Genomic DNA, 144,179 nt, shown 5'->3' on the forward strand with positions numbered 1-144,179 from the left:
CTACACGCTGGAGTGCAGTGCAAACCCACCTCTCTGCTTCTGTTGGCTTAAACCAGACCCTTGTTATTTTAAACAGGAGTTTATTGTATTTAATACATTATAAAATTTGAAAAAATTGTAGGAAAGCAGCAGATTCAAACCAGAGCATCTCTACCAAATATTAATTATTCTGGCCCCCTTTGAAAAACACAAAACAAAACAACGAAAAAACTCATTCAAAAGAAAAGTTAACCTTTCACATCTGTGAGGGCAGACAAAAAGTGTGCGACTTCTGTACAAACTACGTTTAAAATTTCAGCTTTCCAATGCAATGGATGGTCATCTCCTGAACACCTGCCCATCCACCTCTAAAAAAGACAGACATAAACCTCCATATGCAAATAAAGTTGAGTCAAGGTGTGTACACATTAAAAAGTGGATGGCTGTTTGGCAATGAAAATGGGTGAAGAGTAGTCTATGAATCCCCCCCTGGCAATGGCTTGTACACCGTTAAGTGGGCCCAGGAAGGGCCTAGGACACTTAATGGCCATCACAGCACCAACCTCATCTACCACATTTTGTAATTGCATTTCCTACCCTTTGACATATACATACATATATATATGTACAGACATACATATACATACATATTTTTATGTGTGTGTGTGTGTGTTTTCTTTTATACCTTGGGGTGATTATTATTATCACTACTATTCCAAGTGTTCCCATATGAATTCAGGTGTGGTCTCTATATTTGATATAAATGTGTCTTTTATTCAATTTTATTTCCAGGACTTGTTTGGAGTCCAAACTGCACATGAAATGTCCCCATTTATTTTTTTTTCTCTTTGTTTTACTTCTTTTTTTTTTTTTTTTTTTTTTTTTTTTCTTTTGCATAAAGAAACATGTCCATTTTAGTCCAGAGGCTCTTGCTTTATTCGAATGACAGAGGGTGCACGAGATGTCCTTCTGAGTTCTCGTCTCAGTACGTATTCACTGAATTGGGAAGAGTCCACCCCACCTCCACATGAGCCAACAATCTCAAACCCTCTTTGCTGTAACCTCTCAAGTACCTGCAAAAAAGAGGAAACAAACACCAATATATAAGTAAATAAATAGACTGTTTGCCATCTAGAGATAGTAACTGCTGTTTTCAAATGGATTCAGCTAGGGAAAAAAAAGTGGTTACACAGCTTAATTGTACTTGATTGATTTCTGCTGACTATGGCCACTGAGCAGTAAAAAAGAAAAAATGAAGAAAAATTTATTTTATTGTTTTAGTGCTGCCAACAAATCCAGTCTTCTGGCCACAGAAACATTCTCTGCTTCACGGAATTTACAACACAAAAGGGCAAATACCTGATTGCACAGCATATATGCAAACACCTCAATGAAATGGTGACAGTGTAGATAACATAGTCATAATTTCAGAAAAGCTACCATGGTATTTACTAGAGACATAAAAACCAACTCTTTGATACTTTTATCATCATCTTCACCTCTTCTGTGCTTCCTTTGAAGGAGACTTCCTGGCGTTTACCAGGGTCAGCCTGACAGCCACCAGGCCCAAGGAAGAGCCTGATGCTCGTGGACCCCAGAAGATGTGGCACCCTCTATTCAGCATGACCAGATCTCACAAGGGTTGTGCTGGAATCAGGTGCCTGCCATGGCTTTCCCAGCTGTTTCACCAGTTGTCAGACTGGCTTGCATGCATGCTGGGAAAACACTGGCAAACAGAACAGCAGAAGGCTGCAAACGACTAGGGCAGGGGAAGAAGCAAGCTGAGGTTTAAAAATGCTTCAAAGAAGCCACGTTTTTACATAAAATGCTTCAGGTTGGCAAATGTCTTTCCAAAGTATTTGATCATGGCTAAATGCACAGCAGTCATATCTAAAAGGAAGGTGTAGGAAAAGAGACTTGGAAACAGTGATTGAAACACACATGATCTTTGGCTTTTAACAACATATGTCAAAATCCCCTGCCCAAATGTGTCAGTGCAAGCCACTGAAAAACAGAACAGGAGAACTGGGGTCCTGAGAAAAAATGTGGTGGAAGCAACTCTGGAAACTAGCTCAGCCCTGGACCATCCATTTGGTCTGTACATCACTCTTCAGGTCTATTGGTAGTCCTTGTCCTGTCTCCCATTTTTATTAGTACTGGGAGATGCTTACATCCTCCTGTTATCAATGTGGGATCATTACCTCTCTTGAAGCCTGTACATATTTTGCCACTCTGACTCAGGTTTTTCACATCAGTAAATATGCTTTGTAATTCTAATTTTTCCAACAGAAATGTAAGCATCAGAGTAAGTGGCAAAGTGCTGAAGGATACAACTGCCTTGATAACTATCATATGATGTAGCTAAGCAGCCAGCCTTGAAACTCCCTTTTCAGTTGTAATCTGACATCTAAGGCTGTCCTAAATTTGCATTAATCTCTGTGACAGAACAATTTTGATGTTTCAGCATGAAAATCAAGGCCAGTAAGAGACAACTGTCCAAGCATAACATGGGTTGATAGGTCTAGATAGGTCTATTTAGAACCCTATGTTAAGTGCTGGTGCAGTGCTTGGCCAGCATTCACAGTGTGCCCCACTGCTCAGTTTCCTTCATCTGGAGAAAAAGAGGCTCAGGAGTGACCTTCTACAACTACCTGAAAGAAGGCTGTAGCAAGGTGGGTGTCAGGCTCTTCCAACAAGAAACCAGCAACAGGTCAAGAGGAAATGGCCTCAAGATGCACCAGGGGACATTCAGGTTGGGTTGGACATCAGAAAGAATTTCTTCACTATGAGGGTGATTAAGCATTGCAATGGAGTACCCAGGGCAGTGGTGGAGTCACTGTCCCTGGAAATATTCAAGAAATGACTGGATGTGGCACTTAGTGCTGTGGTTTAGTTGATGTGGTGGTGTTTGATCAAAGGCTGAACTTGTTGATCTTGGAGATCTTTTCCAACCTTAATGATTATGTGATTCTCTACCTGGACAGTGGGACCAGGCAGATGAAAGGATGCCAAGCTCAGCTTGCAAGCCTGTTCTGTACAAGAATTCACTCATGAGCCTGCAGGATTTAGGAGGTGTGTTTAAACCGAACAGCATTGATTGTGCTATTGATGATTCCCAATGGGAAGTGCTGGCTACACAGGATATGCTAACTAGGTGCAGGCACGTGTCTGAGGTTGGTTACTTTTAACCAACAAAGGATAACACTAACACCAAAATTGATTATAATTATTCCAGGAATTACCTGCATTTGTCTCCCAGATATTTTGTTATCCATTTCATAACATCTACTGATTTTAGACATTGCTACATTGCACCATAGAATACTTTGGGTTGAAAGGGACCTTTAAAGATCACCTAGTTCGACCCTTCTGCAAAGAACAGGGACATCTTTAACTAAATCAGGCTGCTCAGAGCCCTGTCCAGCCTGACCCTTGAATATTTCCATGGATGGGGCGTCCACCAGCTCTCTGGGCAACCTGTTCCAGTGTTTCACCATCCTCACTGAAAAAAATTTCCTCCTCTTATCTAGTAAAAATCTACCCTATTTTAGTTTACATCATTATCCCTTGTCCTATCAATGGCAACAGGCATCTACTGTGCTATAAAAAATCAGGAAAAAACACTGAAAGTGAAAGTGAAGGGTATTCCCTATGACCACAGAAAACTCTAACACTATTGTGATTTGTTTGCAAAGAGATTTGGTGATACATGAATTAAATGGAGAAAGAGAACTCAACACACAGAAGTAAATAATTTGCTTAAAGCCTCCAGTTGATTCTGCTCCCCAAAACACTCCAGTGACATGGAGCAGGGTCAGCCCACTGGTACCTGGCCAGCAGCTCCCTTTCTAAACACATGCATGTGACTTCCTACCTGAACTGAGTTGAGGTGACAGTATCCGTTCAGCGGAAATCGGATGACGTGTGTGGAGTCGTGGTTCCAGCCGGCATTGACAGAGTTACACATCACATCCCCGATCTCTGGGAACACCTCCTCTATCAATGACTTGTCTCCACTCAGTGTGATCCTCTCGCCAAGATCTGGGGCAACTCGCACCACCAGGCACTCGCAAGACTTGGAGAAGCGGCCACTCTCCCGGTCCTGTTTCCACCGTTCCATTTCTCCCAGCATGGGCTGAAGCTGGAAGTATTTTGCTTCTTCATATAACAAGCTGTAGTCCTGAAAGACACATACATTACTGTGCACAGTTAGGAGAGGCATTGCTAACGTGGTGCTTAAGGTATATGGTTATTGAGGCCGATGCTGCTCTAGGTCTGGAGCCCTTCAGAAAGAGCTCCTAATGACTGTGTAAGAAGGTGTAATAAAGTAACAGCACAAGCAAAAAATAACCATCAGCCACTTGAAACACAATGAGTACAGCAGCACTTTCAAGAGTAGGGAAAGGCTGTGCCTGGTCGACTCCCTTCTGCAAAAAAAAAAAATCTCACTTTTTCCCATATTTCATCCCCACAGTGATGTCATATAATAATGATCTCATTGAACAGATGGAACAGAATTCAATCAGGATTCAGAAAATTCATCACTAGGATCCACTGTGTCTTACAGCAATACTAGCAGGCATTGTAATAGGTATAAGAATGTAAATGAGGGAGCCTGCAATGGTTGTTAGTGTAAAATGATTCAGATATTTGCATAATGTTTGCACATATTAGTGCATTTTAAAAATTAAGTATTTTTTAATACTTCCCTATTTTGCCACTAGTATTGTTTACTACATCATCTCAAATGCCAGAGCAGAGGGAACGCATTTCCAGGCATAGCCACTGCAGAAGTAATTTAGAACTGATGATGTGGAGTCTGCCTACTGCCATTTTTTAAACTTAAAAAACATTTAGAAAAAATCTTGTTTTTCTAGGTGTAAGAGCATAAAACCATTTGGAAAATATTTATACAGTGAAAAGAGATACATGAGAATTAGGGAAGAGAATGAAACAGAATGACAAGAGAAGCCTGCTAACAGTCAGTATGGTCCTGAATTTGAACTAGAAACCAAATACTTGATGAGGACACCTAAACCATGGCAAAAATACTGCTTACATTTATTGTGTAACAAAAAAGTAATGTTATCTATGTATTTGTAAGAAACGAGGAACACTGTTTATTTTAATCACTATTTTTTTGTACACCTTAAAGCATAACTGGGGAGGACAGCCCTTTGAACATCACAGTTGGGTGAACTTGCCAGGAGTTACATTTTTAATTTCAGCACAGCTACAGTATATTTATGTGTTTAAAAGGCTCTACATATGTAATTGCTTAATATTGCATGAAAGGTGCCTTTTCCTTTTTCTATATTTCTGATTACCTGCAGGAGAAGTGCCGAGAGCAGCACAAAGCCATGCTAGGGCTTCAAAAGAAGGAAATGATGCTTATCTGCTAGCTCCAAACTCCCACATTATTCAGGGAGACCTACCCTCGTCACATATAGGAGCAGCAAGGATGTGTCTACAGCAGATGATTCAAAGGTTGCTGAAATACATACTCATACCTACTAGCAGATAAACATCACATGGATCCTGAAGCTCTGCCTCTGTAGGCTTTGTCTGACAGTGAACTACCACTAAGTCATTTTTTTACTAAAAACTAAAAAAAAAAAAGCAGGTTCTTTATTAAAGGTTAAATAATAAACATAGAACTATTCATTCCTGACTTCTCTAAAACTCCAAAATTAAACTTGCAGTATGCATTCAAGAGTCTGAGAGAGAAAAGATTCTATGACTTAATGCCCAAATATTACCATGTGTGCAGTTTATTTTGTCAATATTGTGATTCACACACCACTTTCTGAATATCAGTGTGGGAGTGGAAACCGGAGTTGCTGCAATCACTGGGGAAGCATAAAAATGGATGAGAGGACAAGTAATCAGCAAAGCTCATGAGCAGTCAGCTGCAGATTGTAACATCACTTCTGTTTCCATGAGTATGGTACAATATTTAATTTCCCTAGGTCAAATCTGGCAACGTTGCTGTATTACCACTATAGCCAGGAGGGGAAAGGTTAATATTGATGCCACTCTAGGAAAGGAAGATATCACTTTGGCAACCCCACTCTTACTTTTGCCATGTACCTAAAATCAAACATTGTACCCTGCAAATTCTGTTCCGTATCCAGGGCTCTGTTTTGACTACACACCAGATATTTGCTTTACCAAGGTACATGTAAAACACCCAAGTCCCTTGAAATCTCACCTTGAAATCATCAGGAATGAGGAGTTTTGATGTCCTTAAGAAATTCAAGATATATCTGAACATCTGCCCATCTCTGTCGATGAAATAATGCTGCTTGAGACTGTCGAGGACAATGGGCTCCGTGCCATCGAAAAGCCGGCCAATTCTGGAGAGGAAACAGGAGACAAGGAGCAGAGTAAGACCAAGCTCAGCTCAAGAGCTGTTCAAATGGCCCAGTGCTACAAAATCCTCTCATGCAAACTTCACTGAAGCAGCTCTGTGGCTTTGTTTCATTAGAAAAGGGCTGGTTTCTAACCACTGTATAAGCCACATGTTTTCCAGCATGGCCTCATTAAGCTCCAAGCAGCACAGCTGGGGAGGTGGAAGGGAAGAAACCAGGCCAGCAGCTTCTCCCACCCACCTCACTGTATCTGTATCTCATAAGATGACAACCCCTCAATTATTTTGGACTTTTGATAGTCCCCTTCAGCACAGCCCATCCCCTCTGGATGCTCCAGTGCCCTGGACTGACTCTGCTTTCCAGAGCATTCCATAGGGAAGTTGATTTAGTTTGGAAACTACCTGGGGAGTAGTTTGGTTTGGTTCTTTGCTTGGTTTTCACTTGTTTTTTAAACCCAGGTCACTTTCTGGATACCATTTACTGCAACCAACACTAGGGCAGGCACAGCTGAGGAGAGGGGCAGAACATTGTGGTAATATAAAGATGGGATACAGAGTTGATAACATTTCAATGTGAGGTAATGCTTTAATGTAAAAGTTAAGTGCATGTGGCAGGTGTCAATCAGAACACTCTAATGATACAGAAAAATGTCTCAGCTTTTAGACACCACCCACTGACCACCAGAACCATGCAGACACCCAGAGAACCTCTGCCAGGCAACAGGTCTTGCAACATTTCTGGATGTAGGTCTCCCAAACCAGCTTGAGTTAGAGCAATATGAAGGGCTGAAAATGCCAAACAAAACCCTCAGAGTAACACCAAATAAATGTTTTGTTTCTGCACTGGGGATTTGCAAAACACTCCTGAGTCACTGGTGGTTTCCCAACGAAATGAGCAGGAGTGACTGGCAGGTCTGATTTTATGAGCCTGTTCATATATCTGTATGTGCAATGTGGAAGTACTTTTGGACAACAAACAGTCACGGCACATTATTTTTATTTTGTTTTAAAAGCAGTGATAACCAATGAACCCTCACCACCAGCAATTAAAAAAAAAAAAAAAAAAAAAAAAAAAAAGCCACCATATTCAGAGGTGATCAGCCCTCCTGGCTGCACAAAGCACCGCAGGCTGAGAGATGCCCCAGCTGGCCAGCAGAAGGGGATGTCAAGAAAGTGTTCAAGAGGTGAAAGACAGAAGTGGCTCCCAAAGAGAGGGAAGCAGCAGGGTTTGCAGCAGGGTCTCAGGAAACTGCAGAAGGGCAGGGCTCCAGGTGACCATACATTGTGTTGCATCAACAGCCAAATATCCTCCCTTTGAAAATGGCACAGGCAACCAAAATTGAGTTTGGAATGATGTCTGTGCCTGGAGCAGGTATATATATAAGTTGTGAACAGAATACAAATCTCATCTATAGTTCCTCACCGGCTGGGAGGAGACCAGGAAAGAAATAAAACTCCATAACCCCAGCTGGCCATTTACAAGTCTGTAATAAATGCCTGAATCAATTCAAGTTGCATGAAATCTGTAAAATATAAGGAATTAAATATATTTTGCATCATGAGCAGGTACAGAACACTTTTTTTTCAAAGCCATCCCTTGAACTATTCAAGCTTTCTTCCTCAAAGACTTGTTACTGCCTGCCCTGCTGCTCAAAATTTAAGCTGCGACAGCCCACAGAACACAGGCTCCTGTTCACTGGGTGTATGAGCCACATTTTATGTCTAATATGGAAGTACTCAGCATTTAGAATTAATTTTCCCTTATACTCAAGCATGTCATCTTCAAATTTATCACGGAATTCACACACAAAACATGTATTTGGCCAAGTCAGTCATTACTGAAATGTATAATTGTAATTGGTTTCTGCAGCATTTTCCTAGTTCTAAATTACTTATATAATTACATATTTTAAACCTCTAGGCTTTTTGTCTGCATTTTATTAATTGTTTAGAGAAGAGCAAGATAATATCAGAGGATGAAGCCTTCTGACAAAACCATAATGCTGAGGAGGAGAGTGCTCAGCCACTGGGAGTGCTACCTGAGACCTGAATGGCTTTGGGAATGGGCTGGAAGCGTTAACAGAAAGATTTTGCTGCTGCTTTAGTGCTCGGCTGCTCTGAAGCAGCAACAGCAGCAGCAGCAGCAAAATCCCAGCAACTGCAAAGTCCCAATTCCCTCCTGACTCCCCTCCCAGGATCACTCTGCAATACACAACTGTACTTTCACATATTAAAACAGCACTGACATTGGGTAGACCCCCAGCAGAGACACTTAAAGAAAATTAAAACTTTTTTCCTTTTCAGATGGAAAAATGTAGATGCCAGCTTCCTTCATATGGCCTTTAGGGAAAAACTCGAGATACTATGGGATCCAAATCTGGTGACGTGGTCCTGCCCCTAATCTGCATTTGCTGCACCCATCAGGAGAGGAGACTGGGCTATGCCAGGATCTGGAGAACAACCAGCATCCTCACCTTCCAGCCTCACCAGGAACTCTTGGGTTCCCAGGGGGGCAGTGGGAAGCACTCTCTCATGCTTCACTTGTCACCTCCTGTGTACAATAGAATTTGATATCCCTCCTCCCTGCCACCCATAGCTTTGGTGGCACCCCTGCTTGGTCTCACACTGGGATTATACATGCTTAAGAGACACCAGTTTGCTGGCACAAGAAGGGACTCGTATGTCATTATAATTTCACTTCTCAAGAAAACCTGAAAGATGGTTTTCCCCATCTCCTTCTTGATGATGTTGGCTGATGATTGGCAAAGACACCTTTCTTTTTTAAATGACAAATATGTAACAGCTGAATGGAGGTTCAAGACAGGAAAGCACTTTGAAGAAGGCTTGCAAAATGAGATGATAATTATATGCAGAATTAGCCAACTATCAAGGGTAAAGGATAAGAAACTGTAGTCCATTTACAAGAAAATGTGCTTCTGAAATATTTAATTAAAACTAACAGGCTGGAATTTTCCATATATCATGAAAATTAATGTCCCATGGGTTGAAAGTGTGACCTCCAATGGGTAATAATTAATGTCTGTGGCTTTAAGTATCATATTCCACTGTCAGAAATCAAATGCTTCACGGGTTGAAAATATAACCAGCGGAAAACCCTATTTCCATCAGAGAATTTTAAAGGACACAAACTAGGTATAGCTACAAGCCCTTGTATACTGGAGAAAAAACAACAGGGGAATGGAAAAGATCATTATTTTAATTCCGTAAAATACTACAGGGATGGATCTTTCTTCCCACAGATCAGCACACCCATAACAGCATTTCAATACCAAAAAGCTAGCACAGGAAGATGACATTACTTGCAGGATTTCTCAAATTCTTCAGAAAAAAGTCCTGCTTGTCAAGTATAAAAACATACTGTCTCCAGCAAAACTGTATATATAGTGTGTCTATAGGCTTGCTGTATCGTTGTATAAATATTTAAATATATTATTATAATACACATAAAGAGAAAAGACTTCACTTTAGTATATTCTGCCTCAGCTGGAAATGTGGGAAAGCAGCAATAATTAGGAACAAGATGGCCAGTACTAATTAAACAAGTCAGCTATTGCAAAACCCTCTTAATGCCAAGAAAAATGACAGAGTTCTGCAGATTGTTTTAGTGGCTTCACTAGACAGAGCTAGAATTCTTCCCTTCTGTAATCAGAAGGCTACAGGGAACATGGAAAAGCTGCAAGCCTTGGTGTTTGCAAACATGCAGAATATTACATCACTTTCAAACTAAGGTGGAAATAAACCTTTTTCTTCTCTGAGAAAATACAGATTTCCTATAATTGAATATATTCAGTATATAATTTCTCTTATTAACGTCTTTATCAAAGAACACTACAAAACTCCAAACTGAAAATCTTTTGCAATAAACTACTTTCAGCAGTTCCAAGCTGTCAGAGTTCCCTGCTCCCCATGTCTTTCATAGAACAAAAAAAAGGGAGTAAAACTGGTGAGAAGTCCTTTCCTTAACCCATCGTAGGGGGCTGTGAAGCAGGAGGAGCATCAGTGCCCTGGAATCCCACAGTAATGGCAAGGCAAGGAACTGCCTGGATTTCACTGAGGGCAGATATTCACCAGCTAGCAAAGAGCAAAATACTCATGAAAACACACATCTCTCCCTCCAATAATGAATCACACGACAAAGTAATTTTTTTAATTTGAAATAAAGTATTTTATTTGAAATCTTACTTGTTCAGTTGGAGCCACTGCAAAGTGATTAGGAGTTTGGTCCTTAAAAGTTAAGTGTAAGTTTTATTATCACATCATATATTTATGTGGCTAATGGGAATGCTTATTTAACACTCTGGAGTGTGTGGAGAGTGAGCTGGAACAGGCTTTTACTATTTTTTTTTCTCTGCAACTTTTTAGTCTGAGCTGTCCTTATTAATTTCCTTTCATTTTCTTTTACTGAGTGCTCAAAGGCAATTTGCATAAGAGTCCATTATAAATTAGATCTGTGTAATGGTATGCTCATCTCATGGCTATTTAATTTTACTTCCTCGTATGTCTAAATTATATAATTTTGCACCATTCCCTAGCAGCTAGTACAGTTGAAGAGGTGTCTATGCCAGTGAGAAATGTTATCCTACCCAAGTGGAGAACGATGAGGTTTCTTTTTTTTCTTTTGTTTCAGAGAAGCACTTTGACAGTATCAACCTGCTTTTCTTTCTTGAGTAACTCACATCATTTGGATCCATAGAGACTGAATACCTTAATAACTCTGCATAACAAAAGTTGGCTCATAAACATAACAGAATACATTTGCAATTTTCAGGAACATAAATTATGAAAACCGCATTTTAACCAAATACCCTGTTGTAATCTCTTGCTCTCAGTGCTATTATAATTTGTTCTTATCTTTTTCTTCTTACATTTAATTTAAGGTTACGTGTCCATGAGTCTCAGGAATTCCTTGGCACATACAGTTCCTACATTATGAGAAGATGCATGAATACAAATAATTATAAAGCAAAGGTAACAGGGGAAAAATGTATTAAAACCTAAAAGTTCATGAAACCTTCTATAAGAAAAGCATTTTTATAGGAGCCAAAATGACAGAGAAGAAGAATGTACAGGAAGAAGTATTAAAATACCAGTTCTTATGAGATTAAAAAAAAAAAAAAGTTACATGGCATTTTAAAGAATAGATAAATGCCAAATACTGAGTAAAAGGATGTCAAACCTTTGTGGAAATATTTGCTAAAGATTAAGGAACTGAATCATTTACATGGAGAAGATTTCAAATATCGTAAGATTGTTACTTCAGCATGACAGTAAAAGAAAAGGTAGGGGCAAGCTCAGAGGGCTCATAAAGCATTTAGAAGGAAGTGAGATAGACAAAAAGTGGTGGATAATCTTAAAGGCAGAGCAAAGCATGTAAGGAGCAGATGGGAAGGATCTGAAATGATGAGTGACATGGTATCATCAGGGAACACACCAGAGACAAAATAACCAAAAAAACAAAAAAAAAAACCCAACCAAAAAACACCTAAGAAAAAAAGAGAGAAACATGGGATTTGCTACAACCTGCCTGATCAGAGGCAGCATCAGGAGTAGAGATGAAAGCAAATGAGACATATTACAAAATGAACTAATAGCTGTTGGATCTAATCCAGACGGACAAACTGACACATTAACTGGAAAAGTATAAATTGCACAACACGGTGTAGTCATGTTGCAGGAATGCTGCTGACACGAGAGCAAACTACGTCTTTCTACGCCACAGATGAGCGTGGAGAATGAGAGACATGTATGGAAATGACAGTGGAACAAACGTGGATACATGGGTCACAGGGAACACAGAGGTGGATTCAAACATGGATGGCCAAGACTCCACAAGTCAGTAGAAGCACCCTAACCTCTGTTTGCCCAAAAAGGAAGTTTTCCCAAAATAAAACCTGTATTTTCCCTGCTAAGGAGGTGACCCAGCTGCCTAGGAGTTTCACACCAGAACTAATGATTACACCATGAAACAGATCTAACACAGCAACTCCCCTGGTGTACAGAACATACTGGTTGACAGTCAGTCACTCTGGTGGGTGTAGAGTGCCTGAATGTTCAACAGAAGCCAGTCCCAAAATGTAGTCTCTGTCACAGCCTTCTCTTGGGATGTTCAAACCCCCGCTCCCAAACTCAGGACCATCATCTAGCCAGACAAAACTAGCACTTGCATAAATGCTGACATTTTAGAATAGAAAGGAATAAATAGTTGGGATGGGATGTTGAGAGCTGTTGACTCATGATCAGAGAACAGTATACACAGGTAGATGGAAACCATCTCCCACATTGCAAGACGGCAACAAGGGTGAGGCCAGGAGAACACTACCCCAGACCGTGGATGGGCCAGGGAGTTTCTGTTTACCATATTTCTTCTCTCTCTGCTCTGGTGTACCAGGGAGATGCAGACTGATAAGAGGAACAGGCTGAAACCGTAATCTGCATTTTTTCACAGAAGGCTGGGCAGGTAAGTGTTTTAAAAGCAATTTCAATACCGTGTCAGCCAAACCTCCTGAATCTTCAGGTTGCATTACAGGCTTCAGATGTGGCTGAGAGGGGTCTATCCTCAGCTCACCAGCTGTTGTCCCAACCCAAACCAGGATCTTTACCCCACAAACCCCATCGCTTTGCAGAAAGTGAGGTTCCTCCATCTGACAGACACTGAAGTCAGTGACACTTCCCAAAACATGTATGGGTCATTCATGTAACAGCTGAACTCGATGATCCTTGTGGATTCCTTCCAACTCAGAATATTCTGTGACTGAATACATCCTTGATCCTCATGGTTTTTGCCTGTCTTCAGATACCAAACACACCTTCACGCTCTTTTGCTACTATACAGACATGTCTCCAGAAAACCTAAGCCTTGCAATCCCCAAACAGGTGTTTCTTCAGCCAAACCACTGTCTACAGACCTGTGCCACAGCCCTCTGTGACACCCAGGGACACCTCTGGGACCAGCCAGCACCCTGAGTGACCCACTTGCCAACTCATGGAGATTCAGAGCAGGGCAGGAGGCTGCAGATACCTGCCATCATCCCCCTCATCACAGGGCGCAATTCACTGTAGGTATTTGTGAGGACATCAGGCAATAAGGAACTACACACATGGCCTTCCCTGCACAGCCATGGATCCATAGCCACAGCTGGACCACCAGGATTTTAGTCTTTTAAAATGCCATGTCTACTCTTCTTTCTTTTCAGGCTTGTGAACATACTGGATATATTGAAGAACAGTCTGCAAGCCTTTAAGTCCCACATCTCCTATAGTGTTTGGTATCTTGCAAATAAGTCCTTAAAAACTTTCTAGTTTTCCAGAGCATATCAAAACCACTTTTCCTAAAATCACTTAAACCAATGAAATGTTAAATCAATTATTCATGCAAATACTTTTGCCATCTCTGTTTTTTGTAACCAAGTTTTCTTGGCAATGATAACATTTCACAGAAAAATTAACAAATACTCTCTTTGCTTGCCAAGATGATTTTACTAAGCTTGAATCCGATTTCATTGAGGTATGTTATTTGTTTTATCTTGAGGGAAGCTGCCTATTAAGTTAGTAGCAACCGTGTCCTTTTGCTTATGATATGGTTATTACTGAGCTATCAGGAGTACCTTTAAGTTATTAGGGTGCAATGGCAAATTAAGTACTTTGCGTCATAATTAGCTAATAACTTTTGAATTCTATTTTAATCATGTTTAAGATGGTCAGGTTGGCTGTGAGTACAGATAATGGAGGACAGGAGCAGAACAGGAGTGTTTATCATTCAATACCAAAAGCCAGAAAGTAGGTAAACTGGTGGATGCAACAACATCCCAAAGGCCATGATAATCTATATATTCAGAACGCTGAACTCCTTCACAGGCAGCAACGTAAAAAAGTGGAATTTGTGTCTTAGGATCACATTTAAGTAAAAGCAAAAAATATATCAGTTTCAGCTCAGCCCCCCTTCAGCCTGTCAACTTTTTTTTTTTTTTTTTTTTAAACAAAAATATTGTTAACAATACCCATCTTCAAATACCTGTTGATAAATCTGTTCATGGAGATTCCACAATGGGAGGACCGTTAAAGCAGCCTGGAAAAAACTACCAGAGCTGCTTCCCTTTCAAAACTCATGATGTTAAAGAAAAACCAAACAACCAACAAAAAAACCTTCTCAGAATGGGGGAAATCCTTTGATGTACTCCTTTGTACATCAAGTTTGCCCCTCAGCTTTCATGAATTTCATTCACACCACTATTAGCTCTCAGTATTTCCTCTGTATCCTTGAGAAGACTCAGCATCAAAATTTCACATACAAATCACTGAAAATCAGGAAACACTCTGAGATTCTCCATGAAATGCCTTAGAAAAGTAGCAGCAAAACAAGTTCTGCATCCAAACCCAATAGAGACCCCACTACAGCATGTTAGAAGGTCTAAGGTGTTGCTAATTCTGTCCCTTTCTAGGATGTTACTTTCAGAATCTGGCATCACTCTCACATGCCTGGAACCTCTTTCCCTATAAATGACAATCATGGGAATGAAACCATAATGAATTAAGCTTTCCAAGATCTTCACTACTTTGACTACTTAGCCAGAATCACATCTATGTTGTTTTCTTAACTGCTGCCTTCTTTAAGAGAAAGGACAACACGTTTCCATAGACAGGACAAGAACACACTTGCCCTTCCCTTTGCAAGGGTTGCACAAGTTCCTCCTGCATTGCAGCCCATAAAGGCAGGAGACTGCACAATTAACTTCTATGTGCTCTGTGAAGGATTCTAGAGGAACTGCTTCCTGAGAGAGAGAAAGAGGCCACTACTGCAGTAAAACCTAAGTAAAAACTTCCTATTAATGAATAAAATTCAGAGAGACAAAGTGCTTCTAAAACTTTTAGATGTTAACTATGTCTGCGCCCGTGCTTCCAGAAAACACAACCCTCCAGAGCCCAGAATGAAGTATTCCCAAACATCCTCAGTCTCCCACTTTCAATAAATACCCATGAAAGTCACACACAAACTTTGTAACATCATTCTTAAGTGCAGTTCATACAGAGGACAACAATTTGCTGCTGTTAGCTCGTGCAGCAGAAGCCTGTAAAACATTACCAGGTCTCAGCCCTGCCACTGAACTTAGGCTTGGACTGTCAGAAGACAAATTTGCCAGGGGAGGTGGAAAAGATGCTCAGTCTGCTTTTTAAAATCCCTACACAAATAAACAAAAGAGAAAAAAATACAGGTACAAAGAACACTATTGAGGTCGTCAAAACAAGCTTCACAAGTTAAGATATGTCAGATATTAGAGATGCTCCTGCAAGTCACATTTGCAAAACCTGCCTCTGTGTGTAAGATTTTAGACTACGTCTTTAATGATCCACTCCTTTCTCACAGCACCCTGAACTTGGCAACTAAAGCAGGGATAAGCCAGGTTTGTACAGCAGGCTGGGACCCCTGTGTAATCTGCTGGAGCTCTAATGGACAAGGGAGGGACTACAGGAAGGGAAAATGGGTAAGGTAGATGGGGGCTGACCTTGAAAAACGAACTCTGTCCAAGTGTGTTCTAGATTTCCTCTGTGACGCTACCACTAAGCATACCTGCCTTAACATTTTTAGCTCCTTTGACTGAAGGAAGAGGGTAGCAGACTAAGGAATGTTGTAAAGAAAACATGCAAGGATGACTCTTCAGAACAGGACTCAAATAAAGTGCAAAAAATACAGCCCAAGGGACACATGCTGAACTGAGGAGGAACAGGAGATGCTGATGACATGATTAGTAAATAAGCCACACATCTCTCTGCACAGAGGCAGACAAATGTATTGGAGATAGTAATATTACACATACACTGTGAGAACTACAAAGGTCACCCTGGCTGCCCAAATAATGTTCTTTTCCTATAAAGCTCACTTTAACTGCAATGAGAGAAGCTGCAAGGCCAGGCCCCCAGTAGCACATTTATTATACTTCAAATATTAGTGTTTTCCCTTACTTACTTAGCCCATCTGCCCATAGATTCCTCTACCTCGACTGAAAGCAGTACTTTCAGACTAACACCCTAGATTACTAATTCTTCCAGAAGGGCAATCTATATAGCATAAAAGCATACACAACAGAGGCAAGGAAGAGGTGGGTGTTATGAGCACAGAATTTAGTATGAGAAAACACAGGCGTGTACAATGCTCTTTTTTTATTAACTCACATACAGTACAGTTACATTGCTGTGATTCCTAGTGTGGACACACACACAAGTGTCTACACAGAGAAACGTGTTTGTACCTGTATAACTCATTCCCATACATTTACATGTTTAATCGCTTCCATGCTAGAGGTTGAAATAATTTATGCACTTCTAACTAGAAAAATCACACCATTAACCAAATCAGTTCACACAAAACCTGTGTGCTAAGTTAAGAGGACAGGAAAGTCCACCTAAAACATCTTAGACAGTGGCTCTGAGCAATAAATAATGCTTATGGCACAGGTGAGAAATGCCAAAGCCACACCTGAACATTTTGCTGGTAGTGGAGTGATAAAAAAACACACAGATAACATTATTTCCATTGACAAACTTTACATATACAACAGAGTGTCTTTATTGTTTATTAAATTGGATGCTGCCATGGTGCAATCATCCCTGCAGCCATACCAAACCCAACAGCAGGTCAGATGCAATCCTGTGGAGGAGGTAGAGAGAGGAGAAAGGAAGAGAACTGAGACACAGAACAGAAGCAATACAGCCCCATAAACAAGTGGTGCAAGGAATAATTAACCCATGGATGTGAAAACAGATGCCTGTAACAGATAACTGTAGAAAGCAAAATCTGCAAAAATACCACATGACAAAAGTAAATGTTACAACAAGGCTCCTTTAATAAACAACATTCAGGATGTGATTCAGCTGCCTGTTGCTACTCGAGATACTCCGGGACATCCCAAAGTGCTGGGTGATGGCACAGGGACACTACTGCAGGCCTCTGCCTGGCTGGAGCAGCCACAGAGTCTGAGCAGGAACTGTGCACAGGCATCAGCTTCCCACTTCAAGATGAATGTATCCCACACACAAAAATTACCAGAAACAAACTGTACCAAATTCATATATTAAACAAAATCTAACATTCTTCCTGGATACTCGCTTCCATTTTTAAAAAGTCAGGTTCTATTAAATAAAAAGTGTACAAATTTATGTGATATTTAATTCAGAGCAAAAGTTTGTAGTGCTCTGGAATTGTATAGGAATTCATAACATTTTTAATTTAAGAGTTCTTTTACTCGACAGCTCAGGTTACTCTCACACAGGGGAACTGACTGGTCCTAGCTTCTTCCTGAGCTACAGCTTCACTCCAGGAAATAGAGAAGAGTGCTATCCACCGTCATATTACACTGAAAAGTGTATTAGGAGCCTTGCTACCTAAATGCAGGCAGTCAGCCTCAAGTATTTTAGCAGGGTGTTGAAGTGAGCTGACTCTAGAGTCAGGCTACAGCCCATGGACAGACACAGAACCCCCTGGAGGGCAGCCCACCCATGCGGGGCTGGATCTCATTCCATGCACACCTTGTGCACACCTTGTGCAGCAGCGATTGTGCACCCCCAAGATTGCAGCAGCTCTGTCACGTAGCAACTAATAAATGCTGAATGCAGGCAGACAGGTGGGAAATGATCTGTTGAGAAACACTCAAACAAGCATAACTCCATCAGTCTGGAGGATTACAACAGTGAGGATATCTGTCTTACACCCAATGATCTTCCTGGTGGAAACCAGCACAACCCAACAGTGAAAATCTTCCTGGGGTGGTTCCAGGCTGCTAATAAACAAGAAGATGCCTATTAAACTGAGCACTGCTTTTAAACTACTAGAAATACGCTGCTGATGAAGCAGACTACTGCTTGAGTTTGTAGGTTTCCATTATTTCATTCACTTAACTGTGAAGCTTTTCTCTAAAAAGAGCTAAATATAACTATACTTGGAACAATAGAAGGGAAAAAAGCACCATTTCCTAAGGGTCTCTCCATACTCCATCTGCCCAGATGCTGGTAATGCCACACAACCCTTACACTAATAAATTAAGTCACAGTTTGTACTCATATTGAAAAAAAAACCCAATCAAGAACCAACACAGGTACATATGCCAAAAAACAAGGATTCCCTTAACAACAAGAAGAAAAAAAAAAAGCTAAGAATTTACTGAGAAAAATATTGAATTTCAAACCTACAGTGTTTTAGAACAATGTAAGTTCTAAAATACAGGCATTTTTGGAGACAGAAAACTTTCAAAAAAGTTCTCCTTCTCTCTGTTGAAAATAAAACACATTACAACAATCTTGTGATTATTCTTGCATTATTCCCTCCACTCCTATACTTAGCTAATACCAATGCTTTTTTCTCTATATGTGAATGTAATAAAATTTTAATTCAGCAGAAATCCAGGTGTCTTGGTAGATTTCTGATCTTTTTTTCTTTCATCACCCCAAGGCACAGATATAAATTGTTTTCTGCTATCTTTACAGGAGATCTACTGAACCATGTTATCGAAAGGTGCAGAAGACTGAAAATAGTTTAGGGTAATCAAGAGCTGCACTGCTTCATCAAAGCCCCATCTCACCAGAAGCCACTGGTGTTACAACAAACAGTTTGGGGGTACAGTTTGATTTTGATTATTTTCCATTACCTTCCTAAAAACCTCCTCTTTTCGTGGCAGGCAGAAGTCAATTAGCACCATGAAAGGAAGAAATCTGGAGAAAGATATTGTGTTAAAACAACCAACTGTAACTAGAAGTCAAATCACCAAATTACATATTGCTAAACACCCTATGCACAAGAACCTGTATTTATTTGTTTTAACCTCACAGTCCTGTGATGGAAACTGATAGTGCAGTTCTTGGACCCTCACTTTTGCACAGCTTTTCTTCCCTCAGTGCATACCACAAGACAACTACCCTCAAATAATGACAGGGGGCAAAATGGACCTGGGCTGCCCAGTTGTCCAGCAGAAGGCAGAACCTGCTGCTGACCACCATGATGGGTTTTAACAGGAGGGAGAAGGCACCTGAGGTCAGACTGGGCTCTGCTAAATCACCACGGATACTGCAGCAGGGCAGTCAACAAGAGCAGCAAGACCACAGGTCTCATTTGCTTGCAGCTGCCCCTCAGATCAGATGCTTTCCCCGAGCCCTACTGCTCAGCAGCTGTGCCCACTCCATCCCTGAATCCTGCAGCCCACCCAGAGCTCCAGCCACAGTGGGTGCAGGCACATAGGCCATCTTTGCTGCCTCTAATTGCCACCAACCACCAGCTCTGTGCTTTGATGTTAGAAGACCTCTGGCAGAGATCTGCCCGAGGGATTCACACTGCAGTAAAGAACAAGTCTGCCATACTCACACTGGTAACACAAACGCAGCAACAGCTTTGTGGGGATTCCTGAGAAGCGTTTGCCAAGAACTGAGCCTCACAACAGATGACAAAAGGAAGGGGTATTTCTCCACTGTGCTTCAAGGGTTGGTTGGTCTTTGAGGAAAATCCTCTGCTAAACAAATGCTGAAGAGCACAGAAACAGCCAGCATATGACTTTGGACAGTAGCTCAGGCTACTTTGCTGGATCAAAATCAGACAAAGCAAGTTTGCTTCTCAGAGTCTGTGAACACAGGCAAAATTAAATTCCACATCTAATTCTTGGAGCACATCACTGGCTTATTATTTATTATAAATAGACACTCAGACAAGACAAAGAAGGAACTTCACCTCAGCTCTGAAGCAGGGAAAGATGACAGGAACACATTCTTGCTGGCTGCAGCATGTGGAGTCACTTCTGAGCAGGGGCATCAGCCCCCTCCCTCCACACTACCTGACCTATCATGGCCAATATTTTGTTACTACGTTAGAATAATATTAGGACAGCAGTGAGGAAAATAAACTCTCTGTTATGATGGATGTGCATTTAGTCAGAAATGTGCTACAACAAACTTGAACTTTATCAGGACTAGATTTCACCGACTGTTTTTTTGTGGTTTTTTGTTTTTTGTTTTTTTTTTTTTTTTTTTGGGACATCCCCCCATTTTTTTTTTGTTCTGTCTACAGCCTCTGCAATTTCCAACTGATAAAGCTTTCATCACCTCTCTCAGTGGAAGCACACTGCAAAGAAAAATATTCTGGCATGCAAGGTCAAAGGACAGAGCCCTTTCTGTGGTCCTTCACAGCAACAGAAAGGGCTCTTGGAAGAAATACTCCCAGAAGAATCGCAGATGAGTTGTCCCAGTGTGAAACAGCTTGGCACAGCCCAGCAGAGTTTCTGCAGGCTCAGGTTCAGGTCTGCAGAACAACATGACTCATTTTTCTTCTTTGAATAAGAACTGCACTGCCAGCTTTACATTTTTTACATGATACCAAACCTGTTATATGTTCTTCATCACTCCCAGGGCCATTCATGTTTATCACGTTTCCAGGATTTTATTAATAAACAAAAGGAAGAAGGGCTTATGCCTCTGATTGAACTACTTTGCATTTTAATAGGAAATAATAAACTGACCCAGGTGGAAGCTAAACACAACTGAAAGTTGCACCCATACCAGCTGTTTCTATTTTCAAACCAGTGCTTTATGCCTTGTAACAATAGCACACCGCAACAACTTCCAATAGCATCTTTTTCATCCTTCATTTTGTTGAGCCTACCCAAGAGAGAAGCATGAAACATACCTGATTAGGGCTTTTATTTCTACTTCCCATGAGGGGAATTAAATGCTCACCTAGAATCAGACCTCTGTGGTCTGGAGAGCAGCATCCATTCAGTTTCGGAGAGCTACACCATTAATCCAGAGTGGGAGTGGGAAAGTGCAATTGTAGCTCTGCTGATGAGTTTATCGAGGTTAGCTACTAAGCAAGGGAAGGCCAGTATGAGAGGCATGGCCCAAGGCCCAGCTTTATGAGACAGCAATATTAGAAACTGGGAAAATGAGAATGCCTGATGAAAAGTGGAGCCTCCAAATACGCTTTAGCTACAGAAAAGCAGCAGTTTTTCTCCCTTCCCTTTCCCATAAGGTCATTCTAAAGGGGAAATAAGCAGGCAGGTATCCTACCTGCCACTGTTGCCAGCTTGTACCTCCCTAGAATAACATTTGCCACCTACTTCCCTACTCTCCTTTGCACCACAACGATGGACACTGGGCTTTTCTCTGTGGCAGCACGATGCAGCCAGTGTGGCTCCCTAAGGCATTACTGCAGCAAAGCTGGAAGCTGTCTTGAACAGGGGTATCAAACACCACCCTCATCAGGTTTTGGAAGCCCAGAGGGAAGATTATCACTCAGGGGAGCTTATACACAGGAGAAGCTAGTAAACCAAAAATAAACCCTAATATTCTGCAAAGGATAAGGACATTGTTTTTGAAAATGTTAGCAGGGCATGAGAAAAACATATTTAAAAGCCAACCACTGGCACATCAGGAGTCAATCGTGCTGGGCAGCAAAATATTCAGAAAAAATATAAGATGAATATAAGTATAGCCTACATGTTCGAAAAGTACACATTAGCTGCTTTTCAAATACTTTATGGCAACTTCAGTCCTGTGCAGCTGTAGCCACAGCACTTGCAGAAAAAGCAAAACATCTCATTGTTTCAAACAAACATGAGCAGTTTCATGTGACAAGCTCCAGGTATAAAATGAAAAAAAAATATTCCTAAAACTCCCACATTATACCGCTAGTACATAGAATTTCACAGCAAAAGTGAATAAACAATAGCTTTTGAAGCTGGAGAAATTACCATCATGGTGTTATCTAATCTCTCCCCAGAAGTCAAGAATTATGACTAAACCCTTCCAACATAGATATAGCCTGAAATTCTATGTCAGAAGTATGTCCAATTGCATTTGGCAATCCTTAGCCAAGAGAGAGGCTGACTATAATTGGATGAATATTTGAAGTGCTTCATTATTCATGTAGGAAGGCTAGGTAAAAAGTGTTTTGTAGTCCCAAGACACTGGAGGGTGTGTGTTATTGGGTAATAACCAATTAGGAATGTTGACAGCACTCTGCCTTTGGGATCACCGTGGCCAACAAAGCATGGGTTTGGTGTGTACTGTTGTGCAAAGGCACACACCCACTCTCTACTGCTCAGTTTACTTAAGCTAGGCTTTCACCAAAGGAAATGGAAGACACCCCAAAGGATGTGCGTTTGACAGCTCAGTTACATTCAGAAATAGTGCTTCTTCCTTGTTCTGTCTTCCAAAAATACACCCTTTTAAAATAGTATTTCTGAATTACTGATGCTACTGGTTATTGAAAATAAATTCCAGTTCTTCTGTTTTACTGCTTATAATCTACCAGAAGAGCAACATTCTTACTACTTCCAGTAAGGAAACACTGAGGGCAAAAAATCAGCTCCTACCCCTGTAATCTGGTAAAAAACTCCACTGTGACATTGTAAATACTTCAAACTTAGAACAACAGAAATCAATTATTTTCCTTTCATGCTAGTCTACGAAAAACATATGAACTATTAATACAGGCATGCAAAAGATTTTTAAAACTTCAGCATTTAAAAACTAACAATCCTAACACTTGCTCACAGGAAGCAGAAATTCAACACCAATTCAGGTAATGAGAGAGCAGTTCAACCCCTATCACTACCTCTCACAGCAAGGGTATAATCTATTGATGGTACAAACACTTTTTTATTTGCTTCATTATTTTCTTTATCATTGTAATATATACATAAAAAAAAACAACCCCTGCAAATTTACAAGCTCATTGAAAGCAAAGGAATTACTGTACAAGCTGCCCAACAGGACTTTCATACCACAAAAGAAACATTCAAAAGTTTTCCTGAAAGATTTCCTTGTTTCAAACATGCAAAATTCAATATGCTATAAGGAGGAACATATCAGTTTTTCTGCAGCTCTCATTTTCTGGCTTGTATCATATTTAGCCTGTCCTGTGGCACTGATAGTTCTGCAGCATTTTCTCTGAAATCTCTTGAATATCCCCTCACCCTCTCTCCTTTGTATCACCAAGACGATGATGTTTTGATGGAGCATCAAGCACGGGCCCTCGAGATAATGGATTCAATGGGATACACTTAAAAGATCATTTTTCTCTTTTGTATTGACTGCTTGCACTGCTCTAAGACAGGAAGGGCTTTCATTTTTTATGTAAGCTGCAAGACCCCGAGGGTCCTCTAAACTGTTTAAGAGGGATCAATTTTCAGATGGGTAGAAGGGGCCCAGCAGACAGTCATGGTTTGGAGCGTCTTCTTCCCCTCACATCACCGACAAGTTCGGGCGGACGTAAAACGAACGTGGCAGCGCTTCCCACTGTTTGGGATTTGTGGTTAGCACTTGAACAGAACTATAATTTATAGTGTGCATGGAACAAAATAGGAAAAAAAAAAGTTTCACAGAAGCAAAATAATCACAGGGACTGACAGAGATAAACAGCAATAGAGCTGCTAAGCAAAGCAGTGCTTGGCACTGGTACAGTGCCAGGAAACCAGTACCCCATGACATGGGTTTAATGCAGTGACATTGCTGCAATTACACCCAGGCAACCTAACAAAACAAATTCATTGTATGGCACAAAATATTTCCAATTCAACGTTGCAACATTTATTTTTTAATTATAGAACAAAGAACAACTTTTGGGGTGTGGAAGGACATAATCCATCATTTGCTCTGAAGTGACACACTTATGGCAAATGCTGTATATTTTAACTTTCTATGCCACAATAAGCAACTACAAGCAATTTCTTAGGCAAGGAATGCAAAGGGTTTGGGTGTGGTTCTGGGAGATGCTGCTTATCCCTCCATCTCCCTCTGTGTCAGCAGGGAGCCAAAGGCAAGCCACATGTTGCTGCACTGGGACTTCAATCATTCTTGTTTTACGTGTGTCACACAGCTTATGACAGTCTTTCAGCTGCAACATGCCTCTTACAGAAAGAGTTTTTACTGTTCAAATATGGCCTGAACAAGAATGCAAATACAATCTTTAATTAAAAGGAATGGGATATTAATAGGTCACTTAAAGAACAATTATGTCTACCATTTGATTGACAGGCTTCTCACATTTTATCATGAAAACCCCATTGCTGTCTAGGAGGTAGAATTTATCCTTATAAATTGCTGAACAGCTGAAGCATACTCATTGCCTTTAACACTGCTCTGTGCAACGATCTCACCTCTGAACAAAACCCTTGCACCTTTCTATTATTACTCTCCCCCTTTACCTCTTTTAATCCTCTGCAAACAGAAAGGTTTTGATTCATGGAAACTGAATGGCCAGTGTTGCTCTCCTTCGCTGAATGCCTGTTCTGCAAAATGCAGCAGTGTGAAGAAATAGGAAAGATAGGTCTTCAGTAATTAGCTTGGGTACCAGACGTGGCACAGCTGAGTTTGCTGGAAGCAGGAAAAACGAGTCCAGGTGGAGCGTTGTGCTATATTGCTTTGAGCACCTGAGCTACCCAAGTGTCAACACACACGGTGCTGCACAGTGGAAGGACTGGATAGGAAAGTGACTGTGAGCCCACTGCTCTCCTAAAGGCATGTCTCTACAAAGCAATTCACAAGTAGCAGCTACAAGCTCAGTTTAAATGCTTTCAAACGGTTGCAGAAGCCCGTTGGTTCCCTGAAGCAGGCAGAAAGTGCCTTGAAAGTGCCTAGAAAATGCCCACATGAGCTGCAGAGACAACTGGAAGAGTCCTACAGAGCCAAGCTAATGTACACATCAGGGCTAGAAACAATTTATTTAATTACTGATTTAAAGACTCACTGAAAGAGATCAATATGAATGAGTCCCAGAGCATCCCTGAACTGATGTCACTAAGAGCAAAAGCATCATCAGAGATATCTATAATATATGCTTGCTGCTTACCTACTCTAAGACAGCTCACTATTAACAAAAGCCAGAAAACCACGTATGTGTGGGGGGAAAAGGACAAGCAAGCAAGCAATGTGCTTTGATCTGGTCAAGTAAAGATCACTTGTGACCTCTGCGAGCTCTGACTCCTTCCAACAGAGATAGAAAAGTCTGTATGAAAAAGAAATGAAGACAAAGCAATGAGGGACTTTAGTTGACAGAAGTAGGGCCAATGCCCAGAGCAGAACAGGGACAGAAAAAAAGATACTGAAAGGCAAGAGTCAAAGAGACATCAACATCTTGCACGGTGTAGACCAAGGCAAAAAAAAAGGTTGAGAACAAAAGGAGAATAAAGCTTGCCAGATGATACTTGTCTGGTTATGACATTTGAATAAACTGCAGACTGGTTAAGTTCGAGGAAAAGTTCACATAACAGGATCTGGTGACATTCCCTTGGCCAGCACAGCATTTGTGCCTTATTTGCATTAAAATGACTGCAGATAACCTTTGAGTCCTGAGTAGTTTTTACCATTTCCTGTGCAACCTCAGCAAATACATCCCCAAATGGGAAGTATACTTATATACATGAAACCCAGCCAGAAGGCTGATCATCACCAGAAAGAAGCAAGCCAGAAGTTGGAATCTATATCCTAAAGCTTCAAACACACCCAAGAGGTGGCCGGGTGGGGCAAAACTGAAAGCTAAATGTTTGCTTCTGCAATTATGTATATACTAGTTGCCAATTTGTTTAGCAACTACATTGCAATTTATGAAAGTCCAATGAAATACTAACAGTTTATGTGGGAGCAGAATGAGAACCTTGTGCTAACATACTCCTGGCCATCAGGAACTTCTGTAAGTACAATAAAAGGCAAAACAAACCACTGAATCTCATGACTATGGTTCAAACCTGGGCCAAATCAGAAGTGACCAATAAGCAGAGTACTTCAGTGCCACCTCAGTTTCTAATGGAATTTTTCTTATTAGGTCAGTGAGACCCAGAGAGTCAAAATATTATTTTATCTTCCCAGGTGTTGGTCATGCAGAGTGAGAAATATGCTTGGGTGCCTTCAGTCTAGCTTATGAAACCATGCTATTGGGCAGAAAAATACAAAAATTGTAAGGTTCCCATCCACAGATTTCCATCCACCAAGGATTCCAAGCAGCCTTTGCAATCAAATGATTTCTCAAAGCACAGACCCTTAAACTAGTTATTGACTAGTTTACAACCTCCTCTCTGCTGGACTTATAGGTTGATCCAACCCCTACAAACCCACATGAGCCAACTGGCAAAAGAAGGCACTGATGATATGGCTATGGATTTTCTTCTTTCCCTCAAGAAAAAAGACTGCTCCTTCTGAGGATTACTAGCCTCAGAAATAAGGAACTGAAGCCTTAAGCTTTCTAACACTCCTCAACTTAAACACTTCTTCCTCTGAACATATTTCCTTATACACTGTCATAGCCAGGCAGCCAGAGACAACCATGGCATGAACCTCTGCAGCATCAAGTCTGCACATCTACTTTCTCTGGCTCCGCATACGTGCAAAGAGCTCTCCAACAATTTGATTTTACTGTCATTTCACACATTTGAGTGCAAAAACATTGAATGAGTACAGGACACTACTTTTTACTCTCCAAGTAAGTACACATAAGCTCACTTTTACTGACATTTAGAAAAGGAAGACAGACATCAATTTTGTGGCCCCTTTCAGGAATGACTCACCACCAGTTACTGACCACATAATGTGAGAGCCTGCTAATCTGATGGTGCTATTTCTTTCACCAGTCACCAGCCACAAGCAACAGCAGCAACTTGCTGACCTTGCAAGTTAAACATATTACAGGACTACAATTTGAAAAATATTTACTTCTACTGAGGCAACAGTGATGACTGACCTGTGGTGCTCATTAATTGAGGCAAAATGACGTCAATATATACCCTAAGTTCAATATACATACCTAGAGCTACAATTAATCTTGGTTCAGCTAGGACCAGAAAACACCCCTTCGAGCTCTTTATTGACAGATGTGTGTTGCAAGAGAGTTCTCTTTAAAATATCAGTTGTGTAAATTCTCTGAATTTCTTTAAATAGGCATAAAGTATAGTATCATTCACAGTTCTGTTTCTATTTTCTTTCCAAGTCTGTATATGTGGTTATACTAAGCAACACAACTGTGTTGTCTGACTGTGTTGAGTCTGGTTCTCATGAATCAACAGTTAATTTTTTATTAATACATGTTACTGATGATACCAACATCATCAACCTCAATCTCTGCTACTGGATCCATAAATATTTATGCTTAGAGATAGTAATCTTTTACACTTTCAATCATCATCCCAAAGCACTCTACAAATTGCTTTTTTGTTAACCTTGGTAAGAAGCAAGTGAAGCTCAAAGTTAAATGAGTTATCTTGGGTCACAGAACAGGTCAGTGAGAGTCAATGTATTTCCCTATCCCAAGCCCTCACTTTTCCTTGCCACAGGACCATGCACCAATCAAATGATGAAATATAAAAGGTGAATAATGAGATGAGGAAGACAGGATAGACAACAAAGATTTAACTGACCCTCTGCCAACTTCTTCAGCCTATTTCCCTCCTGCCAGGAATGTTACAAAATATTAAAAAGCTGTGACCTAGACCATTCATGCTAATACGGCAGACAAAGCTGGTTACAGCAATACTGAAAACATTCACACAAGCCTGCTCTTTCACAGAAGCTTGCTCCTGATGTTGCTACTCTAGAAAGATTCAGATAGAGATGTACCTCTCAGGAAGATAAGCCAAATAAGGAGAGTGGAAATAAAGATGCAGTAACATCCACTCTCTAAATATTTCCTTAAAAAACCCAAATCACTAATTGCTCATTAGTTAGAAAATTTTGTATTTCTTCAAGTTTAGCATAACTTAGAGCAGTTCGAGAAGTACTTTCCAAGGCGAGTAGGAAAGTTGTGACAGGGCTGCTTTCATGGAGGTGTTACAGAGGGAGCTCTATGCAAAGTGCAGACCACCCTCACCTCAGCAGGTCTCCTAGCAAGACAGAAGTCTCCAGCATGGTGCTCAATTTGTAGGAGTTTGAGCTAAGGGCCGTATCAGTTTGTTTTGGACCCAGGGACTGATAACAGAAACTGCCAGAGCTCTGTATCAGGCAAGCAGTGCTGCCTGATGCACAGCATGTCCTTGGAAGTCTACCTACACAACTTGTGAAGGATAAGTCTTTCTTGCAAACTTTCAAAAAAGGCCAAGGACAATCTGGGCATTCTCCTAAGTAATTCTGTGCTCTCAATGCAAAAGAAACCCTTACAAAAAAAAAAAAAAAAAAAAAAAAAAAAAAAAAAAAAAAAAAAAAAAAAAAGAGCCAGTGTCCTAACTGGATCTAAGTGTGTGAAATTTAATTTCCCTGAGGGCTGAGAGTGAAGATTGGGTAAGAAAACTGGGACACGAATGGATTGGTTCATATGAAAACCTGAAATTGCCCTGGGCAGAAATTTGGAAGGATTGTGAAATACTGTATAAGAAGAATCCATCTTCATATGCAGGGAGTAACTCAAGATGGGAGATGTAGCAACAAAAACAGATACTCCAAAACATTCTACAAAGTTATATACAAGGCTTTAAGTGAATTTTTCCCATTCTGTGGTAGGAATATAGGATGTGGCAATCCAATGCCATGATGTTATGCAAATATTTGCACCAGATGACTTGGACTGAACTAATTAAAAGTTCAGATGCTTTGAACATACAAGATAGACAACACTGCTGATATTGCTGATATCAGAGATATCAGACAGCTGATGCTTGTATGATCAAAGTTAAGCATCTTCCCATTTAGCTCCGATAGTCAGTTGAGGTTGTCTTAGCCTGGTACACAATAACCTTTGGTAGATGCTGTGCAGACAGCATTAAGGCTGAGAGATGTAGGAATGCCGACTCCAAGCAAAGGGTTCCATCGTAGCACAAGAAGACAATGCAGTGTAAGGAAAGTAGGCTGCTTGGGTTAAACAATCTGAGCTAACCAGCCAGTGCTTCCTCTACTCACAATAATAAATTCTAATACCTCAACCTGTTCTCCTCAGGCTTTCTGGTGACCACAAGGAATAATGGCACTGCATGTATGTGCCTGAGCTCTCAGGCGACAAAGTCTCCTTTAGCATATCCTTATCTTGACTCTACCTTTCCTGGAATAAGTTTGGTGTTTTTGTTTTTTTTTTTTTCCTGGGCAATGGAAAGACAACAATTAAATAAAAAACCCTTTATTTGCAAAAACCAAGCAATTAAAAAAAAAATAATTGTACACCCAAGGCTTTAACAGATAGCTCTTTGTTGCCAGATAACTTAACTGGTAATTTAAGTAAACCAAAAGTTGTATAGTCTGTGCAGGGGTGATTGCAACAAGGTCCACATTCTTGGTGGAGAGAGCTACATAGAAGGACACCTGCTCCCTCCTCAAATTTTAAAAGAAAATTGCTTTTTATTTCAGCAGAGAGACCTTACATCAGGTTTTCTTGGTAGACAGGCTGATTCACACTGCCTTTTCCTGAAGCCTGAGTCTGGCAAATTGTATTATTTAGCTTCATGAGATCATGTTTGAGGCATGGTCTCACCAGTTCCTTGGGAGAACCTGAAGCCTGTTCATGAGCTAAAGTATTCATAAGGGGTTTTCCTTGTGAAAACAATAGGTTCTCCCTAGTCTGGATTATAACTGGGCTCTTTGAAATTATATGCTACTAGATTTTAAGATTAATTTTGAGGGCTTTTTAAAGTATTATTTTAGCTTCAGAATTTGTAATTCTAGGATTACTCAATGCAAACTATCTATTAGATAAGCTGCTTGTCTGTCAGATTGCTTCACTGAGTCAGCTTTTGCCCAAAACACAGATCAGTTCTGATTCTTTGGCTTCTTCACAAAAAGAAAAAAAGCACAAGAGCATTTAAGAGAAACCTACAATGGTCCTTCCAAAGCAAAGGGCAGGGATCCAGCAACAGCAGCAAGACACTTTTACAGTCACATCAAGGTTTCTTTGGAGGAATGAATAAAGATCTGTCAGTAGGCATTTTACATGTCAAGGCACAAACCAGGTTGGGGAACCTAACAGAAGAATTATGGAAAATGATCCCTTCAAGCTACAAGTCTTTACCTGATATCATTTAAGGAACTCTTTTTTAAATTACTCTTTCCAATTCGTACTCTACTGCCCAGGAAGAAGAAAATAGCGAGGTACAAGATGAGATGCTATTGACCCCAAAAGAGGAGTACCCTTGCTCCAAAGCAGAGACTGCTCTATCAGAATAGTTCTCCCTCACACCAGCAAGTCAGAGTGACTCCAAAGCTGCTGGTTTGAATATCACCCTTTCAATCTCACAAAGAAAGATGACTCTGGTACCTGGCCCACAGATGAAAGGTTCATTTTAGGCTTCTGGCCCTTAGACTACATGTAATACGAGTCAGAAACCTAATGACTTTCGTGTCTCAACCTGTTACATGCTGGAGCCTGCAACCTATGCCTTGACTCATCCCTGGAGCAGTGCTCTTTCAGGCAAGATAATCAAGACCTTATTTTTCATAGACAATGCTTCATATAACAGTAAATCTCAGGAAGTTTCAACTGGCCCAAAAATATCTATGAGACCTTCCTTAGTTTTGATATCATTCACACATGTGATATTGGCAGAAAAAGAAATATGTAAGCAATGTTGACAAAAACCGTGAGCTGAAGTTGAGTAACAAAGTTAGAGTCCAGCTAGATATAAACTGACCAGGTCAGGCTCCAAGAAACAATTTGTATTAATGTCCAAATATTACTGGATAATTTTTACCTAGCACTCACTCTACACAAATATGTATATGTATATACATATATGCATCCCAACTCTCCACTGGAAAAAAAACCTGATGGCAAAATCTCAGACAAAACCCAAACAACTATATCATGATTACTGGCATATTGCTTCATGCCATTGTCTTGACATTCAAACGAGTTTAATAATTGTTCTTTTGAAGCTGCTGATGTTAAAAAAAAAATCTCTCAAGCTCTGGAAGTGGCTGGGAATTCCAGGTTCTAACAACTATGCTGGAAATATTCACTCATCAAGAGGTTCAAAAGACACTGTCAGAACTGAAACACAAACACATGTCAGAACGACTTGAAACAGAATGACTATAACTCAGGGTTTGGGTTTTCTTTAAATTATGTTTGAAGAGCTTTTAAAATGTTTAATTTATTAAACTGGCTTTGATACTACAGGCATAGCTTTCACTTTCAAGTGCTACAATGGCTCAATTGAGCACAGAATACACTAAGCTTAAATTCCACTGCCACAATACACATTTTTGAATGACATTTTACTGTTTCTTCACTTGAAGTAATATGCTCTCTCTATGAAAACAGAAGCAGCAGCCTCTCGTTCTGCATACACAACAGTGTCAGATGCCATCATTGCTCCAACTACCAAAAAACCCACTAAGTAATCACAACTACTAGGAGCTGAACACAAGCAGCTTCTAAGAAAACCCCCAAAAGAACAGATTTGGTTTTCAAAGAACAGTTCAAGTTTTCCCAGACATTACTTCAATCTCTCCTGGCAGACCCAGGCTTTGGCATGACTTCTTTTGTTCCCCTCTGCCAAGGCTTCCTTGAGGAGGCTGTCATAAGAAAGGCCATGTGCCTTGCTGTATGCACAGTTCTCTTCCTCCAGCCCTGTCAGGAGCACTATCTCAGTCCACCTAACACTGGAAAATGCTGATGAAAAAGCTGATGATGCAGAGGCAGTAGTATCAAGTGAAACCCAGGCTTTGAATGAAGTCACATCCAATGAAGCACACTTTGCGTCCTTTGAAGAGGCACGTCAGAGCTGTGGGATCAAGAAACTGAAAATCTCCCCCCTCAGACTGGAGAGAACACAATGGGAACACTGCCTTCCCTCTAGAGCTGGATTGGGTGGTGAAGGGCAAGGTATAGATTTATACAGTGGACACGATGGGTTCCTGCTGTCTCATAACCAATCCTTAGAGTTACAGCACCACTACACTGCTTGTCTGCCAGCACCACCAGCTTATGCCCACACACACTATTAAATGCACTCTTGATTTCTTAGAGATGCACTCTTGTTTTATCTACTCTACAGGCACCATTTGTTCACACATGCAGCAGTTTTCTGACTGCTGAATACCAGTGAGCTACCAGAGTCACAAATACTTCATTCAAAAGGTACGTGAGAGCTAAGAGCCTAATTATTTGAGAAGTCCCAAGATTCTACAAAAAGTATTCAGTTAATACTGTCTTACAGTTTATTTCATTCAACCTTGCCTTTGCCTCGAGTGACACATCCGACATGGCATGTTGACAGTACAGGAGAGTGGTTACTGTTCCAAAAGAAACAAAACAAACCCCCCAACACCCCCACCTTTGGGCTTAAATGCAGTATCACTACCGTTTTGAATGTAACAAACCACAGCATGGGTGCCCTGGCACAAACCCAGAATCCTCGGTAGTAGAAGTGCTCTTTACTATCAGCTTTGTTTTAGTACACACACATCAGGATTTGCAGAAGTGCCATTTGTCAGAAACACAGTGGAGCAGGGAAAGAAAAGTAAGTCTCCAACTACCCACTAACAAAGAAAGCTAATTTAATTTTGAAACAGAAGGACCTAAATTCATCATTCTGAGACAGCCCCAGGACATCCAAGCACAAAAAGGAAGAAAAGGAGTTTGCCAAAGACATGCAGAAGAAGCTTTTTAAAGTTACCTGGAATCGGGATATTTTGTAAGCGTGGCCAAGCTGCTGGTGTACATGTGCCCACCCACATCAATGTGAACTGGTGCGTTGGATTTTGTGAGCTGTGCTGGAGTGGGGATGCCTTGATTGTTCAATGGAGATGCAGGGGATCTAGTGATCAGAGGTCTTGACATATTGGGCCGACTGTCCTGTGAAAAGATAGACCTGGGTTAATGATCTCCTTAAAAACCTTACAGAAACCCCCAGTCTTGAATCAATAGGACTGTCTCATAGTCTCAGATTATGACTTTTATCTTAGTAAAGCACAGACAAATATTTGGCAGTTTTTAAAATGAATCCAGCTCCAAGAGTTTGAAATGGCTACATTTTAAATAAGTGGGGGAAAAGGCACTGATAAAATCCACAAAAAAGAAATCACGTTCAATAAAACAAGTTTTTCCTGACTACTACCTGCGACAGTCAATCCGTACCAACAAAAAGGGTCATTCTCATTTTTAAGAGTTGATGAAAGAGATACAGACAAAAAGACTGAGAACAATATTTTCCTTAATTAAGACGACCCCAGGTAGACTTTCTGTTCCTTCCCAAGCCCTCCATCACTGCCGTACCACCAGAAGAGAAATACAAACCCTCAATTCCTCCATCCTGCACACTCTTCTCTCGGATCCCCAATTCACATAGCACAGGAACAGAAGCAGAAACACCTGGACTAGTCAACTGCTCATGGACTGCAGACCACTGGACATCGGCAGCCTTTGAGAAAGACATTTTCCATTTAAAAGTTTATACGTATGGCGACAGCTGGCCCCGCGTGGCGGGCATAGGCTGCAGTCGGAGCGGGATCCCGGGGCTGGGAGCGGCGGGCGCGGAGCGGGAGGCGATGCGGGACCAGCGCTGGGTCGGGGAGGCAGCGCCGCACCCGCACGGAGGGACCGCGGCCGCCTGCGCGCTGCGGGCGGGGCACGGCACGGCGGGGCAGGGCAGGGCAGGGCAGGGCTGAGCCGCAGCCAGCAAGGCAGGCGGCAGGCAAAGTTGGGGATTAAAATAGAAATGCGTCCGAGAGCGGTTTGGAGACGGCCCCGCTTTCGACTGGAGGACAGCTCCGCGCGGGGCGGAATCTTATAGGGATGCCCTGAGAACTAAAAGCCTTTGCAAATGACTGAGTTTTACATTTAAAAGGTACGCAAAGCAGCGAGAAGTCAGATACACTTCATCACAAAACTCCCTTTGTTCTTTCGACACTGTCTTTCAGCTGCACAAAGCAATGGATTCCCTGTAAACATCTCCTGGGAGCCAGGCAGCAAACCTCAGCAAAGCCGGGAGAGAGCGACGGGAGGGGCACTCGGACCAGCAAAGTCCGCCGCCGCCAGAAAACACCATTTCTCCAGTTTCCACGGCTGCTAAAAGGCTCAAACCATAAAGGCAACGTGAGCCAGGTAATCGTCTGGCTGAAATGATTTACAGGCCAACGTTGCACAATAAATCCGAGTAATATGTAACAAAAGGCATCTATAAACCACAAGGTACTTAACTAATTTTCTTTCATACACAAAAGCAAGCTTAGGTCTAATACTGAATAAAAACTAAGGGAATGAAGAAAAACATCTAGTTTAGATGTTGGGGGGGGCGGGGGGGGGGGAGAAGGGTTGGGTTTCTTCTCTTTCTTTATAAGCAGAAGTTAATATAAATCTGCAGAAATACCAGGCTTAATCACTACAATTGCTGGAGGAGGCGCCTGCAGCGCAAAGAAGACAAGTCCAGACAAAATAAGGTACACACGCTATGCAAAACTAATGTCTGCTACAAATGCTATGTGGTACAACCACCACCCAAGATGCTACTGATCTGCAGAACGGTATTTAGTAAAATAACGAAGAAAAAATTAAAAACAACAATTACAAAGATGAAAGTAAGAAGTCAAGGACTGATACAAACTGGGGGTGGGGGGAGCATGTATTGGACGATTAGCAGGAGGAAAGCACCAGGTCTGAGGAACACGTTTCAGTGCTTAAAAGCAGACAGTTAGGCAAAAAGAAAGATAAAATTATCAATGAAAGTTGAGACTAAAACGAAAAATAAATTCTGTAACTTGTATGAGGTGGACACCAGCATGTCCCTCCACAGGATCCTCCCTGGCAGAAAAACCAGAGCTCTCTTGCAATTTAACACAGTGCAGCACCACTGAGTCTGTCATAGTATTTCAATTGGACACATTCTCCTGTATACCCTGCCTGGGGCTGCTCAAGAGAAAATGAACAGATTTGCAGGGTTAATATTGTAGTTAGGCTGGAACCTCATTCAGCATAGCTGTGATAGCACTGGCTGCACAAAACAGTAGAAGAATGTGTAGTATAAACATCACTGCCAGGACTGGAGATGGGTTGGAGGACTGTGGGAATTTTAAAAGGCAAAAGAACCCACAAAACATAAGAAAAGGGAACCAGTTTCAAACCCAAGTCATAACCAAGCTGCCGTTTACACAGCTTACCTACTAAAACTCCCAAGAAATAAAAATGCTTTTTAGTAAAACCTTTTGCTCCTTTATTTTCACCCTCCTCCTTTTCAACATTTCCTCTTCAAGTTACCTGTGTTAATTGTGTCTCATGAAACAAAGTCCCTCTTCTCAATGGCTGATATTAAGGACAATAATGCTAACCTTGCTCCACTCTTAGCCACAAACTACATCTCCCTGCATAAAAACAGTTCAGTACCATTATGGAGACACTTTTAAATTGGGCGATTGTATTTCTACTGCAGCGGCCCCAGAGAAACTAAAGCAGAAATGGGATTCAGAGAAGCAGGTACTTTAAAAAATCCCTTATTTTTTTAATGTGGCACAACTCAATAGCACCGTCAGAGCACCGAAGATCACCATCCAGTGGGTACAGCATTTAACAGATCAGAGTTATAAAATTGCATTAGTTAAATCACTGTATTGTTCGGCTATGGGAAGGATAACACAGGGGAAAAGTTGCTGAAGAAATACATGGCTTGCATTGGATTACTGCAAACGTGGAACTGAACAAGCTTTGGTAAAAAGTAGTTAAAACAAGGCACTGCTGGTAAGCTAAACTTCTACCACCTAATGTGATTACAAACACAAGAATTACAGGTGGAGAGAAGGGAGTCAGAGAAACTAAACTCGACAGGCTCCAGCAAGCTATCTGTAACAGCTGATAGAACAAAAAGAATCAAAAAGCTCTTCAGAAGCCTTCCTGGGTGTCAGGCATGTGAGACATGAGCCCAAGAAGGGGTTCAGAGCTCAGCCAGGGCTGTTCCCACACAGGAGATCACAGAGGTTATCATCTGCCTTGGGAACTGCATCAGTTTTGTTCATGAATGTGGCATGGCCATCCCCTGCACTGGCTGGATGGGCAGTGACCCTCCTAATCTGTCAAGAGTCTGACCCTTCACTGCTTTCCTTCTCAAACACTTTATTATTTATCAAAAAAAAAAAAAAAAAAAAAAAAAAAAAAAAAAAAAAAGAGGAACAGAAAATAGTTTTATAACAATTCCATGAACCAAAATACTTTGAATACCCTGTAAAGCATTTATCATTACTAATACCCAGATGATTCCCCCACCACCAACAACTCTTCATAAAAATTAGTTCCTGCTTTCACTCAGAATGAGTGTATAACTGAAACTATGTAATCAAAAGTGCCAACATCTGTGTGCTAGGCAGGCTAAAGGCATTTAGGTTGTGTAAACTTTTCAGTTTTGGTTCACCACACAAAAGCATTGCTCTTAGAGCAGTTTGGGGCTCCTCCACTTCCTTGCTGATATTTGAAGGAGTCTTTCCACAACAAGCAGCTCATAGGCACAGGTCTTTAGAGTATATCTGAACCTGCTTCACATTTTCTGCTCTAGGCAAGCCCTCCTCAACAAAAAGCAAAAGCAGCCCTGGCTTAACTACTCCTGGGATTTACAAAAATCTGTATAATTTAGAAGTCTTCCTTCCAAAAGGGGCCAAGAATCATGGAGAAGAGCTTACAAATCCCTTCTCCTCTCCCTGCCTTTTCTTCTCTACTATCTTCTCCCCAACTCCACTCAAAAAGATTGTTAAAGAATAAGCCTTTACACCTGAGCTGACAAAAAGCACAGTAGCTGCAGGGCTGAGATGTGCATTCATACAACTAGTCTACCAAACGACAATAACATAGGAACCATGTCAATGTTCTGGTAGCAAGTGGAAGGAATAGGAGATATCTGAAGAACATGAGTCATTACAATGTGCAAAGTGTACAAAAATCAAAGAGACGGGAGAGTTACTCCTCTCCTCAAAACATTGGCACTGGTGTCCTAAGTGTTATTTACACTCTGTGGTCTTGAGTAAAGTCATCCTGGTTCCCTTCTTAAGACAGAAACCTTGACAAAAACCATGTCACTACAAGACAACCCAAGTTCAGGCACAAAAGGACCGGCATTCAAGTACAAACTGTCTGCTTGACTCACTGGACTGTGAGGATCACTTTAGTTTGCAGGTCAAGACACTGCTGGCTGGAATTATTTTAGCCAATGTCTTCCCTGTAAGCCAGCCCAGCTCAAGCAGAAGTGTATATGCTACTCAGTAGCATATATATTCCCTGTCAAAGCCCCAGCAATTATTACTGCTGAGAAACTTGAATTTACACATTTATAACTCTCTTGGATTTTTTGGGGGGAGGTGAGGGCAAGCCTGTCTTATCTGTTATAGACATTAGAATGAATAATCATGCAGTAATTTATTCTAAAGTATCAAATCAGTCTGTGTTCATTATCCTTTTTTCACAACAGAGAGAGAGACATGAGACAGATGCTTCTCCTCACAAAAGCTTGGTGCCCAGGAACAACTGGAAACAGCACTTAACACATCCATATCAGCCACCTTCAGCAGAAGAGTCTGAACAGATATATCCCACTGTATGGGGAAGGAATCCAAACAGCAAACTTCAGAAGCTGGCGTCAAATCCCTTTTCCTTCAGTACAGAGCAGAAATCACTCTAGTGTCAGGGACATCTGTGTGCCTGCCTAAAATAAACAGCAGGCTGATGCTCTGCAGTGCTTGTAGGATGGGGGAAAGTGCAGCTCAGGAACCTCATCCAAACCAGGAACACTAGGACTGCTCTTGGATTTGGCTCCTGCACAAGTGTCACCATTTCGAAGATGCACTTTTTCAAAACAAACATTTCATTAAAGATTAAAAAAATAATCACGATCATGTCTCACCACAATGCTTAAACAAGTACCCCCCCACTTTTTTTAATTCAGCAAAAAGAGTTGCCACAACAAAGAGGCTGGAGAAAGCATTTATTCAACATAAACAATATCAGTATAGTACAAACAGCACTTCTGGAAGGTGTAGCAAGCAGGCAGAGATACAAAGCTACGTGTCCAAGAAACTCAGGAGCTTATCCTGCTGGAAGGGGAAAATCCCACCCTGGGTACCTCTATGGGCTGGTGATGTCCTCACACCAAATTCTCTGCTGTGGCTCTGGTACTCAGTATCCACAGATGGCACCAAACTGTGCTGGCCCCTTGGACGGAGCCCTGCAAGGTGGTCAAAGATGACCATGTGCACCACACGGAGCATGCAAACTTCATTTTGATCTCAAGGTGTGCATGCCATCATGGTGCTTTCTCTTCACCTTCATTCTGAAGAGCCCAGAAGAACAAAGAAATTGCTCAGATCTTTGTCAAAAAGTCTTTACATGCAAGCACATCCATCCTTCTCTTCTGCTTCTTCACCCTGACACCAATGGTCGGTAGCTCCCTGAGGACATGGCTGGGCTTTACTGCTGCCACTGGGTCTGCAAAACAAAGAAACAGCCCATTGTTTTCCCCAGCAAAAACATGCTGATTGCACTGTCATGTTTTGCCTTTCATCAATATAATCCAACTGCCCTTTCTCTCACAGCTGCAAGGTTTAGGATTGCTGACTCTGAACATCAGGAATTATGTTTATAAGGCAAAACTCCAGAACAATTGTGTTTGAGCGTCACACGAGAAATGGGCCCAAAACACAACCAGCTGCAATTCAATGCCACAGTAAGCTAAGACACCAGGTCCACTGAGACTCAATAGCAGTACTAGATTTATTATTCTAAATCTCTAAAGCTTCATTTTAAATCCTGACTGTCAACATTCGACAGAAGGTCAAATTATCCTATGCAAGACTGTCAAATACAATGGAGAGCTTGAGAAGCAGGAAAGTTTTCTGGATATGCTGAGCCACCAAACTGCAGATGATCTACTATGCCAAGCAGCTGCTCACTCCTCACACCACAAGTGCCATGCTTGGGGCACTCATTATTTGCAGAAATACATGCAGCAATGCATTTTAGAAAGGTGGGTGTTACAAGGCCACCTGAGAGAGGGGACAGAGATATCCAGAAGGTCTCTCACATCCAGGGTGTAGGGTATAGTCCATCGTGAAACAAAAACCTTGGCCGAAACTCTTTCCTGAAGGTGTCAGGAACATTATTAGGCTGTCCCCTCCGTATCCTGAATCAGTCCAAATGCAGATCAAGCCTACAAGGGTAATAAATGCACCTCTGGTCACACCAGAGTGGCTACAACAGTAGTGATGGGATCACTTACCTGATGGGACAATTTTAACTGGTACATTCTCCTTGTCCCAAAGTCACTGGCCCCGGAGTAAAACGCTGATCTGGACCCTCAGGACAGGGGTCCCTTGCAGCACATCCCAAATGCTGGCTGCTTACAGCCTTATCCTTCTTGAGATGCTGGCACTGCTGAGCATGCTAAGTGCTGCAAGCGCTGGAGAGATGTGGTGGCATTTTCTTGGTAAAATGAGCCTTGCTGGGATTTCAGAGCTGACCACGACCTGGAATAAATGATACAGGTGCAGAGAACCAAATGCAAGGCAAGGGGCTGAAGGAAGTGAGGTACTTCTTTGTGCTGGGGGGAGAAAGCTGCCTACCTGGAGATGCAGGACAGCTAAAAACCACCCTTGCACTAGAGCTTGGAGGCACCTTGATAATTCCAGAGCCCAGGAGCCAAGTCTACAGCACACGACTAGCTTGAGTGGAACGGCTCTAACCACACTTTCATCAGAAACTTGTCACTGAGCTCTTAAGAAAAATCTTTAAGTGAAGAAAAAGCATTCATGGATAATGGCAAAAGTCAAATGAGGGCCTATGCTTACACCAGTAGAGCAGTAAAGGCGAGTCCAAAAACCTGGCAAAGTTTACAGAACAGGATGTATCTTTTCAAGTGCTTATAAAATTCTCTGAAAACCTCCCTAAGTTTCAAAACTGCAGACAAAAGTTTAATATCTCCCTCAAAATATTGTATGAATTTGCACTCTTTATGGAAGATTAACTCAGTCCCTTGCTTGTTTGGGTGAGTAGTGCTGAGGTCAGCCCAAATGTTGTCATTTATTATATCCCTGTTCTTCTGCACTGCTTCCCATTTCTTCCTTGGGTTAAGCACAGCCCTTCTGCTGGAGGTGGCTGAAGCAAGTGGCAAACATGGACAGCACACAATCTGAGTGAAGCCCCTAACACAAGCAGGATCTTTGAAATACATCCAACCCACTGTATTGTAAAAAAATCCAAGTGAAATTTGGGTGTCCAGCCCAGATTCACTACCCTCAAACACAACACTTTGGCTTCCATGATGGAAGGAGAACTTCTACAGCCTTTAGAGGTGCTGATTTGATTCTCACTCAGCAAAATATCCATTTAATTTACAAGCAAAACTGGATTTGAAAGCTGCTCCCAATTAGTGCACAGCACACCACTGCCCATCTGACACTGTAATCACAGGGTGTTCACCCCAGGATGCAGCAGGCAAAAACACCCCCTAACCATGCTGGAGGACACAGTGTTTAGAGGCAGGAGAACATTGGACCAAAGGTAACAGACTTGCCATGTCACTGCTAAGGGTGTCCTATGATGGGGCAGACTGGACAGCCAGCATTTCAGGCCACTTGCTCCACCAAGGGGTTGTCTGTTCTGCACCAGCATCTACTCAAATTAGCAACAAAACCGAGTAAGGAGTGACCAAACGAAAGTGTAACTCCTCAGCCTGAGGTGGACATGACCAGTTCAACATACTTCATGAGGTCCACAATGCTGTGCTTCACTCAAACTTCTTTATTCTCACTTGCAAAAGGGGACAAGTATCTCATCAGATACTGCAGAAACAAGCCAGTAAGTATGAAGTGATCCCTTGGTGTGAGCAGAGAATGGAACGACTGCAGTCATTGTGGACATGTTAAAAAAAAAAAAAAAAAAAAAAAAAGAGGAGGAAACGCTATTAAAAGATGAGCAGTCCCTGGGAAAAGCTTCCAGGTCTGAAGAGCCTTTAGCAGCCTGGCAGCCCTGCCCACAACACTACAGCTTGATACAAAAGTCTTTGCTTCTGCTGCCCTGAGGACAGTTTCATTTACCTTCCTTTAAACCTAGAAAATAGGTAGCTTTTCTTCTCGTACCTCTATCAAACCTCAGGTAGCAGAGACAATGTGAATTTACTTGTACTTCATAAGAAAGCAAGCACACACAAAGGGAGTTTCACCTTTTGCAAAGGGCAGAGATGACAGATTACTTCCCCACCATACAAGGCTTCACTCATTCCAGTGAGAAGTATCGATCCAAATATCTTGGATCACTCCATCCCTGCTGCAAGAGGTTTGGCATGCCAGCTACTTTGCAGATAGCATACCTAAATACTCTGGGGCTCCATCCAGTCTGCATGTCCTCCCTTGAAAGAGGCAGCCACTCAGTCAGCTCTCCCCAGTCCCAGGGAATAGCCCAGCACAGAGCAGTCAACAGCTCCCACTGCCTCTGTGAGGGATGCAGCAACTGCCAGCTCATCTCCTGCACCAGTGAAGGCAGGAATGTGACAGCCACCTTCACTGCAAGCACATGGGGTTTGGGCCAGGAACAGCTGTGGGAAGGAACAGGGGAACTCTGAACACTGGAATCCATCTTTCAACTGTTCCCAAGTAGGCTACTTTTAGGTTGAGATTTATTAATAACATAATTTTAGTCAGATTTTTCACTCAAGTGCTGTTGCCTTTTATCCACTTCTAGCAGGGACTCTACACATATTTTGCAAGAGTCTTCACATAAGGATAAGGGAAAAACAACAACATACACTCCCTCCTGGGTTTAGAAGGAAAGGACTTCTCTTTGCCAGAACCATGCTGGTATATTTGAATGTAAAGTCAAACAAATCCTTACAAATGGGGTCAAGATTTGAGTGGGAAAGAAACTAACTGGTTACATTCTTCTTGGATCAAATTTGCAATCTGTCCAATAATATTCTGGTGAGAAGTAACACTAAAAAACAAGCATTGCTAAAATCTGTTTTGTTTGCAAGGTAAGATCCTATCAGCAGTACATGAATAAAGATTAATGTCTTGAATTGCAGTTGTATCCAAAGATTTTAAACACCCATAAAAAATGTAGACTTCAGTGGGATAACTGGAAGATTGTCATGAATTGTCAGAATTTGAGAACTAGGGTTTTCTTCTTTAGATTTGACTCGCAAACTGAACAAAAATAAGCCTGTACTGCCTTATTTGAAGTCAGTTTACACTCCAGTTTGAATAGCACCTGCCCTTGGGTATGTTCCAGAAGAACATCTACCTTTCCACAAAGGGAGGCTAACACCCATTGTAAAACTTCCAGAGGCACATTAGATGTCTGTTCTCCCCCCAGCAATTTCACCCTTAGAAGTAGAAGGAACGCTGCCAGTTACAGCCTGTGCTGAGGAAACATGAGTTATAATTTTACCCTGGGAAAATTGCTGAACTGGGAGCTTCTGGTGTGGCATAGGTCTTGCCTTCGCAATCCAATGGTTCTTTTGATTCAGAGAGGCTTTGAAAGGGTGGTGATGAAAAACATAGCCTCTCCCTTTGAATCAGCCAGCTGCCTGCTTTCCTTTGCACTTTTAAATTTGGTTTATTAATTTGCCAAGGAGCAGAAAGAAATAACACTGACCCATCTAGAGAAGATATCTACTTCAGACCAAACATGAAAACAAAAAATACCCCCACCTGTGGACTGTCTGAAGAATTTTGTATCTAGAATCACCTTTGCCACACTTAAGAAAAATACAAGAAAGTCTTTATTAGGTCTCCTGGCCATATGAAAAGGAAAAAGGTAAGGGACAAAATAGAAGGATCTGATAAAACCATGTCTTTGAAATGTTGTAAGGCACAAGAGCTCTAAGCACTCTCCAGATGTTTCTTGAAGCAACCAATAATAAAACATTTTCAGCTGGAGTCGCAATTTTGAAGACATTGAGTCCACTTGGTAATTATGGCAGTAGCCAGTAAAACACACCTTCATCTATAACCTGACTGCAGGAAAAAGGCATGAAAGTGCTTTGAAGACACACATTTGCAATTATCTAATTTATGATAAAGATGTAAACGGAACCACAATTTTGAAAGTCACAGCTCAGTCACAGAGAATTAGAAATAGGGTGTGAAACTGCAATATTAAATTATACATTCCTCACTCCAGTACCAATGAAACACCATGGGCAAAACCCCCTGACCTTTAGGACCCCTGTGTCACTCAGATTTCTTTCTTTCTTTCTCATCTATTATTCCCCTTCCAACAAGTCTCTGAAGCTGAACTTAGCAAAACAACGTCCCAGTCTCACCAAAATGATAATCTATCAAAACCCCACTAGAGGGACAGAGACTGCCAAGAGGCAGAACAGTGCAAGCAAAGGGTAAGAGCTGAACTTACGGAGATGACAGGCTTTTTGGAAGTTCTTGTCAAGACAGACTGCAACAGGGAGCATTTACCCGCCTCTACCATGATCCCATGCATTTTCAGAGCTGGCTGGGACTTTTTCCTCTCCTCTTGTAACTCTCATTAAAATTATCAGCCTACAGATTTCATAACAAGCAGGAGAATGAAAAAACCCCAAACATTATCGCGAGAGAAATCGTATGATTAACTATTTCAAAATGCCTGTGGGTTACTTAATACCCTGGGACAGGCAGCATAACACCACAAAGGTGTCACTCTATGAGAACAGGAAACAACCCCCTGCTAAAATCACACAGGAGGCAGCACACAGCAGTGGCAGCCTCTCCCCAGAGCTCTGGGAATGGGCTACACATTGGCATGTGAAATCTGCACTCATACCCATCGGTGACCCAAGTATTCCCTACCCCTGTCCCACTCCAAAATCTGTCCATCTTTGGATTTTAAATCCCTTAGAGAATCAGGTATGTTTTTGGGTGGCTGGTAGGGAGAGGCTGAAGTCCCAAACTAAGCTAAATACAGCTGTGACTAAATTCAAAAGGCTCTTTCAGTGCAGTAGCACATGAAGGCTTTTTACTTCACTTTGCCTCTTTTCTGGTGTTTGGAGTTTTCTTAAATGCTGGAAATGTATTCAGGGACGAATGGAGAAAGTCATAGGCCCACCATTCCCACCATTCCCTTCGTGGGTCAAGCAGCAATTCTGTTTTGTTAGTGTGAAGGGCAGGATTCAAGGGAAGTAAAACACAGGAGTTTGCTCTGGCAGGCAAAAAGAGTGCTTGGCAAGACAACGACCATATGGCATATGAACAAAGAATATTTTAGATTTGGTTCATTTGATTCCATTATATGTAAAAGATACTCTAAGATCCATAGCTAAGAAATACAATTTTGGTTATTGTTTTCAGACCTGTAGGGATTTTCCCAAGTAGTCCTTGTAGCTCATATGATAAAAACATCCATTTGGCAGCTAATTGTAGCATTTTTTTACCCACAGGGGTGATTAACCCTGAATCTATATCACCATGTGCTATATGCTAACAGCAGCCATCATTGCCTCTGCCAACCTCATGAAGCAGCAATCCACTATTTAGTTGTGGACAAACAGTCTCTGCTAAATAGCTAGGCAAACTCTTAATTTTATATTAAAAGACTTTTACTTGATCCAACATCAAATCAGACCATGCATACAACCTTAGAAGAGTGGATGAAATCTACATTATACACAATATGCCCTTCTTTGGATGGCATAGTCTGCTTCTAAGTCTGTGGCAATACTTCTCCAGTCATTACTAAAACACAAAACACTGGTGACTGGGCAACAAAAGGACCTGAAAATGTTTAAAGAAGCAGAAAAATCTATGGCTGTCAATCAAAGATAAATGCCTATCTCACTTTCTCTGGCTACTAGCTTTTATTATGTCTAATGTACAATGCATTTCAATAAAATTGAAAAAAAAAACCACATTGGCATAATTGTCAATAGTCAACATATCTCATATATCATATATCAGCTCACTTAAACTGCTATTTGAGGCAGAAAACTTTAGATGAACTTACTCTCATTCACAATAATACTTGAAGAAATCTTTTGTTAGGTTTGCAGGAAAGCAGGAGAAGACTTCATTTAACCAAAGCTAGAGGAAAGAAACTCACTGAATATCTTCAGTGGTAATAATCAATAAGACCATGCTGCTCAGGGACCTCTCTAGGCCCAAACAGAGATTTGAACCTATCTTCTGCAATACAGAAAAAACAACTTTAAAGAAGGATAAAGACTACAAGACTGGGGACAAAAAAGATTTAAAAAGAAATCATTTAAAGAACCGTTTTGAGTATCAAAAGTATGAGAAGGTGTCAGGTGCAGAAAACCATCAACTAGGATGAAATAATGTTTTAAACCAGTATGCAAGAAACCCACCATATACCAATAGGGACCTGAAAAATGGAAGAAACATTTACAGGAGGAAAAGTTGACAGGTAAAGGGACAATTGTATATGGCAACACATCAAGAGTCTTTAAAAAAACAGTCTCAGATAAAGTATGAGAGATAACTGCAAAGGATTTTATCTAGAAGCAGGTAAATTTGAGGGAAACATCAGGAAGGCCTTACAGCTTGTGTCTCACTTCATGCTTGCCTCCCACTCAGGAGCAGTGGAGGAAACCACCAGCTCTCTCCCTGGTGTGGAAAAGGAGGAAAGTAGAGGCTGAACACTAGCATTCCTGAAAAGGGCAAGGACAGGGTGCAACAGAGAAATGAGTGCATGTCAGGAGTGGGAAACCAAAGTATTCTCTTTGGAAACAACAAACCCCTGCAAGGAAAAGGAAACAGCAGAGAGAAGGAAGAGGCATTAAATTGCTAAGAGTAGGGGAAAAAAAAAAAAAAAAAAAACAAAACCAAAAGCAAACTCCCTCTAAATGCCAAATATTTCAGTTGATAGGTCTCTCCTCCAGAAAAAATATTTGAGACACCTGGCTTCAAGAAAGAAGATTTGTCAGAAACAAACAGGAGGGGTTTCAGGAGTCTTGTGGTGATCACCCAGTAGAGCATAAGAGAATTTAACTTCAGTAACAATCCCAAAGTTGTAGATTGTCTCAGCTATCTTCCCTCCCATTAGAAACACAGTCAATTAAACACTTGATTTCTGATGAGCACCATCTTAGAGTTGAAGAACCAAAAGGAAATAGCTTGTGGAGAGGTTTATCTGTGGGGAAAGGGGGTAGAGTGGAAGGATGAATGGCTAGATTTTGTTTTTCAGCAGAAAAAACAGACCTCATGATTTCCACCCACACTGCCTTGCACAACGAACAGAACTTCAATCCAGAAATCAACAATGGGTGAGGGTATGTGTGTGCCTTATTCCACATATTTGAGAAGTAGCATGGAATGAGGTGTGGCAAGTAGAATTCCTAACTCCAGCCCTGGCCAGGAGAGATAGCTTGATCTCAACCACACCATGAATGTCTTGTCATCTAAATTCAAGTAAGTCCTGAGGTGCCAACACTTCCTCACACTGAGGTGTGCCACAGGCACAGAAAAAAAATTCTATCAGACTCCCAGGGTTTGATAGCCACAGGAGTCTTGCCTGCCACACGCTTGCTTCAACAAACCTCTTAACCCATCTCACAGTGATGAGTCTTACAAAGTGCTCAGCATCAAGTAGCTTCACTGAGAACAACACACTCCTGCCAACAGCAGCCTAACTTGACCAGAAGCAAGTCTGGAAGTTTCTAGGATGCTGACACTGTGGAATACAGTAATCAGGATGGAGGTTCACCTCGTGAGGGCACAGTGAAGCAAGCCAGGAGGTTCATCTAGGACTAAGAAACCCAGGAGAAATGTGAATGCATGGCTGAGCTTAAGAAGTAGCGGTTACATTAAAAATGGTTTTAAATACAAAAAAGGAACGGAAGACAAGAAGACAAACTCTAATACTAATATGCAAATTAGAATCAATGACGATGACTGATTTTTATGAAGGGTCTAATGATACAATTCCAAATAATTCTTCCCACCTGCAGCCTGGCACTGTTTAGTGTATATTTAATTAAAAAAAAAACTGTGTTTTTTTCTTCACTTTCTTCTTCTGGCTCTTTTTCCATGCTGACGCTTGTTTGCATTACATCTATTTTGAGCTAAATTAAATAGGAGAAGCAGAGTTTTGATTCAGTAGTAGCAATAAATGGGGTTAGCCTGGCATTGATCTGTGTAAAGGGGCCAAAGCTAGGACTGCCAGAAGCAAAACATGGTCAGTGAACTCTACAGCACAAAGAGTGACCCTGCAGCTGAATTCCTAGCCCTGATTACAACAGAAAGAGACTTGCTTTCCTGAACAAAGAGTATTTCAGGCAGCAGATTAGCAAGAGAAAGTCTACTTGCAATGGCAGTCAGAGGAAACTGACCAAAATTAAGAACCACAGCATACTTTGGAGGATTTTAAAAAGCCTGCGAACAGTGCAAAACAAATGCCTGCCTTACTCTGTGTTTCTTGTAGTAACATCATCAAGTCCAAATGCTGAAGAAACAATGTTTTTCTTTTGCATCTCAGTTAAATAGCTTTAAGTTAGTCAAGTGTGCAGCAGGGAAAATGAGCCAAAACCATGTTAAGGATAGCATGCCAAAAAAGTTCCCTTGAAGACTAAGAGCATTTATCTTGCAGCCCTACAGAAAGGGCAATCACATTTACTCCAAGAGGAAAGGCCCTTTTTATAATTCATGCTTTAAATTCAGCCAGCAAATTTGTACAGAAGGAGAATTTCACAATCCTTAGGAAACACGGATCAAATTTGCTCGCGCTCTGGGTGTTTGTGCTGTTGTGCAACGCGAAACAGGCAGAGCACAGCAGTAAATCTGGCCTCATGACTACCAAGTTTAATCACAGTGTATCTACGATGGAGAACAAAGTGCCTCTTATTCCCACTGCACTGAGATCCCACCAGATCTCAAGCCAAGCAGGGTCGATTCAGGCCAGCTTTTGGCTAGAGGCTGGCAGAGCACTGGAATCAGCCATTCTGAGGTTGAAGCAAGCTCACGTCTCACTTCCAGCGAGGCCAATTCACACAGGAGATGCACACAAGGTGTTGGGTACTCAGTCATCCCTAGCAGCACCTTCAGCCACTGCTCCCAAAGCTTCAGCAGGTCCGCTGGCTATTCACAGGTCCTGCACACAGTGAGAAGCTGGCAAGAAGCACAGCACTGCCAAGTGATCCAAGGCTGCTGAGCAGCAATGCTTCTTATCCTCATTTTTTAACTCAGGACATTTGGGTGACATGATGCTGCGTGCCCAGAGCTCACCCTTGCTGGCAATCCTGAGTCAGGGCTGATGCCCAGCAGTGCAGCCCCACTCCTCATGCTGGCTTCACCACCAGCAGTAGGGGACCTCAGCCCTTAGAACAGTGAGAAAAACAGAGAAGCAATCATTATCACTGCTTTGACTTTTAACCTATTTCTTTTCCATATTTTTTTACACAAGCATTTCCTTAAAAACAAGGATCACAAAACATTGAGAAATGTCAAATCCTTATGTATAAGCTATTAAAGGTTCTCAGCCCATTTTCCCTGCACAAAGTCCCATACGTTATTTTTGCTTGCTTCTTTACCAAGCAGGAAGAGGCAAGGTGGAGACCCACAGAGGAAAGGGAGGAAGATTTAAAGAGTCTGTCGGCATACTGACAGCATGCAAAATATTAAGTCAGAAATCTACAAGACAGCACCTTGGGTTTTTTAATGCTGCTCGTTTGGCTCGCCACTTTTATTAGGGGTTGATTACATCCCTCTCTTGAGTTTTGCGGTGGCTGCAATGTCAGAGTATGGGACGTGGTTGTCATGACTGGGAAACTTGCCGACTGATTTACGAGATCTTACAAACCCACATAACCAGAAGATTTTTATTATTCACTCATGTTCTAAATGTTCCTTTCACCTTTCATTGAATAAATCTTGAGAAAGTAAAGATTTATTTCTATTTTAGTTCGAAATTCAGCTTGCCTTTTGTGGAAGGGTGCCTAAGCATTATATACCTTTGCTACAGAAAAATCACCCCACAATATCCCTCTGAACAGCTCGAGGTCAATATACCTACACTGGTAACAGCATCTTAAAATTAGGTTGTCATTTTAACTGTTTAGCGGGCATTAAGACATCTCAAATAGATCAGTTCATTATTAAAAGTGGCAATTATTGTAAATTATACTCTTCATAAGAACAGCTACCTAAGCTTTAAATATGTTATGATACCTCCCTGACCATTCCCTTTAAATGAGGATAGCTGAGGGCTCCGGCATCATCTTGCAGCAAATAGCTGTGCAATTTTGGACAACTCTTTTTTAACCACTCCTCTTCCCAGGGCTACCACCCCCACAGCAGAGCTGGCAAAACAGACTACATGCCCCTGCCTCCTCTGTTCCAGTTCACAGAGTAAACGTGGCAACTCAGTTTACTAGTGACAATGACAGCACCCAAAAAATACTAATCCCTTGACCAAGATTTGTTGTAGCTGCTGAAGTGCAGGCACATGGTTCCTTTTGCTGACTCCACAAGGGAGCAAAAGCCTTCCACAAAGGAGGAGGGCAGCCGAGGGCAGTAACATCAAGCTAAGATTTGCCAGGGCTTGTCTGTCAGAGGACAAAGTTTTGCATTTTAACCACTTTTGGCACATTCCGTATTCGGTATTTTCAGGAGCTTTCTAGGATGTTTATGAAACAACTGCAGGGTAGGCAAGTAAATTGATGGTGGCACAAAGAATGCCTTCCCACATTCTTCTCCCATGCTCTTACCGTTGAAGTAAATGAAGATGTAGTTTATGTTTCTGTAATTACAGTTTGTTAAAAAGAGAACAGGTTGTTAAGTTATGGGGAGCTCATGAGGCTGTCCTCTGCTTTTGAATACCACAGTGATGTAGATTTTACTGAATAAAAAGACCAGTCAAAACATTAGTCAGAGAGAATCTACACTCTAAATGCCACCCAGCATAAAACAATCTACTTCTAAAAGTCATATTAATCAAACCAATAAATTGGAAATTGTTCTTATGAGAGCTGTTTTAACAAAGGTGGACACTGTCAAGTTTCAGTCATTTAATATTTACTGGAAGGATACTACACATTTGCTCTATGACATTTCTGTACCATACATCATCAGCTCTTTGCTTTTAATCCTGTATTTCCCCCATTAAATACTTACAGCATTTATACAGCCTCATAAAACTCCAGTACAAAAGAATAAGCTACCAGAACTTTTCCCCATACATTACTTACCAGCTTAACTATGTAACACAATGTGAAAGGTTTATGCACACCAGCTGGATCTCATTACAGCTAAGTTTCTGTCTTTTTAACGTGTACCTTATCTGGAATATTGGAGTCCCTTAGAATTTCACTTAAAAATACTGAGCTGGCATACACACAACTTTCTACTACAGGATGCTAACTCAGTAAATAGGTTTACAAATCAAACTTGTGGACTCTAATTTCTGGAGTTTAAAACGCATCAGGTTCAATTCAAATATCTGAAGCTAACTGAACACCTCAGCCTAATTCAGTCTTCCCCTCCAAAGCATCACAGTAACTAGAGATGCTACTCCTTGTACAGTAAGAAAACCAGCAAGGAAAGTAAGAAAGGAAGAGTTTCAAGATAGCATTGGTATCACCTCCCTACCGACTGGTGCTAAGGCTCAGAGGTACACCAGCTTTATACAGCAAGATAAATCTAAAAAGCAGGAATCTGAGCTGTGATGAATTCAGTAGGGATTCAGAAGACCATCAAAGAGTTTACTAAATACCCAGATGAACCGAAGAAAGCTTGTCAGACACTTTGGTATTACCAGTTGAGAGATTCCTGTTCAATCATGAGGCAAGAATTGTGGTTTAATAAAAGCATAGAACAAAACCAAGCATAAAAAAAATCATGTGCAGTGATTTTATTTTTGTTGTATATTTGACTGTAATTACTGTCTTAAGTACTTTAATTGCCTGGCATCTCCTCAAGTGCCTTGCCTGTGGGGAGGGGAGGCAGGGCAGTTTATAGTTTGTTATTAATGAAGTACAAACAAGTTTACCTTGTCTGTAATCAACATTCCCATCAAAACAGTTTGAGAGGAAAATGTAAAGGGGTCCATACATCCCACAGGCCCAATGTGACTCTGCTAATATCTGCTTTTTAATGATTAATGTACTCCTGACATGTTGCACCTCAGAGGGAGAAGTGGCAAACATCTTTATAACATCCACATGAAAAGCATCACCTATCTGTACATTTCTGTTCTCTTCTACAGACATCCACTCTTGGCCACTGATGTGGAGATGGGGACAGGCTCCATATGACCTTCCTTGCATGCATTCTAGGTGAGAAAATGGGGTATACAAGCAAATCTGTAGGGTCATTTACAATAGCACTGGAATGACACACATCCAGCCCTTTTTAACTGGAAATAATTTTTGCCTGGAGTGGAAACAGAGTGGAGGGAAACAAGAATAAATTATGAGAAGTAGCTCACACAGGATAAAATAAAATATAATTGTCTGCTTCATTAAGAAATTACTAGAGACAAGAAGCCAAAAGTAAAAGTCAGTGAGTTATATGAAAAAGATGAAGAAGCCAGGAGGATGGAGAAGCAAACTGCTATTTTTCACGATTAGTGAAAGACACAGGGTGTAGAAATTTGGCCATTAGTCTTGTTTTTCCACTGAAATTGGTACAGGAGTCTGCTGCTTTAAGGTAACATCACATCAACAGCCTAGCACACCATCCAGGCAGCAAGTGTACCACTGGCAGAGCAAGCTTTCTCTTGTAGCTGTCATCCTGCCCTGCTGGTCAGGAGCTCACCTCTGGGGCAAGAGCAGCTCTTCACCACCCAGGCTGCCAATAGCAGGGACAACCAGGATGAGTTCAGTAGCCTCCTCTACAAGGATACTTGCCCACTAAGACCCAGACTGAGACTGCTAATTTTCCCACAAGTCACCAAAAAATGTGCTTTAGGAACAGCTAACGTGTTTTCCATTTTTACAGATGGGGACCTTTTCCCCCACATCCTTATTTTTGACTCTTTCACTAGTGCAGCCAGAATAACATCTCTGACATGTAGCCTGTATCCTGCTTACAGCCTTCCATTAGCTGGTACAGCATCTCCAACATTGTCATCTCCTACGTCTTGAAACACAACTTACTTTTGTGCCACTGTCCCACTGGCACGCAGGCAGCACACTTGCTACTCCAGGGAGGCTCCATGTTGTAGTGGCCACTTTTCTGTAATTGTGTTCAACACAATTTTCAAGTCACGACAAAGGCCAGCATATTTGACAGCTTCTCCAAAGCACATTCCTTATACAATCGTGCTCAAAGCATCTTCCTACTGTTGTTAAAAAAGCAGATATTGCTAATCGGATGAACACTTCCCCTTGAATAAGTTTCTTATAAAATGCATAACCATGTATTTTGGTATAGCTGCATATGCAAAGAAAGCAGACCCTGTAAATATTGATTTGAGCCTCCTACTCATGCAGATGTATAGGCAGAAACTTGATAGATCATGAAAGTTTAAAATATATTTCTGAAAAAAGTGGAGTACAGTATGACAGCAGCTTAACTTCTTCTCAAGAATGGGTTGCTGAAAGCTAACACCCAACCATCTACCCACCAATAAGAAATTCCTGACTTCTCAGAGCTGTGACACCATGTGTTTCCTTAGGGAAAAAAAAAAAAAAAAAAAAAAAAAAAAAAAAAAAAAAAAAAAAAAAAAAAAAAAAAAAAGTGTTTTGATCAAGCACACCACCGAGGCATTTAAGGTTGTTATGTAACATGAACTAACTACACAAGAGAAATTCAGGCATTAACATACACAGAATAGACTAGCATGCACAAGTAATTCTGGATGCAGACAGCTATTCATGCAAATAATTCAACAATCCGAGTATTCCACTAGGAAAGTGTGAGTCTGATAAACATGGGAAGAACAAGACACTCCAGCTGTCTCCCCTCAACCCTGTACACTTCCCGCATGCCCTCCCACCATACAGTGGAGCTGCTCTCTCTGTTTGGCATCCAGGTGGGATGAAGCTGTCTTTGAAAGCAGGAATCCATGGGGGTTCTTCTCAGGAATTTTATGAAGTACCTTAAGGATTAAGAGAGTGTATGACTAGCTTCTACAGCGCTCTGATCAAAAACATGTTTTCCCAACTTCCTCAGTGAGCTTTAATAAGATGTGAATGAGAAATTGATCCGGACACTTTAGTTTACAAGGAGTACTTCAAGTAGCTTGAGGAAACTACTTTATTGTCCATTAGGCATAAAACCAAACACAATGCTTACAGGCCACTTTACCACCGTGCTGACAGCAGATTTCTTTCAGAATACATACCCATGAACCAATGCTTACACCAACACAAAACTCTACAGGAAACCACTGTTTAAAATTTCACATTTTTGAAGGTTAAGGAAAAAACCCTTTAGATTTTAGTTCCCCTAAGAGGAAATAATACAATGCATTTAATTTAAGTCCCACTCACTTTTTTTAACTCGCTGTAAAGTCAAATAAAACCCAGACTTCCCTCCTTGCCCCTTAACTGTTCTTTTATATTTTCCTCCAGTTTTTCTACTTTAAAGAAAAAAACAAACAAACAAAAAAAAACAACAACAAAAAAAACCCAGCATAGTCCTTCTTTGCCATCCCTCTGGGTTTATCTTTTCCTTGATCAGATTTTGTTTCAGCGCACCTACTATGTTTGTTATTTAACATTAGGAAAGAAGGATTTTTCCCCCCCTAATTTCTTCCTCCAATGTTAGCCCCTCTCCAAACAGAGATATTATTTTTTGCTTCTTGAATCCATTAAACTAATCCAGCAGAAGCACACTGGTATACAGAAGTTAATCTAGTTCCTGAACTGATATGCTGCAACAAGATAGTTGGTAAGGTATTGTCACCCTGCTTCTCCTCTCCTTCTTATTTTCCATTTCAACTTACTACTTCCATCTCTTTACTCTCACAGAGTTCACCCTCTACCTTCAAAATCCTGCTAGCTCAGTTATTTAACCCTTCCTAGATAGGCTGGAAAGCTCACATATGCTCCCTTCCCCTAAAAATCTAGTCCTTCAAGATAAAGAAAGTAACAGCTATTTCAGACCCCTATCATTAATGTTAAAGACAATAAAAGCTTTTCAAGGTGGAGCTTTTTTGGAGCTTTTTGATTCTATAAAGACTGAGGTGGAGTGGGAAGACATTTTGATTTTTCCTTATAGCATCAGTTCCCCTTTTTGGGAGGAGAGCCTGAGAAGACCCACAGAACGCTGAGCCACAGGCAGGGCTGCAGGGCTACTGCTCCAGTGGCAGTGCTCCTGTGGCTGGAGCCTGAAGCAGCTCCCTGCAGGAGGGATGGGGCCAGGGAGGGCACTGCCATCCCCTGTGCCAGGCAAGGGGTAGCTGCTGTGAGGGTTAGGGGAGCTGGGTAGCTCTGGCAGCCCTGCTGCTGGTAATGTACACAGAACAATGCCAGAACACCACGACACCAGAGCATTTCATCACAACTAGCACTGGTAAGATCATAACCCTGTAGCAAAAGAAGTGTCCAGTCAAATCAGTCCAGCACTTTACAGAAATAAAAATGCCCTAATAAGTTAGAATAGTCAGCTGAGTTACCAAGCAGGAGGAGGAAGAGTGTGTTTGGCTGTTTTAGCAAAAATTTGGACATGGGCTTGTGAAATCTACATTAAAAAAAAAAAACCTCACCTATTATATTTTTTCCTAGAAAGACACAGATTTGACCTGATGCCTTTGTATCTCTCAACAATTAAAACAACATACACACGCTTCTGAATGTTTTACATGACAATCACAGTTACTACCATATCATTACCCTGTGCTGCAAATCAAGCCTACTATTATGTTCATGATCCCAATTATATCCACTGGCAGTTTGGAAGCGAATATACTGTACTGAGAAAAACGGAGTGGTTAAAATTCTACTTTAGCACAAGAGGGAGAGATCTTTTCTTAACGAATTACCACAGTAAACTCTGAAGTGTTGAATTATCTTCCTCTGTACCATGGGGATAATTTTGCCAGTTACATAGCAGTGTAGTGTTACTTCCATACATCAATACAACACATTAGCAACTCAACTAATACTATATTTAGTGTTGAGTCACTGTACATCCTACATGCCATGCCCATTTTGACACATTTGTACTTCCTAGTTAGACTAAACCTCATTTTCCTTAGCGTTTTTTTTTTTTTTAATTCTTTACTTTTGATACTTTCCAATGCCTAAACCTGAACAGAACAGCCTGTATCTACTGTACTTTCAATGGAAACTACAAAAAAAAAAATGTATTCAAGTGCATCTCAAAAGTAACACACTAAAAGTCTCCTGAAAAGGGTAACTTACAAAGACTTCCAAGAGATAAAACAAGTAATAAGGTTGCTTTGGAAGTGTGTCAAATACCCCAAAAGGAAGGCAAAACAAAGTTCTGAAAGGACATTAAAGTTACTTCTGCTTTTCAAAAATCAAACTGTAACTGTGTTACACATACTGCTTTGGATTGGCAGCAGCTTCAGAAAGCTGATTTTGCAGCAGTTTGAGGCTGACACTGAAACCACGTTTCTGCCTATTTTATTTTCAAATGGTACTTGGGGGTAAAAAAAGCAGATTCAAAGGCTGAAGAATTTTGCACTGCCATCCCTGTTAATGAATACAACTTTTTCAAGTGTTTGTGCAGGGAAAAAAAAAAATCATATTCTTACCAGAATCAGTCAGAGAACTTAAGTTTTCTTCACATGGTTTCATGGACCACGTAGCTTTGTTTTAATCTGCTCTTCCTCAAAGAACAATTACTTTTCTACTCCCAAGCCTGTCAGTCACTGATCAGTGTGTGTTTTCAGAGAAAATGGGGCTTTTTTCTGAGAAACTGTATTTTCAAAGGCATAATCAGCAAGATACATACTTCAGCATTACTAAATTAAGAGACAAGAGAAAATAAAACAAAAAGCTCAACATTTTTTTCTGAACTGCTGATTAGCCAAACCACACAATCTTAGAGCACTTCATTATTTCATCCAACCCTTAAAAAGCATTTTTAAAACTTGAGCAAAATGTGAACCTGGTCTTGCAACAGTCTAGGGAGAGTTTCCAGAAACTACTGTATCATGACAAGAAAGACACGACATTTTCTAAACCCAAGACGGAAACTAGTACTGATCAACTTGATAAAAACCTACAAAAAACCACAAACAGCCAGTATCACTGTCACATCTGAGATAAGGAAGAATAGCACACCAACTTTTTTTGTGACTAGCCAGGGCTGCTAGTTATAAAATCATTAGAAACACAGGGAAACCCTCAAAAAGGCAATCAGCTGAAGCAGGCTCCCTCTTTATCTGAATTTCAAACACAGTTTGTGCTACAGCCATAGAATTCTGTTAGGACATCTGTGCTCCCATTTACACTTTCCAACTTGTCAACCCAACTCTCAGCTAGGTCCTCCCAATTTGGCATCAAAACTAGTTGGGTTAATTACAGCACTTCAGATGAACGGGGCGATTTCAATACAAGGGAAGGAATTTATCAGGCATGCAAAAGGTGAAACAGCCAGCCCAAGGAAGGAAGGAAGGAAGGAAGGAAGGAAGGAAGGAAGGAAGGAAGCTATTTAAGTCCACTTCACCTTACTCGCCTCTCATCTTCCCCACATTTCAGGCAAAGGTCAAAAAGAGTCTCAAGCCACCCCAAAGAGAAATGAAGCGAGGAGGGCAAGGCAAGCGGATTTCCCCTTGTCTTTCATGCTAAACCCACACACCCATGCTCCCACTCTCCACACTGGCCACACACACCACACACTTCTGTTGCTACTTCTCCAGGGGAGCTTTCAGCCAGAAAATGCTCAGTAATTAACCACTGGTGCTACCGAGCCCAAGAGTCCCAGCACTATCCCTTCATGTGCACTGCAGACGCCTCATCCCTGAAACAAGAGCTCTCACCTGCAAGGTGAGGACAAGCTCCCCATCCAGTCACCCTGCAACAGAGTAAGAGTTCAGTTCAATTACACTGGACTGGAATGACTCAAAGCTAAGCCATCAGACACAGTATGCTGCCCTTACCACAGACCAACCTCCCTCTGCCACTTTTGAAGCCTACTAGAACCATACAGAGAAAAATCAACAGCAGCAAAGGAAGCAGCTAAAATATCACTGTGGTGAGTAAAAGCTCAAGGTTTCAGCTGAAGGGTGGTGAGAAATCACTCTTGAAACTTTTCCAACGATCTTTAATTCTGAATAAACATAAGTGGACGCATACACACAAACAAAAAAGGCTTAAAATAAAGGTGTTTTAGGAAAGTTGTTCATTTATGCATTACATTTCTGACAGTCTGACACTGAAGCAGTAACAGAGTATGCAGGTGCCAATTTGCAGGGGAGCCTGAGAGCTGTGGCTCCTTCAATAGAGCTACCAAGAGCAAGAGTCTCAACTACACAGGCTCCTCTTCTTCTTGCTCCTGATATCAAAAATCAAACTAAAACAAACAACAGCATCATCAGATCTGATCCCCAGGCATTTTCCAGAGGACAGTGGGAAGCGAAGCACTGTGGTAGAGATAGTTCAGCTCAGAAATCACCCCAGGACCTCCACAGGACTTTTCTGAAAAGGAAAGCCAAAATTTAGCTTCACACCTTGCCTCCTGTAGTTTTCTGCTCTCTTCCCTTTACACAGACAAGTGCTCCAGCCTGTGTGTACCTGAACAGCACCTACCAATCAACCTCCCTCCCAGCACAAGCTACCCCAACCACCAAAAAATCTCCAAGCAGTCCTCATCTCCTATGCCCACCTTGGGGAAGGATCAGTTTCCTACAGCTGGTGACACTGTTTGAAGAGAAGTGATGACCTCTTTCCAGAAGTCACAAAATAATGAATTATATCCAGACTACATGACCTGTTTTAAGTACCAAGAACACTGCAAACCACATCAGAACACTCAGGCTAGGATTTGAAGCAAGTCAGAAGTCCCAAGGAGGTGCTAGCTCAGAACTGTGCTATATAGAGATGTGTCCTAAACATACACTGGGAAAAAAAATAAAATCTGTACATTGTTAAAGTAAATGAGGCTTTAAAATGTCATTCAATTTCCATTTCATTAAAATGATCTGTCCTAGCTACAGAAGTGTACAGGTGCATACAATAGGTAAGCTTATCAATTAATTAAGAATTTATTGGAAATGTTTATAATACATTTGTGCACTACAATTTTGACTATTCTCAAAACTGAAAGTTGAATTAAGAACACATCAAAGGTACTTGCTCTCATCAGAGATTAAGTCCTTAGCAAGTTTAAAGGTTTTCAGATCAACTAAAACTGGCTGAATACAAAGCATGCAAATTTCTAAAAGCCCAGAAAAGCCATTTTTCCTTGTTGATAATCCCCAAAAAACAACCAGAACAGAATTCAATTGTACATATTCCAATGTTACTTTTAGATCAAGGTATTACAAGAAGTTCCAATCCCTTCCTTATTCCCCATTCTAATGCCTGGAAGACTCTGAAAGCATTTCCTGGAAACATGATTATATATTTTTACTGTCTCAACACTAATAAATCTCTTCCACATCAGATAAAATGCAGTTACCAACACTTGTCCCTTGAATCCAAAATATGATAAAAAAATTATCTTGCACATACATATTTGGCTACATGCCCTTAACAATTTCCTTCTAAAAAGAAGAGTGCATTTGTTGCTTCTGAAACAGAAAAGCAAAATAATAAGAAAGGACACAGGGAAAAAGATGAACAGAAGGGCTCTGAAAGTGACTGAAAATCTACAATGTCTCTAATTAGGTTCCAGCTTCGAACACAATAGTGGGGGTACCATGGCCTGTTATCAAGTTTATAGCCAAGGGCACAAGACAATACAACCCCACATTCAATTTAATTACAGCCTATGGCTTTTGCAGTAGTGGTGTGTTTCAAAGGGTTTAAGCACTCATTTATTTCTACACCATACATGAAATAAGGCAGCTCCCTGTCATACAGACTCACCAATTAGACTGCACAGTTTCTGATCTCTTGCTCTCTAGAAACAGAGCAGTGGGCAATGGGAAATCTTTTACAGGATAATCACAGAATACTTTTTATTAAAAAAAAAATCAGCTCTCTGCTGCCTTTAAGCTTGTGCATTTTACCTTTGATGTGCATAGAGTACCAACACAGTCATTTCAGATTCTATAGGATGTAAAAGAGTGTCAAAATACAGCAGCACTTCAGTGACATTGCTTTTTTCTCCTGATTGTCTTACAAAGGTCATATTCATTTGAGCTACAAGGAACTGGTCACCTCTTGCATTCCTTGCCATCGCTGAAGGCTGGACAAAACAAGTTCTCCAAGTAGCTCATGTGATGTAACTAAATGAAATTAGTTTAGCTTCTAAAAAGGAAAAATATTTTGAAAAAATAGGTGATAGTACAAATCAGCAGCTGAGATAGTTACACAATTTAATATCTCCAACATATCATGCCAATGCAACCAAGAGGACCTACAAAGACAGTATTGGACCTTTAGCTCCACAGCCACAATTCTAAATGCATGTATCAAAACACCATTCTTGGATTTGCTTTGAAATACTCTCCCAAGTCACCTGAAATCACCTCCCTCCCCGACAGCCGATTCATGGACCTACCTCAGTCTAGGAAAGAAAAACCAGTTCCCTTCATTGCTTTCAGTGCACATACTGCCCCCAAAGCTGTGTATGAGATCACTAAGCCTAATCTCTACTCTGCTTGTCTTGTACTCATCTTGGGAAACACACACAAGTGCCTTCCAAGCTTCATGTTCATTATAAGGAATGTAGCCTGGGATATCCTACTTTCTTAAAAAGAAAAACCCTATTTCTCTTCAATAATCTTTTGAAGCACTCAATTACAAACAACACTGACTTCCACACAAAAGAACAACAGGCAGGATTCCTGCATTTCACTATGGAGATTGATAAGAAAGCTTTGGGGACCATCCTTGACATCACTACTAACCTTATCCCTGTGCCCTCCAAGGATTTCAGAGCAATTTTGATGACTATCAGGTATTATAGCCTCTTCTACAGTTCTACTTTTCACATCCGTAACTTAGCAGAAGATGGAAAATAGTCCTCATTAAAAACCCCTAAATGTAACAAAGTAACAAATAGCAGCCTGTGAGGTAGATACAGTTTCTTAAGCCATAGATTAAAGTTTCTTTAACCATTACCTTCTAAGATTTTAACTTCAGTGCTTCTCTAAAAAACAAAAAAACAAAAAACAAAAACAAAAACAAAAACAAAAACAACAACAACAAAAAAAAAACACCAAAAAAACAAAACAAAAAAACCCAACCCCACAAAACCCAAAAAAACTAGCAAATTGTGGATTTTCTTGCAACCTGGGGTAATGCAGTAATCAAAGAGAAGAGCACTAACTACGCAGTAGGACAGCCAGCACTAACCTCTGAAACCTGATCAACAGTAGTACTGTCACAAGAACTAACAAGGCATTTAGCAGTCATCAGTCTTAATAGCCACTGTACTTCAAGCCCTTAAGATAGGGATATTGCTCCATCTAGGTAGAAACAAAGCCTAGCATCTTTACGCCACTACCCTAAGCATCCTTCCCTGAAGCTGCCTGATGAGTTCTGCCCTGCATACTGGGAAAGCACCTTGCAACGATTCTGGTCAGAGTACTAGAGACACTTGTACAAAACACAAATCTTTTTTGTGGCCGTTTAAGGAACGTGCAGGATGTTCCCTGAAGATCAAGCAGATAGATTCTTACCCACCTCCTCCAAAATCCAAGACTGAAGAGGGCTAGACTTGTCAGCTACTTCTGATTTGCTCCCGGTTGTGCCTACTGCCTACTCATACTCCTCACTATTGCTATTGCTCTGCCTTCTTTTGCAAAACCTGCAGCCAGAATAAGATTTCTGGCTCGGGTCAAAGTAAGACCTTCAAAGAGAACGTAAGGCAATGAAAAGACATGTGCCAGATCAAAAGACAGCCAAAAAGAGTAACTCTGAATTTAAAGCAGAAGGGAAAAAAACCCCCAAAAATAAGGCATTTCAGGATTCCCCAAAACACTTAAGACAATGCACATGGCTGAGGTTTTAATGACAAAGCTTCTGGTAGATATCTTAATAGCTAATAAATTCTTCACGAACAGCCCAGAGAAACCCAACTGAGTTACAGAACAAATGTAACCAAAGCATTTGCAAAGGACAGGCAACTCCCCTCCCCCATGGCAGAGGCCAAACTATTTTCCTGCACCTATTTTTGGGGATTACTACTATAGTAAGTTCAGCATGTACCAGATCGATAAAACCCAAAAGCTACCACCACATTGTAGCATCAAAAGTTTAAGCTTTAGCTATTGTTCATCTTTCAGCAACATGGGAGATGAACAACAGCCAAATTACATCTCTGTCATCAACTTGAACTAAAGTACTGCTGTCAGTGGCAGGAAAATTGCTACACTTCAGAGCAAATAAGGATTGAAAAGAAAGTTGTGCCATGATGGCAGTGCTGTATGCTTAAAATACACTATAAATGCTGCTCTTAAGGCTAAAATCCAAAGCAATAGTTGGATCAAGACAAACATTTAATGTACCTTTCCTGAGCTCTGGAAGAGGCTCCTACAAACTCAGTGTTGAAAAGACAATTTGGGGCTAAACGAAAAATGACAGCTACAACACAAAAGCATACAACTAACATTCTTGCTCAACACAAATTGAAGACACTCCATTTTATTACTTTCATTTCCACACTTTGCTTAATGCTATTAAAAAAAAAAATGCACAGTGTAAAGGTGCTAAGAAACCCACACATTATGCCACCTCTTTTTCACCAGAGTGAAATCCATGAGTTCAGCAGAATCTGTCCCCTGGAAGACTAATTACAAAGACAACCAATAAACCACAAACTTATGACCTTCATGTTTTCAAGGAATCAGTAATATTTGTCAACAGTGGAATTTAGTGTCATGGTACTTGATGAGATACATTCAGTAAAAAGGCCTAGAAACTCTTTGTTTATAATTAAGCAATAACGATTGAGGGCCAGGGCATTTCCTGGGGATTAATGACCGACTGGGAGAGCCAACGGCTTGAGGCAATGCCTTGGGCCATTAACCTCAGCCAGTCATTAATTTCCCCAGGAAATGCCCTGGACCTCGATTAGTGTAAGTATCATAAAAGGTAGCTAGAGAGAAAAAGTTTAGCATTAACATTCTCCCAAGGAAATCTATTCCACAGCCAGTATTTTTTCATTTTGTCACATCCCAGAAGTGCATAAGTTAAAATTGACACAAGAAAAATTGGTGATGAAAAAAAAAAAAAAAAAAAAAAAAAAAAAAAAAAAAAAAAAAAAGAAAGAGACACTTTTTTTCTCTTAAAGACTTAAATTAATGAGCTTTGTAGCAAAGGTAAGATTCAGCTACAAAAGTGACTGGGAACCTTCTTTAACTCATGAAATTGTGAATGGAGGTAAACATTTCCATATAATTACTGAAAAAACCCGACACTGTCTAGTTCTAGTACCCTTGCTGATTGCTCATTTTCTTTCTCGATACTCTAAGGAAAACAGCAGATGCCTGTGTACTCTATTTTAGCTTTTTCTCCCTTTCTCCCCACAGCCTGCTGTTAATGAGAATTACAGCTCCCAACGCTTCCCGTAGGAAGCCCAGCTTTGCAACAAACACTACAGCAGCTGGATTTCTCCTCACCTAAGCTTTATGCGAGTGTGAAGGGATTTGTGGGCCAGGGTAGAGATCGAGTTCTCTAGTGTGACAACTGAAAGCACCGAGACACCTCATTTAACAGGTTAAAGACACGCACACTCTGTGACCGCTGACTGCTCTGCCCAGTTCCCTCTTCCCAGACGCTCCTCCTAAAAAGCTAAACTACGCCCCAAGTTTCAAAATTACTTTCAAGATCATTCAAAGCAAGGGGAAGAGGAATCTAGGGTTAAATACAGCGAGGAGCATTAGCTTTTACCCGAAATAATGAGCTAGAACAAAAACATTATCTGCACATAATCAAGCCTCTAAGCCATTCAGAGACACCAGATACACACAGCAGGAGATCAAGCTACAGTACTGCACTGAAGTGATCCCAAAAAAAGCCTCCCTGGAAGAAAGGAGAGGTCACAGGTATCTTAAAGAACATAGATGCTTATGCAGGCATTCACCGGGAGCCCTGCCCTTCCCCCTCCCCACCCCAATTAGCCCTCAGGCTGGTTGATTAGTTGGCAAACTCTTTGAAAGGGTCAGTCTGTCCAGAACTGGTATTTCCACTCGGGAAACAGCTCAGGCATGTCATATACCTGTGCTCGCCCAGCGCCGCGCTCTCTGGCTGACGGCTGCGATCCCTGTTATTACTTGACACAAGAATGTCAGAGGGGTTTTGTAATCACGTCGGGCAGCCAGCAGTAAAGTTCTTGCCTGAAACGCGCTATTTTATGGGGCACAGCGTAACTGCGTACTCTTTACCGATTTAGTTAGAACGACTTCCAAACTTCAAGCCAATTGCAGAGGCGCAGTGAGTCTTTAATTGAAGCAATTTAGCTGCGGCGCTCAAAGCCCCGAGAGGAAAGTGCTTTCGGAGGGGCTGGGGAGCAGGCAGCAGCACGTGCTGGCACACAGCACTGGGGGCTCCGCATCCAGGCACAGCTCCACAGCCTTATCGACAACACCGCTTCACCTTAACGAAACGCATCTAATGAATTTGGGCTCGTTCCACAGCTAAGCTGCACCTAAACCCGTTTAATTGTGCTCTTACTGTATATTTCGCCACCATGGTAACTAATGCAACTAAAGCCAATTTGCCTTTAAAAAAAAAAATAAAAAAAAAAAAGGATCACTGCCAGGAAACAGAGCTATTTTAAATAAACAAATACAAGATGAATGCAATTGCCATATTAACCCTCTTGTTAACTTCTGAAGTTTAAAATTACACCCTCATTACCAGTGTGTAATTGAGTATTCTCCCGGCTGTTTCCTGCATTTGAGGTTATTCAAATAGTTCATTAGCACATCAAGAACACCACACACACTAATGATACCTGATGCCCCTATCTACTATCCTGGCCCAACTTTCATAAGTCACCTCTACTGCAAAAAGAGAAATAAAAGAGGGAGAAAATAAATAAAAAGGAGGAAAAGGGGAGCCCACGGGGCTGCCGCTGAGGGGGAGCATGGCAGCACCCAGGCACCATTCAAGTCCAACACCCAGGCACACAGTGAGTGGCCACTGGACCAGTGGAGGGGCATGAAGAGATTGGGCAAGAGGAGTAAGTTGGCTAACACGCATCTGGGCTCTTTGGGTGCCTTGAGAGTGAGCGTGACCCCAAGAGCCGTCCCAATGCTGGAAGTGTGCCTCAGTGCCCAGCCTTGGGGGAAGAGAGGAGGGGGGCAGTGCTGACTATGTGGGGCAGAGTGAGGGGCTGCCACTTTTTCTTTTTTTTTTTCTTTTTCTTTTTCCGGTTACCTGTGTGGGGGAAACAATAGCAGGTGAAACTACTGTGGGTGAGGTGGTGCTTCTGTGCCCGTTTGCTTCGGGGAGGAGGTGAGGCAAGGGGTCATGTTTCACTGAGACCACCACCACGGCGGGCGCAGCGGCGTCCAGGGGCTCAGCGGGGCGGCGGCAGAGTCTTTTGGGGGAGGCAGAGGGCCCACACGCGTCCCCACCAGCTGCAGCCCCTGCTGGGAACACTGCCTCGTAGAGCGCCCGCTTGGCCGGGGCCACCGCGGCCACTTCTGCCTTCACCGGCGCGGCGTCACCGTCTTTGGGCAGCACGTAGGCGTTGGCAGCGGGCGGCCGGGGCCGAGGGCCACCATTGAGGGCGGCAGGGGTGTAGCAGCCCCCGCCAGCGGGGTGGTGGAGGAGGTGGTGGTGGTGGTGGTGGGGAGGGGGGTGGTGGTGCTGGGGCGGCTGCAGTCCTCCCAGCTTGGTGCCAATGCCGGCGATGCTGTTGAGGGTGGCGATGGAGACGGCACCGATGCAGTGGTTGGTGTAGGTCTTGGAGAGCTTGGCCGCCTTGGAGAGCATCTGCATGCGGGTGCCCAGGAGGTTCTTCCCGATGGCCTTGTTCTCGTACCAGGTGATGTCCCCCTCGCTGCAGTGGTCCCGCGGGCGCTGGAAGAAGGCCTTGCAGAGGGGGTTGCGCTTGGAGAGGTACTTGACGAAGCTGGCGTAGGGGCAGAACTCCGTGCCGGTCTCGTACATGCGAGGCAGGTTCTCCTCGTCGCTGCTCTCCGCGCGCTTCTTGCTCCAGGAGGACGAGCGCGACTTGTGGTAGGGCCCCAGCGCCTTGAAGTAGACGAACTTGCGTCCGTCCTCGTCCACGGCCAGCCCGAAGGAGTCCTCCTCCAGCTCCCGCTGGTTCTCCCGGCCCCGGGTGCAGAAGTACATGCAGGTCTCAAACCAGACCTTGTTGAGGAGGCCGAAGGGGCTCTGGGTGCTGAAGACGCTGCAGGTGTAGAGCTTGCGCAGGTCGGCGCGGGTGATGGCCTGCTTCTGCACCACCGGGCCCGCGCCCTGCTCCTCCAGCTTGCGGATGACGGCGGCCAGGGTCAGGTTGGCGGCGCGGAGCTCGGGGTCCTTGGTGAGGTCCAGGGTGCGGCAGTAGGGCGGCTCGTTGAGGTAGCGGTTGAGGGAGCTGCGGATGCTGATGAGGGAGGACTTGGAGTAGAGCTGCCCGCTCTTGGAGCGCGCCTCGGCGTAGAAGGAGCGCAGCACCCGGCAGAGCGCCCCCTTGTCCATGGTCTCGAAGTCGGGGCTCTGCGCCTTCTCGCTCAGGTACTCGCGGAAGATGCGCACGGCGTAGCGGGTGGCCAGCCGCGTGTTCTCGCTCAGCCGCGCCCGCTCCGGCCGCTGCAGCAGCAGGGCCGCCTCCAGCTCCGCGTCCTCCGCCGCCCCCCCGGGGCCGGGGCCGCCGCCGCCCCCCGGGGCAGCCCCCGCTGCGCCCCCCGGGGCCGCCCCGACGCCGCCGCTGCCCCCGCTGGGCGTACGGCCCGGGGCGGGCGGCAGCGGCTCCTCCTCGCCGTCCCACTCCAGACCCATCTCCTCTTCCTCCTCCTCCTCCTCCTCCTCGTCCAGCAGCAGCCCCCCATCGGCTCCGTCCTCCTCCTCCTCGTCCCCCGTTATCTGCACCTCCTGGATCTCATCCTCCTCCTCGCCCTCCTCCTCCTCGCCGGCGCTGCAGTAGCGGTGCGGGCGGGGGCCGACGCCGCGGCCGGACGGCCGGTCCCCCGCATCGCTCCCGCCGCCGCCGCCGCCGCCGCGCCCGCCGCCCCCTCCGCCGCCGCCGCTCCACTCGCCGCCGCCGCCGCCGCTGCCAGGCATTCTCGCCATATTGCCGTCTCCCTGCCAGTCCCGGGGCAGGGCGCATGCGCTATATTGGACCGCAGCGCCGGAGCGCTTTTGTGTTTTAATGACCTTCAGCTACCGGGAGGCAAAGCCGGGCTCTTAAAGGGGCCGCGCTCCCACTGGCGGCGGCGGGGAAGGGGCGGGAGGGCTTGGGATGGACGGGGAGGAGGCTGGGTCGCGCCGAGGGGGCACCGCGGGGAAGGGAGCGGTACTTACCGCGCCCGCCGCTCGCCTCGGGTCCGTCCCGTCGAGCAGCGCTGACGGGCGCCGGGCGCGGGGGGGACCCGCCGGCGAGGTGCGCCCCTGCCCGGAGGTGCCCCCGCCGCCCGCGGAGCCCGTCCCGCCTCCCCATCCCCGGAAAGGAAAGCGCTCCGCCTGCGGAGCCGCTCTCCCGGTACGGACGGACCGACACCGAGCTGCTGCGGCGCTTCGCACCTCCTCGTTCCACAGTAACTTAGACACGGACCGAAAAAAAAGAAAAAAAAAAAAAAAGAAAAGAAAAAAAGGAAAAAAAAAAAAAAAAAACAACCAAACCAAACGCAAAGCGAAGAAAAGAAAAAACCAAACAACCCCCAAACACACACACAGACTACACAAAACGACTCAGGCAGTGCCTGCCCGCAGCGCGGCTCAGACCTCGATAGGATGCGATAGGATGCGATAGGATGCGATAGGATGCTCCCCGGCAGCGGGCGGAGGACCCGGCCCCGCTCCCCGCCCGCCGAACGGCCGCGACATCGCACCTTTAATCGGGCGCCCGGGTTTCGGTCGAGGGGCTCGGGAGGAGCCGGCCGCTCGGGGCATTGCATCCCTGCGCCTCGCCGTCCGCCCAGAGCGGCCAGTCGGTGGCTGTGCTGGCGGGAGCCCGGCTGGGCTGGCTGCGGAGAGAGAGCGGCGAGGAGCACTCGGGGCTGGCGGGCGCTCCGGGCCGCCTCTCGCCGGCTGGGGCCGCAGACCTCAGGGCAGCCGCAGGGCCCCCGGCCCCCCCGAGCCGCCGCTGCCTCCCATCGCGCCCGCCTTCCTCCTCTGCCCCCTCCTCAGCCGCCGAGCACAGCCCCAGGGGCTCCCGCAGCCGCGCCGGGCGCCATGAGGGCACTTTGCGGGGGTTTTGGCGGGGGGAGCCCCGGAGCGGAGCGGGGGAGCCCCGGCCCTGCCCCTGCCCCCCGCCCTGCCCTGCCCTGCCCTGCCCCGGGAAGGCGGCTGGATGCACTGAGCCTTCCTTACCCTTCCTTCTCGGGAAGGGTCCCGGGCCGGGCTGGGCTCGGGCAGGGCATCATCCTACGGCCCGCAGAGAGGGAGCCTGTCTGTCTGTCTGTCTGTCTGTCTGTCTGTCTGTCTGTCTGTCCCACCAGGGACGAGGAGGGTCCCCGCCGGGGGGGGAGCACCCCCACCCTCCAAACCGAACCGCCCCACAGAACTCCCCGTGCCGTTTACCCGGGCCATTTCTTTTATTCGGCACGATGAAATAAATATTCATTACCACTGCTGGCTACACCTGAAATTATAGCCCTAATTGCCGAGCTGTTGGCCTGAGTTCCCACATTTGCTGCTTACTCATCCGTGAGAACGGCTCAGCGCCGGGCCCCGGCCGTGGGGGTTCCCTTTTGGGGGGCCCGGTGCCCGTCAGTGCCGGCGGTGCCAAACCCGGGGCAGAGACCGACAGTGGCCACGGACGGGGCGGCCCCGACAGCCCCGGCTCCCCCCGTCCGGGGAAACGGGGGCTGCCAAAGAAGGGATGTGCAAATTGTCGAGCAAATTAGGCCAATTCGAAATAAATAAGCACTGCGGGAAAGAGAGCCTGCCACTCCCGGGAAATAATTGAAGAGAAACTCGGCTCTCTTATATTGATGTAAGCCTGGAGTAATTACACGGAGGTCAGAGTTGTTGCACGCGCTGCAAAAGTTGTGCTCGCTCTGGAGTTTGAGAGCGGATTTTGTTCCCTCTTAGGTCGACGGCACATATATAAAATTCTGCGCTTTTTTTTTTCTTTTTTTTTTTTTTTTTCTCCTATGCACGGAAAAGGATATAAATAAGGTTGTGGTTTTTTTCTTTCCCTTGTCACACTTTATCTGTAACCTAATCCCGAAACAAAGTCTCAAAGACCTTCCCATGAGATGGACCAGGTGCTGAAGCAGATAGCTGAAAGAAACAATACCTTGTTGTGGTTAAAAGCTAAATGTCCCAGACAGGCTCCTTTTAGGAGCTGTTACATCCCACCCTAGAAGGCAGAGAACTGCAGGGCTTGCAGCATAAACGCTTTTTACAGAGATTATTTTTCTTTATTGTCCCCGTAAATGCTAAAAATTACATGATCGGCATTGACCTTTGATTCTGTCTTAAGATCGTGAAACACTTTTTAAAGACCTTTTCAGAGCCATATGAGTGCAAAAGGTAATTGAATATTTTTTTAACTTTAAAGAAGATGAACACCAGGTTGACAGCTTCTGTACTTGGATGTTCATTTAATCACCGTTTTCTTATTACAGGAGGTGAACTATGTTGACAGACTTGCAGATGAATATGCAGCCCAGTATACGAATAGTAAGTATAAAGGACATAAAGAACTCGCAGTGAGGTTGGAGGGGAAAAATGTATACGGAGCATCCGTATTATACACATCAACTGGAAGCACCTCAGCAGCTGGAGGGAATTCAGAGAGCAGCAAGGGAGGTGTTCAGAGTGCTGCAGGTGTCTATAACTGAGGAGACACATGCATAGGTTATATACCTGTATAACCTATATGCATGTAGGTAAATCAATCACATACATGTATGGTAACTTATCTGTCTGTGTTCCTAAAAATAGCATTTAGCCTAGTCAGTTGTATTCCAGAAGTTTAAATCCTATTGTCCAAGCTCTCCAGTTAGATAAGGTAATCGAACTGCATTCCAAAACTGACAGAGTTGCACAAGGTTGTCTAATGTGAGCTGGCATATAACATTAAACTTACATCCACTCCACCCTCCACGTCACTAATCAGTAGTTTTATCCTGCTGAGAGCTCTGTGCAGGCATAGACAGCATTCTGCATTCTCCCCTGGGACTCAAGGTTTGAGGCTGATTCTCAAATAGGTCCTGTCCACACTTGGAGAATATATTTTATTACTGCTGTCAGTAAAGATGTGATACCCACAGAACACTAATAATGGACTGGCCTCACTAAGGGTTATCCTTATGTGTACTTGGAGATCAGTTCACATGCCACAGAATGAACATGCCAGTTTAAAAACCAAAATAACCTTCTCCACGAGTCAGTTGGTTTACAATAAAGGTAGTGCTTGTTACCACATTAGCAAATAGTTTCAGGTCTTTCTTCACTTCTTTTTTTAAGCTGCTCTTGCCCCTGGCCTCGCTCCTGGCAAGCAGAGAGCTTGCTAGAACTGTGTTCTTTGACAATCGGCTATTTTGCTAAAGCTTTCCACAGCCTGGCTGTCCTTCAGACTAACACAATCTACTCCTCCCGTAGCCTCTCCAAGTGGTTATTTCACTTAGAGCCACTTAAACCTTCATGCTTTGGTGAGTCTTGGTAAGTGTTTCATCATGAGGCTTCACGAGGAACTAAACTCGAATACCCCCAAAAGCCAAGAAGCAAAGAAAAAACACTGGGTCCATTGGCTTCTTAGGATCCTGTCTAGGCATCTAGAAAACTTTATTTAAAAATCAGCGCTTAAAGCAAGCTTGTGGGTTAACCCTAATGCTGGCCACCTGGCATTTTTTAAAGAAAATCTTTTTCCCCATGTACACTTTTACTGTTAGTTTTAAAACAATAAATATTTTCTTTAAACGTCTTAATAAGTTTTCTAAACACAAGATGTTTTCACTGTAGAGGCAGGCTATGTGGAAATTGGTATGAGAAATCCATATTGACACTACAGAACTAGAAGGCAAATAACACTTGGGACTCTTGGAAAATTCACTTAAGGAAAAAGCATGTCCTAGAAATCCTTCTCCCACCCAGAAACATGCAGTTTTGAGATAAGCTTTCTTAGCATTTCAGAACTGTCACTTCAAATGCTAATTCTGTTTTTATTTTACTCTTTTATTTTTGTATATGATATTTCTAGTTGTTTCAATACTTCTTCATACTAGGGACAGCTAATGCTGACATGTAGTATGCTATAACAGATTTTAAAGCTCCTTTATTTTATTTTTTTTCTCTTTTTTTTTTTTTTTTTTTAGCATCTCCCATCTGCCTGTCAATGAAACAGCCTCATATAACTCAACAAAGGAGACGTTGATTTACTAAAGTGAGGATGCATCCATCAGCACTAAGTTGCAGCTGTTCTTAATGGATTTTAAAACACAAAAGCTATTTCACCTCTTAGATTGTCATATTATGAAATGTTAGTAGTAGTTGCACATATCCAAGCACCAGCTACCACCCAAACCTAGTGAAACGTGAAGGCAGCCCCCTTGTGAAGTTCTCCAGTGCCAATTGAAAGCCTATTTTCCCAGTATGCTCCTACTTTTTTTCCCCCCGCAGGTATTTGCACTGCTTTTTTGTTGTTGTTGTTGTTGTTGTTGTTTGGTTTTTTAAAAACCAAAGCAATATTTCTGCTGCTGAGGCCACAATTTATTTCCCAATTGCTTTATTTTCAAAATAAAAGAGAGAAAACCCCAGTCATCATCTTTGTAAGAAAGCACACATTCATTCAGTGCTTGGCAAATTAAAGACAAGACTTCGCAAATCACCTTTATTTTCAGTGTCAAGCAGCTGGAGCATTTTTGCTTCCAAAAATATAGAAGAACTATGTTGTCAGACAGCTTGGAGAGAGGCAGGTAATAAATTGCATTGTGCTGCATAAAGGTTTTAAGGGTCTTTTAAAATGTGCTGGAGGTAAGTTGCCAGGGCTTTTATTTAGCCGTATTTCAGTTTGTGTTTGTCTTTGCTTCGCTGGTGTTGAGGGCACTTGAAACAATTTGGCTGGTCTGTGTGGCACAGTGGTAGCTGGTTAAAGCTGCTCTAGTGGTTGCCTGATAATTTCTATGAACTACTGACACCAAGCAACCTGGTGTGTTAGTGGCACAAAGTTTGCTCTCCATGGGCAGAGAGAGAGCTCCTTTTATCCAGACTTATAATTGGTTAATTTCCATTCCTTCTCAACTAAGTTCCTACATTCTACATGAAAGTGAGGGAAATCTAGAAGGACCGAGCCAGTAACTTAAGAAAGGGAGCTCCAAAAAGAGAGATCCCTGTGAAACCACAAAGCTTATAGGTGTTGTAGGTCTAAGTACAAGCTTTCACTTCATACAGTGTTTTAAGTACTAGGTAATAGAGCATAACTTTATGCTGTATTGGATATGGAGTTCTTGAAATCCTATTTTCTGATCATAATCTTCCAGTAAAAGTTTATTTTGAACTGTAAGTTTAGGCTGGAAGTCACGGTGGGCTGGATGAGGTCTAGAAATGCAGAGAGGGGTAACTGGTTATATGACAACAAGGTCTGGCTAAGAAAACTCCTTAAACATTCATTTAAGAAAAAAACCAAAAAACAACAACAACAACAACAACAACAACAACAACAACAACAAAAAAAAAAAAACCCAAAAAACCCCAAAAAACCAAAAAAAAAAAAAAAAAAAACCCAAAAAACAAACAAAAAAACCAAACCCAAATCCAAACAAGAATGTAATGTCATGAGACTGAAGAAGTGCACTTTCCAATTTGTTTCTGTACCATATGGATTTCATCTTGGTTCCTTTTACCATCCCCATTGCACGACCCAAAGTTTCTGTGTTGCCATGAGATGTGCTGAGCACTGATTCCTGCACGGGGCTGGAGGAAGAGCTTTACACCCCATGCAACTTATTCATACCAGGCTTTCTCAGAGCATGGGGTCCTCAAGGGACAGGACAACAGCTGGCCTACAGCCCAGCATGGAAAAGGGGATCTTCTTTTGACCGTCAACTAGTTGCTTTAAAGCCTCTTTATACCATGAATTCGCTGTCAATATACTTTTGTTTTGATTTAGTGACTGAAATAAACTGATTATTCCCCTTTTCCACCAGTATTATGTCTGTGTCATCATGAATTTGGAAATTCCCTTTCAGGTATTTATGTAGCAAAAACCCCAGTACCAATGGTCTGTCTTCTTGGATTTTCTTTTCTCAATTGAGTTATCTCAGCTGGGTTGACACAAACCCAATTTAAGCAACTTCAGAATTGTGTGAGTTCAAAGGGAGCCCACAGAGGGTGTAAAAATACTGTTAAACAGTGTCAGAGCCCTGCTCAGGCTGTCACCCAGACCCACCTTTCCATTGCTGTTGAATTTTAAGTTACACTAACTTGTAAAGCCGCATTCGAGTAGAAGGGAATAAATTCATAGGTCATATGAAAGAGGAATACTGGGATAAAAAAAGTATAGCAATGTTTACTGCCAGACGCCATCACCTTCTTTATCAGTGTGATTTAATCCATACCAAGAAAAAAATGGTAGAACATGTGGCAGAATATTAAAAAATAAGGGAAGTTCTTTATGCAAAACCACTTGCATGAACTAAATGTTCCCACCGTATCTGTCTTCAGGTGAAACTGGGAGAAAAGCCTCAGGATACTGTCAAGACTTTTCTTTGAGGTTTAAAGCCAGAGGCCATAAAGGACCTTTCAGGTCTCTTTGCAGTTTGCACCTGCATTTGCTGCATTTTAAGTTATAGATAGTAAAGCCTGGAAAAGTAGAAAACCTGAAATGATTCAGAGAAAATATAAAGAAAATTGTTAAAGTTTAGTGGATGTATTGGATGTACCTCTCTTTTTTCAGCATCAGGTAATAAAACAGATGAAAAATACCTTCTAGCATCTGCTAAACATCAGTGTTTTGTAAAAGTTTGGCATTAAAAAAATCCCAAAAACCACTTCTGCAACTGTTGAGAATGCTTAAGTGCAAAGCTTTTTTTTTTGCCCATCGCTGAATTGTACTGTGCTTTGAATATCTTTGGGTTTTTTCTATCCATGAAAGGTTAAGGTGGGCATTAGTCAAAGTTTTCATATTTGAAGATCAAGGTTAAAACTCAATTTCTTTTTACAGAACAAAAGATATCATCAAATAAATTAAAATAATCTAAAAAATCCTCGAGCCAAGACTTTGCACATTCATGAACTGAATTATACAACTACAAGCACATAGTTATTTGCTAGTAAAGACTCTGCTTTTAGTAGAAATGAGCATTGTTAAAATAAGCAAGAGAAAAATTACAAGCTCTTCCTTTGCCTTGGACAAAACAAGATCACATTTGCAATTTGCAGTGCTTGATCTCTCCATTAGCAATCTTGGCAAAGGTTTATCAAGTTATTCTGAATAATTTCCTTCAAGTTATGAGTGTGTCACTTGGTCTGTTACAGACCTGTTCCTTCAGTTTACTCTGCTGTTTACCTGTGGATTGTCACAGTCATTCTTGCTGATCAGTGTCAAAAGAAAAAAAAAAAAAAATAAAGCAATGTTTAAAATCAAAGCTTCAGTGTAGAAGGATATAAAGTGTGAAATCCAGACCCATTGCTTTCATTCTGGCTTTAGTGATCACAGAAACCTGCTGTAGGGCAGGACTAATCTGCCAGAAAATTATTATTGAGCCCTGGTAACTCAGATATATGTGCAGAGTTGAAAATGTTGTTCTTTGTGCCAACTCCAGGTCCTACAAGAACCTCACACGGTATCCTCCACCTGGCTCAGAAATACGCTGTAAAGAGGAGGAAGTTTGTTAATTCCCAAGCAGCTGTGAACAATTTAATCTCTTTCCAAACAGCATCCTATTCCAACTGGAAGTTTCTTGGAGGATGGATAGTTTGAGGAGCTGCTGCAAGATAATAGTGTCTTTCTTTCAAGGCCATTCCTATGGATTTGGCCTCAACAGTAGCATCTTGATAACAGGGTTGCCAAATCTCAAAGTCTCGCAATACTTGGTTGGCATTTCCTCCTCCATATGCTGGAACTGAGAGGTTTAAAATTAGTCTTTGGCAGACAACTTTGAAACTTTGAATTACTGGTCTGTAAATACTTGGAAATCAGGTGGTGAGCCACATTTTTGTAATTTTAGGAAGCAGCAATCCCTGTAATTTTAAGATATGATTAAAATTTTATTCTGAATGTTGGTGGTTGGAACTCCTGGGATTTCCCAGATAAAATTGCCTCTGAGAACTGAGCTGATAAATTGAATCGGTTTTCTGGACAAGTCTCTAAATTACTGACTTCTTTGCCTCACAATTTCTTAATCAAAAAATCACCATCCAAATCCTACACAAGCCATTTTGGACCTCTTTGGCAATATGTTAAGAAGAGTCAAAGAATCATGAAGAGATACTTAAGAAATTCATACCCAGATTTCTTCAAGTTCTCAGAACCAAGAGCTTTTTTGTTTTGATTATCAGAAGGTCTCTGCACTCAAAAATGGTTGTATAGGTATTTAAGTCAGTTGTACTTTTAAACAGGCTTGCACCTGATATGGTTTCCATGGGAGTTGCTTGGTCCTTAGCCATTTTCAAACATGGCTGTTTATGTAGATAATTAAATTAGAGTTAGTGAACACAGTGTTCTTCTGAACAGCTGACCTTCGGTCTTTCTGGCACACTGGTAGCAGAGTGAGGGGAAATACGTTCTTTCTATGGTTTACATTTTCTGTACCACATTTTTCTTTTCCTTAAGACTAGCTAGACGTGACTTTCTGGATACTTTACCAAAATCTCTACTATTTCCCTGTATTTTTAGCAGTTACCCTTGGATTTTTCTGCACAACTCCACACAGACCATTTAATCATCTTAGTTCTTCTATTTTCATTGGAGTTCCCAAATTTTTAAACTTTTCTTTTATTCAGCAAGATATATTGGTCTTGGCTTACACTAAAACATTCCATAATTCTCTCTAAGAACTAGTTTTATTTAATCAGAAAGTAGTGGAGTTTAAGTACTTAAGAATGTCAGTCATATCTGAAGTGTAGAGGCAGAATTATAGGAGCTTTGTTTGTAAAGCTAAATGGATCAAAGTATCTGGAAGAATTTTTAACCATTTTTGAAGCAGGCACGGTATTTCAAAGGAAAACATAGATTCATTTTGTCAACCCATTGCTTCAAATGAATTTGTCAGATCCCAAATAGGGAGGCACAGGATTTTGGCTACTGAATTCCAGTCTAGCCACTAGTGCCTGGGCTAATTAGGGATGGGTAGAGAGTACCCCACATGCAGCTGAATAAACTAGAAAAATCCTGATGTCCTACTGAGGTCAGCAGCACTAATTAGCATCCACAGACAAGAAATCTGTTTGAACCTGCCTGCTTTGTTTCCTGGCTTTGATTGCATCCAAAATCATACAGGGAAATGATTCTGATGCTGTGTCATGCCAGAAGCACATGGTGGGATGCTCATGGGCTAGCCTGTCTACCCAGGACTTATACAATCCTTCTCACTTAATGGGGTTGCTGAAATTTTGTTGTATGGAAGATACAAACCCAGAAGCCTTTTGGCTGCTCAACAGAATGAGTTTGACCTTTGCAGAGGTGCCTGTCTGCCTGGCTCTTAGGCTCTATGAAGTCCAAGAAACCTGGTGCTATTCTAGGAAGTCATGCTGAGAATTCCAGCTCTCTGCATTAGTACCAGAAACACACAGAAACTACAAACCACTTACATGTTGGGGAATTCTTCCAGGCCTTCATTTCTTTACACTTTCTGTCCACAAACTTTGAGCTTTCATGAAGCTTCTCCCTAGTGCCATTGACAAATGCCACTACCTCCCTTCTCCATGCTGCTCAAAATTCCACCCAAGGTAAAGGCTGCTGAATTCTCTGAAGGACTGCTCCACCTCTTAAGCTTTCTTTAGACATGGGTGACTGTTGATAAAACAACAAATATATTTAAGTCCAACACTTTTTCAGTATTTTGGGGTAAATTAGTGGAGTAATATCTGAAAGCTTATAGTGCTTTATCTGCTGGTCAATAGCAAAATTTTGAAATTAAGAAATAAGAAACATTTTCACCATTTGAAAGCTTCAGAAAAGTAAAGCAACATTTTCCAGCATAATTTGAACATAAGCACTGTGGTATTTGTATTAGGCAAACCTCCTCCACACAATACATCAGTAATAATACTTTTTTAAATGAAAGGCGGCAAATATTGGCCCTACAGTAGTAGTTTCTCAAAGTTCTATCCATAAATGATTATTTTAATAGGCAGTAGACGAGCTATCACTTGCCTGTAAGAAAGATTTATCCTTAATTTCAACCTCAGAGAGAGAATTCCTCTCAATTTCTTCTGCTTTGCAGAAAGGACACAAAACAAATAGAAAATGTTGTGAATGTTCTACAGCTTCAACTGGAATAAAAAAATAAACCAAAGCAAAAAACCACTTCAGATGAAAACCCACCATAGTAAATAAGGAAATCATCAAAAACTCTTAATAAAACTTCTGACTTTGATGACACAATTGTTTTACACAGTGCTAAAAGAGTTAATCTCTCAGGTGTGTGTAAAATGTTGCCAAATCACAGAATAGTACGTAGAAATGGGCAGGGATTTTATTATATTGGCATAACCTGTTTGAAGACACTTGGCTGGATAATGAAGACCAAAATTTTATCATGTGGAAATTACCTATTACTATAAAGTACCCATTACCTAATCCTGCAAAGTACTTCAAGGAACACTCCAAAAGCAAGAAAAGAGAACCCAAGACCACTGGTTGCACCTGTCCTTTTGCATCCAGCCATGAAGAACATCCTTCTCTTCTGGCCTGGCACTGCCTGGGTTGACTCTGTTGAATCTGCCAACAGAATAAGGCTTAGCAAATAGACTGGGGAAAGGAGAATTCAGTCTCAGCTGTTTGCAGTCATCTGAGAGCTTCTGGTGATCCATGGCACTCTGTTTGTGCTCGCTGCGAAATGCATGCACCTTGGGGGAAAATATTAGTAATCTGGGCACAAGAGCTAAAAACTTTCCAGTAGAATAATCTGAATGGCATATTTGGCTTAGTTTCCTTATGGAAGAAATAGAAAGTCCCCTTGCTCCATGAAATCAACCATCCTTCAACTATCATATTTTTAAAGGACATTCTCAGTAAACAGCAAGGATGCCTAGACTGCAGCTGTGCCCTAATGATATATGTGAGACCTTAATGTTGATACAGAGCTCAGGGTCATGAAGATTTTCTAGGAGAGAGCAGGAGCTCTAGACCACATTAGCAAAATTAGCAATGTTGAGAGGAACTCTTCTTGGACTCATGACAACTAGTCTGACCCATGATAACTTGCAAAGTCATAACAGAGAGAAGTAAAATTTCACTATGGACATTCCTCTTGAGTAAAGACCTCCCCCACCCCTGCAAAAAAAAAAAAAAAAAAACAAAACCCAACCAAACCCCACAGAAATCCAGACCAAACAGATGGCTCTTTCCTTAGTTAGCATCCTGTCTTGCTCCTTCAGAACCAATGCCCTGCTGTATCAGAAAGGATTTGCTACTGGGATATCAGGGCTGGGCTCGGTTAACTAAGCCTCATGAGATGGAACAACAATGAACAACAGGAAAAGGTGGGGGGATGGAGTTGTGCTACAAAAGGGTATGAAATAATTCTGAAATTACTCCCACTCAGGTTGAGCTTTCCTCTAACAATCCCTATGTGCCCTCTAAGTTTGTTGGCAATTAGCCAAACCTTTAGAGCCCTAAAGCTATTCTATTGTCAAACTGTCTACAATTCTCCTAAATTTTGCTGAGAGGAGCATTTAACAGAGGAAGATGTGATCTGGTTGCCTGCAGTTTTTCCCATCAGCAGACACTGGATAGAAAGAATCACTGTAGGAGCATTCCTGTAGCTCTGATCCATTTATGTTCCTTTGGCACATGCAGGCATATGAGCTCTATATCCAAAACAGGTGAATTATTCTCAGTAGCACAATTAAATTTGAACTCTGTTGTCCTAGTAAAGGGCAGTGGTGGACAGGGTTCAGGGCAAGAGCACATTTGACACAGAAAAATAGGGGACAGATGCAACAGAGACATAAAAGGATGCTGTAGAACCACATTTCCTTCATCCCACAGCTAACAAGAAGTGGGATTTGCTTCTTTTCCCTCACAGCAGTGACTCTGCCTTGGTGAAGACAGCAGCAGGAGCAAGTCTCATTTTCTCAGGCTCTGGTACAGATGATGTAGAACTGGGACCAGAGCTGATTTGTTCCTCAAGGCAATCTGCTGCCCTCAGCAGCTTCTGCGTTGCTCAGGTCAGCTCTGTTCAAAACCTCCAGCAAGTTTGTCTTGTCTCAAGACAAACCCCTGCAGTCACAGGCAAAGCCTAAGTAAATTTGCTGTGCCTGCAAAGGCAAGAGAGGATTTCTCCTGGGACACCTGGTAAGGACTCCAAAATGTGGTGCTAAGCAGCACATATCTTGCAGTTACCTTCATCAGACAAGACCACTTCACCCCAAAGGTGGCTGAAAGTGAACAAAAAGTTGCATTTTAAAGCACACCAAGGGTTCTCTTGTTTGCCATTTTCACAACTCTCAAAGGGGTACAAAATATAATAGTTTCTCTTTGTTCACTCCAGTTGAAAGAAACTAGAAATTTAATTTTGATGCCACTGTCAACAGTCCAGTCTTGAGCTGGTGAATCTGGCTGATAATCATCCTTGACCTGGGACTCTCTTATTCTTCTAAGATAAACTCCTCAGTTTTTTCCCCATCTTCCTTGTGCAGTTACCTTGTTACCCAGGCACCTAAAATACTACACATCAGTCCCAGCTTGCTTCCCTCCACATTCATCCTCTGCTCTCTTCAAATCATGTCATACTTTCTCCCATGCTCTCTCATTCACCACCTGTTCCTCTTTTGGGAATGAGCAGAATTACATACCCATCTGCCTTAACTGTTTCCTACGTTTCTGCTAGGAGAGATTGGAAAGATGAAAGACAGGGAAAAGTGGTGCAGACTGATATGTGAAGCTACACTGAACATGCCTTCTACAATCTCCTTCTGCTTTCTCTCTTCTTTGCAATCCTGTGGAACCCAGGAGAAAACCAGGAGGCAAAAAAAAAAAAAAAAAAAAAAAAAACAAAAAAAAACCTGCACGGCTGTCAGCTTCAAAGTGAGAGTAAAGAAAAACCCCTTCCTCTCTGAGCTGTGATTACATCTCACTACAGATGACTTCCCACACTTCTCTCTTGTTCCTATGGGGCCACATAAACAGCTGAACAAACAGCAGTAATATCCATGGGAAAGACAGGATGATTCTACCCCTCTTTCTCCAAGTTTCTTCATTTTTCTATAACCCTGCCTGCCTCCTCAGGATGTTCCAGCTCCTTACCTTGGCACATGGTGGCCAACAGCTGTGATGCTCGACTCAAGGTGGCACCAAGCGCTGCAGTCCTGTCAGGACTGTTGTCCCTAGTCATGTGTGGGGGAATCTCTGTGCTTTCAGCCACGTGTCCTTGCTGGTGTTTAGGTAAAACAGTGCCCAGCTCTTGCTAATCTAGTATTCATGACCACATGATGTTCCAAAACACAGCATAAAGAGATGAAGCCAGGATTATTTTTTAAACAGTGTATTTGCGAGTAGTCACTTAACTTCTGGGTTTGAGTTTTCAGACTGCAGTAATTTTCAAGTCCTGTTCTACCTTTCCCTTCTCTTGTTGCCTCATTCATTTATCCTTCCCTCCAAACATAAAGGATAAGGATTATTGTTTTTCCCTTTTAAATCCAGGAATCTCTTTAATCCTGGATGTGAGACAATGGGAAACATACTAGGAGGTGAGAGGAGAGGCTTGGCAATGCAAGAGAGAATGCAATAAACCAGTTATTTCTTTTCCAATCATTAAACTCCACACCCTAGAGTTACTGGTCTTTATGGCAGCCTGGTCAAATAGAAAGAGACACAGAAAAGCAGAGGAGAAAGGTCCTATGTTTCCAAACTGATGCATGGACAAGGTGCCAAATGATTGCATTTCATTCATTTGCCACAAACTAGGTTAGCTTTGAGCTTGAAGGAGAGAGAATAGCAGGTTTTTAAGTACTGCTTCTGGGTCTGGCATCAACATTTCTGTTGCCATAATGAGTGAGACATCAGAGGCAATACACATGAAAGGATGCAGGCCAATGCCTAGGCAAACAGAAATGGGAAAGCAGAACTGAAAAATAAGTGTACAAGTCAGGGAAGAAGAACTGCATCCTCACAAAACTTTTGAAAAGATTACCTCAATTTCCTTTATTTCATCAAATGAATTCACTTCAAAATAAACCCACCACTGCCATCACCAATACAAAAACCCCTCTAGGGTTCTGGGCAAGGTTAATTTGCCAGAGGCAGAGTTTGTTCTGTTAATTGCCATGTTTGTTCTGTGCCATGTACAATGCCACAGTCCCCAAATGCTCTTGCACATTTCCCATCAGGCAAGCACACACACGATTAAGAACATTTGAGCAGTCATCCTTAGAACTGTGAAAAACATTAATCCTTAAATGAAGGGAAATCAGTCTTCTGAGCCTCAAAAACCATGGCCTCAGATGCTCCTTCCCTTTGCCTTTTTTGCCTTTAGCCAGGGCTGAAGGGCTGTTGGATGATTAGGGGTAGATAACTGGCTCTGGCAACAGGCTATGGGGTGGAAAGGGCATTGATGGGAAATGGTTCAAACTCTGATGTGCACCCTTACTTGGAGGCTTCACTAAGAACTCAGAGCAGCCCAGAGACACATAATTGGCACTTTTCAACTGCCAAGTAACTCCCTCAATTGCTCTCTTATGCCTCACATTTCCGTTGTCTTTTCTTCCTCCTTTTTTTTTTTTTTTTTTTTTTTTTTCAGACCATCTTTTCTTCTCTGACTCCTCTTTCAACTTGTATCATCATTGCCTAGAGAGTTGACATGTGCTGCTTGGTGCTCTTTTTTACTATTCCTTTTTCTCTTCAACACTTTATCAAACATAATTGTCACAAAGAAGATATTTATTCCAAGAAGTTCCAGTGATCTGCTAATCAACTAGTACAAAATACTCAGCTACAGAACTCTAAAAGGTCTCCCATGTCCCTTCCTATCCTCTCTTACTTGGCTTCCTTTACTATATCAGGACTTGTCTGTTGACAGTTTTACTAATGTAACTGATTAATGGAGAAGTTTTCATTTTATTTTGACCAACAGTTGTACTGATAGAGCCTTATCACTTTTAGGCCAATTTCATTGATGTGAAGATACAAGTGGGCACCACCTTTTTGATCTCAAGTTAGATCATGGAAGCTGCTTTCCATCTTGGGAATCAGAGCTGCAAAATTTTGTCTTGCAAAATTATGTGACATAAAATCCTCTACTAAAGCACACAGAATTCAATAATCGTGTATATAACCCTCTGGTACCTCCATTGCTATGGGTATTAGATGGTGTTGATGTGATACAAGCCAAAATGGTGAGGTCACTGCTCCAATAGGAACACAGTAATGAGGTCCAATATCCACAAAGAACTTGCACTCACATGTTATTGTTATGAAGTCAGTTAATGATTAACATGGATTAACTTCTTGTGCCTTATGGACATAATATCAGCATTTGTCAAAAATGTAGGGATACGCAGAAACACTGTAGGGATTTTGGGATAGATTCTATTCTTTAAGATGACATAGTGTTGGAAAGAAAAGATCTTACACAATATTAAAAAGGTGTTGAATTCCTGACTCTGCTGCCAAGAATCAGCCATCATTTTACATGTAGTGCCTTGGTATTTCAGGCCATGCCTGGCTTGTGTGATCCCACGCATGTGCTGAAAATAAAGAGAACGTGATAAGGCAGCAGAAACATGATTCAGCTTTGATCTGAAAAGTCATCCTGACTCTCTTATGCTGCTGAGAGTTTGTGGCACTGAAGAGAATATGGTAAGTTTGCTCGGCACACCAGAGGTGTGACATTAATATAGGTTACCCAACACTAGAGCCTTCCATACAGCCACAGCTAAAATAAATCTGTTTCCCCACTAATTAGCCTAAAGTCAGCATAGCTATGTTGCTTCTCCTACTGCCACATTTTCTTCTGCACTTAATGATCTAATCACATCCTCTTTTTTCTAGAGGGCCTTTGCCTCATTCAGTGCCCAGGATGGATGCGACTCATTGAATAGGCATCTGTAGTCTGACAGTTTGTCTCAGATTTGCCTGGAGCTGAAGATACATCCTTTGATTATATCCCTGGCTCTGCTGCAAAGTTTCTGTGTTAGGGTACTGGCCTAGTCACTTAAACCAAACAAAGTGGGAACAAAAAACTCTCTTTTTTTTTTTACTGTGAGTGTCTGACTGTAATGACTTGAGATCTCATTTGTGAAAGAGTTAAGTGCTCATGCAACTGGGGCAGAATGATGCAAAATGCTAAATACCCTGAAAAAGAGAGACATTCAGAGGTTCAAAATTAAAATTAGCAAGACAGTGTCATCCATGATGTCCCTGGACTCCCTTTCCTGTATGCAAAATATTTCTTCCAGCATAGGGACAGTGTGACAGTAACAAGTATATATCCAGGAAATGGTAGTTTTGAGGTTTCAAATCCCCATTAGGACAAAAGGAAAACCGTTCTCGGGTCTGAAGGATGGACCTCTGTCTCATACAGGTTCCAGGCTTTCCTATGTAGTTGCTCAAATCAGCAGACTTTTGGTACTTCTGGATCATTTGAACACTCAGTTCAACTAAGAAGGCTTTGCCCTTCATGACTTAATCAAAACTGAAAAATTCCAGACAAAAACCTCACTTTTGACAGACCTTTTCTTGTCAGACAACTGTTTTGTACATATTTCCTGCCTGAACTGCTGAGACTATGGCAGGACTCTGAGATGAGCACGCCAGTCCCACTGTACAAGTTTATGTTTGCAAGAGTTGTTGCCCTGGGAGAAGTCAAATTAGGCTTGCAAAGGCGTGTCTGAAGTTCATCTGAACTCTTCTATATCAACTACAGATGCTCCACAGTTCCAGGAGAGCTCTCCTGGCTCAGGTCATCATGCCATGCTACAGACACAGAGAGTGACCAATTTCCTTGGTAAGCCCAGTAATTCTGGACCATCCATCCAACTCCAAGCAGGTTTGCCCAGAAGGCTACACTGCTTCAGGCTTAAAGTAGTCAGTGGATACAACATTACATAAACCATTTGAATGAAGCTGACACCTATATCAATGTCAAAGTTTTATATCTTCTTCACATACATACCTCCCTGTTCACACCAAATCTTTATTTCTTCATCTTTAAGGAGAAGTCAGTGTCTCAGAAGACAGATCACCTATCCTTCAAGGGTAATGTCCAAGGGCAGCAAGGAACATCCTAAGCAGCCCTATTTACTAGGCACTACAAAAGCAGGTGTAATTAAAGCTGTTCCAAGGAGAGGAGATAATCATCTCATCCCTCTTGGACTCCAGCCAGATATTTCTATATCCTTTTCCAGCAAACCTTCCCACTTTTAGAAGACAACAAAATTTAGGCAAGACTACTAAAAGAGATGGAAAGATTTCAGGAGCCTGTGGCAGCAGCTACAGCCTTTGCTGTCTGGGTTCTGTGCACATCACTTCTAACAGGGATCAGTGCAACCTGGTATTTAAATAATATTACCGTGGGAGTGGTTCTTTTCTGCAGCATGCTACAGTTTCTTGTGCAGCGTCAAATTTGGGATCATTTTGACATCTGGTCTGTGGCACTCATTCATCTGTTGTAACTGAGTAGGTGTTGGGTGGGGTTGGCAGGAGAAACTTGTTTAAGTGTTTGTTTTCATCCTCTAGAGGAAAGGCAGAGCCAGTTCAGTAATTAATTAAATACTCATCTTAAAGAGGGGAAAAAAAAAAAAAAAAAAAAAAAAAAAAAAAAAAAAAAAAAAAGTGTGTGCTAATATTCTAAAGAAATGGTGAATAAAGCAGCTGGCATTTCTCACTGCCGAAATGTGGGGACATGGTTCCCATTTCTGCTTGGTTCCATTTGTTTTAGGATGCCTTCCTCATTGGGCTGGTTTCTATTCCTGACTCAGCCAATTGCCTCCTGGCTGAATTTGGATAGGTCACTCCATCTTTTGTGCAGCAGTTTCCCTCTCGGGAAAATGCAGCCAAAGTAAAACATCTTATTTTTTATAAACTTTGAAATCTGCTGATAAAAAATGCAACAGGACATGTGGCAAATATCATTACTACCATTGTATTAATTTGTGGTTATTCTATTCAAATAATCATCATTTTGAATTAACCTTTGCTGTCACCTCCTCATAGCACAAGAAAGGATCTAAGCACAGTGAAAACAAATCCACAACTTCTATGGCTGACTCTCTGTGTCTTTTGGGAACTTGTTTCTCTCATTTTGCTCAGAACAGAGCACAAAAATACTTCTCCTTGTTTAACTGTCTGCTCATAATCTTTCCACCATTCACAAATGCACGGTGCACCAAGCAACCTTGTCCTTCCCTGTGAGTGGCTAGGGAATGTTCCACCTGCTCTGTTTTAACTTCTGGGCAGACCTTGGTATTCATTTCCTTGCTCTAGGACAGTGACTCCTGCTGTTCTGTTTGCCAGTCTACTGGGATGTAGTTGTGTTTTCTGTTTAGAAATCAGTTTTACCCTGCTCTCTGACCAGTTTATGGACTGAGAAATTACTGATAGCACTTGAAAATGCCTTCAGTAGAACATCTATTTGCAAATGAACTAGATAACCACGGAAACAGGGAAACTCCCTATGCATAGCTAAATATAGTAATTTTTGTCCAGCGTGTCTAATCCTGTGAGGTTCTGACCACTTGCACAAAACCCTGGCACAGGCGGGGATGCTCGGAGCAGCTTGCAGATTGTTATTTTGTGACTGGCAGATACGAATGCCACATTCATTAGTCCCAGAATATATTTAAAGATGTGCACCGAGCTATGGAGATTACACAGTTTGTGCTTGTGAACAGAAAACTGTGCGATGCGGGTTTTCGCTTTCTTCCTCCTCCTTCTTGTGTACACACAGCAAGAGGTATTAATCTAGGAGCCTCTGTAAGAGAGTTTGTGGGAAGGCATTAGATATTGAATGCTTTCTATTTTCTGGTGGCTTTTAAAGCCTGGAATCTTGGGACTCTCAGAGCTTGGCAATTTTGCACCCAAGGTTATCAGTCCTGTTATAAAAAACCAAAGTCGAATCCTGGGCTTTCAAATGCAGTTTCTTCTAAAATACTCTCTTAGAGGCATCCACTGGGGACACAGATTAAGAAGAACAAAAGACAATCTCCTTTGTTTTGTTTTGTCTTGTTTTGTTTTGGATAATAAAAATATTCAGTGTTGGTAATATCACCCTCAAGATATCTACCATTTTACTCCTTGCCAGAGAAAGGTGGAGGAATTAAATGGATTTTATTTGTAGATCAGGTTAGGCAGAGAGGTTTCATATGATTATTTCTTAGCTTGCAGACTAAAGCATGTACTGTATGTTGGAACTAAATTTATCTTCCATTTCTCTACTGTGATTTGTGTCATAATAAACTTTAAGTTTCTTCTCTAAATTATTTCCCTCTCTGTAATTTCCTCTGGTGACTCCTGGACCCTGAAGTGCCACTAGCTGCAAAATTACAGATAGGAGTATTTTGAACTTCAGTCATTCACAAGAAATTCATAATCCTGTCATCCTACAAATACTGTATTTGGTGTGAGATGAAAGAAACTTATTCACTGCTTTAATCATGTCCTATTCATTTCTATAAACGAGGATTTCTCTTTATTCAAGCATCTCTCCATTTCTTTCTTGCCCACTCCAGGACTGACAAAATTTCAAATAACTCATAACAAAGTGAACACATTTTGCAGCAGGACATGATCACTGCAGGAGTAGGGAAGGAAATGCACAAGAGCAGTGAAAAGAACCTTTGGCTTAGGAAATTTAGTAATTTTTATAGAAAAAAAATGAAGAAACCAGTACAGTTCTCCTTAAAACTGGATCACAGCTTTGTTGTAAGGCACTAAGTCCCATTTTTGTAGTCTTCTCTTCTGTCTCTCTCTTAAGGACCAACCCTGGGTGAACCTCACTGTGCCAGCCCATGCTGGGCTGAATGATATTTGCTGTCGGTTATAGAATCTTCAAATCATAGAATAGTTTGGGTTGGAAAGGACCATTAAAAGTCATCTAGTTCATCCTGCACCAGGGAGTTTCCATTTAGTATCAAAATATAATTCCTCTTATCAGCTTTAGACTTTTTGGCTTTATGTTTCCTTCTGCATTTCTGATCTTTGTGAGATCATTGCTCTGGCTGGTTCAGTATGCAAAGGCAGGGAAATAAACATGGAAATAGGCACGAGTGATGCTGCAGCCAGTTCTAGCCAAGAATTTAGAAAAGCTGAGTCTTCCAGGAGTAACACTGGTTTCTTTTTTGCAAACTAACACTGCTACACAAAAAAAAAAAAAAAAATTCTAATATTGTTGCAGAGAAAAATGAAAGATTGAATTTATTTTTCCAACTGTATTAATTATATAATTTACTTTTATGATATGCTCCATCTCTTCTCTTAACAAATCAGCTCTTTTGGTGCCTTTTGGGTCTGTTCTGTGTTTAACTCTTGTTCAACAGGGTGACCAGACCAGTCCACTGGGGTGAGGAGCCTGGCTGTGTCAGGGGAGCCCTCTCTCACTGCCCTCCAGGTTCTGGTGCTGCCTGGAGCCTCTCCAGCTTTGCCTTCAGACATCAAGCACCACTGCTGCCCCTTCCACTGCTGCTCTGCTCTTACATGGCAAAGAAAATAAGAGGGTTCAAGAGGTTTTTCATAACCTGAGAGTGTTTTCAGAGAACACAAAATATTTCCTCTCGTATTTGGCACTTTCTGTGTTAGCAAAGCAATAAAATTAATGTCACCTTCATCTCAGTTTATTTGAGTCCCCAAGTTTTTCAGAGTCCTCTTGCCCTGGGTGACCAAGGGGCCAGATAATTTTCCCAATGTTGTTACATTTGTATGTCCCACCTTATTGTTCTGATAATTCATCAAAGGATTCTACTGCCTGCCTTGCCAACCTTTCATTCTTCATTGCTGCAACACTTGCTTTGTTTTGTAAAACAGATCTAGGGCAGAATTTTCATCTCACTTCATGATTACTAGATTTTCTTAACAACATCTTCTGAGATAAATTATCAAAGACATTCTGAAATTTCCTTAAACATTTATATTAAATGGCTCTGTCTAATCGCTGAGATCCTCAAGATTTTTTTAGGAAGCTATAAAAGACAAGTTTCACTGTTACTGGAACAGCCATGCTCAGCATTAAGCAGATTTTTTAGTTTGCTAACTTATATTTCAACCTTTCTTTTTCATTTGGTTGAGATGATCTTGATCTTCAAGTAAAATGCATGCAGTGTTCCATTGCTTTGGTATAGCAGAATAGCCTATTTTTAAGGGAAACTTGCATGATTTTGTTAACAGCTATCAGTCTTGATTGATGCCATCTGCTCTGGGAGGTTTGTTACTTTAGCATGTCAATCCTGCAGTTTCTCTTCTGATACCTCAGTGTTTGACAGGCACCCATCTACAGTAATTAAATAGAATATCTAGAGACTGACTGTATTTTCAATTGGTAAAGACTGATGGGAGGATGTGATCTAGTCTCTATAATTATATCTTGTCATTTTTAACTGCCCCTTTGATCCAGGAAATTCACTAATTCTGTTTTAGATATTTAAATTTCTCGTTTGTTTGTAGAAATGTGTCTCTTTGCATTTGAAATATCCCCTCAACCCTCCTGTTTCCTTGTCTTTCATTTTTCCCTTGCCAGTTTACGTTCCTGTCTTTTGGGTTAGCCAGGGCTAGATTTCCTTTTCCTGAAGGTTACCTGTTTGGTTCATCATGCTGTGTTTGTTTTTTCTAGCCTTCCTGCTTCCTTTTTGGTTTCGGGGTATGCATACCTTCTGTGATGCAATTATGGTATGCTTAAGTAGTTCCATGTTGAGGGTAAAGACTGTAATGCCTTCACTTCTGACTTGTTCCTTGCGCTTCTTTCCAACCCTCTCCTCCCTCCAAATGCAAGAAATTTAAAGGATTATATTTTTATTGCAGTGCAGTTTAAGTGTAATATTGTTATTAGGCTTCTATCTACACCCCAGGAGGCTTTATATGATGTTTTGTATTTCTCTTGTTTCACCAGTGTGGGGGGGTAATTGTGTATTAGCGTCTTTATTTAGGACTGGCCCAGACCCAAGTCTCTACACTTCTAGAAACTGCATGAAGTGCAGTTGTGACACAAACAAGCAACAAATACAATTTCAAATAAAGGTCCTGCCAAGGCACTTTGAAAGGAAATGATAAATTCAGATTGGTCAGACCATTTGATGCTATAGCAGGCTTCAGTGAGTTCAAGGGCTTTAGCAGGCTTTTGGAAAAAATCTGGGTGTGTTATCAGGCTGGTGCTCTCTAGAAAGGTAAGAATTGCTTTGTTGTTTGGTTTTTTTTTTTACACCATGATCCTGTTTAACCATGTTTGCTAAACAAGAAACTGGGAAAAAAAGAGTAAGAAAAATCTTGATTTAAGACCAAGAGACACATATGCTTTGTTTTAGCATCTCTCTGCCATGGTAGGACAAACTGCTTTAATCAGTTTCAAAAACCATGCATGGCTCTGGAACCCAGAGGAAAAAGAGAGGCATTTAAAGGAAAATTCCTGGAGCACTGAGAAGGGGAGGAAAGAGGATCAGGGAGGAAAGAAGTGACATCTTGCCTTCTGCTCACACACTGATAGGAGGAATGTGATCTATATAGGAAGGAAAAATTAGGGAAGGGTCAGGCAAAACTCTGATATAAACAAATAGTTTCCATGTAGAGCCTGGCTATGAATGACACCAGATCACTGGACTGCAAAGATGCAACCAAATCCACACAGCTCCAGCTTAGACTGGGGGACCTGGGAGTGCTCCAAGTCAGGATGACTGGTCCAGTTCCATCCCAGTTCCCTTCCCTGAGAGTGAGCATGGCAGCCAGGTGGGAGCTGTGCACCCTTCAAGCCACATCACCGGTTTGGGTGTCTCAGGAGCACAGCAGGGCACAAATGCCACTGCACACGGTGGGGAGCACTTCAGAGGGGGCAGCACCAGACTTCAGCACACTGGGGTGGGGCCTGTTTGGCTGTGGGTAACTGATGTCAATGGGAAACTCTCCTTCCTGATATAAGTGCAGGACTGACAGAGAAGAAGCAGCAATCTCCAGCTTTATATTAAATTCTCTGTGGCCATGGCAGTAAGACAACATTACATTCACTGGAATTCACCTTTGAAAGGAGTTGCATAAAAGAAAATAATAGTACCACCGTATTTTTAGGAGAAAATGAAAGAAGAATTTTTTTTTTTTGAAACTGACCCTTGGCAGCCTGTTTAAAAGAGCTTGAAACTATCTGAACTACACAAGGGAAAAAAAAAAAAAAAAAAAGAAAAACATGCCCACAAGGGCTGAAAAATCACTTCAGTAATAGATGGCTTTTAACTTTACATCAGAAAATGTTTGGCAGGCATAATTTTAAAGTGTTAGGAAAATGTGTGTGATGACTGCTTGGGTGAAAGAGCAAATGTAGTCCACGGTGAGATTTATCAAGTGTTCACATAAGCAATCAGAATCTGGCAGGGCCAGCTGCCCGTGGAGAGGGGCAAAGAGGATCACAGCTCTAAACTTTGAAAATTTAATGAAGCCCACTGACTTCTCACAGGAATTTTTTTTTAGCATGTTCATGTGTAATGGAAATGCTAGTGAGCAGAAGGCTATGACAAAATGCCAGCTATAAGGCATAAGGGAAACAAAGCACTCCAAACCCCACCAAAATCCAAACCATCCTTTTTCTTTTTTAAAGCTGCAAACATTCTTGATCTCTCAACACCCCTGAGCATCTCTATGTGTTATCCTTAATCACACAAACAAGCCTGTTGACCTGAATGGGGTTATCAGGAGTCTTCCAGGACTGGCCTCTTTTCACAGAGACCAGAAGAGCACCAAATTTCCTGGGGCTTGCACAGGAATATGTATAGAGGCTTGAGCTCCAGTGGAAGAAGCAGACAGTGCCGTCAGGGGGATTCATGAAAGCAGGAGCTGACTATCTGTTTACAAAGGGAAAGAAGGACATCAAGCCAAAGGAAAAAAAAAAAAAAAAAAAAAAAAAGGAGCTATGGGGCTGAGGGGAAATGCAGTTTAAAGAACAGTGTAGTTTTCCTTAGTTTTATGCTACAAATATCTAAGCAGCCTGCTTTTGTCATTCTGCTGGAATAGCATCCTATCAAAGTGCATTTTTTTCTAGTATCTTTTATGGCACAAGATTTAAAAATAAAGGTTTTATAGTTCAGGCACCTCATAGATCTCTCCTCCCCCTGCTTTACCCATGACCTTTTTGCAGCAAGTGATGACACTTGGGAAGGTGTGTGCTTGGGAGAGTCCTTGGAGTGTGGGGCTGTGACAGCAATGTACACCCATCCAGAGCACTCCTGGCTCCTGTGTGCCAGAAATGAGGCACCAAATGACACAGCCAGGCAGTAAGGTGCCCCAGACCTGATGTGGGCTTTTGGAAAGTGATAGAGATGCTAGAAATATGTAACAGCCAGGCCTTGCTGAAAACGTCAGAGGAGGGAACCAGATGGGTGAGTCTTATGCTCCTTGTAAGAGCCTTGACAGGTTGTGGATAATTAGTTTGTGTAGACTGGAGGCAAGCCAGCAATACCTTGGTCTAGATCCCACATGTGAGAAGTACGAGTGGGAGTTAGGGGTACCTTGTGCCTCCCAGGAACAGGCTGTATCCTACATGTAAAAAGTCAGAATTTGATCCTGCTTTTTCACTTTCATCAGGACTGTGCTGACTTTCCAAGTCCCCAAGGATACATGAAAGTCATGTCTGCTTGACCCAAATTGTTAGTAACTCATACTTTCCATATGAAACTCACCATAAAATAACAAAAAGAAATTACTTAATTGAATATGTTTGGAACCTAATATCAGAGGAGTGTAACAAATAGGAAACAGTCAAGCACCATACAATCAAAGAGTTAGGGAGAAGTTACAAATTTCAACACACATGCAGCTGCCTTGTGGAAAAACAATCAAACGCACTACATTTAATATGGCTATGCATCTAGAATAATTTCCATCTAGACATGGAGAAACACTTAACTTATTTTGCTTGAGATTTCCCCATTATATTTTCTAGAACTAAAAGGGCAACTGTGAAACTCTGCAGCCAAGTGATTAGTCTAAGGTCATAGGACAGGAGATCTGGAAGAACTTTGGGGTCTCAGTAATATACTTTAACCACAAGACTATTCTTCAGTCTCTTTCACGCTGATGACTTTGAAACTAGCTTTAAAAGATCCAGTGAGAAGCAAGATGGGAGTGATAGATAGCTGCACTAGATAGCCAAAGGCAACAAAAAAGATTAGAGACATGTGGGGGTATTTCTAAACAAAAAGATTAAAACCAGAACTATTTCATTTAGAAAGGAAAACGGTAAAAGATGATGGAATTGAGGTATGTAAAATAATGAATGGTGTGAAGGAGAAATCAGATGCCCTTCATAAAACAAGAGGGCACCTAATGGAATTAAAAAAGGCATTAGCTTATAAATTAATAAAGATATCACTCTACAGTTTATCTCACAGCAACCTGTGGAACTCTCAGTTTCAGGACATTGATGCAAATACTTGAGGAAGACTAAGGAAAAAAGGAAAGACTGTACACAGCCAGTAATAAATATAGATTTTTCAGTTAAAGAAAATTGTTCAGTTTTCCCTGAAAGAACCACCTTGCCTCCTGAGAAAGAGCTTTATTCCTGACCAGAGTTCTTTCCAAACAGGAATGCTCCTGCCTACTGGTTTCTCAGGAAGTCTCTTCCTTAAAACAGCATTACCAGCCTTAGAAATTCACTTTTCTGTTAATAGCAAAAAACACGTCCTTATTTTGCTTCCAGGAATCCCACGCTATTTTTGTACCAAGAGGCCACTGTAAGGAAAAGCTGGAGGATATGGAAGGTTGCACTTTCTCATTATGTCTCTCAGCTCATATCTGCAGCCATCTTGACCTCCACTGCTTCTTTCCTCCTTCTGCAGAGCCAAGCTGCAGATCCATGTAAGATTCCACCTGGATCTCGTCAGTGACCATCTCCTGAATGCCTAGAATAAACCCACTGGCCTTTTGTTTGCCCACACAGGATGGAGCCCTACCTGCCCTAGCTCTCCCTTTTGACACTGTTTGAATTCCTCCACTGGACTTTCACCAGTCTCCAGGGCTCTCCCTAATTTCCTCGCATCTGTGAGGAAATCTAGAGATACATGGTGTCAAACCTGCCCGTCGCTAGCAAGGCAGGAATGTCTGTTTACCTTGTGTGAGTGGTCCTTAGCGCCTGGATTATCTCTCCTTAGTGTTTAGAAAAGATTTGGTGTAATGGGTACATAATGGGCCACAGGAATGGTAACGACCTGTGAATTATTCAGCTCTGGTCCCCTGTGCTGAAGGGATGGCCCATCAATCTCTCTTAGGGCAACTTAACTAAACTTCTAGGTGAGACTTGCCTTGTTTAGAACGCAGTACATCTCGGGGAGAGTCGTATTTTAGCTAGAGACCCCCATTTCATTCCATTCCCTAGACCCTGGCCCCTTTCCCTGACAGCTCCATCATCCTGCTGAAGGACCTGAACTCCCTCTGTGAGTGGAGTCTCTTCCACCTAATGCCGCCGCCAACTTCAGCTCACAGAGGGGAAAAAACCCATTTTAAGGCAAAATGCCCTTAGGAAGTAAACTTCCAGCTACTTCGGCAGCTCCTTTGTTTTCCGACAGTTATTCGGAGTTATCCTCTCCCCTCCCCTCCCTGCTCTCCTGGCCTCACTGAGAGAGCAGGAGATGTTATTATTGGTGAATACCTGCAGTGCTCTGCTGCAGGAGGGGAGATGGCCCTGCCCCACCAGGATTTACAGACTGGCCATGCAGGCAAATTAGTGACTGTGTGACTGCATGATCGAGAGGGTGTTTTAAAGTTACCTTTGTGAGAAAGTGAGGAAAAGGAAAAAAGGGCTTTTTGCTCATGTATCTTTCCTAAGTCTCCCCTCTCCTTCTTATAGCATGTGTTGAAAATAAAGCGAATGCCACTAAATAAATCATAGGAAAACCATAAGCATTGAAGGTCCAACTTGGAAAAAATGAAGAACTATAACAAGAGAAATAGTTTTACAGCTGGAATGAAAATAAACTAAGGATCCTATGTGAGGAGCAAATCCTCCCATTGACAAAACTTATTTTCACTGATTATAAAAACAGATATTGATTTTTTTTTTTTCTGTGAAAAATCCAGTGTTCATGAAAATGTTTCTGTCATTGGCATTTTTCAAATTTCTGTCTAAGGAACATTCAAAATAAATAGTGGTTTTCGGGTATGGAAATTGATTGTTGACACACACACACACACACACACACATATTTATATATATACATATATAAATGTGTATGTTCTTTTAAAAAGCTAAGTATTTTGTCCACTGACACAAATGTTGATTAAAAAAAACCTTAGTCAATCATAGCCAATTGGTCACAACTCAGGTCACTGAAGTACCTTTTTGGAAATATTCTCCAAGCAGCCCAGGTTTCAAAGGTCTGCACAAAACAGAGTATTACCAAATTTAAGGTCTCACTTTCAATGCTGCATCTTGTAGATAATACACCCCAAAGTGTTCTGGGAAACTACTGTCTAAACAGGCCCAGTTTATATCCATGTTTATCGTCATTTAGCTTGAATAGCTACTTCTTTCCTCCCTGGGATTCACTACCTGTGTGACTTCACAGGGAATTTTCATATCATTTTGCAGACTACATATTGCTAAAAAGGACATTCAAGCATCTTCTAATGTCCTTTCAAAAGACAGACTGTCTCCATTCCCCAGTCATCCTTCTTGCTGTGGTTCCAGCTTGAGCTTGCCTTCCTCAAAGATCAACACTTGGAGATGCACACTGTGCTATAGATTAAGTTTCACCCGTGCCTTACACAGAAATATTAACATTTCCTCATGGAGATATTTTCCCTGGGACAACCTCCCATCATTTCTGCCTGATCCAATCACTATGCAGCTTCAGAGATCATCTGTGAGAACCGAGAGCTGACAAGTGAGGTCTGACAAAGGTCCTGCAGGGGGCAGGACCTTTGTCAGGTCCTACAGCAGTAGGAGACAGTTTTGTTCCCACACCAGCAACCTGTGAGACAGAGGGAACCACAGTCATGGAGTCAGAAATGGGATGCACATGCCTGTAACTCTGTCCTGCAAATCATCCTGAATTACGCCAGGGAAAATAAGGGAGAACCCAGAGATGCCTATACTGAACCTGAAGTTTGAGGCAGAACTGAGTCATAAACACAGACTAAGGGGGAAGAACCACAGATGTAAAGGTCTTGTTTGAGAATGAGAAGCAGAAAGAGCCATTAACCTGTGTGAGACAGAATTCCTTCTCCTACCATCTGCAAGCAACCCTGCTATTTAGAGGTGCTTTTTTGGTTTTGGGGTTTTTTAAAGGCTGTTCCTTACCCATGAGTGCACTGGGCAAGGAAGACTTGTTGACCAAAAGCCACTAAATAATCTGTCAGGATGAGCTGCCCTTTGCCCCAGCAAGCATTTCCAAACTTTGTATCCCTCACCCGCAGACATTGGCTGTGTACAAACCCCCTGCAAAGCCGCGTCTGCACCAACCTGCCAACCACATCAAACCTGCCTTGCATCGCCAGTGGGGGTTGGAGCCAGATGAGGAGCGGTCAGGAAGAGGTTATCAGGTGAGCCATTCACTTCATAAACATGGGATTACGACTGAACTTTCTACAGCATCAGCTTTGGCTCATTTGGATATGGGATGTTGGTTACTTGATTTCTGGATTAAAAGTATGATTAAAATACACATTAGAGAACCCAAGAATATTAAAGCCACAGCATACATCATCAATATGGAATGTGCTAATGGCTTTCACTTCAAAATTTTTTGAAGGTGTTATCAGGTAGGAAGATAGTAGCTACTCCCTTCTCCTGCCTATAGACATTGTCTAAGCATACATATTCAACTTAATTTACCGAAGAAGTAGAGAAAAAAGAGATCTCTGCCTGTAGGACTAGGAAAGGTGGGCAAAATAAAAATAAAGATGTACATTTTATATTTGTCTCCTTCTAAAATAAAACTTCTTTCTTAAAAAAATTGTATTCCATGGAAAGCTGGACAACAGAAATCTATATTTTAACACTAGAAAACAAATTAATGCTTTGTGAAACAACACAGAAGTCAATGGCACTATACCAGAGATGAATTTTATCCAGGCTGTAAAAAGAAAACATAAATGCAACACAGACGAACAGAAAAGATTCCATTTAGAGTAAGAATTATGTTTCTGTCAGAAAAAAAAAAACAAAAAACAACAACTAACTAAATTTATTTCCTGGAAGGAGATCCAACTTGGCTCCACTGCAAGAGCGTAAAAGGATCCAAAATAAGTAACAGCAGGCATCTCCGCTAAAATTTGCTTCTGATCAACATTATTTTTCCTCTGGAACAAGAGAAGAGTTGAACACGTACTGCAAGTGAGGCACAGTAGTTTACTGCACAGAACATGAGAAAGGAGGCTAAAGCTCTGGCATTTAAAACTCCGCTCAGCCAGGGAGCCAGTGCAAGGTCTTAAACCACATGCCCTCTGTGGAGCTACTTCCCAACTAGATGCTTTCTATTGCAGACATACAAGCTCAAATTGGAGGGGGGAGGGGGTGGAATAGCCTTAATTACACCCAAATTCTATGCCTGCTCCCCTACACATGAGAATGTCAGGTCAGACCCTCACGGTAGCAATGTCAGCTCCCTGAAGTATCAGCATCTTACTAAATTCGTCTGATGACAGAAAAGGAGGAACTTCATGTTGTGCTTTAGTGGTGGCAGTTTGTACATACCAGCACACATTAATAAATGAAGAGTAAAGCACCACAACCACACTCTGTACATCTGTGTCTGCTTTATGGTATCCTGAAAATATTTCTAAAGTAGCTGGAATATAGAAAGCAGAAATTCTCATTCTTTCCCAGCTAGGCTCATGTGAAATGCTATCTGACTGTGACTGGCAGATTTGCTATTTTGTTAATTGTGAGAGACCCCACTTTGAATAATGTACACACATTTGTTATGATCAGTGAATATTTCCCTTCACATCGCATTTTCTCCATACCTAAACTTACCATAATCCAATAAAGAGCCTGTGTGAGCAAGTCTTCTACATGCAGCCTTTCCACTACACAGGGGAAAGCCTGGCTGCTTTTGCATACGATGTTCATGCAATTTTTCATTTCTGCCTGAGCGAGATCTGGAATGAATGGGAGTTTTCCTCACGCAAAATCTTACAGTGTTCTTAGGGTGTTCCAACATAAAACTGAAGGTTTCATTCAGAGACATCTAGTAAGAAATGCTTCTCAGAATGCAGTAAAAAACCCTACACTAGACATGAGGAAACTGTACATTAAAAAAACCCCACAATATCAAAACCCAACTAGGGAACTACGCTGAGGTGACAAATGAAATTGTGATGGGAAAAAAAAATTATGAATAATCAAAAGCCAACTGAGTCCTAAAGTTTCACAGTAATGTGTCTTTCAAAAGTGGATGTACACCAAATACCCCCCCTAAAATCTTGCATCTAATTCACTCATGGCCAAAATGGAATTTACATTAAGTCAGTGTTTCTTAGGGGCAGAGGAGCACCTAAGGTCCAAACTTGACTTAAATCCAGAAGAATTCCAGTGAAATCAATGGTTACAGCAGTGCAAATCAGCAAGAGATCTAAATCTGTCCTAGCTGATTCCAGATCTATCTTTTATTTGCTATATGGCTTCAGGCAAGTCAGTGACCTTCTTTTTATTTCTCAGTTTCTCCATCCGTAAAATGGTGATAATATTGTTGTAATACATGAAGATTGGGGGGACTAATTAGTTCTCTAACACGGTCTGGATATGGAAATTTCTTGGGATCAATGATTTTTAGTCACCTCCATCATCTTTATTTACTCATTATAACCTTAATACTTGGCTTTTTTTGCTTGCTTGCATGTTTCTCTTGTAAAAACCACAAGCCATAGCCTGGTATCCTTATTCAAGTTTTATGCTATTTACTTCCATTGGAGGATTCACATGAGAAAACCGAGCACAAAATTTGGAATTGGCCTCAACAACAAATGGTGAGAGGCTGTTTCAAACAAAACTCATAAATCACTGCATGAAATTAATGCCGTTTACCTTCGTTTTCTCAAGAGCACAGTTTATTAACTGATGGTCAAACAACCAGGGCACAGACAAGAAAGTCGCAAATGTTTCTTCATATTGAACAAGGGAGGCTGCCCTGGCATTTGAAGGGACAGCTGGTTTTGTTCAAAGACTTAAAGCGGGGAAAAAAAAAAATAAATAATGAAGAACAACCCAACCTGAAAACACCCTGACAGCTCTGAGAGGGACCTCTAGCGTGTGCTAGAACACTTTGTGTTGTGCTTCGGGCGCGATTAATACACCAAAATCACCGCAGTCATTTTGAACGGGTAAAGGGAAGTTCTGCGGGCCGAGCATCCCTCCGCGGGTCCTGCATCCCTCCGCGTGCCCTGCATCCCTCCGCGTGCCCTGCATCCCTCCGCGTGCCCTGCATCCCTCCGCGTGCCCTGCATCCCTCCGCGTGCCCTGCATCCCTCCGCGGGTCCTGCATCCCTCCGCGGGTCCTGCATCCCTCCGCGTGCCCTGCATCCCTCCGCGGGTCCTGCATCCCTCCGCGTGCCCTGCATCCCTCCGCGGGTCCTGCATCCCTCCGCGTGCCCTGCATCCCTCCGCGGGTCCTGCATCCCTCCGCGGGTCCTGCATCCCTCCGCGGGTCCTGCATCCCTCCGCGGGGGCTGCCGAACCCCACCCGCAACTATTAACCTGACACTTTTTCTTCCTTCTTTTGTTTTTACCCGCCGGACTCGGCGTGCGCAAGGCACCGACTTCCCCAGGTGACGGCGGAGTTTCCCCCCCGCTGCCCATCCCGCAGCTCCCAGCCCCTTCCCCGGCCCCCGCGGCGCTCGGGGGCAGCCGAAGCTGGAAAGTTGCGTTCCAAGCCCGGCCTTTCCTCCGGGAACAACAATGACGGGAGGCAGCGGGCCCCGGGCGGTGCTGCCCCTTCCTTCCCTTCCCTTCCCTGGCTCCTTTCCCCCTTTGGCCGGGCGGGGAGGAGCCCCCGCCGCTGGGCAGAGGGGAGCGTTTGTTTCGCCCATCTTTAATTCTCCCGAGCAGCCCGAGCACGCTCGGCGCCTGCAGGGCACGCTCACATCAACTTGTACCGCTCTGATTGGAAACAGGCGGCGGGGCGGGCGGGCGGCTTGCTTTCTCCCTCCTTTTTTATTTCCCCTCTTTTTTTAAAATTCATATAAATATATATAAAAGTGCTGGTTTTTTTTTTTTTTTTTTTTTTTTTTTTTTTTTTTTTTTTTTTTTTTTTTTTTTTTTTTTAGCCGGCGGTCCCGGCTCCCTCATCCGTGGCGGGGCCGGACCCAGGATGGGGCAGCGCTGCCGGTCCCGGGGGGAGCACGGCGGGGCCGCCCTTCCCTTGGCCGCCCCGGCAACAAAGGAGCCGCGGGGCGCTCCGCAGGGGGCGCGGGCGGGGGAAGGAGCCTCTCTCCCGCTCTGGCACAGGCACACACACACACACACACAGAGACAATGGCGGCCCCCTCCCGCAGCCCGGCGGGAGCAGAACAATGCCGGGCGCGCCCCCCCAGCGCGGAAAGGCTCACGTTCGGATTGATCGCATCCCCCCCCCCCCCGCCCCGCACACGCCGCCCCAGTCCCCCCATGGCGGCGGCGGGAAAGGAGGCGCCCCCCGCCCCGCGCGGCCCCCTCCCTCCTTCCCTCCTTCCCTCCTTCCTTCCCTCCTTCCGTGCCCGTCTCCCCGCTCTCCTGCCCGCCCGCCTCCCCGCGGCGCTGCGCGGGTTGCGCGGGGAGCGCGGGGGGCGAGCAGCGCCCGGCACATGCGCGTGGAAGCGAGAGGCGCCCGAGTCCCTCCGCTCCGCACCCTCCGCTGCAAACAACAACAATCCCGAGCAGCCCTTACCTGGAACGTCGGAGCCGCCAAAGTATCCCTTTTTTTTAATTTTTTTTTTTTTTTTTTTTTTTTTAACCCCCTTCCTTTTTTTTAATTTTTTTTTCTTTTTCTTTTCTTTTCTTTTTTTTTTTTTTTCTTCCCCCCTTCTTTCTCCCCTTTTCCCCCCCCTCCCCAACTCACACTTCCGATATTTCTCTCTCCCGGCAGCGGTCTGCTCTCCTCGCTACACCAGAGAGAAATGCAATAGCTTGGCTAAGGTAGACAGAGCAAAATACAGAGAATAGTTGCTCCAGGGCTTTGAAACCCCTCAAGGCAAGGATCAGGATACAATTAGCTCATGTCTCTACCTCCAGTCTGAATCAATCTCCGAAATAAAAGTTAAATTAAATTAACTGATCACACGGGCATAAAATTGATCTCCTTCGAAACGTGCATATAGAAAGATATATACATATATATATATCGCGTGTGGTTTTTTTTTTTTTCGGAATTTTTTGGTGGAAAAAACAGTCTCATTCCAGCCTACAACTTGCTTTTTACTCTCCTCTTGCACAGAAAAGCTGATTTTAATCGTTGTGATTAGTTTTGATGTAACGTTTCCGCGGGCGATTTCTGCAAATGGATGGAGTGTTTCTTTGCCAGAAGAGGGAAAAGCAGCAGATGATGATAATTATAAGAATTGTTGGTTGTTTCTTTCTTTCTTTCTGTCTCTCTCTTTCTTTTTATTTGTATTTAGATCTGTCTCTTTACTTTCCCGGGCTGACCTGACATTGCCGTTGCACTAAGGTCGCACAACTTGTTGATTAGGATCACCTCCCGTTTTGATCGAGGGATACGGGATAATTTGGCAGTGGAGCAACACATTTTCTGTTCCCTTGGCTATAAAACTTCCCAAATGACGTGTATAAAAATAAGCACATGGAGTCTGCTTTGCCCCAATCAAGTCTGAATCAATGCCTGGGGGTGATACACAAACTCATTTCAAATGTTCAACCATGCAGAATTGCAAAAAGATTGAAGGAGTTGCACTGCATTTTTAACATTTTTATATATGTGTCTATCTATATTTAATTTTTTTAAGCAGCAAAATTAAAAGAAAACAAACCCGTGTAAGCAAATCCAGGAATTTACCACTTAGGTTCATGTGACATCTCTCCAAATGCTGCTAACTTTCCTCCTCCAATTACCCAATTACAATGGAGCCTTGCCTTTTTAATTTTCTTTATCCCGCAGTTTGCAGCTGCCTTCTCCTGGAGATAACGAAACCGCGAATAGACAAATCATTTACAAATCTTATTCTTGGTCACTTTTCCCTTATTCTACGTTTCTTCGCCTCCCACTCCGCGGTTTATTGCTTTGTTCAAAGCTTCTGTGCATAGGAGCTGTATTAATTTGTTGTTGTTCTTGTTAGAGTGGACTATTTTGTCATAAACCCACGGGTCACCTCCCATTAGTGTCACATCCTCGCTGTAGACTTTTGTGAAACGGTATGTTTCTAAGCACTTCACAGTCCATTAATTCAGGGACTTTACTGACATTTCTTAGGAGAAAGACCAGGCTACGAGGCCAAAACTACCCAGTAAAGCCCCTGGATAGAACCAGACTTGTCCAGAAAATATCTGCAATTAGATTTTTATGAAATGTTTTTTAGCATTTTGGAGAAAGTAACACAAAATAAAAGAATCTCCTTTTCTCCTACGGCAGCTGCTGCAGCCTAAGGAATGAGTAATTCTCTTGCTTAAAAACACATCCAACCCAATGCATTCTTTTTGGTTTTCCTCTTTTCTTTAAGTGATGAGCCTAATAACACGGTAGGACTTTTCATGTAGGAATCTCGCACCATTTTCGAATGCTTTGTCATTCTGTCGTAAGGAGAACAGATAGGTTAATTAACAAGGAATGGCTGACAGAAATTAAGAAGGAAAACTAGAGTAATCACACGCTGCTTACATGCTCCAAGAAACGCGGCTTCATCTTCAAATTCTATTTTTAATATTCTTCCAAAAACTAGTAGCACACAAGAGGAAAAACTCCCCTCAGCCATATGTGGCTTCCTCAACTGGGCTTGTATGAAACAGGATCATTGCAACCCTTACTAAGGTTATGCAGCTCCAGCACAGTGATTTTAAAGTACTTAAAGCTGGTTCAACAATTTAAAGGTTCTCATGGTTCATCAGTTCATAGTAAAGAGAAATTTCAGTTTTCCATCCAGATGAAATAAAACCTTACATAAAGTCCAGTACTCCTGTGTCGTGACCTAACTTTATTTCTGTATTACAATGTGTCAACACAAAAAAAAATTGTTATGGCCTGTGTACGTGACTTTTAAATGCTTCACTGCTCTTCTCTTTCTAATAAATAAATAAAGCCATGCCAGCAGCCTGGCACTCATTAGCGACCTGCATAATACAGAGAAAAATAATCAGTAAAGGAACAAACTTTAATTTCAAGCTAGAAAATGCCTATTATGGTGAAAGGTGAAGAAAAATAGCAATATAGCATCCTTTAAAAATATGAAAAATATCCTTGTACAGTTATTTTACCTCCAGCAAAGAGTTTATCAAATGATGTCAGCACTAGATAAGAAAAGGTATATTTTCTCATAAAGTAAAAAATCATATTATTTTTTACCTTAAGGAGGCTCGTTTGGTAAAACTTTCTTCTCCAAGACAGAAAATAGTGGTCTAAAGTGGGATGGGGTAAATGCCCACGGGGGCAGCTGCAAGCCCTTTTGAGTAGATATTGCTGCCTCAGTTTGTCCACTATCATATCAAGATGGGAATGCAGCCTGGTTCTTCCCTCTACACGGGGACCCAAAATATAAAGGCACACGAATAAAATGGAGATTTACTCAAAGAAGTCCATATTAACTGCTCCGCTGAAGTACTATCTGCATCTCTTTTCACATGCAAATGAAACATTTCCATAGTAAGTCCCCAGAAGAGGAGAGAGACCCTGGCTCTGGTTATTCTTTCTTCTCACAGTTTGCAGTGTCCTCAGCCTTCACTGCCTAAACTCAGGCCCGAGTTTACTACTGATGAGGCCAAACTCTGATCTAGGGATGTATTTTGACATTGATCATGTTCACTAGATATAAATACAACCTCTACAGGCTGCCACTTATATCTAAATAAGATAGCAGTGTTTACCTTTATTAACTGCTGGGAGGTAATTTGCATACAAAGGAGAACACATTAAACCAAATTCTGTTCCATTTTACTTGGAGTCATCTTTTTTTAAACAGGTTTATATAAACTGCAACATGTTTGTGCATTATGAATATTTTACTGATGCTGAATAGCAACCTTAATGAGCTCAAACTGAGCTTAATATTTGACTTCTGAATTTTTCCTCAAATCATCACCTGTTCATAATTAGCCTCTGGAAAACTACAGTAGATTTTCCATATAATTTTCAATATTAACAGTTTGGAAAATTGCAGCTTTTGAACAGGCAGGTTTTCCAATGGCTGAAGATCATATGTGTCCACTTGCTAAAGGGCATTATTTCTGATTTAGCTATAATCCTGTCTGGAAACAAGTACATTGGCTCTTCTCAGGAAGGCCCTCTTGTCAGCTTGACCTCTTTTAAAAAGTTCCTTCCTGCAGTTCATGGGCTTCATGTGTGCTGCAGTCTTGTTTCAAGAATACTGAGAAAAGCAGCTTAGTGTGGAAATATAAAGCTAGCAACAGTTGCCTGCACTAGATGTTTTGTCAGTGGCTCTTTTTTCATTTGAGAAAAATAGAAAGAATTTTACATTGCATTTGAATGGAGGAGATTTATAAACACAGTTTTTCCAGATATGTTTTCCCCAAGGAGTGTTAAAAATAATGTATATTTTTCTTTTTTACCAGCAACATTTTGATGTAGTATTTGAAGAAATAGGTTTTGTTATTTAGCTGTGAAATGGACTGAACAGTGTGAAGCCTACCAAACAGTGGAGTAACCTAAGCAACATCATCCCTTCTGCATTTGTGAGAATAACAGGGTTTTAGATCTTCTACAGGAAGGGAACTGAACTTGAGCAGCAACAGGTGCTTCTACCATGTTTCTACATAGTCCTTGTGTGCTGCTTGCACTTATGTCCTTTTGCTGCGAGTTAAAAAAGAAGAAGCTACTTCTACATCCCACTACACTTCCTGGTTATGTGACTGTCCCTGTGTTAGGCAATGCAAATCCATACAGAAACAGAAGGAGTGGTGGATTTCCTTGTGGATCCCTTAGCTCCAGCCTCATGTCATGACCAGGTATGACAGTTCTGCCTGCCAGTCACTGTAAGAGGAGGTTATGTTTCTCTCTATATCCCAGCACCAAAATCTCTTGTACAGCAAGCTCCATCAATTGTCTGCTTCAGAGAACAACACCAGACTTGCTGAGGCTAAGGTGTCCCACTAGAATGGGACATCAAGCTCATTTTTATCATTGGTATGAAAACTCCCAGAGTGAACTTCCTTCTTGAGAAACATACATTTTTACAGAAGGAATGTACAGAACTCTTCTGGGAGCTTCTTGCTCCCTTATGAAGCTGTGGATAATCTTACAGGCTGCATGGGCAATCAAGGAATCAGAGAATTTCCACGGAAACCTCTCTTCAGGTTTTGGGGGCTGTTCTGCGAGTGTCGTTTGGAAGCCTTCAGCACTTCTAAATCTCTCTGTCAGCAATGGAGGCTAGAGGTGCTAAAATCTCTAGCAAATCATGACACTTGTGGATAGGTTAAAAAGGTTAGAGTATTGCCTTTGAGGGTGTAGGATTGAAAATGTGAACCCTGGTGTCATTGCTTCCTATGTGCATATGCATTTATAATTAACTTTGGGAAATTCTCTGCATTTCTCTTCCCTCTCCAGTTCTTCTTTCCCCTGAGGAATAGCTCCTCTGCTTGCTTGGTGATTGCAGAGGCTTTCTGGGGGACACAAGAGGATAGTACCACACTTGCTTATTTTCCTGCCTTCAGACATTTCTGTACAGAAAACCTGTCTCTGCTGCAAAATAGGTGAGAAAGGACCCATTCTACACAACTTGTCAGGGCAGAGTCAAGTCAGAGTTCACTTTTGCTCCTGCTTTTACTCTTCCTGGATTTCCCCAATGCACATTGGAAACCTCTACTCCCCACTGCAAGCCAGATGTTTTTTTCAAAATAATCAATACCCTTTGCAACAGGATTAATGCACTCTTATGGTTACTGTAAGCTTTTCTGGGCTGGATCACGTGAAATACCAGCAGGGTGAATATGGAAGGAGCTTCAGCTGGTCTCGCTGTTCAGAGAGACTGTGCAGAATTCAGAGCATAACTGATAATGTATCTCATGAGATTGTACAAATTGCTCTAAGATCGTTCCAATTTAACTGCTCAACTCATTCTAATTAAAGACTACACTTAGGAAAAGTGGGTAAAATGTGCTTTTGTGGGTATGTGTGTGTATGTTGGGGGAGAAGGGAAATCGGTAAGGAGAAAAATAAGCATTTTATTAACTTGTTTTGCTGTTTCATATTTCAACAGCCTATAACAAAAAACGTGGTTTCTACAGGTAGTATACTCTGCCTCATTCTCAGTTCATCTAGTCCAGAAACACTCAGTTTTACTTTGTGGTCCTATTGCCTGAGCCAGAGCTGCTCGTGAGAAGCCCTATAATACAAAGGAAGTACCTTCAGGGCACCATAGAAATTTATGTTAGTGTATCTCTTTGTGCATCCTTTGGGTGTCAGAATGTCTCTGCATTCCTACCTGTAAAAATTATTCCCTGAGCACACCTATATACACAGACACAATGAGCAGAGGTATTTGGTGTTGTTAAATAATAAAACGTACCAACAACCTTCCCTTGTGGATTTTTAACATTAAAACCACCATTCTCAGAAGTGTTACTCAAGTGTACCTTGAGATTTCAGAAAGGAATTTGACATTGATGTTGCAGCTTTTTCTTTCAACAGAGATCTATTTCTAAACACTCTCCTCCAGAAAATGTGTGATTCAGCATAATATGGAAACACATTGAGATCATTATTTGAAGTATGAATTTCTACCCAAGAAACCATCCTACTGAACTGAGGAAGTATTTCAGAGGGACACACAATACAGCTGCAAGAGAAACTCAGACTGTGAAATCTGGATTTGTGTCTATGTTTTGAATAGCCCAAAGCCTGGGAGTGGGTATTATCATCTGGGATTTTCAAGGAGCTGATCTGGATAAAGAAAAGGGCAGATCACAGAATATGAATAGGACTATTGCTTCATCCACCCTTCAGAAACAGTGTATTCCAAGTCTTTAGACTTACAAATACTTCTTGTAAGGAGTGACCTGCAGGTTTTGGAATGAGACTTATTTTCTAGACTCATTGTAGAGTAAGTGTACCTTGTCAAAAGGATATTTGAAGGAGATGCTCACTACCCTTCTGCTAAAGAAGCAGCAAGTGTCTGAAACAATCCCTTTCCAAAGCAAAAGCATGTTATTATTAATATTATATTTATGTGTGACTTTACACTCTCAACATTATACATGAGCTTTGATAAACTGATGTTGTTAGCATCTCCTGTCCTTTCTTTGTAGAAACAGGAATCTGTGGAAAGCAGTGGTACTTTTCTGTTTTGAATAATTTGGAGAAATCCACTTTTAAATCAATAATGTTTTTCTCCCAGCCACTCCCTGAAAAGCAACATATTTTCACATACTAATTTTATGTCACTGTAATTTTCTGTGTTTGCAGGGAATTACCTGACCTGGGCTACTCTGGCCACACTTGATGAATGAATTTATGCAAAGGAGGGTAGTTGCCTAAATGTTAAGGTACTGCGTGTTTCCTTCTTGGTTCCATATATAGTGTATATATCCCAGCTGCAGTTATAAGAGTAATTTTCATGTTTTCTTAATGTCTCAGTACCTCTTTTTATGTAAGAAAAATGTATATAGTAGGTAGTGATAGTCAACAGTAATTTTTTGTGTAATGATAGCAGTCAGGGATATGAGCCTTGTGCCCTCATCACAATTCATATTTGTTAATTTCTTGGTCAAAACCAGTGGCTTACCAGAAGCTCGTAGATATTTTGATCCTTGCCCTGCTGGTCCTATCACAGCTGCTAGAGGGACATGAAGAGACCTACAAGTTAAAGAGGATTTTAGTTGACTGCCTGTGAAAATAAACACAGTCACATCTCCTAAGGCAGAGGCTGAAAATGTCTGCCAGGGAAAAATGTCCATCTGGCAAAACTCTCCCTCTCATGCCACAGTCACTGAAAATTGTTGTGCTAGTTCATGCAAAGGCAATACTGCCATGTACACCTCCAGGCAACCTTTCTCCATCCCAACCAGCAGAAGACAGATGTTGAGAGAAGTCCTTCCTGCTAGACTGCTCTGGGGTTTTTTTGGTGGTATTTCTTCCAATTTTCAGCCTTCTAGTGAGCAACAGAACCATGGAGAGTGCACAAGAAAGGGGAGCTTCTAGAAGAGAAAGGACATGATGATCACCAAGTACAAATCCAGAGACAATTCAAGGAAGGTGGCACAAAAGAGGCATCTCAAAAGTAAGAACACATCAGCAAGAAAGCATTGCTGCCAAGGTGACATCTATGCTGGGAACACTCCCCTGACAGATATAAGAGCAAACAGTGCTGGCAAAGACTCAGTGGCTTGATGTAGTTGGCATGGTTGCTGGTGCAAGAAAGGGAGAAGGGCTTATGCCAAGGCAGCTGATTGCTTCCTCCTTTCCCTGCAATTACACTACCTGTGTGCACTGATAGATACTCCAAAGTGAAAAATGACTACTGCAAATGCACCCACCCTGCCAAAGGTGGCTTATCCCTCTGTGTTCTGAACTTCTCTTCTGCAGGAAAAAAATGCTACTAATGCAGCAGCAGCCACCTTTGCTCTTATGACAGCCAATAGAGAAAAGCAGTTCTCAAAATGATTAGGAGGGATCACAAATGCTGAGAAAATACTCCTTTGTCTGGTGATTTTTTCCCCCACTTATGAATGTCTTGGCTGTGATATTGTCTCTTGATTTCTTTCTTAGCTTTTGTTTCCAATTTGCCTTTTAAACTCAGTGGTCAGCTAAACCACCCACACTGATGCCTAGGAGTGATCCTCAGTTATTTCTCTATGCTATCATACAGATAAGACATGAAAATGTACTGGTTGTGACTGTGCAGCAAATTCAAGCCAAGCTTAAATCAAAGGCTATGAGGTCACAGAAAAAAAGCCTGCCAAAGTTTATTCCCTTATAGTCATCCAAGATAAATTTCATTTGTCAGTCATCCCCAAATTCAGGATACACTGATGTTTTTCAATTCCTCTCAGGCTTCTCAGTTCTCTTCAATGGCATAGGACAACGAGTATCAGCAACTGTCACTCACTCATTGTTTATTTTCCTCTGCCAGCTCTCTAGTGCAAACACTCATTGAGGGAGGTTTTGGTGTCCTCTTTGGAAGCACTTCATTGTCCTTTCTCAACAGCAGCTCCGCCCAAAACCTGCAGGACCTGGGCAGGCCCTGGGATCCCTTAATAGTTGAGAAAAGAGAGTTGGAGTGTGCAGCCTTTTTCAGGAATAAGCTGAACTAAACTAAGTGGAGTCTGTGTCAAAACTGGGGTAATTTTTCTTCTGTTTTTTATTTTCTGGTTGTGACTTCCCAAGAAGCTAAGTGACCCTGTTTCCCTGGGAGAATCCGGTGAATACTCTTTCAGCTGCTTTGCAAACATTGACTAACTAATCCATGCAATACCCCTCGAGATAGGAAAACGAGGCAGAGAGATTATATGACTTGCCCAAAGCCACAGAAGGAATAAGTGTCAGGCGTATTATGAACAGGGCATATAGATCAAAGGAAATACAATGAGCACCCAGGAGTTCCTGTCTCCCAGTCTGCTTTTTACAACAGAGAACAACACTACTTTTCTACTGTATAGCTTTTACAGGATTTTTTTTAGTAAAGGATCTTGTCAAAAGCTTGAAGGAAATCCAAATAAATCATCTTAACTATACTGTATTGATGTGGATGACTTCTGTTTGTGAAAGGAATTTACATGCTCACTGGATTTCAGTGAGAAATGATGTTGTAAGATCACAAAGACAAAATGTATTTCTCAAGTAAAGTTAATACAACAACCTTCCTCTGGTCTTAGCTATACAGCTGCAGGATTTCTCTTTATCTATGTGTTTTCAGTCTTCCTAACTAACTTAGTTGCAAAACTTAACTAAGTGAAAGATTTAAGTAGCAAACTTCCTTGTAATGAATGCTTGGCTTTCAGTCACAACACTTCAGGAAATGAGGAACTTACAAATAGATGTGTACCACACACCATCCTTCTGGATTTTTTTGACAGTTACTTGGTACTTCAGGGGCTTGTATATCTTAAGAAAAAATCATTTTCATGGCAACAGTACTCCTTGTCAAACTGAAGTCAATAGCAAAGTTCCTATAGATTTAAATACCCCAGGTTTGTACTTCTCATTCATATCTTGATCTCAAATGAGTTTTACTGTGGAGATCCTATCACAGATCCAAAGTGTAAGCTTTTGGAAACAAACATACTGCAATTTCATTTTACCTTTAGTACTGGGAACAAATACTACGTTTTTTTCAGGTTTTAAAAATTACTTGGCTTATGAGAATCTCTTTAGAGGAGTAGTAATACTGAATAGTAGTAGTAGTAGTAGTACTGAATTCAGTAATACTGAATACTTTTCTGTGTATATCTGTATGTGAGTATAAACACATGTATATCTATCTGTGGGCAGCAGAGTCAAAGCTATGCACAAACCCCCTCCATTTCCTAATTTTAAAATTATGAACTATACAATCAATGCTTTATTCAGAATGGCTTTCTCCAACTGAGTTTCGAAAAAATATTTTTAAAGAAAGACGGAACAATCAGAAAGACTGCTGGGCAGACTGTGGAGACAATTGCAGAAAGATGTGTAAACACCATAGTCTTATATTGCTGAGCTGGATCACAGACTGCCTGGAGGCTCTCTCGAGGTCCTGGTGCTCATTACCCGGCTCAGCCACTGGGTGTTCCTGGGTGACTGCAGATGGCAGCCACCCTGCACACAGTGGGATCATCAGTGATGGGAGGTGACACGTTTCCTGATCACTATCGGGAGATGATCTCATCTTTTCAAATTTTCTAAATTTGACTTGCTGGATTCTGCAGGTACTGAAATTTGATTGCCTTTTACTGTTTCTTTTTAGCTTGGAAATGCCAATCAGATCCTCATTAGAGAGACTCTTCACAATACCTGAATATTGTGCTCAGTGTTGGGCCCCTCATTACAAGACATTGAAGTGCTGGAGTGTGTCCAGAGAAGGGCGATGGAGCTGATGAAGAGTTTAGATCACCATGCTTATGAGGAGCAGCTGAGGGAACTGGGGTGCATGGAGAAAAACAGATTCAAAAAGGGAGACTTTATCTCAAGTTGCACCAGGGGAGGATTAGATTGGATATTAGGAAAAATTTCTTCACCAAAAGGGTTGCCAAACACTGAAACAGGTTGTCCAGGGAAGCAGTTGAGTTAAATACCTCACCATCCCTGGAGGTATTTAAGAGACGTGTAGATGTGGCACTCAGGGTTTAGTTGTAGACTTGGAGAATTTGTTGGACTCAATGATCTTAAAGGTCTTTTCCAACCAAAATGATTCTATTCCATGATTCTATAGCAACAAGTTCATTCACTGGTTTTAAGAGTTTTATTTTGCCCTTCAGTCCTGCTTATTCTCTTGTGCTCTTGGCACAAGTGCAGTGATACTCAGCACATGTTTAAATGCTTTGATGAACTGGGGCCTAAACCCTCCATCTTGTGCTGATTATAACACTGATTAAAGTGGCAATTAAAATTTGCTTTTTGGAAAAATTAGTTATTTTTGACATTATTGTTAGGACAGACATTCATTTGAGCATACTTACTACTGTATGACTTGACAGAAATGCATGTTTTGTTCCTCCAGCACAAAGTGAAAATAAACAGCAGCAAAAGGAAAACCCCTTGCTTGTGGGGATGCTGGTGCTTCCAGAGTGTCTGGGTCATGATATTTCAGAAAACTTCTTCTCCCAGCCAGTCATACAAAATAAGCTGGCAGTAGGTAAAATAGTTGCTGTCGTTGCTGTGCTGAATTTTTCAGGTAATTCTGTACCAGGTTGCCTTTGCCTGTATGGAAATCATTCCTTCTAATGTCATTTGCTGCATCATTTGAGCATAGTGTTTGTAATATACCTGGATTCGTTCATCTCTTAGCTACGATGAATAAGCTTTTGAATAAGCACAGTCCCTACGTGGTTGGGAGAGGGGATGGGGAGTTGTTTTTGTAATTGGTTTGGTTTTTTGGGACTTTGTTTTGGGTTTTTTTTTCAGTTTCTCAATGCCAGGTTATACCCTGTGCCTTCACGGGGTAAATGCCCAAACCCTACAGTTGTATTTAGTTTTGGTTTGCTGAGCTTCATTTCAGATTTGAGAGGACTCTGAAAGGTAGGTGATGTCGCGCCACCCCAGGCACATTTTGGCAGGTGCTGGCACAATTTCCAGGACTCCTGGGGCCTGCAGTTCCCCTGCAGACATGGGCAGGCCTTTCCATTGTTTCTGCCTCACTGGGTTGAGAGCTTAGCTGGCTCACCTTGCTTCCTAATCATACATTTCTTTGTTTTTCTGCTGTGTTTCCTAGCTGGAGAGTGTAGTTCTCTCACTATTTAACTGAGTGTCCTGGGTGCCAGTCATTGCCTCCTTAGGTTTGCCTTCTTAACTCCTGCTTACAAATTACATGAACTGAAAATATCTGAAAGGTGGACAAACAGATCTTAACTGTGTGGATACAGAGTAAGACAGGTAGGTGTAAGAAAGAAAATTTTGCTCTTGCATGAGTTTTATCAATTTGCCGTTTGATTTGTAATTCTGGTACTTTAAGGCCTTTAAGGGAGAAAGAGGTCTCATCTGATTATACCCGGCTGACTCCAGCAGTGATTTGTTTACTAAGTTGACAATACCTTTAAATTTGGATAACACCTCCCTTGTGAATGATAATAATACACCCAGTGTGAATGTGTAAGTGTTGCTTCATCCCTCACTGTCACAACTGCATTGATGACATCTTCCAGGAATCAACAAAATCATCTTGGACTTACCATGAAGATTCACATGGCAGGGAGCTAGTGCAGGAAAGGGACAGCAGCACTGGTACAACTCAAGGCCAGTGTGTGTCCACAGACACTTTGCTTTCATGGAAATGTATATGTAATTGTTAGATGATTTTATATTTTAGGATGAAAAAAACCCCAAAAGTAAGATCCAGCTACCTGGTAAGTGCTTCAGGGTAATGGCAAATGCAGGATGCAGCCCTGCAGGATGGAACAGCCTCATGCCTGGTTCGTGTCAATGACAGCACAAGGTTGTCAGCACCATCAGCTCTATCACTAAGCACCATCAAGCCAAAATAGAAGGGATTCCTCTCCTGGTCTAAGAAAACAGCTCAGTGTATCTCTTTCAGATGTCCGATACTTTGGATTGCCTGTCACATTGTTGCTGATATTAAGATACAAATATTAGTTCTTAATTGAGAGCAATTGTGTGAAAAGACAATGAGAAAATAACTGTCTCAGAGTTAACTCACTGACCAGGGACTACAGCACCAGAAATGCAGATTTGTGGCTTGCTTCATAATAGAGGGGCAAGAGAAACCAGATTGAAATAAAATCTTGTAAACACAATTAAAAATGCAGTTAATATAAGCACTGCTTTTAGTTGAGCTGAGATCTTTGTTCCAAAGTGAAGTAGCTCACAAGAAATTAAATCAAAAGAATTATGAAACTCTAGAGTTTCCTTTAGATGCTCCTATTCTTCTGGGCCAAAACCTCAGAAGGCATCAGCACCCTCTGTAAATGAATCATTCATAATGATCCTGCTTTTACTTTTATTTTTGGTAACCTAATAAGTTAAATCAATTTAACATTATTTACACAGGCACACTGTAAATGAATTAGTCTGATTTATTTAATCTAAAGATCTGGCCCATTATTATTTACGTTAAAAAACTCTGTGTGGGAAGAATCTTCACAATTCTTGTCATTTTCCAAAACGAACTTAAATAATGAAGTGTGTGTGTGTGAAAAGAAATAGAGACGAAAGGAAGAATGAGCATCTTGATAATTAGTCTTGTCCCCTTCTCTCCAGCCAGACTATCCTTAACATTCCTTTTTTAGAAGATGCAATATTAAAATCTTCCAAAGCAGCCTGCTCTAATTATCCAATGGAATTTACTGTACAGAAACTGTGTAGTTTTATAGTGGAATCTACAGTGTGATCATAAACCAGCCTTGCCGTGTCCTAAATTTTACGACACAAAGATTGCTTGAAGGAATAACCCCTTTTGTTTGGCACATTGGAGCCCAGATTGCCATGACTATGGCTCATGTTTTGTTCATGTGTATACATATGTATATATTTTCACTTTCCGCTTCTTTTCATTTCTCTTGGAGCGCTGAGGCTTGTGTATTCACTAGTTTTAAATTTCTGCAGTAGGGGAGCTGAGGAGTTTGCTTTTTATTTTTTTCCCCTCTGTTTGTTCCCTGAACTCTTCTTGCAGTTTAACAAGTCAAATACAAAACATGGAGGGAGGAATAAACATCCACATGATGGTACCATGCGTGATATGGCATCATTGATTGGATATACTGCATTGGAACATCACACAAAAGAGCCTGTAACGAAAAAAAATCAGTTGCCCGAAGCTTTATGCTTTCAAATTAGGCTAAAGAGGTTCCCCTGATAACCAGCAGTGTTGAAGCTTTCAGTATTATTTAGCTGCCCTGGTATCAGTAACAGTTTTCAGCTTGAAGAACCCGGAGACCTAACGCACTGCTAAGGTAACCCACCTGCCCTCTCAATACTTTGGGAGCAAAAAGTCTATCTAAAAATCTCCAGTTTACCAAGCATAACTGGGAGCAAATGCAACTCTCCCTTCTTCAACACTATCTCTGTCTGTGCAGCCTATTTTGCATCAAAAGATCCATTTGAAAGTAGAGATCCCTTAGAGCTAAATATTCTAAACTGACAGAAGAATTTCTAGTGGCACACCAGCCTAGAGCCATATTTTTATGAGGACATCACTTTCTATTTCTAAGCTTCAGTATGCACTCATGCTTCCTCATTGCCAGGAGCCATGCCACATCAAGTTGCCTCCCCCCAGCTTTTATGTTTTGGTTTTTTTGTTGGATTTTTTTTTCATGGAGTCCAGTTTTCTGCCTAATTTATGGCTATCTCCTTGACAAATTGTCAGACGCCTCTGTCACTAGGATGGAGGTGTCCTGGTGTGGCACAAGCCAGAAAGGACATTGTAGGTGTCATTAAAAAATTTATATGGGACAACCATTTGTAAGTCTGATTAGTCTTGAATCTTGGGAAAGATTTTAAAACGGCCCAAAACCCAGACAGGGTATGCAGTGTTTAGTCCTTAAGTATAAGATAGGAACTCACAGTAAACAAGAGCTTTAAGTTCATGGGGCTGAGGCTGAATTTCTTGGCACTTCACAGTGCTGCAGTGAAGGGAAGCTGTGCTGGACCCTTGGCACCAGCAATGCTCTGCAGAGCTGCCTTTGGGTTACAGCCACCTGAGGGCAAGGCTCTGGACTCCTTGTGTGTCTTATTCAGCACTGAGCAGGCTGCTTGCACTTAAATAAACTGCCACAGCTTCAGTGCCTGGCTAGAGCCTGGCGAGTCACACTGATGGCTTTTGAGAAACAATAATGCGCCTTCCTCAATTTTGTGTCGTGGGAAAACACTGCTTTTACAGTAATGAAGCAAATTTTTTTCCCCAGTGAAAAGGCATCAGGGTTTAGCTGCTCCTTTGCAGCGTCAGGGAGTTTAACATTTGCTAAAATATTCTCAAGGACTAGCACAGGATTTCAGTCTTAAAAATTCCACATCCATCAAAGAAGGTAGGAATTTTTATGTTAAAAGAAGAAAGATGTGCTGTTATAAGTCAGCAACTTAAAATGCCTTTATCTATACAGCCTGCAAGACATCTGCAGAACATTCAGCAATTAAATATGCCCCCAGCTGAACAATAATGTTGCTGCTTGGTCTGCATATAAATTAAGAATGAGTTAAGGGTGTGTGTTCAAGATGGGCTCTGTTGTTGTCAATATCCTGTGCCATAAGCTGCCCTTGAAATCACCCTGAAGTCTGAAAAGGGCACTTGTAAATGTCCCAGCCACACATCTCTTCCCTTCTCACCCCAATAAATAGAGTGCAGATCCTTGAAAGAGGGATAAGTAGTAATTCATCATCTTGGATAGCTTAGATTTTGTCTCAGCCTCCCAGAATATGCTGGTTTGGGAGAGACAGAGGAAGAACAAGTAAAAAAGGTGTAATTAATCCAGGAGTAAATTTATCTAAGTCCCTGCTTCGTGTGAGTACCAAGCCAGGCTGGGAGTGTCTGATGAAGCTCCCCTCCCACTAGAGTTACTAGGGTTTTCCCAGAGGTGCTACCATAGCTGGAGATTGGTTTTTAGGCTGCTGAACTCTCTGCAGCTTTCCTTGCTTGGCAATTTTGACTGGAAGGCCAACTGTCTGTGTTCAGTCCCTGTAGCAAATGTCCTGTCCAGCTGTGGTTTGGAGCTTCCAGGTGTGTGTATGTCTCTGTGTGTCTGTCAGGTGCTGGAGAGGCTGGAAAAAAACAGCTGGAAAGGCCCTGCTTTTCTTCCACTGCATCATTTCTGAGGGTGACTAGAGGGTGTTGGTGCACCTGGCTACCTATCAAGACTTTAATATGAATATATATTTGTCTCTAGTGCCTTCTGTGTAAGGATTCCAAAGTATTTAAAAATGTTAAAGTGCTTCTTGAAGCTGCTGTATTATTCTAGTGAGGGGGACACCCTGGGAAGGAGCTATGGGTGCCCACTCACATGTGGAGCAGCAAAAGCTGCACTTGCTCAAGGGACAGCAGCCCTTGGTCTGGTCGCTGGCCCATCTCCTCTGCCAGGAGTCACCCCTTGCAGGAGCAGAGGCAGTGGGACAGACAGCTATCCATGAGTCCGTCGCTCCTGAGGTGCTGGAGCAATGGTGCACATCCATCCTGGTGCCCCAGGAAAGCACAGGGAGGTGGATTAGGGAGGGCACTGGCACATGATGCTTTCTGTGACCCTGCTCAGAGGAGGGACAGGACACATCTGCAGCAGGGGATGGGGTTTGCTGGAGCTCATTGTTCAGGACCACAAGGCATTAACTTCTGTTGTGGCTTACGCTGCCCATATGACTGTAGCACCTTTTTGTTTACATTGAATTGCCTTGAAATTAAAACAAAAGATAAAATTAAAAGGAAAAATCATTTAGCTTTTGCCCATTGGGCCTTATTGTCCTGCAGAGCAACAGAAGCCACATCTATATCTGAAAAAGAGAAGCACCGGCTTGCTCATTGCTCCTGGTAGCAGCTTTGTGTGGATAATCTGGAGAGGACAAGAAAACATACAGCTATGTGGCACAGCACCTTGTATGTTAACTGGGCCCAGGCACATGTGGGGTTACAGTAAAAAAATCCAGTTGGAGGTATTTCTTCTGGGCAGAGATTTCTATGTCACCTCTTAGCAGGAGAGAGCTGCTTATTCTGTATCTTGATTCTAATTTTAACAATGCATTTCTTTATAAGCACTATAGAATATCTGTTTTCTTTCAGCAATCTTGTAACAACAAACAGGTTATAACTCCCTTTCCTTGTCAGATTTTTTGTTTATTTTTCATTCCTTTTTTTTTTTTTTTGCTATTTGAAAAGAAACCCTGAATTTTACCTGGCACAAACATCACTTGACTTGTTAAAGGTGATATAATGGGGTAAAGAGACTTTAATTGTGCAGGGAAACCAGCACGTGATGATAACTATATAATCTTCTGGGAGAAAGGTACAGAAATATCCAGAAGCAGTAAATATGGTAAGGTATGCATAGGGCAACTCCAGACCATTAGCTAGGGACCCATAATGGAACATTGCCATCTTTAAAGGCATTTTTGTTTCTACAATTTTTATGACAGTTTTATGGCAATTCTATACCTACTGTACTCCACTGCTTCACAGTGATTCCTTTTTATCTCTTGAGATTTTCCCAAGATGTTAGGATGTAATATATGGAGAGAAGAGCAATCATCTCATAGCAAGATACACATAAAAGAGTCATATAATCAATTGTTCTGATGTCATAAAAGTCACAGTCCACTGATCTGATGTCACTGTGATGGATTGGGAGTTTTAATGCTTCATTAATGGTATTTAAAAAAAAATGTAGGAAGGGGTAGTTATGTCAAAACACATGCCATTCTTAATGTGGCATTAACAGAGCTGAATGGGATGCAGTGATATTTATTTATTTGACCGCAGAAGTGTGAGCCAAGATCAGTGTTAACAGCATAAATGTGACTACTTCTGTTGCTTTCTGAAACCAGTGGGCGAGAGCCAGGAGCAATGAATATTTACTCCAGCTGAGGATCTCCTCCAATGTTTTAATTAATAATAAGGGAAGTAAGGGCTCAGCCATGACTTTGCCCCAGGTCAGGGGCACATGGCTGTGATATCCAAAGAGCAGCCTGGGAGGCTGTGGCTGTTGGTGTTGCAGTCTGCTACTGCTTCCCACATGCTTTGGCAAAGGAAATACCCCCAGCTTGCCCTTCCCTTGCTTACAGTAACCAGCAGGTGGGGAGGGGAAGAGGAATGGGGGCAGGAACAAAGGTCTGTGAGTATTTGCCATGGACAGAACTGAATGGACACAACAGTCACAGAGAGGTGGCTCTGCTCTCTTCACTGTGGCCCCTAGCTAGGGAAAGCTGCTTGAAGGGATGGCCCTTACCTTTTAGGTGAGACAGTGCAAGATGGGTCATGTGGGGCCATAAGATTCAAGGCATCTATAGGTCAGACACTCTTAGAATTTAGGATTGGAAAACTGTCCTGTTTCAGTGTTAGCACTCCTGAGGCAATAGGTCGTTCAGAGGGGCATGGACTGGTACTTTTTTTTTTGTGGTCACTGTGTGGTGAGGAGAGGGAGTATATTACTTTTATGATAGAGGAGCTTGAGGCTGGCATTTCCCATCCTGGGCAGTCAGCCACAGCCCTCTACTAAAATACATCAGGTGGCTATTCCTGCTCAAACTTTTATTGGGCTCGTCTTGAAAGTGCCACTGACAGGTTTCAGGGTCTGTGTGTGCTGGGGACATGGACAGGTCATGAGTCCCAGAAACTGCCCTGGACTCATAGGACTTGGTTTAATTCTGACTCCAGTTAAGAAGCTTTTATTTGCAGCTGAGAGAACTGCAAAAATGAAGTCACTCCTTATCAAAACCCACAGCTGTGAAATCACCATGTACATGGGTGTTTGTATAAGAGCACTACTGCCTCTGTGATGGGCACATGAGTTTTTGCACCTGGCCAGGTGTACGTCTGCAAAAAAATAAGTCAATCTCGTGCAACATTCTTGCTCATCCTGGCTGCAGTTAAAAGATGATTTTGTGGCATTGCCAGCACAGAGAAATTATCACTCCTCTGCCAGTGCTGTTCTTAGCTCCTGTCTCCCTCACCTCCCCTTTCTCCAGTCTCTCCTCTGCTTTCACTCCTTTACCCATAAAGTCCTTTCAGCCTAAGAGTGTCCTTCCTGGCTCAGTACAGCTGGAAACAATGACTTTAGAAACATTTCAAGCAGGGTCCCCAGGGCATATCAGCCCAGCACTGCAGAAGACTTGTGGGCTTGCAGGCAGATAACACAGGGCTTCCCTCTGAATTGGAACTGTGCCCACTTAGTGCCCAGTGATGGCCAGAAAGGGAACACAAGCACTCACTTGCAGATAGGGATCCTCTCACTTCAGTTGGAAACCTATTGTGGGTTCTCTGGACAAAAGTGAAACACTTTATCTTCGTATTCTTGTGCTTCTGCGGCTTGGGAGCAGGACTTTCACTGACACCAGGAACCCCTAACAGAACCACTGCCCTGTGCTGATCTGCATCTTCCCTCTTATCCAGCTTATTTTTTCCTCCTCAAACACAGAGTTGGAAAAGGAGCCAAGGGATCCATTGCAGATATCTGTACTAGTATGTATTTTTTTCACCATCATTTTTGAAGTATCATAGAGTCCCCCTCCTTCATGTTGAAAGCAGAATAAGAGAACTCCAATTTCATGCCCTCAGGCCTGAATAAAAGAATAAAAACAACACAACATTTGCATCTGTTTAGCAAGCTCTGTTCTAGAAGTCTCCATGCAGGAAAAAAAAATGGGGGGGAAAACCCCCATCATTTCAGGTGACATAGAGCTGTTCAGAGAGTGCTGTGGAAAGGAAAGGCACAGAAGAAAATTATTGTCATAAATGACCTAAGAATTCATGGCCTTATGATTGCAAACACAAAGTCTAAAAAGGTTACATTCTCTTGCTTCTCTGCCTACCCCCGATATCAATGAACATCAGCTAAAGGTGGCTGAAGAACCAATTTCATGCATCTACTGTAGAAGGAAATGAACTGAGCCAAGGGCAAAAATAAAATTATACAAATGTTATTATAGACTAGCCTGCTTCTGTCCTAGTTTAATTCAAATTTCAGTGCTGCAGGCTTTGCTGCTGGCAGTAGCCTTCCTGAATAAATCAACATTTGCTTACATCTAAATTATTAGAGAAACATGTGACTTTGTTTATTGTATAAATTATACGCAAGGTTAAAGCATTAACTGTTCAACTGGCTTTGTGAAGCCACACAATCACTCCCAACCCCCCAAACCTTTCTCCCCCAACACCATTTTGAGGACAAGGTGTCCAGAGTGGGCTTGATGGGGGCTGCCTGGCAGGAGTGCAGCTAAAGGCATCATTTTAGGGCATTTCCTTTCACTGTGCTGCCCCGGGGGAAATCACTCTGCCGTGCAGAGCATGCAGAGGATCTAAAGCACCCTTGTGCTGACTGGGTAGCTCTTCAGACCGACTTTGCAGCAGTGTTTATGGGTGCAGGAGGTGATGGGGAGAGAGGTGTTCAGTAGCTAGGCAGGTATACAGGCAGAAGGAAGGAATCTGCTGCTGCCAGCTCTGTTGTGATGGGGGGTGGGGGTCACATCTGCCACAGCCTGGCTCCACAGCACGTTCCTGGCTGGAACCACAGCAACCCAGGGTCTGGGACCACAGCAGCTCTGGGGCTCCAGTGAGCCTGTGTGACACAATTCCCAGACTCCATGTGGGTTTTCCAAGCCTCATGGTGACAGCTGCTGAAGTTCAGCTGGGGAGGTGCTCATTAAGAAAACTAAGCTGCTCTGCTGCCTTCACCATGCATGTCCCAGCCCTGAAGGAGTCAGGGGCTGCTGAGCCCCATCCCCTGGCTGCCAGCTCTGTGTCTGTAGTGACAACTGGTATGGCCCCTCCCAGCTGGACTCCCTTTCCATAGCTGCTTTCCTTACTTCTCTTGACATAATAGAAGCACTTCACTTCCCTCGGGGATATAGTCCTGTTGCACAGGAAGGCTCTGCTGCAACAGTCCAGAGCACTGCAGCAGTAACTTTTAACTGCAGTATTGGGATTATTGCTGCAAAGGATCCTCTTTTTAAAACAAAGCAAGCAAAAAGCCCAAAGGAGCTCTTCTCCCCCAAAGCCAGCAATGTCTCACAGGCCAGTTGGTAATGGTGCTTTTTGTCACAACTGTATCACTGCACAGCAACTGCATAAATCTTTTCCACAAAGGTATCAGATGCCACTAGCTCGGGGTCTAGGACATGGAATCCAAATATATGTCTCCTGGGTTCCTGCCCTGAAATACTATCAGGAGGTTTCTGTGGTCATACTGAACTGAATATTTTGTTTACATTTCATTTACACTTACAAATTAATATATACTTTCAGTGCTGTTAGAGGGCCATTGAGCAGAGCTGTAGTTTTATATTCAGCAACAGGATGCAATTTCCCTATCAATAAAATTGTTTGTTTTTCTCTGCACTCGATTATTATGGAAATTTCAGTTTCTCAGCTACAGTGGTGTCTAGTGAAATGAGCAGGCCATTTATGTGGAATTTTTTCAAGTGTCCTTACTCTTTTCTATTTATGCTAATGTTATTTCATGCTAATAGCAGACTATATTTTGCTTTGATACTATTAAAACCTGGCTGGCTTGAGTAAAAGGAACATTTTTATAATGTTTTCTGGAAATGATCTAACACAGTAAAATCATCTCCATTACAAGTGTGGTTTTAGAGGAGACTCTCTTTCCCTGCCCTTCAATCCAAAAAGTGAGAAATTCTTTAGACATAAATTAATTTCATTGGCTCCTTTTCCTATTTTTGTTCTTTGTAAATGATAACTTACTGTGTAATTTAGCTATGCTGCAAGGAGTTCTTCTTCCAAGGGGGATTCGGGAAGCATATATTGTTTATCTCAGCCTGTGAACATAAGGTTTACAAATCCCATTACCAAATAATGGGATTGGAATTCCTATTTCAATTTTTATGAATCCTTTTGCAAAAAAGTGACCTCCTTCTCCATCCTGAATAGCTGAGATCTTCCTTCTTCATTAGACGGGGCTCTGCATTGTTATAACCTGTCCTGGCTTCCTTCCTGGGTATTGCCACAAAAATTGGTGGGATCTTTAAACATGAGAAATTGACTTTCAGCCTGGATGGAAGCTAAAGAGAACTCCAGCTCCTTTGTCTGAAATTTATATCAGACCTATGAGAGGAGACTCACTGAATGAGAAGATTCAAGGCAGAAAATGTAATCAATATTTAGGCATTTCTAATGACAGAGTTACTCTGTCTTCTATAGCGGTTCTTTTCATGCCTGCCTTCAGAGCCTCCTATCCCAGTGGCACTGAAAAAGTGCTGAGAAAAATGAGTTCAGGCTCCCCACATGCACCCCACCAGGGAAAGTTTCCCATGAACCCCATGGCAGTTTTGGGGGAGATGTCAAAATGCAAGCTAACTTTTCCTTGGCCTTATGCTGCTGCCTCCAAGCTCTTACACCAGGGACAAAAAATCTGGCACAGCGACGTCTTCCCTCGGTCGGAAAATTTGCCTCATCTGACTGACAAGACTGGGCACTGAGGTCAGCTGGGAGGCCTGGCTGAACAGAAGGCTGTAATGAAGACATTTTCTCTCTCCTGGCTGACCTCCTACAGCCGACAGATTTGAATAGCCTCTTCTCCAGCTGACAGAATGAAATGCAGGCTAGCAGAGATCAAAAGCACTTACCATTTATCTACCTAGTTATTCATAAAATCCCCTCATCACCATGGTATCTGAAAGCCTCCAGTGAACTGGGGAGAGTTCCCTGGGGCTAAGAGCCTCCAGTGCTTCCTCACAGCAATCAAAATTGCTTCCTGAGGGTTGGTTTGTTTTTTTCCCTTTCTCCTGCTCATAATTTTTATCCATTACTGCAGATCATCATGGGGATTAAAAGGAAGATTGAATCAACTGGGCAAAGGCTTTGACTGAATTTGCATACACTCTCGTCCAGCTCCAGTATTCTAGCTTCTGATCAAAAGATTTATTGTAACAGTAAGAAAGTGGCTGAAGAGAGGAATTAAAAGTTCCCAGCCACAAAGTCCTATCTGAGAGGAAATTAACAAAGACAAGACTACCATTTTAAGACCAAGACTAAGTGTATTTTGCACACTGAAAAATAAGTAAATGCATGGCTGAAATATTTTTACAAAAAGATACAGAATTTTCTGGTGGGAGTTTTCTCCTTGCAATTCGCACAGTGCTTTGACAGCTGGTCATGCAAAGTAAATAGCTCAATGCTGTTAAAGAGAAAAAAAGGGCAAATATGAAAACAAAAAAGCACATTTCTTTGAACACATTTCTATAATTTTTACACTTATCTCATTATTTGTCAAAATATAAGTAGAGATTACTGAAATTTACCTCTGACTGTTACCCTAAAATTCCATGGCACAGGTTTTTCCAAGCAAAGACTCTAGCTTTACACAAAAGCAAATATATCTTTGGTATCTGATATCTAAAGCCAAACTGCAAGCAGGTTTGGCTACTGACTTTCACCTGTAGCCTGTTTTTCTTTCTATAGTCTTCCAATCTAAACTAAAAACTAACCCCATGACTGCACAATTTTTGTCAGATAGGACAAACTGATAAACAGCCTACTTTGCCTTGACATTGGTGTTACCCATTTCTTTTAGGACTGAAAGCAAGTTTTTTTAATTGATCTTTGCTCTGCTTCCTACTTGTCAGCCTCTTTTTGCATCACCCTTGCACTTTCCCATTGCTGTTACAAGACCAAATCCTTCTTATTTTGAGAGATGCTGGGATGCTTCAGTGACAAATATCCTGGAGTTTCTACTAACAAATGATGAAAATATTTAGTCATGGGATGCCAGTGTTTTCTTCTTCTGATTCATATTAAACAATCAGTGATTTATTATGAGCTTGTTAATTAGTAATGTGGCAAACTCGATGATTAAAAAGAAACCCAAAGCAACAGAGAGGAGAACCTCTACTGGATTATCTTATGGAAAATGCAATCAGGCTGTAAAAGCAAGCTAAAAATAAAACTAATACCTTCTTCATTGACCTCAGGCAGTTGCAATTGGATAAAACACTCTTCAGTTTGTTCCCAGCAGTTTTGTGCAATGTTGCTCTATGATAGGACTAGTGTATTCTGCTTGGAGGAAGATTCATCTTGGCTGAGGGTGTGGGAATTTTGAGTTCAAGTGAAGCCTTAGAAGAATCATATTTCAGGTGCCTACAAGTTTATAAACAGAGGTTCATAGAGAAGTGGTTGCTGCCAGAGAAGTACCTACTTATCCCCTTATTTAAACATCAGAATGGCATGAGCTATGGTACAGGTCATTAATGTGACTAAGCAGAAAAACCTGGTTTAAAAGGAATCTGTCCTTTATTGCCCAGGTGACAGGCATCCCTTTATTTTGTAATCTGGCTCTGTTGGAAACTGCAGTAGTGCAGCTCCATTTTGGTGAACCTGCTTGGCTTTTTTTTTTTTTTTTTTTTTTTTTTTACATAATTTGCTTTATCATTACAAATATATTAAACTATTTAAACTTTACACCAGACTTTACCAGAACAACTGTTGTAAATACATAGTAGCATAAAACCGTACTACTATATATATATTATAGTAAACTACCATATTGCCACACTGTAGTATAAACATCTGTCAAGGAAATAAATCTAATGTGTGGGGAAGTATCCTTTACTGGTTTATATGCTAATCTTTAGTCACATAGCTATTAGTTTACAAAATTCAGTATTTCATAGTGGGGCTTCCACTAGCTGTTGTTAATTAAACAAATTCTGTCATATCTGCAAAAGTTATTGGAATGTATTCTGAGCAATAAGCTCTTCTGACCACATGGGATATATAAATCAGGCACAGGGCAGTGCAAAAGGTATTAAGCTCCAGTGTCCTGTGTGTATAAACAGTCTTGATTTTTTTGGTTAGGAGCATAATGTTCTATCACATGAGAAACCTGGGCTGTGGTGTTAACCTCACCTAGCTCAGAGTTTAGGAGCATTGCAGAGGTGATGCTTTCAGCCTTGGAGGGATAATGTATCATACTTGAGCACCTTGTTCACAGCAGTGCTGCAGTCCTGAAATAGGCTATCATCACTTCTCGGAGCTGATGGCTTTCTGCTGCAAGGTAACAGTGTCACCTAATACTGTGAGGCGAGGGGATGAGGGTGTGGAAGGACAGAATTTAATGAGGAACAATACTTTGTAGCAGTGCTTTAAATGCCTCAGGCTTGGTGTCCTAGCAAGCTCTGGATAAGTGAGGACAGGCACAAACAGCTTGGACTTTCACATTAAAAAAAAAAAAAAAAAAAAAAAAAAAAAAAAAAAAAAAAAGAAGTTTATTTAGCTTACAATTATGCAGGAATCATTCAGGGAGCTTTTCTTTTTCAGGGAGTGTCTGCAGCGATGGTTTTAATGCTATGCAATTACACACAGCCAGACCTGAAGCAGGTTTTTGCTTAAGCTGGCACACAAATCTAAACCCTATCCTGCCCAGGACAGATGAGACCAAGTGATAGTGCCATGAAGTTTCCAGCTTTCTGCTCTCCTCTGTCCAAGGGAATTCAACTTTCTATCTCATTCCTGGCTGGAGGGAGCCCAAAGGATAAAGGTTTTCAGGTTGTCCCTCCTCACTTGCTGAGTCCTTCATAAAAGGTCAGTTCCAGCTGTTGGAAAGACAAGCTCCTTTTCTGACAACTGCTAGAAAAGGAGTCCCATGACTCTTGGAACAGGATTCTAGGCAGTGAACCCTGAACAGACATTAATTATGTCTTACAAGAGATTAAATACCTCAGCTCCTGAAACAGGCAAAACTGAAGATACACACAATTTCCCATAGTTTCATGTCACGTTGCATCTGTGTTTTGGCCTCTGTTTTGTGATGTTTTATCTTTTGTTCAGCACTGTGTAGTGTCTTTTGACAGAATCTTGTGTAGTGACCAGACACTCAAACACTAGCCAGTAGCAAATGGCATGACCCTGCCCAAAGAAATTCTAGGTAATTTTTATGTCTTTAAGATGTGAACTTTGAAGCAGCCCATAAGTCTGTGTTAAGAAATTGGTTCAGCATGGACAGAGAAGTGTGGTACTTGATGTGTCAGTACTACAAGCTCAAGCATGATGCTGTGGTAACACAAATATGGCTTTCAGGCAAGTGACTTCCAGTAGGGAACCATGTCTGGCCCACTGATGACTCCTTGAGGGATTCAGGAGATCAGTCTTAGCTGCCAAAAATGACAAAATCTGAATCCCAAACATTATGACTATGAGAGCAAATGGTTGCATGACTTTTATGACTTTCTGTATTAAGGGCTTGGCATCCATTTTCCAGAGCCATAAAACTAAAACCAACAGAAGTGAATGTCAAATCTAGACACCTCCGTTCTTGTTGTAGCTATAGAGTTTCTGAGATGTCCCCAGGAAGGACATGTGCAAGAATAGGTCTCATACCTGCTGATGGTGCTGCAGAGTGAAGGTCTAGGTGTGTGTTCTTCATGCACTCAACAGCTCTGGATGAAGGTGTTCCTGTCCTAGTTGCTGGAAGTTATTATTCCTGCCAGAAGAAGTAATGATTCAGTGAGAGCTCCTGAGCAAGGCAGCTGGGTGAGGTTACATAGATGAGGAAGGCAATTTTTCTAAACTGTCTGGCTTGAAACAGATAAGGAAGGGCTTGTGTGCCCTTTTCTTGGCAGAGCTGAGGTGACAATGCTTTCTGGTAGGGGCATGGTAACCCCCAATTAGGAATGATAGTCTTTGACAGGCACAGCTGTTTGTAGAATCCATGACCTAGTATGAAAACTTCAAGTGTCACTTGAAAATTAGCTAGACAATGGCAAACAATATTTACAGATGGGGAAAATCTGGCACTAGAGGCATTGGGGACTTGGCACACGGTACTCCAGCAGCCACAGAGTTGCAGGACTCCCGGCTCACATCTTCCTCCTCCAGTCTCTCCCCACTTCCAGTGTCCCCCAGTGGCAGGGTCAGGCGGAGGGGTGATCCAAGGAATGCCCTCCCATGATGTCATCCAGTTTGGTCTGTCCAGCAGCAGAGCTCCACAGCTCTGATAGTGAAGAAAGCACACACACAGCCTGCAGTTCTGGTTGCAAAAGCAAGTGCTGGTTTTCAGCCCTGGCAGCTGGAATGCAGAAGTGAAAAGCAAAAGAAAAAAAAAAAACACTGCTTCCTTTCCCTCCTCTTTATCTATGCACTCAGCTAGTTAAGATGGTTCAGGATGCTGTCTGTTCTCTGGGCAGCCCATCATCCTCAAGCTGCTGTAACCTTGATTAAATCCAAGTTCTTTAATTAGAAGAGAGCTGTAGCTCTGCATGGTCATCCCCCACTCTGCAAACAGCAGTAGGGAAGTACAATTACACATAGTGACAGATGGAGAGCACTAACGTAGGTGTTAAACCCGTGTGCAGCTCACAGCCCAACAGGGCTGGCTCATCCCCATGGCTCCTCAAGGAGAACGAGCTGGAGACTTGGAAGTTGACAGAGTACGTCTTTCATCGTAGGGCATAAAAATTGAAGGTACAACATCTTTCACCTGTGCAGAGGCCTGCTGGGGAAAGCTTAGCAGTAACTTTTCCATTCCCTTCTGGCTGTTCTTCCCAGAGATGAGTCCTGGTTTTGTCAAATTTTGGGAAATTATGCTGAAAAGATTTTGGCAAGACCCTGCTTCAGGTAGGTAAACCAAAGAAAATGGAAGATGGTTTTAGCATTGGATTTTTCATCTGATTGTATTAAAATCTCTTGTAAGAGCTGAAGAGTTGATCTTCAGCTCTCCTCTTTTATAATATCTTCATTCTGAATGGATCCTTCACCCTTAAGAAGTCTGAGATCCATGAACTTGAAGAGGACAGAAAGAGGGAGGGAGAGAAAAAATAAGCTCAGAGATATTCTTTTTCTCTCTTGATCAGTGTCTTTCAAAGAGAGGCATGCACAGGAGTTTCCACTGCATTGGCTGCAGTTAATGAGGCTGCAAGGGAATTTTCTCAGCAGGTGACAAGTCCCCTTTTGAGTGCTTGGAGTAACATCACATGGTAGTTCCAAACTTTGCTACCTCTTTTGGAATCTGGGCTAGGCAACACTCCAGGATGGCAGCTATGGCATATAGTCCAGTGACTTTCTTCTCATCAATTAAAGGGCTAATGAAGTAAGTCTCACTGTAGCTGAACAAGCTGGGTTTTTATCTAGGATCTTTTGCATCCCCACAAAGAGAATGAGAAGGGCGAGAGCTTTCAGAATGGTACAAAGAGTCTTACTGGTGCAAGTACAGCTGTGGAAAACAGAGGGTTTATTGTTTAGCATGCCCCTGTTCACACACAGCCAGGGAAGTGCTGATGGAGCAGTCACACTTGGTGGAAGGAAAGGAAAGAGCACTGTTTATTCAGTAGGGAAATTATGGAGACATGGACAAACATTGCTCATGCTCCTCAAAAGTGCACCACTGCTCAAAAGGCAGCATCTGAGGTCATTTATTAATAGGATTTAATGCTACTGAGCAAACTATCTGGAGAATACAATAGAAATTAGTTCCAGAGCACCTTGGCTTCCTGATACTTTTGGAATCCAAACAACAACAACAAAAAAATCAAGATTGCTATCTCTGTTTCTTTGAACACATAAACTTGCAACTCAGATTTGGCCAAGGGTAAGCAAATGCCATCCAACTGCACTTTCCTTCTCTCAGTCTATTAAAAATCAGCACTAAGAATTCCTCCTTGACTTTAATAATAGTAGAGGGGAAGGGGTAGAGGAAGAAGAAAGCAGCTTTCCAGCTACTTCAGCCAAGCAGCTGGCTGCTGCACAGGGCTGTGAGGTATAGGCACAGTAGGAAAAGCCGTGGAAATACAGTTCCTGGGATGCAACTCTATCTCTGACTCATCTCAGGAATTGTGTTTGTTGGCTGGAATGCTGCAGCTCCCACACGGGAACTGTAGTCAGGACATTCCTTTTTGCTGTCCCTGCCTTTTTCACTCCCTACAGAAAAATGCTTCCATATAGACCTTTGCTGCAGTTAAAGATCTGCCAGGCACATCCCTGATTCATATTTTATCCCCTTTTGCTTAAGTGCATAAATTCTGGATTTCTCCTGGAGTGCCCCAGTGTATGCTGGAGGGAAGGGGGAGGCCACAGAGGCACAGAGACAGCCCTGCTGACTGAGCCCTGGGGATATGTCTGCTCAGCCTCCAGTGGGCAGATATGGGCTTGCTTCAACCAAAAGCTGCGCACACAAGGGTTACCTTGATTCCTGTCTTGTTTGCCTCCAGCTATGTGGCTTCATCTAAAGAGCATAAGGCTTGAACTCAGGGCTTGAACCCTTGATCAACCCAAGATCTGACACCTCCAGCAGATCAGTCTGCTCTTGGTGGTACAGCTGTGTAAGGAGACCTCGTCACTGACACTGTATGAGTGAGCAGAAATTGTGAGAAGGAATTTAGGGCTGATTTTTTCCACTTAGGTGAAAGGAATTGGCACGTTAGCAGAAGGAACAACTTCTGGTCCTTCTGTAGATGTGTTATTTTTGCCAAAGGACAGAAAACCTCCCTAGATCACAGGCAGCCTGAAGGCTACGATCCAGGAGAAGATGAAGAAGAAGCATGACTTGAAATAAAAATTGCAGGTCATGTCACTCCAAAAAAAGCTGTACTGCAGACATCACAAAAGAGGAGATATAAACACAGAAATTTCAGTGGGTTTTGGACAACAGGGGAAAGAAAAGTAGAGGACATTGAAGATAATATTCTTTAACACTTTCTTCCTGGCTCTGGAATTTTAACATCACTGTTGGCAAAATTTGCAGGCAACTGTAAGTGATAAACAGAAGTGGGGACAATTACATAGTGATTAAATACCTTGGAAGAATAGGACCATCTGAAAAAAGGCATTTCCATGCTAAAAATCCAAGCTGAGGGAGATGATCTGTGGGGTATGGCAGAGGAGGGATAGAGTGCCTAGAAAAGGAGCTGAAAATTAACATCCTGTGGTACTCAGCCAGTCTACAAAGAGAAGGAATAGTCTTTCGTGAAGGACTTGTGAGACCAATACCGGTGTGTTACCTGCAGACCTTGTGCTCACATGGTAAAGGGAAGGTGGGAAGAGCAGAAAGGAGCAGTGAAGAGAGTCACAGTGATGATTGTGCTGTGGTATATGAGTGCGAGACTGAAAAAAAATTACTGGCTACTGAAGGGCTCTGAATTAGAACTGATGGCTGGAAGTTGAAACCACAGAAATTTACACAGGAAGTAAAGTGCAGTTTTCAATACAGAGAGTGAGTAAATGTGAAGTAAAGGGGCCAAGGAATTGATGGGGTTTTGTTTTTCAGTATCTTTAAATCAACATAAATCAGGGAATAAATTACTTGAAAAAATATATTTTTTTTTCCTATGTTTGATGAACCTTTGATCCCAGATGAGTCACCACAGCTTGTGAGCATAAGGGAATGTGCTGGTTTGTGCTTACTTGGAAGGGCAGTGTATCTAAGGTTCAGGGTCTGTTTTGCCCCTAGTAGATTGACACAGACATTTTGATTTCATAATGGGAGAAAGGATATAAGATATAGGATATAATGTGATCAAAGCCCAAGTGTCACAAGAATAGCAGTAATTAAATATTCTGATCTGAGTATAATGGCAATGGCAGATTTTTAATTCCAAAGGTAATGCTGCTGAAACTTTTAATGCTTGAACATTTCTCTTCGGTTCTACTAAATGTGGGACACTGAAATCTTTCTGTTTGAGGAAAGGATCACTTTCAATTGAAGGGAGATAATCTCTGCTTCACCATTTTCCTTATGTTCCTTTGAGATGGTGTGGTTTCTAGCACAGGTGCCAATTCTGCCCAAGTCTGTTGTGATATTTGATGCTGAAGAAATAACACTGCAGATGATCTTGAAGGTCACACAAAGGCAGGAGAACTGCAAACCAGCATGACTTTGCACCCAACTGCAAGGTCATTGGGAAGAAAATGGTTGCAACTGGACAGCCTATGTCGTGCTAGCCTAGACAAATGTCTTTCTTCATCTAAAGCATTTCTTACTGGAACTGTGCAAAGAAAAGAAATTAACCCCCCTCCTTGTGGGATGTGATTTTTTTTAGCCGATATTACCATCTTTGTTTATCCACTCCTACACCACAAACCCTGAACATGTGCTACATGTCCTTAGGCACCCATTGGTTAATTTACTTGTGCAGAGTAAGGCAACAAAATTATAATAATAAATTACGAAACATAGTACAACTGGAACAAAAATACTCTACAAAAATTCTTCCTGCTTGTTTTTCTTCTCAGCCAGAGATATAATATAAAACTACAGGTCAAAGTATGATCTGTCACATTAATAAATCTTATGAGAAAAACTAAATAATTCATTAAAACAAATTAACAAGTTAATAAGAACAGAAGTGAGTTAAAATACAATAAAATATCATTAATACATCTCGGCCTGTATCTAGAGCCTGTTTAAAGTGAATCAATGCACAATTAATGGGAAGCTGAGCTCAAGTTTTTTATGATTATATATAGGGCAGATCATGCAATATCATCTAATCCACAAGCTGTTTAATCTCTGTAGCACTTCTGAAATGAAACTAAATGTGATCTGGACTTCAGGGTCCTCAGCTACTGCAGTGATGAGAATTTTAGAAGTAAGAGAAACTGGTAGTCAGAAAAAAGCATATATTTTTGTAGGACTACACTCCATAGCCTCCCACTGCATTTTCCTGTCTTTGTAGTTTTTCAGTTTAAATAGAAATATTTGGGTTGGAATAAAACCATCAGAATTCTGCATAAAATAAATACAAACAATTTTAATTGTCACACGTTTGTTTTGAATGTGTTGTTAGACTTATTATAACTGCAGCATTGATTCGTAATGTTTTCCTCTTTTTGTAATTTCTGTGGCTGCAAAAAAAAAAAAACAAACAAAAAACAAAAAAAAAAAAAAACAAAACAAAAAAAAAAAAAAAAAAAAAAAAAAAAAAAAAAAAAAAAAAACAAAAAAAACAAAAAAAAACCAAAAAAAACCCAAAAAAAAAACCAAAAAAAAACCCCCCAAAAAACAAAGGAGAATGTTATGGAAGAAAAAGCTAAAGGCATTTTGGAGGCCAGGAAAATGAACTACAGCATAACCCTTCAGACCTTCTTGAGTGAGGACAGAATTTCAAATCCTGCTGAGTGCACCCATTTATGTTCTATGCAGGGAATGATGATTTCACTGGGACTTTCCAGACTTGTCATTGAAGAAGCAGGTCTCTTGATCTGAGATTTTTGCACAGTAACAATTTGACATCTTGAAGTAAATACTGTGGAGTTTGTGTGACTTCAGTTTATCATGTGTTTTACATCCTTGTCACATGGGTAAGTGATCCAAGAACTCAGTGAAATTCCTAATTTAAATTGACATCAAGTACCAGGTGAAAAGAAAAGTTTTGTCAGTGAGAAAACTGTCATATTTTTCTCTAAAAGAACTTACCATCCATGCTTGAACTTCTCTTTTGAGATGAGTCTTGCTCTTCTCAGGGGCAAGGCTGGGCTTTTCTATCTCACCAGTGCTGTGCTCCCTGAGGACTTTGGTAAGAGATAGTACTTGGATTTTCTTTTTACTTCAGTGGATGTTGTGGAGATAAAAAGACTGTGACAGCAGCAGAGGGAGTTGAGGTGGTTGAGTTTTCACTGCTGCAGAGGAGACCACGACAGGAAGGAAAGCTAAGGCTAAATCTTGATTTCAAAGAGAGAGGGATATTTCCCTCTTCTACTGTAATAAGCAATGACAGTTGCAAAGGTATACCCTGTCATGCAATGTGATAATTTGTTTGCCTTTCCCCTCCCACAAGCACGGCCCTTTCTGGCTGCCTGATGTTAAATACTGGTAGCCCAGAGTGGGAGACAACCTGGCAGACAATTCTGGACATAACCTCTAAGAGGAACATGTAGGTCAACTTGGTGAGTTGTGAGAAACAGGCAACTCCTGAAAGCAGACGTGTAGGGGTAGGAAGGGTATGGACATGGGCATACAACCATTTGATCCATGTCACCAACACCTTCTGCACTAGAAAGGTAACATCTCCAGCAGAGCTGACTATGAGGAAAACCAGGGGCAAGTATTCTTTCCAGAGTAATCTCCCAACTTCCCTTCCTTATGTCCATCCTAGTTTTATGAGGTACATTGTAAATCAGTGCCTGTAGCTTTGCCACGACAAACCCCAGATGCTGCCCTGGGTGAAACCCATCTCTGTAGGGGCTAAAGTCAGAGCAATGTCATGTGTCTCCAGTGCCTTGTCCACTTGTCACTCAGGAAGGAATTAAGCTGCCTTCTAGATAGGTGCCCACAAAGGATATGATAACTCTGGTCTGGACATGCCCTGGTTCTGTGTTGACCATACAGAGGCTCAGATGCCTGACTTTTGGATAGCTGAGGAAGTTACTGCCTCTTGTCCCCAGCAGCCTGGAGGTTTTTAATACTGCTTCTCACCAAAGTTTTTCACCAAAGATTTGCTCCTCAGCACGCATGTTGAGATGCACTGAATGCAGTACTTGACTTCCTGTCCAATACTAAGATGTGATGGAACCAGTTTGAAATTCTCTTTTTGCCACCTCAACAGCAAAACAACAGATTTAACATGGGTCAGAAGACAGGAATACCCCATGCAAAGGGAGTCCTGGTCCCATGTGAAGGTGCTTTATATTTTCCCTACTTAACTAAGCCCTATGGAATCTTCCAGGGTGCTGCAGACCCATGGAAGAGTCTCCCCTCTGTCTGCAGTTCATCAGCTTGGGGCATTAAGGGCAGAAGGAGCCTTCAGAGGTGTGGGTCTCCCTGCTGTGGTGCTGCTGGTGCTGCAGCTTCATGGCAATTTTGTTTTTTTCTCCTACAATTTTTTTGAAAGCTTTATCTGGGCTAACCTTCAGTCCAGTAGTGCAGATGTTCCTCCACCTGCATTCCTTTGAAAATAATGGGCTATTTGTAGGGCAGTGATAGTCCTCATTAAAAAAAAAAAAAAAAAAAAAAAAAAAAAAAAAAAAAAAGGAGAAAAAGACAAAACCCCTTATCCTTGAAAATGAAAAAGCATGCCTCTCCTGCTCTGTCATTTCTTCTAACACATTGCACTGAGGGTTAAAGGCGTGTCTCCATCTCCTCCCTAAATGTCTTTATTAATAGCTTTCAAATATTGGCCTCCTTAGGCCATGGACAGATGCAGCTCTGGACATGCTAGAGGCTGCATAGCACTCAAGGAGATAAGACAGTTTAGTTTAACACAGCACGAATGATTCCAGCCTCAAGTCCCAATCAAAGAGATTTACAGCTGTTTTAAAAAGACAGTAATGTTGACTTGACTGGTGAAAGAATGCATGAAACCACTCTCAATAAAAGGTCTGCTTTTAGCAAGTAAATAAATATTAGAAGCAGAACACACACAACTTGATTGTTATTTCATTAAAAATTAGCATAGTAGCCTAACTGTAACACACCACCAATATTTGTGCTTTTGGAATTAACAGTCAATGCCCCACAAGATAGACACATCCTTTAGTTAAAACAATTATAAAACAGACATTGAAACAGATCTACTTTGTCACCATTTAGGAGCAATTTAATGCACTCTGTTCCTAATATTTTATGATGCAGAAATTCTATTCTCTAATTTCCTTTTCAAGCCTCTATCCCAAAGGGGTTTTAAGTTGATATTTTCTACTTTAATGTAAGAGACCTTGCTCAGGACCTCCCGGATCAAGCCCTGGGAGAGGCATTAAAATATCAGAACAAGCCGTCCCCTTCTGCAGAGGGACAAAGGCGACCCCACACCGTGTGAGGGGTGCCTCTGCATGGATGCTAATGAAGTGACCATCTGCAATCTGCATCAAATAATTATAAGTTGCCTCCCCTGACTGCCCTCCATGTGCTGGCACAGCCTGGTGAGAGGCGCACGGCGGGCTGTGGGCTGCTGGTGCCCGAGCACGGGGGCGGTAAGGGCTCGGAGGAGCGGATCATGTTTATCCCTTCACCACGAGGCACACAACCTGCTGAGCAGACAGGTGCTGGCTGTGCTGATGTCCATGGGCGATGAAGCCTGGTTGTCCTAGTAGCTGACATCTATATCTAGATCTATCTGGATTTTTAAACTGATACAACATGAAGAATGTCACTCTCTGTTACTGTATGTGTGTATCTTATGGATATCCTTTAAGCACAATGCCTTGACCATGTCTGCCCTGCTTTCTTCAGCTGATGGGTTTTGCCATTCTAATGGGCTATTGTGTTCCACAGTTTTTTTAATTTATCCTTCAGTTCAAATGCTTCTGGACATGATTACAGTTAGACTCTTTCTCCAGTACTTTAACAACTCTATTGTTTCTACTTACACTTTAAAAAACTTTAGACTTCATCTTAATAAAGCTCAGCTATTGAAACCAAAGTAAATTCTGCCTTAACATATTCAAAAACTTTAGAAGAAGACTACAGAGCTAAGCATGTGTAAACCCTATTAATGTCACAGGGAACCAATTACATTACATGTACTATAGCACTGCAGTAAGTTTAGTGCTTCCTTTTTTCTTCCTTTTTCTGCATTGTATCCAGCTGTCTTTTTGCTGGTATTAAAAATATTTTGTTGGCTTTGCTTGGTCCAAAGTTTAAGTAAAGTGAGCACAAGCTTTTATAAAATACTTTCCCAAGATTTTCTGTGAAAAACAAGAATGACATAAATTTTTACATCAGTGTACTTTCTTCAGTAGTATTTCAGACTTTGCTACAACAGAACCAGAGCCAGCTACAGAAAAAGACAATTAGAAACAAAAGACAATTTTTTTTTCTGTGAACAGAAAAATATTCCACTTAATTGAGTCTTCACTGTCTTGCTCACAAGAGGAAACAATTAAACTGCACGGTCAAAGGACTTTCAAGAAAACATTGTGGGTGTCACCCAAGGCAAGACTGGCAAGATAACTCTTATCTAGTCTTTGGTCCATTTTAGGTAGGCAGCATCCTGTACCAAAGGCTTTTCTGTTCCAGACCAGAGCTGAAGTCAGAACCGGAAGACAAGGGAGTGTTTCAGGTTTCAGCCCAATTCTGGTTAGCTGCACTCCTGCCCTGCTGATTTCCTGTCCTGGAGATCCAGCTAGGGCTCACTGTGACTGTTCCCCACCTGTGTGTCCCCTCCTGGAGAAACCAAGGTGAGCATTTTCTAGTAGTGCTGGTGGTGGCAGCCTTTGAGCAGCATGGATTTGCGTGGAGGTAGTGAGGTCTTGGTGTGTGATCACCACCTGCCAGCAGAGGTTTACAGAGGATGGGGTTAATGGGACAGCCTTCCTCTCTGTCAGCCTCTGGCAGGCACACAAGTGGTGACAGCCATCCAGCTGTGCAGCTTCCCTTCCTGCCACCCTCAGGTCATGGAGCAGCTGAATCCAGGCCCATGAATACTGCAGTTTTCTAGCAACATGCCTGCACATGAAAGGAGGAATTACTCCAGGCAAGTGGCCGTGGGAGATGATATCAGGCCCTTGTTTCAAAGCAGCTTTGTGCTGTACATCCTCACATACACTCTGAGACACTGGGCTTGTCTTTTGTACCCCTCCCTAATTGTTGGGATGTCTTCCTTTGCCCACATATGGTACCAGGCTGACATACAGGGAATCACTGGGACAAAAATCACTATGGTGTGTAGGAGTAGTGGCTAATCTGTTGGGATTATACAGACATTGTCACATGCCTTTAAAACTCAGTTTCATCTTCTCCCTCCAGGCTGTTTTCAGCATCCTTGATACCCTTGTAGATAAATGAAGCTGGCAGAGAGACCACCTTCATAAACAATGAATTTTTCTTCTCTCTAGTAACCCACAGATGGTTACTAGAGAGAAAAAAACCTGTGCAAGCTTGTCCACATTTTGCAGATGCTCAGGTAAGGACTAAAACAGCAGTGAAGACCTTGCAGCAGTCCTCTGCAGTGAAAAATGCCAGTTAAAAATTGAAGGTAACTTAGGACCCGGGGCTCACTCCTTCTGCTTCTAGGATTGCAGCTGTCTTCCTAGGACTCCCACCCTCAGGAGCTGCTTTTCAGGCTCTTGAGCTTAGCTGGTGCCAGAGCTGCCTTGCACCCGTGTCACAGCCCAGCCATTACTGGGAACAAAGACAGAAATATCACCTTTCCTTCAAAGGAGATTTTAAAGTAAAATGAGTGGTTTTAGCTGGCAGTAGGCAGATCTTACAGACCTACTCCCCTTGCACGTGTGCAGCTGCTTCTCACCTTCCTCTCTCCCATCATCAAGCAGATGGAGGCAAAGGGGTTGCAATCCAGACAGGTGTGAGGAAAAGGCTTTGGAGAGGGCTCAAGACAGAGGTAACAACTTTAAATTGCCCTTGGACAGAAACTCAGCTATACTTCATGTTGTCCAGCCCCACCAAATGATCAAATGCTGCTGAAACATCCCTTTTCCGCAGCTGTGAGGACTTAAAGAGCACAGCTGTCTGTTTCAAACACTGCCAAGGCCACAGAAGGAACTTGCCCTAAGAGAAGTCACCACAGTGGGTGCTGGAGTTAAGCGCAGAAAGGAGGAATTTGCAACAGGAAGGTGCTAACTCCAGGGCTGGCTGAAGTAAGATCTGGTTTGCAAATCCTGGTTCATGCGTCCAGACAAAAATTCCCACTGCGGCACCCCATGGGAAAGGAAGAAACTGCTCATACACATGTCACTGGTCAAACAAAGATCACCCCAATTTGAACACCGACAACCACCAAAGCACTCCCAGACTCATTTCTGGTGCCTTCTGCCAGAGGACTGCACATGAGACCTTATCACTCTTAACAACAACCTGAAAGGGGGACATAGGCAGATGGAAGGTGGCCTTCTCTCCCAAGTAATAAGTATTTTTTTTTTTTAATTTTTGGTTTTAAAGATGTATGTGTCATTATCATTAGTAAAGAAACTATGCTTGAAGAACAATGTCTGCCAAAAAGATTTGCCAGTCCTAATTCAATCCATTTGTATTAGTGGAAATATTTCCTATGATTTTAGTATGCCATGGATTATTCTCTTGTTATAATACTTGCCTGATCAAGAGCATCGTGCTTCAGGCATCACTGCAACAACTAATCCTTACATAGCCTTCCAGCAAATGGATTTATCATACTAGAGCTGGGCTTGACAACTGACATGTTGTGTGGAGGGGTAACTGGTAATCTAGAGTACAGATCAGTGGAGGGAAACCTAACAGCAGGTTTACCTCTCTAAAATAGCCTATGGTAGGTGAAAGCAAAATGCAGAGAAATGGATCCTACAGAAGGACTCTCTGGCAGGTGGTGGCTGCCCTTGCACACATCATTTTTTTTGCAGCATGAGGTCTCCTGTAACCTAAAATTTACTGGCACCTCACTATGGAAGTGCTTGCTGTGTTAGACAGCTCTTAACACCTGCAGTGTCAAAATAAAGCCATTACAGATGGGCAATATGCATTCTGCAGTGAAAAAACCCACAAACCTTACGTATAGCTCACTCACTAGTTATTTAGGGCACTTAAAGATGAAAAAGTCCCACAGAGTTAGAGGAAATTCACTACTTTATAATGAACTGCCAAAGTTTTCAGAAGCTCAGTGGCAAACACACCTAATAAAGAGGGAAAAGCTCAGCAAATTGAAAAAGGTTAGTAGCTTTTCTACAGGGCTTTATATTTTGCTCCAGCATAAGTCATAAATATGCAAACAAATGTCTGGAAATAATTTTGATTGAGGATTTTAAGGATATTGCTAATCTCCTTCATATTAAGACATCCCATAATTGGCTGTACCAATTAGTCAAGGTGAGTGGCTCAGATTTCTTTTACTGACATTCTTCTTCTAACAAACAGAAAATGAATTCTTCTACTCTGCTTTGCAGAGTATATTTGTCTAGAAATATCTCAGTAGCAGGACCATAAGGTCCAAAATGTAAACCCAATCCTAAAAATACCCCATCCTTCTCTTTAAACCAAAGGTTATGGAATGCCAGTGTAAAAGAGCAAGAACATTTATTCATCTTCAGCACCATCCCACATCTGCATAGGCATCCAAGGATCGTTCCAGCCTGAATGAAAAGCATCACTTTCACCACTTTTACTTAATCTTTAGTTTGTTCAATGAGAAGGACATTAAAGATGACAACTGAGCCAAATGTGTGTTTTGAGCATGCAAACATCTGCCTTCATCAGGTGGCTGGTGACTGCCAGTCATAACTGGTGCAGTGAACCCAGGTGAATGTTTTCCTTTTCTTAGCACACATCTCTTCATGACACCAGATGTTGTCAAGAAACATAAACGACATTCTTCTGAAGTATCTTCAGTCACCTGAGCTATATGCATACACTTTTCTATCCAGTGGGAAATACACAACAAACAAAAGTTTGCAGCTGTATCCCTAGACTTTTATTTAACTGCAGCAGTGAGCAGCTTGTCTCCAGGTGTCTGATCTGCTGTTGGTATTGATTGATTTGCCTCTTACTGCTTCCTACAGTTTTATAAACATCTATTTCTCATCCATCTTCTCTGCTACTAAAATTTTATAAAAGAGTAGAGAGACAGCCTTGGTGTTTCACGAGCTGTAGTCACCACACACCGAGCAGAAATTTGTTAGCCAAGTCCAGGATGTGAGTACAACCCAGAGAGTGCCCACACGGAACACAAAGAGACAGTCAGTGTCAGCTGCGATAACTGAGATTCAGACTGAGGCTAATCTACTGTGGCTAATAAATATCCACCTTTGTAATAGCCTCTTCCTATCCTTGGAGCATATGAGCTCCACAGAAACAGATGATAAACTGGCCTCAATTGCTTTCCACATACAGCTTTGAACAAAAACTATTCAGGTTTGTTCTGATGATATTTGTTAGGCAAAATTAGAAAGCAAAATTCAGAGACGTCGTTTATCAAGCACAGGGATAAACTGGAAGGAACAGTAACAATAATCTTTCTTTCCTGCATCAGCATTAGCATTTTTTCTCTCCAGCAGATTTGACAGAAAACACATTAATGTGATCTGGGGATGGTCAAATTTTTTTCCAAACTGTGGCTAAAGGTGAACCCGGCACCTTTCATGACAATTTTTTCCCTGTCTGGCTAACACTAATTCTGATCAACCCATTCTGTGGTCAGGAAACAATTAAATCCGGGATGTACTGTCAGGGATATACAAATTCTTATTTTCCTTCTAGATATTAAGAAGGAATTAACTAGGACTGTTTCAAAAGATATTATTTCTATGTTTACAGAGAAAAGAGTGTGATGGGTTGTAACCTTTCAGGGTGTTTTTTCCCTTTTTGTTCCTTATCTGCACTCAAAAACAATTATGAGACTGTCCAAGGGGAAAAACCTGAAACAACCACAAGAACACCAAATGATGGTGGTAAAAGGAACAAGAGATTAATAGGAGGAGCTCACCCCTGGTTTATGCCTTTATAGTTTCCTCTAATGAGCTACAATGTTGGGTAACTGGTGTCATGTGTCATGTCATAATACATCATATCCATATCAGGGTCTGTCATGCCACACAGAATGATTGGAGATGACAGATTCAATGGGACACTATCAGCCTAGAATTTTTTAAAAAATTTTCATGTATAAAGATTTAAAATATATAAAACATGGTAAGTTAAAAAAGATGAGGAGGAGGGAAAGAGGCTGGAACTGAGAATAGTCTTTACAAGACAGAAATCAGGCCAAGGTAAAATGTCAAGTCTCAGACACATCAGAAATTCAGGCAAGCTGGATCCATGTCACCTCAACCTGCAGGAGTAGCTTAGCAATAATATCTGAGCTGCTCAGAATTTGAGCTCTAACATTTGGGACTCTACCCACTCTATATTAGAGTAGGTTCTAGTTAATTCCATTATTTCTTGGTTCAGTCTACACCCTGGGAATTTGGATTCAGGGATACTTACAGGTTCCTAATTTCCTGCAAGTTCTTATCTCAGAGTCTGTCTCTGAACAAAGGGTTTGTGCTTCCTGCGCCAGGCTGGAGCTTGCCTTGGGAGAAGCTGTGGGGGAGGAAGGAATCAGAGCATCCTCTACACCTACCCAAGGGCCTGGGCAGGCAAAGGGCTGGACCAGTGCAGCTGTGGCACATTCACAGCTGGCACTTACTGTGATTTCTGCAGATCCTGCATTAGCTGATTTGCAGCCTCTGCTGCACCAGCAGTGTGCACACAAGCATTAGCCACTGCTGACTAAGCTGTGGCCACACCACACTGCCATATTTCACATACTTCAACAGGGAAATCTGGTCAGGCATCCCTCTGTGCATTGTCCTGCTGCTCCATGATGGTCTGCAGGGAGACAACACAAACTCGAGACTGAACTATTTATCTCCCAGCATTCCTCCAGTTTCATCCCACTGTACTTCTACTTGTGAGACAGACAACATCATTTTCTAGGTGGCAGCATGGCAGAGACACTGCTGGGTGCTGTGGTCCTCTTGGTGATGAATACAGACAGGTATGGCTTAGCTTAACTTCCGCCAGGCTGCAATTTCATGGCTCAGGACACCTCTGGCAATGCCTGAAATCAAGCATATGTTCCTTTAGCATTTTTATTTCTGGGGAGCCCCAACTTCAGAGCCAAGCCAAGATACTGCTATCTTGGGGCAGGATGCTCTTGCTGACTTTCAGGGCCACGATGTTTGAGAAACTGCCACAAACTTCACTCCAAATGTCAGACACACATGACCATCCTTTCCTGGAGACTTGATAAATCATCCCCAGAGAAGCTGTTACTTTGGCCTTTCAGAGAGAATTGGTTTGCTGTCTAGGTGAAAACCTCTCACCGATTGTTTGGGTAGAAGTGAGGAGTACCAGTGGTACCTGAGTGACTGAAGGACAGATGAAGGACTCTAATAAGAGCTCTGATGCAAGAAGTAGCTGAAATCATTGCAATGGTTTTATTTGCTCTGCAGAGCTTTGGTAAGCCTAAGAGTGAGACTTTCTGTGTGTTTTAGAAGGGAGGCTGTAGGAGGTGCTGAACAAATTAGAAAGAAGGCTTCCACAAAAGGCTGCTCTATGCTCCAAGCACACAGGTGGGGATGTGTTGTGCTGCTGTCATACAACTGAGGATGACTGAAAATTATGCACATTCCTTTGGGTTTGGCTCTAGTCCTAAATCTGTTCTATGTGTTCTTTATATGTGAGTTTAGAAGTGCACATATTGCAGTTTATGTAGGGACTTTTATTTGCTTTGTCACAGGTTTTATTGCACTAAAAGCTGGTGTTTTTATGAACTGCTTATAAGGTGGAATTGTAATTGTAAAGATGTTTTAAAAAGTGTTTTAACTATAAACAAAACTAGATGTGTGTTGTGTAAATATGAGAAACAAATAACCAGACAAGGTTGGAAACTCTATCATCTTTATACCAAAGATTTCAGAGTGGTTGATTTTACACAATGTAGAAAAGCAAACACTTTCAAGGTTAAAATGATGTCTGTGCATGATACTCGGGAATGCACTCTGTTTCTTAGGGCTTGGGGATAATGGGAGAAGGACATGTCTCTTCTATTAGAGTAAAATCCCTCTCAACCATACTCAGAATTGTGTATTTTATCTTTTTTATTTGTTTTTTGTGACAGCGTGCAGCTGCCAAAAACCTATTCCAGGTCACTGTGGCAGGAAAGGTTCATCCTAATCTCTTGAGGCATCCAATAGAGGTGATGGAGTGCAAGGAGTTTGTGACAAAGAACTTGACTGAACATGACGAAGCAACACAGGTTCAGTCTTAACAGAAATTATAACATGGACAAGAGTGACATTGTCTTTTTCTTCTCATTTTTCCCCACCATCATCTGCGGTGCAGTAAGGCTGGTGCTAACGCTGATTTAAAACCTGTCTCCACCCTCAGCCGGATGAAAGGGGACTCAAGAGATGACACGTCCAAGGAATTCGCCTGTGCATTCCAGGGGCAGCTCACACAATGTGGGGAGAGGCACCGAACCACAGGGCAGGGAGCCTGGGGAGGATAACACTCCTGATCCCAGAGCCCCAGGAGCTGCACAAAGCCTGGTTGTTTGAGCATCCTTGCCTCAAGCACTCCATTAGCAGCTCCTTTGCATCAACACCATGTGTGCAATATGCTGAGGTACAGAGGAGCAAGGTGGGTGACTGTGAGCTTGTTTAAAGTTCTTTAAAACAACTTTGGAAGAAAGAGGGGAAACACTACTTGGGAATAGTCGGGCCTCATGTCACATTACATCAAAGCTGAGGGAAATAGTGAAGCTGTGAGACACAGAAATTATCTTTGTGCTTTTATTTTTCTGTACCTATTAATGCAAGAAAAGTTCTTTCTTTTCAAGCTCCTAATTAATCTGTATGAAGCCACTGTTTTTGCTAGAAGTGAAGTTGGCAAAAAATGTTTGAAAAACAGAACAAGAGCTACACAGCCCAAAAATTATCATCAAATGGTGTATAAATGTGTATGGTTGCTGACACTGCAAACTCAGCTATGGTATGGGAGCTCAGAGAAGGAATAGGTGGAGGATATGCGCTCTCTGCATTTTGAACTCCACATATTGAAAGCAGTTAGAAAGAGGCTAAATCAACATGGCAGCATGGCTATTCCCTGGAATAAGGTGTTCCTGTCCCCTGCAGCTATAATGCATCAATACAATGCTATGAGATCAATTGCTCAGGCCTGTAACTGTAGATCTAGTTAAGGCAGTATTTGTATTAAACACTTTACTGTTATTGAAGTTTACTATTGCTGCTCTAAACTCCAAGGCAAACTTCTGCAAGTCTGCTATTTATGTCAGCTGAACTCTCCGTGACCTGTAGCCTAGTTAACTCCTTTCCATATTTCCTGTGTCACTGACAAAAAGCTTTCTTGTTCTACGGCATGAATAACCATTTTTTTTTTGTATGTATTTTCCCAGTTAATATATTTACTTGTTAGTTTAAGGAAAATCGAAAAGATCCATATTCTATTTGTTGTTGTGGTTTTCTTTCTGCTTATGAAATAGGAGATGGAAATTAGGGAACAGTTCAGGATTTTTGTAGTGAATAAATGGGGTATATATTCTGGTAAATAATCCTTTTGTCAAGTGAGCATGGCTGTTTCTCAGCTGGTGGGACTCTTATATTGAAGCAAAGATGTGACATTATGATAACTGCATTGCTCATTAGCAGGGAGCATTTGTATTTAATAAACTGAGTGAGCTGAGTCTGTTTGCTCTATGTTCCTTCTATTTACAGATTATTTTAACAGTCAACAAGATAGATAATGGGACACAGTCCCCTGTAAAGCTTGTGTTTATTTGTTTTCCCAGTAATGTCTCTGTCCATAACTTCAGATATTCATGGAGAATTTCTGGGTTCCATTGAGCCATTAAGGTCACCAAAAATCTTAGGATTACTGTTTTAAGGATTTGGTCACACAAAGGCTTTAGCAGCTCACAACATCCAATGAGGGTGTCCCTGGCACAATAAAGGCTGTGCTGACAGCATGTTAGGGTGCCATAAGTACTTAATGAAGCACTGCATACAGAGGTGAGAAGCCAGAGCTGGCTGTAGAAAGGAACCCCTTCACATCTCTTCTGTGGAGGCCAGCCATATTTCTGAAGGAACCATCATCACCATGTCCACTTTAGATGCCCAGACCTCTGATATAAAAGATTTCCTGATTCTCAGGTGTCTCAAAAGAGCAATTGTAATACTCAGAGTTTTGTAACATGACTTACTCATCTGTTGTATCTTTTTGGAAGACACACTACATTAAAAAGAACTACAACTGTAAATTCTTTTCATGTATTCATCCTCAGAAATATCAGATGGGACCCACTTCTGTGGACCTATATTTCTATGGGACCCCCTTGTTTCACTCTTGAGAGGAAATATACTTTTTCAGAATATTGAGTTCCTGATGCTTTTTTGATGATCCCATTTTAGCTCTGGAGGAACATTTCCTCTGCAAGGAAAAATGGTGGCTCCTTTTCTTTGGGCCGAGAAGAAGAAAAGATGCATAAATAGCTTAGCAAACATTGTCTCTCCAAGGTGGTCCATGACACAGTTCTTCACTTGCTTTCCTCTTGTCCAGTTGTGTGGACGGTTTATTCTGGCACAGAGCAGGTGATACAGACCATTGTGCCATCCTGAGCCCTTTTGTCTGTGTTGCCTTGTGGGAGGTTGTGAGGGAGAAAAGTGGAACCAGCCTTTAGTAGTTTGAAAGCAAAACCAGTGAGAGACTCCAAGTCAGAAATACAATTTAATA

General features: G+C 42.0%; 1 protein-coding gene and 1 long non-coding RNA gene across 8 annotated transcripts; one reads left to right on the forward strand and one right to left on the reverse strand.

Annotated features, from left to right (window-relative positions):
* Positions 1-810: 810 nt before the first annotated feature.
* On the reverse strand, positions 811-100,283 carry KCTD1 (potassium channel tetramerization domain containing 1). 7 transcript variants are annotated; one of them, XM_083869335.1, is made up of 7 exons: positions 99,685-100,283; positions 39,340-39,426; positions 38,544-38,705; positions 32,926-33,104; positions 6,191-6,335; positions 3,854-4,159; positions 811-1,052 (listed from the first exon to the last, which is right to left on the reverse strand). In XM_083869335.1, the coding sequence occupies exons 3-7, from the start codon at positions 38,547-38,549 to the stop codon at positions 894-896; spliced, it is 795 nt and encodes a 264-aa protein (XP_083725461.1). In that variant the 5' UTR covers positions 38,550-38,705; positions 39,340-39,426; positions 99,685-100,283; the 3' UTR covers positions 811-893. The 7 variants fall into 7 exon arrangements, with proteins under 7 accessions (XP_083725461.1, XP_083725462.1, XP_083725459.1 ...); XM_083869336.1 differs by lacking the exons at positions 38,544-38,705; positions 39,340-39,426 and having other exon boundaries at positions 99,685-100,282; XM_083869333.1 differs by lacking the exons at positions 38,544-38,705; positions 39,340-39,426; positions 99,685-100,283 and adding an exon at positions 67,248-67,435.
* Positions 64,626-70,937, forward strand: LOC310913733. Its single transcript, XR_014590898.1, has 3 exons — positions 64,626-64,701; positions 68,991-69,045; positions 70,683-70,937. It is a non-coding gene; the product is annotated as an uncharacterized lncRNA (long non-coding RNA).
* Positions 100,284-144,179: the final 43,896 nt, after the last annotated feature.

Source organism: Zosterops lateralis (genome assembly GCF_965231275.1).
Source record: "Zosterops lateralis genome assembly, chromosome: 1".
In the NCBI taxonomy this organism is placed as follows: Eukaryota; Metazoa; Chordata; class Aves; order Passeriformes; family Zosteropidae; genus Zosterops; species Zosterops lateralis.

What these genes read in the sequence shown, in the direction of transcription:
- KCTD1 (XM_083869333.1), bottom strand. Translation starts at nt 67,313, where the DNA reads ATGCAATGCCCCGAGCGGCCGGCTCCTCCCGAGCCCCTCGACCGAAAC. An exon ending in TCATTCCTGATGATTTCAAG is followed by an intron (nt 4,160 to 6,190) that starts GTGAGATTTCAA and finishes TGTGTCTTTCAG; the next exon opens with GACTACAGCTTGTTATATGA. An exon ending in GTCACCTCAACTCAGTTCAG is followed by an intron (nt 1,053 to 3,853) that starts GTAGGAAGTCAC and finishes TCTTTTTTGCAG; the next exon opens with GTACTTGAGAGGTTACAGCA.